The sequence below is a fragment of the Amphiura filiformis genome, chromosome 14, assembly GCF_039555335.1.
Source record: "Amphiura filiformis chromosome 14, Afil_fr2py, whole genome shotgun sequence".
NCBI classification, from domain to species: Eukaryota; Metazoa; Echinodermata; class Ophiuroidea; order Amphilepidida; family Amphiuridae; genus Amphiura; species Amphiura filiformis.
Genome location: NC_092641.1, coordinates 52,287,656 through 52,431,834, shown reverse-complemented (window position 1 = coordinate 52,431,834; position 144,179 = coordinate 52,287,656). Strand labels below are relative to the sequence as shown.

Sequence of the window (144,179 nt, the reverse complement as noted above, 5' to 3'; positions counted from 1 at the left end):
TCAGAGAATCAGAAACAGTCAAAATTTGTAATACTGCAATTCCACGTTCTCCTCAAATATACCCCGACATTATAGGTTTATTGTACAAATGCGCACGAAGCGAGTGAACATTTTGCTAATGGTGAAATATGGTGCAAAAGTGGAATAATTCACATGAAGAGCGCAAAAATGGGTACTTTTTAGCATAAAATGGCCAAATGAGGTTAATTTGGACAGAAACCCACATCAGGCGTTACCTCAACATGGGGGATGATTATATGTACCGTTCCCCCTTATCAATTTTTTTGGTAGATTCCCCCTCCTCCCCCCAAGGAATCTTTGCCTATGCCTTTTTGTTGCGATCGCCAGGAGTTGCCACATTTACCAAGCACGTTGAAAAATGGAAAGTTGTCAGAACTTATTTTGATTGTAAACACTATCATCGTTAGCAAGACGTGAGGGAGGGGTTGATGAATGATGATACTAGCGGTTAGCAAACTATCTTACTATAAATAGGGGAATGTTGTGTGTATGTATGTGTGTCCACGCAAAAGCTCTGTCAGTTTCGATCCAAATGTCGCCAAATGGGTAATAGAGGAATATACCACAATGTGTTTAAAGTTTATTTGGTTGAAAAGGGTCAAGTATTGGCCTCAAAATTAGTAAAAATTGGGTTTTTCGGGAAAATTTATTAAGTGGTTGTTTGTTTACGGCCTATGCCATCCAACGCGTCCACATGTCTAGCATAAACCGCGCCGTTAGCGCGTCGCCGTACACGACGCGTGCCACTTGACTTGCACGCACGGGTGCGGCGTGCGCATAGCCATGCGCTCGGGCTTATGGTGTGTACGGGATATGGGATAACGGGATTAGGCCTACGAAGACATAAATATCGTAATTGGTAAGGGTACGGGAGGGGAAAAAGAAAGAAAGAAGGACATAAAAAGGTAGGCCTACTTTGGATGGATTACGGATACGGGGTTGTGGTTTAACGGAATGGGGTTATGAGATTACCAAGATGATAAAAATCGTAAGGATTCGGAAGGAATGATGAATTTTCAATGAGTCTACCTCACAGAATTGAAACCAGAGAACCAGGACTCTAATTCTGTGGTCTATCTGTACAGTAATTCCTCCTGTTTGAGTGAACGCTTCTGTTTACTCATCTAGCGGGGACCCGCGCGAAGCGCAGGTGTCCCGCTAGTGTCTATAATATGCATGAGGCCCTGTGAAAATTAAGAGTTTTCTAGAAACACGAGAAAAGGGGGTAATGAAGTGTTAAGCGCGGTCAGCGCTAAACCATTGACATTTTATCTGAAAATAACCTTTACGGTAGATGCTATATTAAAAGCATCCCTGCTGGCATAGAAATTATTCTAAGCACGGATTTTTAATTCTCACTGCACGGAATTTTAATCTCACTGCACAAAATAGCCCCTGACACAAAGCGTTCTCGAACAGGAAAACTAGCGCCGTGCTTTTATTGATCTGATTAGCACGTTAAAACTGGCGTCGTGCTTTCATTGATTAAAACACAAAAGTGCAACTTTTGATTTCGTTTCTTCTTTAGGTTTTATATCACCGTTTCTTTAATCAACCAATTTCAACATATGATGTCTTAAATCAGAGCTAAAGAGTACAGGTATTGATTCCTTGTTTACATTTTGACATATTTGTCGTTTTTTAGGATATACAGGGGTGAACATAACTGGTACCTTGATTTTTTGGCGCAGTGTATTTACAAGGCAGGTTCCAGGGCAATATTTGTCTTTATTGTTCAGAATGATACTGACATTGTTTAGTTAACATTACGTGAGATGGATAAGCAGACGTAGTTCTAACTCTTGTATGAATTTTACGTAATGCGCCAGAGGAAAGGCTTTTTGGAAAAGCTTGGTTTTTTTTAATATAAAAGGGTCAGCATGGTCGAAAATTGTGAGAACTCTGAAATCTGAGATGGCGCTATTACAGTCCTAAAATTGGGGATTTCTTCCCATAAGGGTGTTGTGCAGTAATATTTTCTTATGTTACTTAGATAAATCATTGGTAAAGATGTGTGTTCAAAGACATGTTCATATATCACTATACATGTAATGTTACACCTTTTGTGATGCATCAATAGGCAAAATGTGTGATCCAAAGCGGTGATATGAAACAGATGTCGGAAAATTAAACAAAGAGGTTTGGTATCGAAGGACTATCCATATCATAAGAAACAATAATAATAGCAATAAATAGGTTTACTGGCCGCTCGAAATAAGGCGCGTTCTTGCGTCAAATACCCGTGGAAGTAGGCGCGGACCCGCAAATTTCCTACGCTATGGGTCCGCGTGACCCGTAAAAATTGAACCAAGCAAAGAGCAGAAAATCCTAGTTTTGTTGTTCCACTGGAAAATCTGGTTCACATAATAGGTCCAGCTCCCTGAGTACACTTTCATTTTAATTTCCAATCAAGTTTTCAACCCGGGTTTTCAATTTTCTACAATCTAGACATACCGTGATCGCCGTAGCTAATTCTCTCTCTTGAAATTTCAAAGGCATGGGTCCGGCGTCGGACCCTTGAAAATTCAAAGGCAAGGGTCCAGAGGACCCTTGGATTTTTCTTCTTATTTAAATGCCTGGAAAATTACTGCACCCATAAATGTACTAAACTCAATACAAGATGTAAGGGAGATTTAAAATGATGTAAAGGAGATTTGCAACTTTTAAAAAGGCACCAACTTTCATATACTGTTATCAATCTTTGTCAATATTTTGAGTGTTTGGTAGCAAATTTCGAATCAAATTGGAACTAACAAAATTCTGCACACATTATCAATTAAATTGTCATAACAAGATCAGGTATTTGGGGTCGGACGGCTTACAAAACTGCGGAGTATCTTTATTTGAGGTGTTTATAATAACGATAACATGGCTCTGATACTTTTGTTGAAATAGTTTATTCCACGTAAGGTTTCCAGTTTGATCTACATGGGGGCACTCAACTTCAGAAGTGACGGTATGTGTCTGTCAATAGGCCCCTGTTTTGAAGTCTAATATATCCGATGACCCCCTTTAAAAAAGTCATATACCCGATGGCCCCTTTTTTTAATGCGACTTTCCCCTTTTTTAGAATTGTGTCATCAAAATTCCACAAAATAATGCGGAAACTTTTAAATTCTCTTATTGCAGGCAGCAAATTTGTATTGTAAATTTGGGAAATATGGAACAAGAAATTTAATTTTGCTCCATTTTTTTTTCTAAATTTTCTACGCAATGACTCCTTTTTAAAATTTTTATACCCAATTACCCATTTTTTGCAAACAAATATGAACCCATTTTTCATTGGTTGTACAACGACCCACAAGCACGTTTTGTACCAAGATGTCCCTACTTTGTGACGCGCCGGTAGGCACATATGTTACTTTCAAAGTTGAGTGCACCCCACTCCGGACATGACATTTAAGACACGGTCGCTATTTCAAATCCCATTTGTATTTGGTATGAATGTGCAGATCGATGCAGACTAATTGCAAATCTTGTCCATATTTGTGCACTTTTAGTCGTGATAGGGTTGTTAACTCGAGGTTAACGCAAAGGTATTAAAGAAACCGATTAGACATTAATTTTGCATAAATTCTGATTTGTGATTTATTTATCCCTCTTTACATTACATTTCATATTTCTACATATGAATAACATATCAAGTTAAAACTGATAGACATTCAAAAAATACTTTCGTCAATCTGTGTTCCTTTATGTGGCTACAATTTCTGTCAATGAAATGACTCGTTCTAACAATGCCATACAATATACGATGCAGCTTATTGGTGAATAATCAAATGCTCATCACTATAGCTACTACACATATTATGATCAGCAAAATATATACCAGAACACACGAGGTCTAAAATAATACAGTTCTTGATTTGGGATTTATCTGATAGACATGGAAAAAGTACTTTTATTAATCTGAGTACCTTTATAAAAAAAAATGAAATAAATCAATCTATTTGATGCCATATACAATATTACAATATATCACTTTAGCTACTAGAATAATCAGCAAAAATATATACAAGAACACAAGGTCTTTTGACCCTGTCGTAATCCATCTCTAGTATTTTCGAGCAAAATTATGTTGTACCACAGGGTAATTGGTCATGTAAATCATTGAAGGAGACCTGAGCGCAAGAAGACCGTAAGTCCACTTGGCCCCTCAACATGTATACACTAAAGTTATGTATAGTTTCTTAGGGCGAATTTCTCGACGGGTGGCTTAGCAATTGGCTTGTCTAGCCTCAAGGCTTAAGAGGTCGTAAGACCAGGCTTAACTGAAAACGTATTTCCCGAAGCACGGCTACCATAGCCTCGAGGCTTCGTTAGCCCGTGGGCCAGGCTTGTAGGATTAGCCCCAGGCTTCAGTAAAATTTGCATTTCTCGAAATCAGTCTTCTGTAGCCGTAGTCTACGCAAGCCTGTTAGACCAGGTTTACAGCGGCTTTTCTTGGCCCTGCCTCAGAGCAGGTCTTAGGTCGTAAGCCTTGGTCTATTTCAATTTACAAATTATTTAAATTGTAACGCAAACTTTAACTTTCATATTTTTGACGGTCTTTCAATTAACATGAGTAAGCAGTCGCGTAACTGGGGGAGCGTGGGAGCTCTTGTCCCCCCATGAAAAAGGTAAATTAGGCCTACTTCTGAGAGTTATTAATTAACCTCATTATTTGGTCATTTTAACCTTAAAGGTTAAATAAATTGCATTTATCCCACTTTTGTACCATTGGCCTATATGTCACCAGCTTTAATACCTTAAATATGGCATTTGTACCATAATTTTTTTTTCAATCCCACCTCCCCCCCCATGTCATAAAGAAATCTACGCCAATGTTCCGGGGACACATTCCAAGCAGATCCCATAACTCCTCAGACCCACTCCACCCCTTACAAACCCAAACAGCATGAACGATGCCTGCCCCTCATTTATTATGTTTTCTCCCGCTTTCCCCCACCCTACCCCCAAATGAAAATGTCTAGTTACGCCACTGTGGGTAAGTAATTGTTCGATTTAGCTGAACGTTTCAGCATTTTATTTCAGTGTTCATTTGAGTTAATTGAATTTTTATAAGTAGCTGTTGCTATCATAAGACCTACTCATTTTGAATGATGTTTTTTTAACAACGAATATAATTTAAAAAAAAATTCTTTCATCATCATCATGATCATGATCATCATCATAATCATCATCATCATCATCATCATCATCATCATCATCATCATCATCATCATCATCATCATCATGAAGACCTATATGATACCACATGTCCCTATCCAAGCCTTAATAGTTTGATACCCGTACTTTTCATAAGTACGCCTATTACAATATTATTTTGGAGTGCCTATATTATACCAGATTGGACATCAATTTAATACAATAGAAGAAGGACAAAATTGGTAAAGATATAGTAAATATTTGACACAAAACAATTTACGGATAAGCTGCATATTAAATTACTATATCTTCTACTTAAATAATTATAAATATTGTACCAACAGATAACTTCATTTGAGATCTGAGAAGACTACTGATATCAGCAGTAGATAGCACGTTGGTTGCTTTCCTTTTTAGGGGAATCACAGATTCCTTTCCATTAGGCTTACAGTTTTACCCTTTTTGGGATGCAAAGAAAGAATCACGAGTATAAAGCATAGACGTATCATTCATACAAGTTGGACTCATAAAAAGTCAAGTGGAAAAAAATAATACATAAAAGACACAAAAACAGACACAATATTCTTGCATCAAGTTGTGTACGGTATAAGCCCAAGCACAAGACCGCGGGTCCAGGCTAGTCTTTGCGCCGGGAACATTGCGATAATGAGACGGCAACCTTGTTAGTACGGTAAACCGTGAGGACCACAGCTTACGTACATCTACCTCCAACAGCCTATACAGTTAAGTCACTGGTTGAAAGGGGCGAGGTTGTCAAGCGTTAAGCCTACAAGGCCACTAAGACTAGGTTGAATTTGCGTTGAAGAAATCCGGCTAGAGTTAAGACTCGGGCTTCGAGAGCGGGCTAGGCTTAGTAGCCTCAAGGCCACCTTAAGACTACGGCTTAATAAGACTCCTGTCGGGAAACTCGCCCTTAGGGTTTTATAATGTTTAATACCAGTTCCAGGGTGAAAACATCAGGAGAGGTTGTGAAAGATTTGTTTTGGTCCCTGAACATGTATAAAACATTACCAAACTATACGAAACTATACGCAACTTTATTGTATACATGTTGAGGGGCCAAGTGGACTTACGGTCTTCTTGCGCTCAGGTCTTCAATTATTCCCAAATTATGTATGCATGGTTATTGAAACCCTAACCTGATACCTTTTTAAATTATAAAAACTCCAATTGGGTGATCTGCGTGTATTTACATTGGCATGAAGCAAATACAACATTGATTATATCTTCAAATAACATGTACACTCATCATACTCATATCAATCTACGAACTGATAAAGTAGAGTAAAGTACAAAACTTTTTAGATAAAAGGCACTATCAGTGATTCATGAAACATCCCGGAGGGAGTTCTCCTTGGTTGAAGGTATACGGAGATGTGCCACGGTTTTGGGGTACCTTTTCAGCAATTTTGGTATATCGATGGGTGGGTTTTCAGTGGAGACCAATGCACCCAATCGGGCAAAAGTGCCCCTAAAAGCGCCAAATTGGGGTAAATGTTGGTGCTTTTTGTTGGTATACTGATGGGTGGCAAAAACAGCAAAAAGTAGGTATAGAGAAAGTCAGCATCCGGAAGTCTGCGTGGCGCATCCCCGTAAATTTTGTCGAAGGACCCCGCCGGGTTAAGCATACTCTGCAAGTGATAAGACCGTAAGCGATCCATGTAATAGTAGCTACACCAGTCTTGACATTAAGTATGGAATATTTTAAGGGTCTGCACAAACCGCGCGGGGTAAATATGTATTAGTTGGGTGTGTCGGGAGATGGTGTCAAATATTTTTTGATGGAAAATGAACCTTCCATGAGTTTACATTACAAGAATGTTCCCTCGTGTTGATTTAACTTGTTAAATTGTTGTACTTTAGTGTATAATATTAGACCCCAGGGGGTCATTCATTGCTGACGACGTTTTGGAAATATCACCTGAAATCTCAATCAATTTGATAATAACCAGTAAAATCAGATCAATGTTGCATAAATAACAATACCAATACCTCTAAGCTCAGGCTACTTAAATCCACCATTTTAGGACAGTATTCACTACATTATGAACACATTAATTTAAACTCATGGAAAGTACATTTTCTATCAAAAACTTATTTGACAGCACCTCCCGACACATAACAATTAGCTTCAATTAATATTTAGCCCGTTCGGTTTATGCAGACCCCTTTCAGACTAGGCACTGAAATATTCCATTAAATCTGTATTACACAATATAATCAACATGAAATAATTATACAAAAACACCTACATTTTTTTATAGTTACTACACAATGTAATTACCATAAAATATACAAATCCCCCCACACACATTTCTATAACTCTGCCAATGAAATGAATCGTTCTATATAATGTCATACAGTATGATACGATGCACCTCATTGGTGAGTGATCAGGTGACCATCATTATAGTTACTACACACTGTATACAAAACACCAACGTCCACGTGTTTAGGCTAATTATTCTGCCAATGAAATGAATCGTTCTTTCTGATACCATAGATTATGATACGATGCACCTCGTTGGTGAGTGATCATATGCCCAACAAACACAAAAACGTTTTAAAAACGTATTAAATAATTTATATTTTGGCTTTTAATAAAAATAAAAAAGTTTTAATAACATTAAAATGTCGGGTTATATAAAGGTCATGATAACGTTTTAAAACGTTTTGTATAAAAACACACTACAGCAATATTTTTAAATGTTTGTTATTGTAAACTATTTTTGTAAACATTTTTGCCAAATATTGTGTCAATACTTAAATAACATTATGTCAAAATGTTTGAACCCAGCAAACACAGAAATGTTCTTAAAATGTTTTTTTCAAAACCTTTTAATAACATTAAAATTTCGGGTTATATAAAGGTCATGAAAACGTTTTTAAAACGTTATTGAAAATATATTGGGCAAACATTTTTCGCAAAATATTTTTTCAACCCCAAAATAACATTCTGTATAGAATGTTTTGTATTAAGTTTTCAAGAATGTTTTTGGAATGTTATCAAAACGTTTTTATACCCTTTATATAACCCGACATTTAAACGTTTTCTGTAAAACATTTTGTTTGCTGAGCAGTAGATTATCAAAAATGTTTTTAAAGTTATGAAAACCTTTTATACTCTTAATATACCCTTTACATAACCCGACATTTAAACGTTCTCTGACAACCTTTTATAACCTTTTGCGAATGATGTCGAAAACGTTTTGTGTTTGCTGGGTGTCTATCTCTATCAGCAAAAATATACAAGGACACACGTTTTTACCATAATATAACCACAATAATGCAACCTTATCGTAATCCATCTCTGATATTGTTTAAATATTTTTACCAACTTTCAATACAACATATTTTTAAAATACCATGTACACTTTAATCTAAAAAATGATACTATGAAGTACAGCGCAGTAAAAATGATAAAAACGTACTATCGATGATTCATTAAAATAAAACATCTAAACAATTTTTATCAAAAATCATGAGTTTGCTAGTCTGCAAGTGATAAGACTAAAATCAACCTGAATAGGTAGACATTTTGTCAATGTTGGAGGTCTCTTTCCGACGTTATGATGTTCATACGAACGGAATTCCGTCGGTATGGACATCATAGCGTCAGTGTTAACACGTAATCTGGTAATTGATTTGAACTTTACATTAGCAAGTATTTTTTCTTTTCTTTTTGGTAAATTTTGCATATCAAAAAAATCCTGCTGAGAATCCTTTCACGCAGCCAGGCCATCGAGCCATCGAAAATATTTCCAAACTGTTTGTGTTGAACCGCTACTAAATTGACTTTATCGGTACAAATGCGTGCGAAACGCGTGCAAATTTGCCATTTTAAAGATAAAATTATTTTTAAAATTATGACAATTTTGGCCTAAAACCAGACCAAAGGAGAGCACACATTGCAACTTTTGGGTCAGTTGCTCTCCATGTCGCTCCGCCTCTGATTCCATGGCTTTGATGCTCTTTCAACAACTGTAACTCTTTTCCTTTCTGCAGAATCCCCAGTAGTGCCTTTAATTGTTTGCTTACGTCTTTACTGTGTCTATTTAAAGACAAAGACAACGGACATTTTTAAAGTGTTTGTATTACATAACAATACCTTCAGTTTCACTTTTCTGATCTTCTTTTGTAACTTCCAATATTTACCTGTCTTGTCCAATTGACTAGCTCAACCCTCTTTGATGAAGATCAGCCTAGGCTGTTTCGTTTTCGATTGCAGAGACAATTGAATATCTCAAGACGATGTAAAAACCCTCTTTTGTACAGATCAGCCTAGTCTGATTCCAATTGACTATATATATATAATTGACAATATACCACAAGAAGATGTAAAATCCTTCTTTTGTAACGATCAGCCAAGGCTGATTCATTTTTGATTGCGGGGACAATTGACAAGCTCAAGAAGATGTAAAAATCATCTTTTGAGAAGATCAGCCTATAGTTTGATCAGTTCGTAATCGGTGGGCCTTATAACATATTGTGGATTAATATCAATATATTTGGCGAAGTGTCTTGTGACATCTCGCCAGAAGCATCACAAGTTATTCATTTATAAACTTTGTCTACTTTCTTTAACACGGAAAATATAGACAAACAGGTCAACTATATCACTTTTAACGTCGGTCTACTTTTCGGCGTAGTGGTAAAAGCCAAGTAATTCTCGCCGATTGGGAGCTGATCAAAGTATAGACTGATTCGTTTCTAATTCCGGGGACAATAATTATTGACTAGCTCATGAAGATGTAAAAAAAACCTCCTTTTATTAAGATCAGCCTAGGCTGAATCGTTTCTGATTGCAGAGACATTTGACTAGCTCAAGAAGATGTAAAAACACCAGTTTCGTGAAGATCATCCTAGGCTGATTCGTTTCTGGTTGCGGCGATGTTTTCTTTTGATTGGTTAGATGTGATAAACCGAATAAAGAAATCAATGCATTAATAAGGCTAGAAACGGAATAGATTAAAAAAAGCACAACTTCATCCATATAGCCCGTACGTGAGCTCATTACATACCGAACATTACTCTATTTTTTATAGTACAGGAGCTTAATAAAATGGTTATACAATATTACATATTACAATACTGTCAGAAACGTTACGGGAAGTATACACACAGAGAAATGTTTACATAACGTTATGTTCATAATAGAACCTCATAATATTATAAGTATAATTTATTATGTTATATCAGGAGGGTGAAAGTGCATAGGAACAATGCCGGAAACTACGTCACGCTATTGTTTGACCTAGGCTACATCATTTTTGACGCATGCGTGTTCGTCAATACAGCTTTAGACTCCTCCACCTTCGCAACACGGTCGTGGAGTGACTGGAATCACACTGACGGCGGAGGAGAATACTAGCTGGTCAAACAGTTTAATTCTATCAAGCATATAATACCTGAACAATCATCGTCATTTGATCTATTTACTACAGAATATATTGTATACTCAAAATATAATTTTAAAATAGTAAACCTGTTAACTTATATATTTGTGTACTAAAATATAAGGACACGTGAATAAAATCATGTCGAAGACAAAATGGCCGCTAATCCGCCTATTGTGAGACCTAGGATACATATTTCAAAAGAGGGCAGCAGACTAGGATGCCTATCCCTTTGTCTATTATTCCTGGTTATATTAAGTATACCAAATTATAATTACCTTTACCAACATTTATTACAAAATTGTGTACATATGTTGGTAAATATTGCATTGTTTAGTTGAGAAGTAAGTTTAACTTAAATATTATGAAGTAAACTTTCTGTGTGTGTAAGATTGCTACTTAATGTACAGATATCAGATCTACCCTTTCTCCCACTCTCTCATAGACGGTCAATACAAAAACAATTGCAATAGGAGGTCCCCGTGTTCAACCATCTCTATATACCACCAACTTGTTGCTCTTTCAAATTGTTAGACTTCCATCACGTCTTTACTTCACCCATGAAGACAAATCAGTCCACTTTTATTGACTGATATGTCTTCATTCAACATTTAAAGCTAATTAAATTGCGCTCAATGGAAAGTTCAATGAAATACTATGTGGCCATTTTCTACAAAACCCGATCCTATATCTGAGATAGACCCTTTAAGGTTGGTCTTAACCCTGGAATTATGGAAACCTTCGGGCCTCATAACTTCTAAATTGTTAGTCTAAAGTATATAAAAGTATACATATTTAGAATAACAAAGACTTGATAAATTCATCTGTGAGGTCAAATTTGGGTCAAAATACTCATTTTGGCCCAAATCCCCCCAAAATGGTTTTTTTGGCCCACTTCATTTTCGTTAAACGTAATAAAAAAATTCTTGGGCCATTTTTTTTAAACTAGATAAAAATATCTAGGAGCCGTTTTTTATATTTTTTTGAGTTTTGACCAATTTTGAGAAATTTGCACCAAAATTGGTCAAAAAATGCTTAATTAAAAAAAAACATCAAACTCCCATATATTTTTATCTAATTTTTTAAAATTAATTTAAAAAAAATTGGCCCAAGAATTTTTTGTTATGTTTAACGAAAAAGAAGTGGGCCAAATTTGGGGAAATTTGACCTCACAAAGAATTTATCAAGTCATTACCATTCTAAATATGTATACTTTTATATACTTTAGACCAACAATTTAGAAGTAATGAGGCTCAAAAGTTTCCATAATTCCACGGTTAAGACCAACCTTAACAGATTGGTTGTGGTGTACATGAAGTTTATCGAATCAAGAACTCTAGAAAAAAAGTGAATTTATCTTTTTAAAATGGCTGTTAACTTCATCAATTGTACAATCGGGGTTTCAATATTTCACTTAATTTCATTTCATTGGCAAATTGTATCAAATTTATTAAGTATTATAGTATTTAATTTGTGCAGTTATATCAAATAATAATGTATCATTTAATCTTCTTCCTAGTTTTGCGAGAACGGGTCACATACTACGTCCAATATGTTTGTTTGTTTGTTTGTTTGTTTGTTTACCCAGGTTGGTCAGTGAGTGCCACATGCTAATCCATGGGAAGTCCATGGACCGTTCCAAGCTCATACTATAAAACAGCACAAACTAAGGTTTGTACAGCAATGGGGGTGTTTATTTACCAACTCGCCAGTTCGAAACTAGGGGTCTTTCGTTGAAAGACTTAGGTGAGAAGCCCAAAAAAGGGGGTCTTTCAATGAGACTGGGGAAAACTTTATCGAAAAGGGATCTCCCTTTAAAAGAGGAAACAGTTGACACATTTTTGATATAAATCTCTCAAACAGTCAGCAAGATTTGCAATATTTTGAAAAAATGGGAGTCAATATATAATGTGATCGCACATCCTCAAATTCAAAAATATTGAATATATTCCTGGAGACTATGCCATAGTCGATTTTTGATAAAGAAAAAAAACTTGTTATGAATCACGATGAACGCATTCAGGTGAAATCGAATTTATACTGATGTTTATTACATCTGTAAATGGTCATGATGGTTATAAAAAGTTTATATAGTTATGACCATATCAAATGCAACCCCGGCCCTGATGGCGACCCGGGGATGGTCTGGGACTTGATATCATGACGTGACCCGGGATTTGATTCAAAAAGTGTCCCAGGGGGAGCCGGGTGTTGGCCGGGACTGGTATAAGAATTGACGTCGGCCAAAACCTCGGGAAATTGGGCCGGGACTTTACCCAGGCGAGGGCCGGGATTATGTCGTAACTTACCCGGGGTTTTCCAACCAGTAAAATGGGCCGTGAACATGGTCATGGTTTGATAGTAAGGATGCCCGCATTTATGGGCCGGGGAATATTTCACTTGGCCGTGCTTGAGCCATGGATATATACTAATAATCCACTGAGTCGCCAAATTAATGTTACTGTTCATAATCCATTCCAAAAACAAAATCTTGGCTTTTTTTTCTTCAAAATTTTGCATTAGGCCATGTATCTGTTATTTAGCGGGACTCTAAAGTTAACATGGTTAACCAGACCACACTGGCTTTTGGATATGCATGTGCAAACGAGAGCCTGCTGTACGCTTATTTATGCCAAATGTATTGGGTTTTTTAAAAAAGTTTTTAACCACCTGCCGAGAGTAAAGTTTTAAATTATTAGGCCTACACTTACAAAACTGACCGTGATAATAAAGGAATCTATGCCCGGAATATATGACATCTGCGATCGACTGCTACAATTTATGCGCGTATTTTTTTGGGGGGCTTTGGGGGCGCCAGCAGGGGGCGGCAAAATTGAAGGGGCGGCGGGAAGAAGAAGGGGCGGCAAAAAGAGGGGCGGCGGAAGAAGAAGGGGCGGCAAAAAGAATTAGTAAAGTAAAAAAGGGCGGAAAAGTGAAAAAATTGTACTATACATCAAAATGTGTTGCTTTTGGGGCGGTAGCGCCTATAAATTCTTTTTTTTTTGCTCTTCACTTTTTAAAATGACCGTAAAAAAAATTGGGGCAACCTTTTCGGGCTGTTGAGGAAGGGGCGGCAAAATTGGCTTTTCTTCAGCCCGCGGCCACGGTACGCCACTGTACATGGCTACATACATGATATATGATAAGATAGACATTGGCAACTCTCTGTTGCATGGCATCACAAAGACACAACTGCACAGACTACAGAGAATTCAAAACATTGCTGCCAGACTTATAACATACACAAAACCACGTGAGCACATTACACCTGTTTTACATGACTTGCATTGGCTACCAGTTGAACAAAGAATCACATTTAAAATAGCCTTGTTTGTCTACAAGATCCTGTACATATCAGCTCCAGCATATTTAAATGAACTTGTAGAAATGTATTCACCAACTCGTAACCTCCGTTCTACTACAAAAGGACTTCTTCAAGAAACAGTTGCCAGAAACCAGTGGGGCAGCAGATCATTTCATGTTTCAGCTGCAAACATTTGGAACAATCTGCCATTTTCGGTTCGCTCTGCCAAGAGCTTGTGTAGTTTCAAAACAAATTTGAAAACACATTTGTTCCAAAATGCTTTTAATTGACTCTTTGCATATTCATGAACTATACAACACTGATTAACTGTTTTTTGTTATTAATTGTTATAATATGTTTGTATCATTGTACATTGGTTGTTTTTTTGCAAAGCGCCATGAGCGTCTCTCGACGGATACCGGCGCTTTATTAAGTGTACATTATTATTATTATTATTAAAAAAATTGAATTCAAATATACAGATTTTAAAACTATATTACATGTTCATGTTGGAGCGTTTAACAATGATTATTAGAGACATTGCGATTTCCAAACGTAGACATCAGATGTACTTTGATCTATTCCAAACCAAAAGGGGTAGGCCTATATCACATTTTTAGATTCCATGCCTAGAGGTAAACTGTGCACGTTGAAGCCCGTGCGTTGATACTCAAACAGTTGATGAAGTATATAGGCCTAAACCTAATATAGGAAGGAGAGGAAATAATTATGCTGCTCTGCGCTATTGACGAGAATCTAGGTAACCTAATTCCGTTTATCGTTTTAGATGTTCCGCAACATGGTGAGTACATTTGCAATGGGACACACATGTAGACCTATATTTTGAAGCCTTTGAATCCACCCAGCATGTCCAGAGCTCGGCAGTCGAAATTTGAGCCCGCATGACAAGATTGCCGCAATAATATTAAAACCATATTAAGATCCAAGCCTATGATGCTCAGGGCCGGGAACTTGGGCCGGGGAATACCCGGGGTTTGCATCGGTTTGCATCAGATATTCGCCCCGGGGGGGCCGGGGAGTGGCTGAGAGTTTTGCCCAGGTGGGTCCGGGACTGGCCAGGTGTTTACCCGGGACTTGAACTTTTAAACCCAAAATCCACGGTCCACGACCAGTTTATTGACCGTGAAATCCGGAGTAAAAATCACTTCGGGAGCTAACATACAATAATAAGTCCACTTGCCCATTGTGCATACTCTGGCTCACTATTAAATTTAAGCATGAAACTCTGATTTGTATTAATTTGTGTACAATTGATAGATTTTAACATCTGATCTGAATAATACACAAATTAATACAAATCAGAGTTTCATGCTTAAATTTAATAGTGAGCCAAGTATGCAACAAAACAAGTGGACTACTGAAGAATCTAAAGCTCCTGTAGTGTTAATTCATTGGGTGCAAAATGGCATATTTCATGGCACCTCACAATTAAGGGCTGGGGTATGAACGTTTGGACAGTATTTATTTTGGGACATCAGAGCACATCAGACATATCGAATTGCATTCTGAATACGAAGAATGTCGTTCTGATATCAAATAATTTTGATTTTTTGAAATTCGCAATTTAATACACATTTTATGGCAAATCATTAAAAATTGATATTTTTGATATTTAACAGTACTTGAAGTAAACTTTAGAAATCTGATGATTTATACTTAAAGTGTATGTAGGTGGGATGAAAAGCCGACGATCAATTGAAAATTTTGACCTTTCGTATTGAAGATATGGATTTTTTTTTCCCAAAACACCAAAAAAATTAGGTCTTTTTGGGAAAAAAATCCATATCTTCAATATGAAAGGTCAAAATTTTCAATTGACCGTCGGCTTTTCCTCCCTGCTACATACACTTTAAGAATATAACATTATATTTATATAATTTACTTCGAGGACTGTTATATATCAAAAATTTGAAAAATATCAAATTTTATAATTTGTCATAAAATTTGTATTATATTGTGATTTTCAAAAATGAAAATTATTTGATATCAGAAAAGACATGCTTCGTATTCAGAATGCAATTCGATAGGTCTGAGGTGCTCTCATGTCCCACAAAAATACTGTCGAAACGCAATAAACGCTCATTTTAGATCCCTTAAGACTAATAGCTACTAATTAAGAAAGCAACACCAGACTACAACAAACAAACAAACAAACGGATAAACAAATTCATAATTAATTGTGTCAGTATTTGACATCTTGCTGACTAATATGCTTTTGTTGCACCATAAATGATGTAAACCATGTTCGAGAAAATGGTTTTAATGGATAAAAAGAATAAAAAACATGAAGCAAAACCGCATGAAATACCTCTAAAATAATTATTGGTTAGGGCCTGGCATTTTGTTCGGAAGGAGTTCATGAATTGTTAATGATGACTATTGTCAATTGTATAACCCTTCCCTATCGCAGGTTGAAATAATTTTGACGAACCCCAAATCATATAAGGTGAATATTTTTATCCTTTTTTTCCTTTCTTCCTCATACAGACCCAAAAAGAAATGTTTACCAAAGGTCAAGAAATGTTTCGTTTTGTTTTTAACAAAAATATGACCATAGTATATTCATGACCCCTTTCCTTAGAAAATAACAGCCCCCTAAACACTCAAATTTATTTACTCATATTAAATAAAACTGTACTTCCTGGCTTAATTCTGCTCATCACAATTTAGATGTAAAGTGCATCAATATTTCCAAGTTTTTACCCTTGGCTATACAATGATACACGATGCTCATTGGCTACATAGATCGTATCATTGTGCCAGGTGATTCCACGAGGAGAGTACATATTTGTAATGATACACCTAATGAACCTACCCCATGATGAATACTGATGAATGTGACCAGTATTAGTATAGGCGTAATTGTCTGCTGGATCAAATTGCTTTACAGCGATATATACGTGATTGCTCTCATCACATGTAAGTCCTACTGGCTTACCTGGTTTCCCATCAACAGTGAAACTTTCCAATGAGAAGATGACATCACCTGCATAGTTTACTGCATGAACTTTCTTGACTTCCCAATCACTCACAAAGATCTGCTGCTTGTTATTGGTTGCCATGTGAAGTGGTTTGATGTTGAGATTGACAGTGTTGATCAACCTTTCATCATCTGCATCATGTATGGTGATCACGTTCCTGGTCCAACAACCCACCAATATATCGCCATTGGAAGCAACTGATATGGACCATGGTTGTACCATAGTGGTTTGATTCTCATCTGATAGCACAGAGAACATTCGCATATATGTACCTTTCTCATTGAAAAGTTTCACATATTGAGACTCTGTATCTGCTATTGCGATTTCACATCTTGATGTAACAGCTACGTCATGAGGAGATATCATCCGTGCATCGGGTTTGTCATCTGGTGGATGGAGCGTGTACTTGAACTTACCGCCATGGCTGAATACATATGCGCGTCGTGGTGGGCGTTTATCTACTGGAGTGCCTCTCCATACAGGAAAGTCAGTAACTACCACATCCGAATTCTTGCATACCGCGATACTGCTATTTTGCCGAAACTCTCCCTCTGCTTCACCTTCCTTGCCAAATTCCCGGATGAGACGCCAATTGTTGCTGCTGTGTAAACTTGTTGAAGCAGATGCAGTCTCGCTAGCTTGCTTTTGGAATGTCACTGGTTCATCAGCTAAACCTATATAGTATTCAAATAATGGGAAACTATATATGTATTAAATTCAACTGATAAAATTAATATTTTTTTAAACACTGCAAAACGGTTGTTTAAATTAGTACCTAACGTCGGTTTAATATATCAAAAGCCTAAATAATGGGTAAATTTAACACAACATTTGGTTAGCATCACCCAATTTTTGGGCAAATTTCAACCATTATTATGTTTTGATGATCCCGAGCGTGTGAAAATATTGAAACCAAGACATAATAATGATAAAATTGGATCCTTTACACCCAATATTTATTACTCTAGCTATGACTGTTAAGATATTGGACTCGACGTCTCTACCAATATTTTAAAACTCATAGGTCGAGCAGTAAATATGGGCTCAAACGATAAAATTTTAATAAGTTAAAAGTTTAATATGCTTCTAGTTACCCTTTTTCCCCAATACATACAATTTCTGCGTTAATGTTTCAGCATTTTTAAAAAAAACATTAAATTTGATCACAGTTCTTATCTGCCCTTATCTTTATCTGCTAAAAAGGAACAGTTTTTGTTGGAGTGGTGCAGATTTGGTTGTTTTTTGTTTTGTTTTTGTTATTTTACATAATTTGCAATATTGTTCTTATGTCAGCTTTAATTTAAGCCACCTGAAGTGACTAAATCGTATTCTATGGTAACTTCAATTTGGTATACTAATGTTGTGGATATATGTACGAATATTCGTTGGTTCCGCGGTCCTGAATCCTGGTTTCATTTTGACTTCGTTTACAACAAACGGAAATATATATTAAAACTTGAAGAAGCTGAGACATGAGGGCGGAGGTAGAATTTTTTGGCATGACCCACGAATTTCTTATCTATTTCTTCAACATATTGTTTTGATGCAAGTGGAAAGTTAGATGGTACATTATTCCGATATTACTTTAACATGATTAACATAACTTTGTATTTCAAAGAGTTGAAATATTTCATTTTTTGTCCCAATAAATAATATCATTCAGTCAGCCAGTCAGTCAGTCAATCAGTCAGTCAGTCAGTCAGTCAGTCAGTCGTTTTATTCAACCTTTCTATGGGTGAAGTGCTATATATTATACAGGACAGCACATACTGCAGTTACTATACACAATACACAGTGCTCTCACCATTGACGCGTGACCTCTACAAACAGTATAATGTTAGAGGTATATGGCATTGCCTAGTTAACGTCACTGTGTGAAAACTAACCGGCCAATATTAGTTCTCAATTCTCAAAAAATATAGTTTTGTAACTTGTCTTGAATTTTTAGCTAATTTAGATGTTTTGAAATATTCGCACTTATGTGTTTTAGTAAGGAAGGGCACGGCAAGACCTGCAAAATTCCTTGTGTAAATCGAATGCAACTTTTAGTGACTATCACTCATTTTGTGGACCGCTCTTTTACGAAGGGCATTAAAACTAAACCATTTGACGGATATTTTTTGTATTTGCTGTCAATCAAGAATAATGTATACATTACATGTAGGCTAAAACTGAGTATTTGGGGCATCTGCAAATGGTCGTACCTCCCTGATATGTAAATGACAAATAACAGCAAAAAAAAGCCTCCCAAATCTGTCTATAACTTTGGTCAGTGGAGAGAGTCAGGGGATTTCAAGTGGGTGATTATTGATTGAACTCCATTTTCCAAGAGTGTGGGCCTATTACGGCCAGTAGATGGCAAAACGATCCAACTAGATATTTAGACTATTTGAGATATATATCCATATCTTGGGTAATGCGAGGGCGCTCTTTGCATTGGCGGTATACACGTGCATTGCGCTGAAGATAGCAAAAGCTATTCTGACATTGGTTTGTCACTATCCGTGAATTTAAAGTGGTTTAATTATCTATTGTGAATGTGATATGTGCCCTGAGTAATTTAATTTAATTATTTATCTTTGTTTACAATATAAATCTACTTCCATGAGAGACGGGAAACCCCCTTTGTAAGCGTTGGTGTGTAATGATATTTGGGAAACCCCTTTGTGATGCAATCATTGTAGGAGTGAAGTATGGAGGTTGAAAAGAAGAGGAGAGGAGGGGAGGGGAGTGGAATAAGCTAGAATATGTTTAACAATTTTAATAATACGGTATATTTATCCTTTCGCGATGTCTTTTTTAAAGACATTTCTTTTAGCAATATAGTAGAACCGGAATATTCTGTTTTATATTTCTCTTTCATTTGACACCACCCACTGGGTCACATATTTAATGTTGGGAAATGGGTGACCCTCAAAAGCACCCACAATTTATGATTTTTGATAACTTTAAACTATATGTGTGACCCGGTTTGTTTAATTGTATGTTTCTTTCATTTGACACCACCCTGGGCAGAGACCCCTCCCCCTCAAAACATAAAAAGGACGTTTTGTGTCAAGAATCAGAAGCGGATTTAAGGAAAAGGGCCCTTTCAGCAAAATATCCTGGGGGCCCAATAATAAGAGTTGAAATCAGGAGCGTATCTGTATTTTTGACGGGAGGAGGGCAAGAAAAAAATGCCAAGTGATCATTAGTTCGGACCAATATTATGAGATGATGTGCAAGCAGTGCGAGTATATTCATTCCATTTCATAATATTTGAAGTAATAGTTGATATGCATTTGGTTAATTTCACACGAAGCTCGCGAAAATGTGCAATTATACACTCTTATACCCAAATCGAGGGTATATCAAATGTGTGAGTGTTTAAACTATACTAAAGAACAAGAAATATTTCCTTTTTCTAATTTTGTTTGATAGTCAAGAAGCAATCAAAATCCCAGATAAAGGTCCAGAATCAGTTTTAATATCATAATCTGACCTCGAATAGGAAAAACTTGGGTGGCAAAAATGCACCTTGCTCAGAAAAAAAGTCAAAATCATACGGGGTCAAATTTCAAAATTGATCAGATAATGTTATAAACCACACCAAAAGTATTACTCTGATCATAATGATTCAGACAAAGTATGGTTTGATCTATCTGAGATGCGCGGTTCTTAACAGCAAAAGGGTTAAAGGTCGCATTTGGACCACTACAGGGATAAAAGGCTTAAAACTCTCCGATTTTCATAAAATGGTCTTGCATCAAGTTGTGTACGGTATAAGCCCAAGCACAAGACCGCCGGTCTAGGCTAGTTTCTGTGCTGGTAACATTGCGATTAAAGTCGGTAACCTTGTTAGTACGGTAAACCGTGAAGTACAACAGCTTATGCACATCTACCTTCAACTGCCTATATAATTAAGTCGCTGGTAGAAAGGGACGCGGTTGTCAAACGTTAAGCCTGCAAGGCCACTAAGACCACGTTGAATTTGCGTTCAAGAAATCCGGCTACAGTTAAGACCCTAGCTTCGAGAGCGGGCTAGGCCTAGTAGCCTCAAGGTCACCTTAAGCCTAAGGTTTACTAAGACTCATATCGAGAAATTCGCCCTAATTGTCAGTGCCGCCGAGAGATGACGGTGTAGGCAGTGGCGTAAATTTTTTGTGACATGGGGGAGGGAGGTTGGTGTAAAAACCCTTGAACACATTTTTGAAGCGGGGCGACAATAGCGTGTTTAGCTGCCAATAATCAAATATGAACATTGAAGGAGACATATTGCACGAAGCTCGCACAAATTTGCAATTTGAAAGTGGTATTTTGCTCACAGATTAAGTTTCTCTTAACAGGTTCCAATTTTAAAGCCAATTTGAAGCTAAAATGATCAAGTATGAACCGTTGAATATGACGAAGCTCGCGAAAATGTGCAATTCGAAGTAGAAACTTTGTTCCAAGATTGAACTTATAGAAGCAAACTCCTTGCGAAGCACGGAAAAACAAAATGATCAAACAATGAACCGAAGGGCATTATGCGCGCGAAAATTTGTGTTCCCACTATTAAGCTGCACTCCCCTGGTTCTCGAAGTCTTCATTATATCGAGGATGATCATTTTCTCAAAAGCAAACAGTAACATAATTAAAGTGGAATATTTATTAGAAAGTGTGAGTCAAAGGCTATCTTGTATTAAAAAATATGCGTCTCATTTCTTTGTTTTTTATGGGCCCACTACTTTTGTTTGCCTTTTATGGGTCGTAAAAGAGCAAGAAAAGATACCATAGGCCCGTAAAAGGAAAAAAATAGACCTATAGTGAGCATGTAAAAAAGGCTTAATAAGCGAAGAAAGGACACTTAATGGACCCGTAAAAAGCAAAGAAGAGATTCCTTGGGCCTAATGACAAGAGGGCCCGTAAAGAAAATATGCCTTAATTACAGGGTATATTTTCTTTACTTTTTACGGGCCCCTGATGTCCCCTTTCTTTGCTTTTACTGCCCATAGTAAAGTATGTTTCTTCACTTTTTACAGACCCCTTAGGACCCCGGGCCCGGGGGTAAAGTATTCCCTTACACCCCTTGTCGGCGGCACTGTTTGAGAAGGAGCCGAGCATATTTTGTTTTCAAGTTTACTATGACATTTGCGGGTGAAGCCTGTTTTAGCCCAAAATGAAGGTGAATTTTGCTATAAATAGAGGGGTAGTGGCCTAAAACATGGAGTTTCAGATCTAAAAAGAAAGATGCACAGTGCCATTTTGAGGGCCCTGGGCCCGGGACCATCTGGCCCAATGGTAAATCCGGCCCCTGCCCCTGGTATGAGATAATGGCCACGGCAGGGCTCCAGAGGCGAATAGCCATGGGCCCTTAGTACCCGTACCAATGTTTTACATTTGGAGGTTATCAGTATACCAACGCAGTGTCCTGAAGCGGCTTTATTGGTTAAGAAGCGGCTAGCCCTTTTTTTAACAATTGGGTTCTGTATAGCCCATAATATTTGACATGACGCTCATGTACCCATGTACCAACCCAGAACCATGAACTGTTATATTTGCTTTACCTTACTTTTTAAAAACAGAAGGCCGCAAATGGGCCAAGTGGGCCTATAATATTTCATCTTTGGAGCTCATGAACCCGTGAACAGTTTTTGAATAACGACTGGCCCTTTGTATTGACATTTGAGCCCCCAGAAACTCTTGATTTGGGATATGTGGGCCAAAATTGGCAATTCATATCTAGGGGGAAAGGTCTCTAGGTCTACGGTCCACATACGGGGTCCTTTGCAGTTTTAGAGCCAGCTTTAATGATACCCTTATATTTAACATTCGGGGCCTTGTGCCCATACTTGATGACCTACTTGTAAGGAGGGGGCCCTTTGGCCAAAATAGCAGGGGGACTTGTCAGCAACTGCTGACTTGCTGACAGCTTAAATCCACCACTGTCAAGAATATGCAAATTAGGCCTACCATGACACATGCAATACTTACATTAAGGCTACATGCTCTTTTTGGTTGAAATTTTTGGCGGGAAATAATCCCGCCAAAACATTAAAGTTATCTTTTCCCACAACTAAATATCATAGTCAGGAAATTAATGATGCATCTGGTAGCTTAGATCATAACTTTCATTATACTTAGTTGCAATTATCCCAGAAAATTCTTGATTTGTTTTTACAGTGTCTTGAATTGTCGATGTTTTTGATCAAAAAACATCACTCGGTGTATTTTGAAACTCGAGGCATTAACTCTTCTCAAATTTTGACCAGACATTTCCGTTTTGGATTTCTAATTTAAATTCATTGATATGTGATATTTTGAATAAATAAAGAGTACGCTTACCTTTCTGCAACACTTCCCGGTATCATCAAGCATCTGCTGATAACCAACATTTTAGCTGAAAACAGTCCTTCCTATCATTTTTGAACAAAATATGGTTCAAAGTGCGTACGCTACGCGTATATACTGGGACAGCGAGGTAATGAAAAAAAAGCTATTTACGGTGGGGTATCTATTGTAAGCTATTAGGGTAGGCCTATATATATAGTATATCTTCCCGCAAGTGACATAAGGGCAGTATATTCAAACGCTATTGTCTGGATCATTGAGTATCGATTGCGCACGTACACGGATGTGTGTGGTCTTCCCCAGGTTTTGACATGAATTAAATGAAAAACAGACAAGTAGAGTCATATGTCTTTCTATGACCGTATTCCTACCAAAATCTGATTTTCAATACAATAGAAACGTGTTGATATGTATATCTTTTAAAATCTCCGAATGTTAACCACAGTCACCGTGGCACAGTGGGCATCTTTAGCATTCATAGTGCAATTGGCAGTGGTTCGAACCCCGGTGAAAATGTTTGTATTTTTTATTCTTTTTACTAATGCGCTGTGCCGTTTTTCAAACACGCCCCTGAATGAAATTGATGGGCAAGTACCCTTAAGTGAAGTGTAATGAGCGTGAACCTGGTTTGGATTCCAGAGGGAGTGTGCCTGCAACAGACACAGCCACCAGAAAAGGACCAGCTCAGATAGCGCACTAAATAAGTTTGCAGTTCATAAATTGCATTTTTTTCTCACCCTTGAAAAAAATAGGCAGAGGTGAGAATCGAACCCGGGACCTCACGTTTAAAAAACGCAGTGCGTTACCACTATGCCAACTGAGAAGCTGTGAGAAATTTTATAGTAAAATCCTTGATATTGCTGAATAGAATAAATCAATACTGATTTATAGTAAAATTTTATAGTAAAATCCTTGATATTGCTGAATAGAATAAATCAATACTGATAGGCTTATTTATCTAATGTACGATGCTATTCAAATTTAATAGACGTTCCATAGGGCCTATAAACTAGGAATATAATGTGAAATGAATATCAATCGACCAATCAATCAAAATTTAAGTCATCAACAATCAATAATAAACCGATGAGTCATGGCATAATACTTATATCTTACTTATCTACCAAATAAATAAATAAATAAATCAGTAAACTTATTAATAAACAAATAGGCAGAGGCCTAAATATATAGGCAGAATGCAGTTAGTATTTTAGTTAGAAAAAACATTCTATTATAATTTTCGGAGCTTTTCTGCTATCAGTGCACGCAAAGGACTTGTGCCTTTAATACATGCGCCTAATCAATAATGGGTCTTTCATCATACTCACACACACACATGTTAAACTACTGACCATGCTGACTGTATCCCTGTAGGATAAACAATTCAGTAAAGTGGATGCTTTTACTGTACCCAATCAAGTCTACATATCAAGGTCATAGCAGGGCATTAACAAAGAATGGTCATTCAAGGTCAACGTTTCCAAAGAAGTATAGTATAGATGTTGACGCAAGCTTTCGTGTGGGAAACATAAAAACATACTCGCCAGTCTTGGCCTTTTTATGAGATTTGATACGGCGCTGAAGTCTATGGCTATCCCAAAATCAGTTCCAGACCCGGTTTCCAGACGCAAATTTGTATGTTGTTAAATACAATAGAGGAATATGATATCTATCGTGAGCCAATCTGCATTCTGCTGCCTGCAAAAGCCGACGATCAGGTAAGAATTCTAAAGCAGCGTGACTATTATATTCTCGTTAATTTCATTATAAGCTTAACACGCGTTGAAAACGACAAATTGCAGTCACAAAATATATAATATTAGTAAATCACCAAAGCAAATGGTAACGTAGGTATGTGGAAAAGAACTGCAATAACTATAACAAACTATGTCAAGAGTTGTCTTTGGCATGTCGCTTTTTTGAAACATCACCAAAAATATCAAATTTTGGAAAAACGCCCCAAAATTTAAAACAATTTAAAACAATACCAGTGACTACCTGCCGCTGTGATTTGGGGTAACTCGTTGCTTCCCCTCTCGGTTGTTTGATGGGATCATTTATTAGTTTTTCAAACAAAACATCATGTATAACCAAATTTTAGGCTTAAACAGCTAAAAGTGATATCGTGCTAATGTACAGGGTGTATCAAAATTAAGTATACAGTTTGAAAAATGCCGCTACATTAAAAAGTACGAGGTCTGTGGTCAAAATTTTCTAGTTGATAACATAATCAACATCTTGTCCTCCTATAGCTGAAAAATCACTGGCGTGTGACCAATAATAAGGATTTGGTGGTTACTTTTGTGAACCGAGTACAAAAAGCAGTTGCGCGAAGTCAATAAAAATCAAAACAACATACAAATCACAAAAAAGTCTCACCACTTTCTTTACTGTTTACAGTTATTGACAGTTTTAGTCTTGGTCTTCCACATGCCCACAATTCTTCTGTATGCAGATTTCGGCTCTTCTGAACATGGCATTCACACCACGTCTAATGAGAGGTCTGTCCAGCCTGAAAATGTCAACTTGTGCAATTATGCGTCTCTGAAGTGCATCAAGGTCTGCAGGAGGACTTGTTAAAACATTTAATGCAAACTCTGCTTCATCGCCAATGATGAAATCTTCCAGGAAACGTAGGGGATGGGCAAGAAGCCACTGACAGAACACAATGCGACGTTGGTGATCTGCTTGCTGAAGTTGATGTCTCCTTATCGTCTGATAGGGATGAAATCGCAAGTCAATGATATTCTGTTAAAGGTTGCAGATGGTATTCCAAGTCCATTTCGACGGTAGCTAATTTGACCTCATGCTTGCCCCGCCTGCAGAGTGTTACGGACTACTAGGATATTAGCAGCAGATCTTCCAATTCAGGGGCGACCACAATGTTCTCTGTTCAGATTACGACTCGTTCCAGTTATCGCAACATTTTTGTAAATAGCGCCACGTGAAGGGGGACGTACATTTGGGTACTGCTGACGGAATCTTCGAAGCACTTCTGCTGGACTCTTGGTGCGATGGTACACTGCAACAAGGAAGGCCCTTTGCTCTGGCGTGTACTGTGGAGTATCCATTTTAATGTTGTTATTCTCCTTGTCAAGTAAAACCTAGCATATGTAAGGAGATAGTTGCCCAGATGTATGTCAAATGTCACATGTTATGTAACTCACACATGCACAGGATTGGAACCCTAACAATGAGGACAAATGATCTGTACACCTGCATGTTTCTCTTGGCTGCACAACAATAACAAGCACCGGGCATTTAAACCCAATTGACTTCGCACAACTGCTTTTTGTACTCGGCTCACAAAAGTAGCCACCAAATCCTTATTAATGGTCACACGCCAGTGATTTTTTAGCTGTAGGAGGACAAGATGATGATTAAGTTATCCACCAGAGAATTTTGACCAAAGACATCATACTTTTTAATCAGGCGGCATTTTTCAAACTGTATACTTAATTTTGATACACCCTGTATACAGATGCTTTTGAGTCGTTTCCCCTCTTTTACCAAATTATTCACTTTTATAGTATTTTTTTAAGCTTTTTTGGATATAAAATGTATGTATTAATGCCAAAATTGGTGGCGCTATTTAGTTACTGGAAATGACCCTTTCAAGCTTTTAATACAAATAATTCCTTTTATTGTTTGATAAAATATGTTTATCATTCCATCCAACGCTTCCCCAAAAAATGGTCTGACCTCCCCCGTCACATCACTGATATTTATTTGTGCAATAGCTTTAACTGCTTCAAATCCCACTTGAGAGACTACTTTCAGTCCATTCAAGAAATTTAATCCTTGGTGCCATCTATGTTTTGTTGTGGTGATAGGGTGGGAGGGGGGGGGGGCATTATCTCATTATGTCGTGGTGTGTTTTTTTCCTGCTTGGCTAAGTGCAATATATTGTGTCTCTTGTATCTTGGGGCTTCATGCTTCTAGTTTTAACATAGTGCTGTTTTTAAAAATGTTTGTACTTTTAATGTGTTAATAATCTTTGTAATTTTTATGTGTATTTATAGTGCAATACTTTGTTTATTTTCATGACCAGCTTGCAAGGGTGGGGTCCACTCATCTTTTAGATGTCAGTGCTTTATTTGCCACTTTTGTTGGGCCCTGGCAGCCCTTGCTTGCTGGTCTAATTTTGCTGTATATTTTTGTTGAAATGCCTAATGAATAATAAATAAATAAATAAATAAATATCCTTGTTGCTTGTTGCACCTATTCCAGCTGTTTTAATGGCGGCATTAATCACCTAACAATTGCAAATTAAGAAGTATGATTTAGGATAAATGCGCCATCTATAGTTTGCATTTAGTTAATAATGAAGCCAAATCTATATACATCAAACAGCCAAATACCTGTACTTCAAGTTCGCCCACACCCCACGCCTTAACTATATTACAGATAATACGATACACAATGAAATTACTATAAGCCGTAGAAGGAAATTTGATAAATCATTTCTAAATGTAATTAAGATTAAATTTATCTTTACTTTTGGTTTTGAAATGCTTTATCATCTTTATAATATAGTCTTTATATGTTTCTGAAGTGAATTCCACCTTATTGGGTCCGCTGTTTGTAAGGTTTTATGAGCATTTTAGGAACCTGGTAATCTTCATTATTTCTCGTGTGGTGCCCTTTTTTTTGCAACTTGAAAAGCTTTTCTAAGTATGTTTTGCAAGTGCTGGCCCATGCTAAAATACATAAATATTACATTATTTACATTATTAAATTAACATAAGGAAGTATCAGTGTACAATATAATGCATATAGAATAGGCTCAGGTACGAAATGTTTAATTTTGTTAATGATTCCTATACCCTTGGACATATTTTTTGCAATCTTATCGATATACATTTTCCATGCCAGGTTCTCGTCAATTGTTACTCTAAGAAATTTTGTATTTTTAACTCTTTCCAAATTTGTGTTATCCAATACATTGTTAACACTATCACTATAAATATACGCTGGCGAAGTTACGTAATTAATCGGATTAACTACCATAGCAATAGGTACAAACAATTTTGAATATACCGCGCTGCACTACAAGCAGGTTGCACTCATCACCTGTCGTCAATCATATAATAGATTGAATACAATACCGCTCTTTTCAAAGAGACTAATCTTACAGGTGCAAGTGATTAGCATTTCTTTGACATCTATGGTTCAATGCAGAGGTGCCACATGAACGTAGTAGTGCAGCGCGATATAATCAAAAATTGTTTGTACCTATTGCTATGGTAGTTAATCCGATTATTACGTAACTTCGCCAGCGTATATAGAGTTAAAATTGCTAATTTATCAAATTAAACTTTCTCAACAAGGTTAAACTTGTTTTCAACTGTTTTATTCCGTCGAGCAAGCTTTATTTTGTTCCAATATTCACGTTTGTTTAGCTATTTTTGACGTAAAAGACCTTGATGCAAAACCGGTGATACCAGTTCCGAAGCTTTCGCGTAGCACGAGCGCAAGATGTACGCGAGTTTTGACGGTAATTTACGCCAGCGAGTCACGCATTTTCAAGCGCGTTTGACATCTTTTTACTGCGTGACGCAATTCGGCATTTATTCAAGATGGTGAATTTCTCAAACAACGTGATGTATTTTTCTGAGAAAATTCTCATATTTCTCAAATTTCCCGCAACTTTTCACTCGTCTGATCATCTTTTCATATGACGGAAGTGATGCTGATTTTAGCAAGGTACGTTTCTTACTTTTACGATTATTTGAAAATTATTGTTTCGAGACATGGCCAATTTCACTTGTTTTCCAAAAGTTGTTTTGACCTTGTTTTTTACCCCATAATTTCCCTCATTTATCGAAACCCTGCTCTCCTTCCAATTCATAAAACCTTGACTCCAAAGTGTTTGGCAACTTCTTAACCATGATGCAAAACTAAACCTTGCTGTAAAAGTACAACTATATAGCAAGGGTGGTCTAAAAGTCAGATCGCCAAAATTAATATGCTTGCGTGCACACTGTGCCGAACTTATAATGTGCAGTCACTGTGACATACATATAGTACATGTACGATAGTACGTCCTTCCAAAAACAGAAGGCATTGTGATTCTAACAGCTACAGGGATGTAGAAAGGCATTATATGAAAATAGCTACAACAAAAATCCAAATAAAAACAACAACACCGACAACAAAAAGAATGAAAGTAGTAGCTACAAAATTTTCTTACCATCAATCACCTCCAGTGCTTCTTCTAGACTTGGGCGATATTTTGGGTTTGCATTCCAGCATCGAAATATTACATCTGCCAATGCGTCGGGGAAATCAAGTGGAATAGTCGGCTTGGCATGCTCTGTAGCTACTTTAAAAACTACATGTGCTGACAACTCTAGATCTTCGAATGGAGGTTTTCCCGTGCCTATCTCTCGTACCAGCATTCCATACGCGTAGATATCAGACTTGAAAGAGAAGTGATTATCTGTGTGGATTTCAGGAGCCATGTAGCGCCACGTACCTTTCGCAGTTGAGGTAGTCTCCGAATCGATCATCTCTCTAGCTAACCCAAAGTCCGACAGCTTCAATACATCATTTTCAAAGAGAAGGGCGTTGGAGGCTTTCAGGTCTCTATGAAGGAACCGCTTTTGGTGAAGATATTGTAGGGCTAGGGCGGACTCTTTTGCCCATTTCTTCAACAATTTGACGGAGATTTGAGATCTTTGGTGTTGTGTAAGATAGTCGCGGACTGTACCTTTTGGCGCGTATTCAAGTAACAAGATCTTTGTGCCCATGTTTTCATCCAAGACGCCGTAAAGCTTGATAATGTTTGGATGGTCGAGACCCTTCATTACCTCCGCTTCTTCTTTCAGATCGTCTTCGGCAACACGTTTTGCTGCAGCTTCATGTACATTCAAGTACGGTTTCCTAAATGTTACTTTATACACAATACCGAAACTGCCCCTACCAAGCTGTTTGTGAAATTCGAGGCCCGATATTTGCAGTTCTGGTGCTTCAAGGGTAGATGGTACTGATGCCGCCGCGTTATCATGGCCATCCTGCGGAGGAAAATAAATATCAACCTTAAATGTTTTGGATCATTAAATAGATTCTTAAAATTATTACACAACCAAATTTGGACAGATTTCCTGAAATTCTTCCAGAACAGTCATGGGCGTAGCCAGCTTTGTTGGTGGGGAGGGGGTGGGGATGGGCAAAATATACTTTTAATGGGGGGGGGGCAAAGACGTAAAAACGTGAGTGTGCAGCGCGCGACCCATGATCGGTGTGAAATTGGCTTTATTGAGGCGATGTACACTATTTTAGCCCTAATTGGGGTGAATTTGGTGGAAAACTGGCTCCATTTTTTTCCTTTGCCTTCTTAATTTCTCTTTGCAAGAGACTATGACCACTCTCGTTTTTTAGACAAAATACACAGGGAAATGTTATAGGTTTAACTATTACATTTTCCTGTGGATTTGTCACTATAAACAAGACAAACACACACAAACAACAACAACAAACCATGCCGAATTTACAATAGCTTCATACATACCTGACCAGCCCTAATTGCGGCAATAACTCGCCTAAACATGCTTTATGAGCGGATGTGAATCGTCACCATTTATTCACAAAATAACGACAACATTATACACCTTGTTATCAGACAAAAATCCTTATCATTGTGTCGCAATATTCCGTACTGAAGTACAGACGCGTATAAATTTGAAACAGTATAAACGAACTTTGAACCATGTACAGCTTTGTTGACTGATTAGTGCAACAATTATGAGTTTATGACAACAATCATATTTTAAAATATCATTAAACAATATAAATATCCCCTGCTATTAGACAATTCAATTTAAGTACCTATGCACCTAAACAAGATTGTTTTTGCTTGCTAGTGACTCTAAACAGCATGCATATCCAAAAGATCAAAATGGAAATAGGGGAAAATACTAATTTGCATAAAACAATAATGGCCGCTAATACAGGGCTCAAATTTCAAAATTGGGTGAATATGGATGATTTAAAAAATAGTTTGACCTATCTTCGGTGCATAGTTCTTGAGTTACAGACATAAAGGCCAAATGAAAAAGTTTAGTCCTAACCATTGCCTTGATTTTGATCAATGTGGTCTCAAAGTGTTTTGTTATCTGGGTAACGGGAAAACAAAAATCAAAGCCCATTGAATCATGCCAACCTTGACCTATTTTGCGATGTTACCTAGGTAAAAAAAACCACATGTAAACATGTATGAATAGCAGAGGCATATATCCGGTTCATTACACAGCGTTTTAATTTATGATATATTTTCCAAAAATATTTAATGCAGTAATTAATTAAGATATTGTTTTATTATTACTCATGCACTGGTAGTATATGACGGATAATCAAACTCGTGCAGATACATTCGTCAAGATAAGCGCACTTGCCATGAAGTTACTGCTCACCTACGTACAATAAATGGTTGGTATTTTAGTTAAAAAAACATTCAGTTCGTTGTATGTGCTTTTTATATAATTATGTCCTGCTGTCATCCGCCGAATGCGTTTGAGGGTTTTAAGAAATTCAAGACGGCGTCCAAAATGGCCGACATTTTATATTATTGGCTATAACTTAATTCTCGCGTTTCACAATACAATGCACCTCCAGCGGTCGCTGGGTCGAGGCCAAAATACGCAGTGCATCATGGGAAAATCAGTCGACATCCAAATCCCGCGTAATACGAATACAATACATGAACATGCATCATTGTGGGTTTAAATGTCATTATAATGATGTTACATGCGAATGCACACTAAAACAGCAAGCCGTTAGCTGATCTTCTCAATTGTTCTTACCAGAATGGTGTTGTCCCTATACAATGGAAAAAAGCTACTGTAATACCCTTGCCTAAAACTTCGCCGCCTTCGTGGGACAAACTGCGTCCGGTCTCATTAACTGACCATTTCGCGAAGTTAGCTGAGGGATTTGTCACCGAATGGATTATGTCAGATATTGAACACAATCTTGACCCAAATCAATTTGGTAACCGCAAGGGTGTTTCAACTTCACATTATCTAGTCAAACTGGTTAACAATTTGTGTTCTCATACGGACCAATTGAAATCAAAGTGTTCGGTTGTCATAACCGACTTCAGTAAGGCTTTTGACCTTATCAATCATAATATCGTCATAAAGGACCTTCTTAACTTGGGAACTCGTCCATCAGTGATCCCTTGGGTGTGCAGTTTCTTAGAAGAACGAATGCAGTGTGTTCGTTATCAAAATCACAGTTCTGAGTTTGTTACCCTAAAAGGTGGTCTTCCGCAGGGTACCAAGTTTGGCCCTCTTGGTTTTCTGGCCAAATTTAATGAAGCTGTCCGCACAAATGTCACCGATGGCCGTGTTCTGAGTTTAAAGTATGTTGATGACATGACAATTGTTGAGAAAACCCGTATTGGTGATACTGAATCTTTGCAAAATGTTCTTGATGGTTTTTGTGACTGGGCAAAGCAAAATGATATGAAATTAAATCCTGACAAGTGTGTTAACATGAATGTTACCTTTATGAAGAACCCACCTGACAGTGCACCTGTTCAAATGTGTTCCGAGAATTTGGCAATTGTGGACAAAGTGAAAATTTTAGGTGTTACAATTTCTTCCGACTTGAAATGGGATCTTCATTTGTCTCAAGTCAAGCGTAAGGCTAGCAATAAGTTGTACATGCTTAAAGTGCTTAAGAAATTCAGCCTTTCTGTTGATGATTTGATTACTATTTACAGATGTTATGTGCGGCCTTTAATAGAGTATGCCGTACCTGTGTGGAATGCAGGAATAACCGAATCTCAGGTCTTAATGCTAGAGAGGGTGCAAAAAAGAGCCCTCAGGATCATTCTTGGTCCAGATTATCTGTCGTATGACCATGCTCTTGAACTGTGCAACCTCACCAGCCTTCAAGAAAGGCGTAAAATGCTGTGTGTGAAATTTGCCATGGATATGTACAAGTCAGATGAGTTCAGTGCCTGGTTGCCTTTAAAAGTCAAAGATAAAGTGCAATATTCTCTGAGAAATGCAAACCATTTTAACAAATTCAAGTGCAGAACCAATCGGTTTCAAAATAGTGCAATTCCTTATTTTGTTGATTTGCTCAATGAACTCATGTAATAATGTGCTCTAATTTTAATCATGTTGCTGGCTAACTGTTTTTATATTGATGTGTTTAGTTTTTCAAATTCTTGATATTATCTTATTGTATTGTTGTATTGAAAGTATAGGGAGTGGGGTGGGAGAATAGACTTTGATATGTGAGTTTTGTTGGTGTGAGGACTCTGATTGTGTTATAATTCAGGATGCGACTCTAGTGTCATGCAGAGTGGTGTGTGTGAGCAACTGTTGTGAGTGGTTATGTGCCCTTCCAGAGTGCTGTAAGTGGATTGTGCTGTGCAAATGTTGTGTGCTTGTGAGTAGTCTGGGTTGGATTTCTTGGGGTGGATTATTAACTTGTTTTGCTTTCGTATGGTTTGTGCTATAGGGTTTGCTGCAATATTTTGTTTATTTAATTTGTTGTTCACTTGCATTTTGTCATAATTTCTATTGTGTATATTATATATGTCTTTTAATGTAAACTTTGCTGTAATTTAGCCTGCGGGCTACAATGCATTGTGTTAATAAACCATAAATGAATGAATGAAAACAACAATTTACAACTATAATAGTAGATCCATTTTCTATCTATTGATCACAGGGAATCCTTCGTGGAGCTGTTTTCAACATATTTATTATCACACTCGCGTGAAAATTCAATAGCAGCTAGAACGTCGATGTCGAATCTGGAGTTGAAAATTTGACTGCCAAAAGCAACCGCTGGCGGCGCATCGTATTGTGAAACGCGAGAAATCCTTCAAATTGAACCTATATTGATAGCATATAGTTATGCTTGGGTTATCCACCCAGCAAACACAAAACGTTTTAAAAACGTTTTATACAGGTTACATTTTTGATAACATTAAATGTCGGGTTATAAACGTCATAAAAACGTTTAAAACGTTTTTATGAAAACACATTGCAATCATATACAAACATTATTTGTAAAATGTTTTTAAAATGTTATTTTAAAATATTTTTTGCAAAATTTGTTGGCCAAATATTTTGTCAATACTTAAATAACATTATGTTAGAATATTTGCAGTAAGTTATCATAAAATGTTTTTGAGTGTTATGAAAACGTTTCATAACCTTTATATACCCTTTATATAACCCGACATTTAAACGTTTTCTGTTAACCTTTTATAACCATTTGCGAATGATGTCGAAAATGTTTTGTGTTTGCTGGGTAGTATCGAAAAGGTGAATTGACATGATTTCTATAAAATATGTAATATATAATTTGTTTTAATTACAGATGTGCATCTGGATTTACTGGACCAATTGACTGCTCTTTATTCAGGAAATGGTGCACTCTATAGAGCATAATATGTCTACTATTTCTTCTTCAACACTATATTGATCACTTTTATTTTGCAATTATTTTGCACCATTTGCCTCGTGAGCAGGCAATATTTTGTTCATATCCCCACCACCTTGGTCACTTGGGTGTAGATTAAAATGATTACACTTGACCACAAAAAGTAGTTTATCACAATCTTTTATTTTCAAAATATAGTTCATCTTTATGTTTTATACATGACTTTTTTTGCAATTTTTGTACACTTTTTTATCATTTGACGACAATGTATTATTGCTGGAACAATAACAAAACCAATTACAGATTTCTATAGCGGTTTATACATAAGTACATATTTGGAAGTGTTCTCAGTTTATGTGGGTACACACACTCTTTCTAGGACTTCTAAAGCTGTAGCCCGGTGTGATCATTTTGTAAGTCCTGCAGACTCAAATCATCATACCCAATCAGCATTAGAAAATATTCGTTTGAATCGGATACCCTTTAGGAGTTGTCGTGGGGAACAAAATTGACAATGACTGCACTGGGTTAATCTGCGCGTGTCTTCCAGGGATACATAATGTCAAGGAGGATGCCAATTAATCCGGCCCCAAGCCAGCAAGGCAGAACTTGTAAACATACAACATGGCTTCGTAGTAGACTTTCTCCCTCACAGGCAGCCAGTTTCTTTCTTGGCTGCAAGAAAAGTAATCTTGGCTGCCCAATTCTCTAGTCTTTGAAGACGAGTAATTTCAGTGACATTCGAACCGAAAAGTAAGATGTTACCGTAATCCAATCTGGACAGAACGAGTGAGAGAACAACATTGTTACGCGTATCAAAGTCTAGATAATGACGAATTCGAGAGATGTTACAATTGAATAATAATAATTATAATTGAAGATCGAATTAAAACGACTAGTTTGCGTCTGACGTCATGGCAAAGGCGTGGTGTGATTGGTTGCTGATCTGCGCAGTACGGCGTTTTTTGGTCTGGTTGACATACCCAAACTAGTCTTTTAAATTCTGCCTTATTATATTACGCAGGTATTGTAGAATCAGTTGCTCCCAAAGTAATTTGGTATCTATAAGCCAACAACAGTGCAGATACTATTTTTATTTGGAGGCTAATATTATTGAATCTGTCTGCTATAAGTAAAAGGCAGTATATAATGGTAGGTATCAAAGCATACACATCGTTTATACTAGGGAGGGCAGTTGTCATAAATTAAAAATTAAACCGGAAATAGTGACGTAAATCTGTTTATATACATTTTATTGCTTCTATTTCTACTGATCGATATAAGTGAGTAGTTTCATTATGACAATATCGGGGTTTAAAAATATCATACCACTTGCCAGTTGAAATTGATTATTTGTATTGCTAAGAAAAAAATTCGTCATTGCATGTTAATCTAGTCAACATGCTATAAATGGTCTGAGTACTCGTAATTGATAAGCGCCAATTCATCCGACTCAACACAGATACTAAGAAGTCACATTACATTCATATTGTAAGCAGTACAGTTTTGCAGTCGTTACCCTTTAAAACGTTAGTTGAAATTGAAGTTTTATTAAATTTAAAATGTGATATTTTGAAAATTTACTGGCTGTTCTTAATAAAACGCAATTCATCACATTGTAATTTTAACATATCCGTGGGCTGCGCATATAAATAGCGACATAAACATGAGTCTCCGTAATTGCTATCAATTTAAACTTATATTGATGATTAGGGTTGAAATATCACTAGAATCCAAACATACTAATCTATCAGGGCACAGTTCTTTAACCCTAATATCATTGTACTCTCATCATATGACCGATGAGTACATCAGGGAAAGAAACTCATCCTCGACAACTCTGAACTTGAGGTCAAAGGTGATGTGTCACGTGAGACACTTTTGGGGCAGGATCATAAATGGAGAAATAGCCAAAAATCTGCCCGGGGTTGATTTTTTCACAATTTGGGTTTTTTGCGATTTGTGATGTTATTAATGTTTTAAATATTATCTGATAGTTTCAGAGAGGAATATATTAAACTGGCATCTTGTATTTTTGAGACATTTTTCAAGGTAATTCCTACACTAAACATTGTCACCAATATTGTGAAAGGCCGATATCTCAATTTCCAATTTTATAATACCATAATCTCAATATCTTCGCTTAGGAATGTCCGATGTCATTGGGGAAAACAGCATTGTGGAGCTAAATATCTCTATATTTAAGATACGTAAAAACCAAAAAATTTGTACCTGCCCAAAAGTGTCTCCTTTTAACATGACACGTCACAAATATTGCGCCATGGTTAGTAAATTTAGGTTTAAACTACACCATTAAATATTAGACCATTTGGTCCATTATAGGGTAAATGGTTTGTACTAATTTTATTGTCGCATATCAGTAATGCTTTCATTAAAGTTTAAATGTGACATGTATTAAACTGGCTGCATACATCAACATTAATATAAGGTTATAAGGCAACTGTGCTATTCTATTTTAAATCGGCTATACACCTTTCAAACGGAATATTGGATAGAGTTAACTATTTTGAAGCCCATACTCCCCCTGCATATAGTTATACCTATATCTTCCACAAAAGGAGTGAGTATTTCAAATGTAAGTTACCGAATTGTCTATTCTATTTGAAACCAATACTTTCTCACGGTTGTTTGATGGGATCATTTATTAGGTTTTCAAACAAAACATCATTTACAACCAAATTTTAGACTTGAACAGCTAAAAGCTATATCATGCTAAGGTATACAGATGCTTTTGATTCATTTTAAACTTGAATTTCCACTCTTTTACAAAATTATTCACTTTTACAGCATTTTTAAAGCTTTTTCGAATATAAAATGTATCTATTAATGACAAAATTGGTGGCGCTATTTAGTTACTGGAAATTACGCTTTCAAACTTTTAATACAAAATAGGTCCTTTTATTGTTTGATAAAATATGTTTATAAAATTAATGACAGTATTAATCACCTACCCCTTGCAAATAAAGAAATATGATTTAGGATAAATAGCGCCATCTATAGTCTGCATTTAGTTAATAATGAAGCCAATTCTATGTACATCAAACAACCGTGCTACATGTGAAAGACTTACGCTGGATCTTTCACAGAGGTAGTGTGGATGTCAAATGGAATAGTCCCATTAGACTTCTGCCAAATTGAGTTTTAATTAATTGATGAGTAGAATTATTACTGGTTGTAGACACATAGGCGTATATATTATGAAACATTACCTGTGCATACATTTCCTTTTTTCACGGACGATAATACCTAAATTTTGGATTATATAATCCACAAAATGTTTTGATCCATTTTTCTTCCTCAATATTCACAAGACTCATGACAAGCCTATAGAAGACACAGCTGACATTCGAGCCCTACAAAATTAGCACTTTTATTTGAAATTGAGATCATTTTACCATACATTTATTTTTATATACATATAGAAACTGGTAGATTTGACTGAAATTTGAGTCGTGATATAACACTTTCAGTGGAATTATCTATTGCGCCATACAGAACAAGGCTAAGTTTATGAAACCATATATATTCACGGTTGACAAAATCTCAAACCAGATATTGTCTTGGGATTATATTTAAAACTGAGCATTTTTCTGTTAGCCCCGTGAATGAACTACCTTAAGCATTATTGATGAGCACCATGTGAAAACACAATATAGCTAAATCTTCCAATCTGACGTTTGGTTAAATTTATTATATTTTGTCATTCAAAAAACACTGTATGATCTAACCCTTTTCTTAGATCACAAATAACACTCAAAGAAAGTTTAAGAACTATACTCTGATCAGCTCGTATTAGGCGTGGATTGATACAGAATGGCGTACACACAGCTAGGCGCAGCACCTACGCGATCTGCGCTTTGCGTTTTGCGTGAATGACGCGCGCTTTTGTGAATTTACGCGTGCGTAAGTTGGAACTTTATTGACTCGCGCAGTAACAAAAACCAAATAAGTCCCGCCTATTAAGAGCTGATCATAGTATATAATCCCTGTCGAAGATAGCAAAACTCGCCGCGTATAATACATTAAAAACCGCGCAGTGTTTGATTTCATTACAGCCATCGCTGCAAAATCTAAAATTATGTTCAAAAGTGTTGAATACAATTGAGCGTCAAATTGGAAGTATATTTAGCAATAATTATTATGTAACATACTACATTACATTGCACTTTATAATAGTTGTCTTACAAATTCATATTGCAACACGACAAAAATGTACCATTCGAGTAAAATGAAATTTTCATCATATCACCCCTTACGTTACAGATCCATTCAAAAACTGGTCATATTTCACCAATGTTTTAGCTGAAGGGAGTATTGTAACTCATTCAGCCAACTCTGGCCAAATATTGCTTTCTCAATGACACCTGTTACGAACTGTTAACAACTATTTATTTCAGGTCAGTTTCTGGAAACCTTAATTGAACAAGGTCATGTGATGTAACTAGCACATCTGCGTCACTGCCCGTCACTGTATGACATGGTAAACACGTCAACTCTGTAGCAGGGAAGAGTTTCTTTGGAAACTATGGCTATGAAAAAGACTTGGTTAGAAGTTGAAGAAGGGACATGTAACGTAATGTAGTGGTGAGTGGTTCATTAGTAGATGAACTGCTGGTTTTTAACAATTGCTCCAATAATTTGGTTCAAAATATTACATTCTACACTACACCTCGATACGGTATACTAGTTGAGGAAAAACACGAAAATTGGGCATCAGTACTATCTTTACCCGTTTGGCTGAATACAAATGACTTGACAATGTAAAAACACAATTACTTTTAGCATACGTAACATACACATAAACTAGACATTATTAAGAAGGAAATTGAAATAACATGAATTATTAAAAGTGTTTTATTTTACATTGACATCAAAACAAAGGCTTTTATCGTCTTATGCTATAAAATGCTACTACGTTTTCAAATAAGATTATTCTTTCAGAAATATTATGTTACCAGCACATATGAATTTACATTAAATTATGGAGCCGATTACATGACTGTATAAAAATGTTAAGCAAAATTATGCACAAGCTCACTTTTTTTATTGATTTTAGAAGCTTTTGAGGCCACGTGTTGGTAAAGCTGACATTTGGCTTCTTGGATATGCAGGACTTAGAGGCGCCACCTAATTCACATCAGTCAAATGAACTTCGTCAAATAATTTTCCGCGATAATGGCGTCTAAAACACCTTATAACAAGTGCGCATTGATAATTAAGGTTAAACTTAAACGACCAGCACCGACCTCCTAATCCATACTAATTATTTATAACTTATAGTATATATATAACATTATAGTAATGAACCAGTTTGGAAGCCACCCAAATTCCGCATAGTATGTGAACTACAGATATTGATATGTCACCCACTTGTGTGGGTTGAGCTACGAGCGATACGGTTATTGACCAATGGGGCAGCGCGCTTTTTGTAGCTTTGGAAAAGCGAGTTACCGCATTGGTCAAAACCAATCGCTCATCCCTCAGCGATGGGGTATAAATTCAGCTTAATGGTGCATATGTACATATACACCCTAAAAGAAGTTACTGTAATTGAATATCACAGTAGATACTGCGTTAAAAGGAGGTAGGTGTTTTGAAATAAATTTAGCTTAAAACACAGAATTTATAGACAGAAGTAGATATCATAGCACGCAGATACTGTGTCTTAATTTGGCAGGCAGTTTCATTTATAATCGCAGACAGAATTAAAAAGACTCGTTTGCGTCTGACGTCACTGTCGATCAAACTCCGTTGGTGCCGATCGGAGAAAAGCAATAGCAGAAATGGCGAAAAATTACGGTAATTTTACCAGGTAAAAACAACTTTTCTAGGCATTGTTGATATGGTGCCATCAGGAAAGAAAGTTACCTACGGTTTTGTATAATTATTTGAAGGTGCAAAATTAACCATAAGGCGCGTTTTTTTGCTTTTTCCAGAATCTCAATCATCACGACACTCGTAAACAAACAGTGCCGGCGTTTGATAACGTGAGATAACGTCAGACGTAAAAAAACAACCGAATGTAAAATACAGAATTTGTCATTAAATTAACACATTTTTACATGAAAGAACCACGCCCTGCTTATTGGACTACATTCAAAACTTTAATACTTTTTTCTAGGGGATGTGCAGTAATTATGAGCCGGATGGGTGGGAGATTGATGACCTGCCATAATTGAATGCAGCCACTCTCGGCTGCAAAACATTGCTTGCTCCACCTCTCGGCTTGCCAAAGAAATCATTGGCCCTCCTTTGCATATGCCAACATTTTAAGAACACATTTTGAAACCCTAAATGATCTATTTGATCATACGAGTATAACGAGACGGACATTTTGGCCGTGTTTCCTTAGTCGTTATAGAGCGTTTTATTTAAAAGGTGCCCCGTAAATGTGTGCCAAAAATCGTTTTCCCCTTTTTTCTTACCAACAAGTGCTTACACCTGTTGGTTTGCAAAAACAATTCCCCCTATTTTACCCTCCCCAGAGCTCATAATAATATTGCACAGCCCCTAACCAAGGTTACATTCAAACAGGAATTATAAAATTCGGTCTTTATAGTCCATAAAATTGAGCACTTAAAATGAGAGGCTAGAATCTGGCGTATCCTGGATCCACGAATGGGTTTGATTCTGGAAGAAACAAAACAAGATTGATACAAAGGTTATTAATAATATTTTTCATTATTAAATAAGATGATCATTTGTGTAAATTCGTTAAAGGAAGTCTCCAACAATCATAACATTATGCCTTATATGTTAGAAAAATAATTATCAAACACAAATCACATGGTTTTATTTAAACAAACTCATATTGACCATAAAAACAGTCGGCTCTCAACACGCGATATTCAAAATTGCTGTGCCGAAATTGTCTTAGTGCAATTACGTGACGGTTATTTGTGCTCAATTGTCGTCAGCCTTCATTTTATTACTGGGACGTTTGTGTTCTATTTTTGAAAGTGAAAAAAAAACCTTTTGATTGTTTTTGATTGATTCTACACAAGTTTGCGTTACATTTTACTGAAAAAAATCTAGTGGGATCTTGTTTCACTTGAAATCTAGTCAAATCGATCAGATTGTTTTAGTAGTGTAGTATACGTGTAAGAGCGATCCCCGTTCCTATTACTGCATCGACTTATAGGACAGATGGATAACACAACCGTCGCAGCCTTTCTGTTATATGGCTGTTTTGTACCTGTCCATCCTTGGGTACAAACGGAAAAAAGTGTCGCAACACTGACATTGTATAATATTTTTACGCTTGGACTGGGATCACCGATATTATTTTTAATGTTTTTTGTGTAGCTACCTGTAGAACAAGAGATGCAGGTGTTGTGTAGGGCTTAGGTAAGACAGGTAAAATAATCTAATATTAGATGAAGCGATATAATCTCGCTGAACAGCCGAGCAGTGAAAATATAATGATCTAAATGTGACTTGTCATGTCAAAAGGAGACACTTTTGGGCAGGATCGTAAATGGAGAAATAGCCAAAAATCTGCCCGGGGTGATTTTTTCACAATTTGGGTTTGTTGCGAATTTATGATGTTATTAATGTTAAAAATATTGTCTGATAGTTTCAGACCGGAATATAACTGGCATCTTGTATTTTTAAGATCAAGGTAACTCAACATTGTCAATAATATTTTTAAAGGCCGATATCTCAATTTCCAATTTTATAATACCATAACTTACGAACTCAACATCTTCGCATAGGAATGTCCGATTTCATTGGGGAAAACGGCGTTGTAGAGCAAAACATCTCTATATTGAAGATATGTACAAAGCTGCCCAAAAGTGTCTCCTTTTGACATGACACGTCACAAATATGTACTTTTCCATTTAAAAATTAGCTTCCTGAATTATATACACACCAGATCAAATATAGTACCACATTATATTTACTTGAAACACCAAACTCTAATGTCCTTTAATAACTTTGTGACATTATTATGGTTCACTGGCCGGTAAGAGACGTAGAGGCGTTACTATCCCTACTATGTCAAACATTATTCATATTGTTTTTCACATGAACTTACGTTAATACCCTTGAGGATTTTGTGATACATGCTTGACATGATTGCATCTGCACTGAGCATCAACTCAAGCCAACCGTATAGGATCTTGTGCCATATACTGGGATACCCAAAAAGGTGGCTTTGTTACATTTAAAAGACCAATACTTGCTCAGAATGATTGTAAATGTGGAAAAAAGAGGTGGGGTTACATCCTCCCTACTTTGTGATGGTTTTTGCCCACACTCTCTCATTTTTTAACCGATTTCCATAAAAAAAAAAGGTGTCAAACTGCTCACAAATATGCCAAAAACTCAGTTTTGAAAAAAAAAACCAATATCATATTATAAGATCGTACATTATGGCTTTAAAATCTTTAAATTTAACAACTTCTATCGCGGTTGTGACATTATTATGGTTCACTGGCCGGTAAGAGACGTAGAGGCGTTATTATCTTTCTGCTATGTCGTACATTATTCATATTGTTTTCCACATGAACTTACGTTAATACCCTTGAGGATTTTGTGATACATGCTTGACATGATTGCATCTGCACTGAGCATCAACTCAAGCCAACCGTATAGACTCTTATTAAGGTTGTCCCCTCGTAAAACAATATTGACTAAAGGAAAGTAAAAAAGTTGATTTATTGATGCGATCATGTCCATAATATTGTTTACACACTTACACCTACACTGAGGATTGATGGATGGATTAGGTTTAAACCTCTTAGTTCTCCATATCCATTTTATTTCCAGCGTGAGCAGTTATGCATGGACTATATTGGGGTTTCTTTGGGGGGGGGGGGGTGGCATGGGGACAAAGTGAATTTGAAGGAGGTAAATATCAACAAAATCGTAAGCAAAACTGGATCAAAAAGTGAAAATCTTCGTCATTTTGAGTTTTTATAGGGGGAAAGGAGGCGATAGTTCTGACTTGGGGTCATTGGCTCCCCCGTGTCCACACCTGTGGCACTGGCAATAAGAGAGGGGGAAATTAGATTAGACCTATACATATCCTTGCGGTACGCCATCGTGCAATAAGGGGGGTTATCCACGTTTATTAGTCTGATCCTGGAAGCTGCATCAATTTTTGTATGAGGGCTAGCTTTATGAAGCTCCCTGTGAAATGTAGCTCCTAGCATCAATTGCGTCTTTTAAAATAATATTAGCATGATTAGCGTATACTTTTGTAATACCACAACCAGTTGTTCACCTGTTTAAATCCACCTTAAACCAATAACCAAAATTAACAGAGGGAACCCAATGATATCACATTTTGAAATAATGGGAGTAATTCATTTGTGTACGATATCACTATAGTCGTGTGTGGGATGTTCCTTTCATTAAGCGTGACATATTTTCAGTGATTGAAATCACCACTCAGCGTGTCAGGTGAGGGCAAGAAAATTACTCGGGTTTACAGATGGGAATAGCTGCTTTATGTGCCAGTAGCACAGAATTAGAGAAGGAGAACCGGGACTCCCTATACCGCCACGTACAATCGCGCCGTCAGCTATGGGGAGAAAATTGGGGGTATTCGGGTCCTTGCCGACGATGCGCGGAGACGAACGAATACAATTCTGCGTCTCAGCTGAAGCGTCTTGGTACTCGCGTGCAGGTCCTATCAAGTGCGTCTCTCGAATGCGACCTTCATCCATGTCGCGCTTCCTTTACAACGAATCCCTCGGGTGCATTCCGAGGGAAACCGAATACCCCCAATTATTGCTCCATGCCTGTATCAAGATGGCGGTCGAGTCCTGATTCTCTGTCTTTAATTCTGTGGCCAGTATGTAATCCTGTAGTTGTATTAAGGTGGTACTCTTTTGTCCAATTATCCAATTAAAATTCAACTGAAATTTCAGTTATTCAAGACAAGGGGTTCATTATATATGTTAAGAAATGAGGTACATTCTAGTGGTACATCTTTTCGTATCATAAATATTACACCGCTTTTCTTGAGTCACTGAAATTCCAATGTAGAAACTGGATTCCTTGCCTCTATAATGCAAACTTTTGTTACCAGTGTGTTATTATTTTTTGAGAAAAATGCAAAAATAGTCAAAGATTTATCAAGGGGTAGACAGGGACGCCGACGTGATTATCATGAAACCACTATGCAGTTAAGATTTAACCCTTAAGTTTAAGAAAGAGTACAATAGTGCAACCCAATCCGGATTTGCTGCTATCGCCGCAAACGCTCAAAACAAACCCCCAAACGGCTCTATGTAACCCAGTTATCCTCTGCGCCGATTCTACCGAAATCATTGAACACTACCATCTTACGCGGGGTTAGGTTAGGGCATTAGGCCGTCCAGCTTGGAGGGTATTGAGGCCAAGGTACACATTTTCGTTCATTTGTGCGAGATATTTTAGAATTATGGCCTGACATCTCTTATGTATTATGTCAATGGTAGTTTTAAATTTTGTGAAACTATATCAAAGCATTTGGTCACTGTCAATTTTATATGTTTGAACGAAGGCTATACTGCCATGTAATTCCTTTGAAAATGGTCTGGATTCATAAACTTTGTTATGGATATTGTAATCTTGTATGTCATATTGGCCATTTGGCCTCTTCCAAAGAATAAGTGCATACCATTATACAGGGCTCGGAAATATATCTTGTTTTTTAATCCACTTATCTACCTCCAAATTTAGGATAGGATGCACTAGAAAATGCCTACCACTTACAGTTTTCCCTTGAAACAGCTTTTGCATATTTTGACGATATTTCACAATATGCACAAAATATACTGGTGTTGTATTAAACCAAGCACGCGTTGAAGATCATCTTGCAGATCTTTGATAAGATAAATTCAAATACTTATTCAAAGCACATATCCTTAGACATCATATCAGTACACACCCACTCATTTAAATTAAGTAAATGAAGATCGTAAAGAGATTTCTCCCCGTTTTATTGAAAATCAGTGTCGGTTAAAGTAATTACGGTAGTTTTTGCAGTGAGTTAAGGCAAGAGACCTTTCAATATTTCTGATGGAAGGGGATGTGGAAAATGGGGAAGGTAATAAATATTAGATATACTCCTGATAATAGATATTGCTATTGCCACTCAAGGATAATGTATAGCTTTAATACTGCATGTATACTCTATAAAAACATTCTAATACTGCGCACAAAAAAAGTATCAGAACTCTAAAAAAGTAAAGCAACTTCTTAAAAACACTAAATCATGATACCTCATTAGGTGTGATGAGACTTCAGTCAAGTAATCTATACGCATTTGAATGTCAAAAGATACAGTTTCAAAAGTGCTAAATTTGGATATTTCCTCCTTCAAGGCGATTACTGCTGCCTATTGTTACGGGTTCAATCCAGCTTGACAGATTGACGCTCACTCCACTGTTAAAGTTCATGTAAACTTTTGTCGCTTTTAAATACTTATTCAAATTGTTCCAACTTGGTGAAATAAAGTCGTACTGTGCAAGTTTCTCCATCCATTGATTACTTTATTTTGTTATTTAGATTTAGTGTCTTTGAGAAATGGCCTTTGTTTTAGGTGTTCAAATACTCTTTGTGGACAATATATAACTGTTAATTATCGAGGGCCCCTGTGGAAAGCAGTGCTTGCACTGATCAGGGTTTACCCTCGTTAAAGATGTCATTAAATAAATAAATAAATAAATAAATAAACATACTATTCAGCTGATGATAAATATTGTTCTCACTGGCACTCAACGATAATCCATTGCTCCAGTGAACATGGAGACCACAGGAAAACGGATTCCAATATTTTGATAACAAACGCTTCAACTTAATCTCTATAAAACAATTTCTTTTGAATATCTATACTATAATTAAAGACAGAGATAAAAAGAATTTATCGCGTCTGATGTCATCTGTCAATCAAATTCGAGCACGGTTTGTTTACAAGTGTCGTGATGATGACTTGCTGGACGCGGATGTATAACCGGGCGCCTTATTGTTAATTTTGCACCTTTCGACATGCAAACCATCTCAAAAGTTAGGTCTTCATAGTAGGAAACTTTCTTTGGCGAAGGCACCATGTCAACAATGACTAGAAAAGCTGCTTTTTGCCTTGTAAAAGTACGTAATTTTTCGCCATTTGCTGCTATTCCTTTTCTCCGATCAGCACCAGATAGATCGGTCTTCCTTTTACGTGCTGATTAACCTGTGTAAACCAATCAAGGATCGTAATTGACAGTGACATCAGACGCGATAAATTCTTTTTATCTCTGTCTTTAATTATAAGAAGGTATTATATCAGTCTATATTTGATACTTACTACAAAATCTGTATCGCTTATGGTCATATTTCTTGTATTTTTTGTCACATTTTCTGCATTTTTTGCCGGTTAAGATGTCTATACATGCTGAAAAATAATAAGAAAGAAACAAAAGTATATATCAATTAACGGCAACTGAATGGATATTATGTGATTGCATCGTTTTTTAGGGTATGGTTCAGTAAATATCAACAGAACAAGCTTATTTCCAAAATTTCAGTTGATTCGGACATTGAGTTTTACTTTGACCAGCTCGTAATCGGCGGGAATTTCACCACTACGCCGAAAAGTAGACCCACGCTGAGAGTGACATAGTTGAACTGTCTGGTCTATATTGCGCGTGTTAAATAAAGTAGACGAAGTATAGGACTTCAATTAATAATGGGTGATGCTTCTGGTGAGATGTCTCAAGGCAATTCTGAAAATAAAATGTATTGATATTAATCCGCGATGTTACAAGGCCCGCCGATTACAAGCTGATCAAACTATATGTATAGTTACATGTAATGGCCTATCCACCAAAAAAACGTTGACAACGTAAAGAAAGCAGCAAGTTTAAAAAGCCCCCACCTCGGCTCACTTTTTGAAACTTGGTCCCATTTGTAAAAGATACTGATTTAATCTTTGTCATAATTATCAACTTAAAACATTTCCAGAAGTGTTATGTATCTTTAATGTGCCGATGCGATATTAAGTTGTTAGCATTCTGGAACGATCAGAAAGGTTATTATGTTGTTCTTGGCCAATATCCTTATATGTTTTGTTTTATGATAATTATTAAGTTCATGACCAATGATTGAATTAAACGAATAACAAGTAGGCATGTTAATGTCAATGATACTATTGTTTAAACGTTAAAAACACCGATTTGCTGTTGATATTCAAAATGGGACCAAGTTTCAAAAAGTGAGCCGAGGTGGGGGCTTTTTATTCTTGCTGCTTTCTTTACGTTGTCAACGTTTTTTGGTGGATTTTCTTTCTTTTTATGAATGTAGCCAAGCAGCTCTAAGCTTTGAAAGTCATCGGTTACGAAGTACTCCATAAAACGAATAAAACGAAAAATAGATGTTTGAAATTATGTTATCCTTGATTTATGACAGTACATAATTTGATAAAACTTTATCAGCCGTTTATTTTTAAAACTTGCTGGTCACAGCTACCGCGTGACTGTAATGTTAATAGGGATACATATAAATTTTAATATACTTTAATTATTCAAGGCAACTAAGAAAATGTAAATATGGACAACACATACCCAATGTTGACGATGCCAGCGAGACACAGAGTCCGATTTACTTCAAATTGAAACTATGTAGCAAGGCTTATACTACGGAAGCGTCTAAGTGCCACGACTTAGCAAGATAATTATGTTTTAATGATTGTGGTTTTGTAGCCTTGCGGGGCAATCTAGTTGGATATCCAAATTTCGCGGTTGATAGTTCTTTGTAGCCCTGCGGGGCAATCTAGTTAGATTTACCTATTAAGTGGTGGTTGTTGGCGGTCTTTCGCGGTTTGTAGTTTTAATTTCCCTCATTCTTCATGCCCTACCCTCTATCGGGGGTTAATTTATAGTTTAAGCTCGTTGGATAACTATACTTTTCGGTGTGTGGTTCTTTGTAGCCCTGCGGGGCAATCTAGTTGGATATCCAAATTTCGCGGTTGATAGTTCTTTGTAGCCCTGCGGGGCAATCTAGTTGGATTTACCTATTAAGCGGCGGTTGTTGGCGGTCTTTCGTGGTTTGTAGTTTTAATTTCTCTCATTCTTCATGCCCTACCCTCAATCGGGGGTTAATTTATAGTTTAAACTTGTTGGATAACTATACTTCGCGGTGCTTGGTTTTTGAAGCCCTGCGGGTCAATCTAGCTGGATGTCTCTATTGAGCGGCGGTTGTTGGTTGTCTTTCACAGTTTGTGGTTTTAATTTGTTGATATCCAAATTTCACAGGTTGTGGTTCTGTGTAGCCCTGTGGGCCAATCTAGTTGGATATCCCTAGTGAGCGGCGGTTTGTGGCGTTCTTTCGCGGTTTGTGGTTTTAATTTCTCTACTTGTTCAGGCCCTGGCCTCTGTCGGTGGCTAAATTGTCTTTTAAACTGGTTGGGTATCCATATTTCGCGGTTTGTGGTTCTTTGTAGCCCTGCGGGGCAATCTACTTTGACATCCCTATTGAGCGGTGGTTGTTGGCGGTCTTTCGCGATTTGTGGTTTTTAATATCCCTCATTCTTCAAGCCCTGTAGTCTCTAGGGGGGATAATTTATAGCTTAAGCTTGTTGGATAACCACACTTCTTTGTAGCCTCGCGGGGCAATTTAGGTGGATATCCAAAATTCGCGGTTTGTGGTTCTTTGTAACCATGTGGGGCAATCTAGTTTGACATCCCTATTGAGCGGCGGTTGTTGGTGATCTTTAGCGGTTTGTGGTTTTAATTTCCCTCATTCTTCAAGCCCTGCTCTCTATCGGGGTTTCCGTGTGTATGTGGTCATGGTGGTGGGGTCAGTCCCTCCTTGCAATAGGCATTTGGGTATTTTTGCCGCTTTGCTAATTTGTCTTTACGTATGACTTTAATGGCCTTACATATTTGGTTGTCTCTTTTTGGATACGTTTTTGTCCCTGTTGGCCTTCCATACTAGTGGAACAATACTTTTTCACACATATATAGACAAATCCAAATACACGCATTCCTGCACCTGACTAGCAGCACAGAGAACCTATTCTTGAGAGGGCACTCTATTCATGTGGTTTCTTTTCCAACGCTAAAAGATCACGAATTTTGGTGGTTTGCAAATGAAAAGTGTCCGCACTATCGATTGATTACGTAACTGTTATGAATAATTTATTAGGTTTTTCAATGCAATCGCCTCGACCCATTAATACATATTATCTGTATTATCAAAGTAATTGGAATAGCTATCCGGTGAGTTCACTGAACTACGCCCTAATACTGATGGCGTTTTAATGGCGTTAATCCTCTCCATACACAGATGAACAAATACAATAGATGTCCTATGTGACATGTTATACGTGATGTACAAAAACCTGAATATCAGTATTCGTTTGTGCATATGAACTGCACGTTTGCGTTGCTAAATATTACTCATTATATATTATGACAAATATTGGTATTATGACAATACGGTATATACATGGCGTCAGGTCAATGTTCATCATACCCCGTATGTTTTTTAAAATTTACTCATATTTGAGACAAATTGCTGTGCCCATTTTATAGGTGCACAGGTAGATCCGTGTTGTTTTTTATTTTCATTTCTTTTTAATGAAAGAATTAAGGTTTTCCACTGCACGGGGGCCACAAGGGTGATACTAATTTTAATGCTATATTTTCAAAACGAATACGTGTTCCCGGTTGGCTCTATAGCGATTTCACAGAAAAGGTATTTCTAGTCCCGGGGGGGGGGGCACTTCCATAACAGATATGCATCATGTGCCTCAGGATAGACCCCTTTTTCAAACCGGCTTGTACCCAATGACCCCCTTTTTGTGTTATGGTCCTACCTATTACCCAATGACCCCCTTTAAAAAAAATTCATGTACTCAATGACCCCCTGTTTTCTATTTCCTGCTACCCAATGACCCCCCTTTTTATTTCCCCAATTTAGGTGGTATTTGTGTTCTCCTCCCGAAATAATGAGATTTCTCAAATTTCCAAGGTGGCCAAGTTGTTTTTTCGCAGTTTGGCACTTATTTATGTGTACTTAATGATACTCTTTTGGCAATCCTGTACCCAATGACTCCCATTTTACAATTTGTTACCGCAATGACCATCCTTTTTTCAAAGTTTCATACCGAATGACCCCATTTTTTTTAGGTTGTGTACTGAATGACCCCATATTTTTGTAATTGTACATTTGACCTGAATGCCCCCTACTTTTAACATGGCCGAGGCACATCCCTGCCATTTCAGATAGGGAGTGCCCAGCGTCGGACTCTAGCTGAGAGCGTAGCCTAAGTAATTATAGACTCCAATAATGGCTCTCCATACACAAATGAACAAACACAAAGGAGGGTAGTCTCCTCCGTGGCCTGCTTGATTTCGATGGAGCGAAACCAAATTGGCTGCGGAGGAGACGGGTAATTTTGCCATGCAAATGAGCTGAGTGTCGTAGCCCTGCTAGCAGCCTTTAGTTGGGTCCCCGTCGGCTACAATGCATCCAAAATGTGAAATGATTCGGAAATATCATGATCGTCAGGCATGGTGAAAGCATCTGCATGGTGAAAGTAGGCCCTAGGCCTAAATGTGAATAAAAATCAAACATGTTTGTTTGATGAAAAAAATATAATATCACAATAGCAATGGATGTTCGAAATGGTGTTATTCTTGATTTATGACAATAAATTGGTTAATAAAACATTTAAAAAAAAAGGTGATGGGAAGTTTTGAACTTGAGCAAAACTTCTTAAGTGGATTAGAAGTCCATGTCCTTAACCACTTCGCCACGTGGACGTCCCGATATAACGACGTGTGAAAGTGGAGTATTTATTAATATGAATGTATGCTGTGGTCCGGAAAGAATAAAAGAATTGTGAAAAACTTGATTTTTTTGGCGAATGGGATCCAGAATTTGTATGTAGGGTATCCAGGAAAATGCTAGGGTATATTTTGAAAGTGAATCTCAAAAGTAGTGCGGCAGTGACAGCCATGTATGGCTGTAGCAGTGACGAAAGATTCTGGATATCAGTATAATTAGCTATGATTTGCCACTAATTTTGGCTATGAAATACCGCGTGAAATAAACAAGAATGTTTGTTTATTATGAAATAATCGGATTGACTGTAAGATTGGTGTAACTTTTTGAATTAATGAGTTATTAAAATATTACACTTTGGACAGTAAATAAGATTTAGCATGGTTTTAGATATATTTTGTACCCAGCGAAAAATATCATAGAACAATAGCGTTTTGTTTCGTGTAAATATAGTCTTGCGGTGCATCTGCTTATTCTTCTTTATCAGTCGTTTTTTTTAAAACTTGCTGGTCATGCTACCGCATGACTCTAATCGGTTTTTTTAAAACTTGCTGGTCATACTGCAGTTACTGTCCGTTTTCCTATACACAATACACAGTGCTCTCACCATTGACGCGTGACCCCTACAAATGATCTACGTTGGAAGAATGGGCACTTGCCTAGTTAACATCACTGTGTGAAAAATAACTAGCCAATATGTTAGCTATTCTCCAAACTTCTAGCAAATATATTTCTCTAACATGACCTAAAATTACAGCTAGGTTAGATGTTCAGAAATAGTCGCACTTTTGTAAAATATGAGTGAGGGCAAGGCATAGCTAGCCAACTCCCCGTGTTAATTGAATGGAGATTTGACCGAAAATATTGGTATCGGACCGCTCACTTCTGAAGGATGCCACAAAAAAACGGTACAAGCTACATTTTAACTATTCTCTGGCAATCATCATGATGAGTTTCTTATATAGTATGCCGAAATTGGGTACTGTAGGTGATTGACAAATGGTCGCACTTTTCTGATAAATAAGTGACAGTGAACATGAAATATCAGCGCCCATAAACCCAAGTTAGTAGCTAGTTAGTGGAGGCCGTCACGGGACTGATTATTGATTATTGAAGTGCCTTATTAATAGATACGCACGATTTAGGGCAAGAAAAACAAACCGGGACACTTTTGGAACATCATCATCATCATCATCATCATCATCATCATCATCATCATCATCATCATCATCATCATCATCATCATCATCGACATCATCATCATCATCACTTTCTACATTTTTTCTAAACAACATAGGGCCTACCGTTTTAATAAGATTTTTTTCTTGAAATGCATGTAACTATAATTATTGTTTATCACAAAACAAATATAATGCATAAGAAATCGTTTGTTTTAGAGCGTGATGATGAAATAAAACATCACGATTTTCATCCCGAAACAAAGTAATACATAAGAAATCAATTTTTCGTGAGTGATGAAATAAAACATCAAAATTGTCATCACGAAACAAAGTAATACATGAGAAATCGTTTGTTTTAAAGCGTGATGAAATAAAACATCACGATTTTCATCACAAAACAAAGTAATAGGCCTACAAAAGAAATACATTTTTCAAGAGTGATTGAATAAAACATCACGATTTTCATCACGGAACAAAGTAATACATAAGACATCGTTTGTTTGATTGCAATCAACCGCGACAGTTCGTCTCACACACATAACAATGCACTGCGATCAAATAGGTTGATGACAACATTTGATTGAATGGACTGCACTGCGCCATGATTACGTGCACCGGTTCAAATCCTTTGTTTGGAGCCAATCAATAATTTCACGTACATCCTCTATGCAAATTAGAGTTTACACACGCTGCAGCTGGGGTAATCGACCGAAGCTTGTTGCCGTTAGTGATCGAATGCATGAGCTTATTTGCTTTACTGAATCGATTTACTGGATTAATTTCCTGTTAACTGGGTTTAATGCCACAAAGGTCGAATCGCCTTTGCCATGGACCATGACTGCATAATGTCATGCTACCGCATGACTCTAATTACAGCGCTTCATACATGTACATGTATGCTACCGTGTTGTAAGTTCGGGCAGTTGACAGCCCGAAAATATAGATCGGACAATGTTTATTTCAAACGACCAAATCTGCAAGAAAAGCTTTTTACACAATCATGGCGTATAGTAGTTTCTGATGGTACAAAAACCTCAACACTTTGAATTAATTTGGGATGAGGCTTTGGGTCCCGACATGCACGAAGTATCCCTGTAACTAAAATATGATCCATATTAATATAAATTTCCCTGATTTATTGATTGCGAGTTTGTATACCTTACTTTTCAACACATTTTGTTTTATCTAAACCCTACATACACATTTCAAACGTTTATAATGAAGGAATATCATGTTGACATTCACATGGATCAAAGCTGATGAAAATATTATTGGATCCATTCATTTGTACAATACAATGTTCTGTCAAAATTAACATGTTGTTGCAACTTTCATTTGTGCGTTAAATCATGATTGTACCACATCATGAAGTCAACATTATTAAAAGACAATTTACAACATTATTATGTTCTCAGAATCTTCCTTCCTATACTTTGTACAGAGTTGAAGAGTCCAATATAATCAACACTTGGACTCAAAACTTGGACTGTAATGGATAGGCTCACTTTTTCCCCAAAAATTTTGTTTTCTACAATTTTTTGACCAAAACTCATTTTTGACTTGCTCATTTTTGACCAAAATCACATTTTTGACCAAAAATCACATTTTTGACCCAAAATCAAATTTTTTACCAAAAATCACATTTTTTAACAAAAGATCACATTTTTTTACCAAAAGTCATGTTTTGACCAAGAAAAGATTCTGAAAACATAATAATGATAAAATTGGATGGTTTTTTTCACCAAATACAAAATTTATTGGTCTCGCTATGAGTTTAAAAATATTGGAATAATTGCAATATTTTAAAACTCATAGCTCGACCAATAAATTTGTGTATTGGGTTCAAACCATTCAATTTTATATCAAAATCAGTCGACCACTAAATATGTGAATGTGCCTTTAAGATAATAGAGGGAAATGATCTTCCATTATTAGTTTGAATCCTGGGGCTAGAGCATAATAACAGGGCCCTGGTAAGCTATTGGAATTTGTAATCAACCGTTGGAATTTCAATGCTCGCATGCCCCTGTCAATAGCCTGAAATATGAAATAGGTTAGAGAATGACGGCTTCTATATATATACCATAATGTATTGTAAATAGGTTCGTCTCAAGCTTTGTTATAATTTAGCAAATGTGTTGGCGTCTGACTACACTACAATACTGTAGACATAATAGAAGAAAAATTTCCATATGCAATATGGATATAAAATTGGATCGATTGACCCTATATTTATTGGTAGAGCTATCCTAAACAACGGTGTGTGCACATTCAAAGTAAGGGATTTCTAACTATTTTATGTGGTGGAACTGGTCAAGTGTATCCCTAGTGATCGCTACACCCTCAAACTTCAACCCCTTTCCAGTCAAAATGAAATAACGAGATAATATTTTAAAACTCATAGCGAGACCAATTAATATTGGGCGTAAAGCATCCAATTTTATCATTATTATGTTTTGGATCCAATATTTTCACACACTTGGATATATAAGTATAAAAAACATAATAATGCATAGTATTGGATACAGGTCGATAGTCCGATTGGTTCCAAAAGAAATATTATAACCCTAATCCTTACCCTGTCCCTAAATTTAACACTAACCCATAATCTAAGCCCTAATCTTAACCCTAATCATAAATCTTAAAAACAACCCAAATCCTAAACATGACCTAATAATACTAACCCTAATAATACTAACACTAACCTTAACCCTAACCCTAATCCTGACCTAAAATGCAATAAACCCTAACTTTAACCTTTCTCGGACTAATGACCCTTTGGATTAATGGGTTGTTCATATATCAATCAACCCCAATTCGTTTATTATTTTTTTAAATTTTTCCAACCCGTCCGTCTGCCACAATTGCTTCATTTATTGAATTATTTATTAATGCCATCTAGCTTGATTATGCCACCAGTGAAGTCTTTTAAGGTGTTATCTCTGAACGTATATCGCCACTCTCTATAAACCATGCAAATGGTCACCAAAATGTATTCAATTAACACGATATTTCCCACGATAATTTTAACATTTTAAAACTAGAGCGGGTTGTGTGCCCTTTGGGTATTATGATTCTTAATATAACTTTTTCCAGCATTATATGCGCCAAATATCATTAGTAAGATAATTGCATAAATTGTTATGCCATGTGGAATAACTGTTGACGGTCAGTTAATGAAAAACCTCAAGGGCATACTTGTTGAATATTCGCCTTTCAGGTGCTTTTCTGTACTCCTGGCTAATAGCTGGATGATAAAAATGCTTCAAAAATAATTGATTAACCCACATTTGTATTTTTAAATACCAACATTATTTCACTGAATCCTACTTCAGCCAGCCATAAGTACAAAGTTTCCGTGTCTAAACTACTGCCGGACCACACCGTTTTTAGGAGCTCTGGTGTCAAACATTTCTGTGATACATATTTGTGCCTATTATGTTGCTATGAGAAGAGAATTCGATTGGTCACTTGGTTTAAAAATACTAATCTAGCAAATTATTTTGCCACCTCAGCAATAGTAATAGCAATATAAAGTATAATCATTTAAAATGATATACTTTGTAGACACAAACTGCTTCAGAAATTTGAAAAAAAGGAGTAAAATGTGAGAAAATCAGTGGAATTCAAAGTCGCGTTTACTTAATATCAAATCTTCAGAATTCTAACGTATTATTGGATAAGCAGTACGAGCTAATATGCCCAGAAGGAAGGGTCAAAGGCTTGCTTGCAAAAACACTTTCACTCCTATTCCAAGCGTCAACATATTTTCCGCCACCCGGCTCCCAGCAGCAGTAGCAACAACCACACTAATGCAGTTTATTCCTCCTTTATTTGGCATTAAGCATTTACCACTGTTACCAAGTAGCGTCAGAATTACCAAACGAAATGAGGTCTTCGTCAGACTTAGAGAAAGATATCAAGACAAGCTTAATGGGCTATTCCAGAAAATAGATGCACACCCCCTATAGAGGAGTTCGGATATCCGGACTTTTTGTCCAGTTGTGACTGTTGGAAATCCAGACTTTTAAGTGCCCAAAGGCAAAAAAATCCGGCAGAAAAATAGTTTAAAATCAGAAATCCTCAATTTGAGAGCTCATTTTCAATATTTCCGTGATTTTTCCTTCATTTGATTGGATTTCCAAGCTTTTTCCAGTAACATTGGCAACTGGAAATCCAATCGTTTTCAGAAAGCAGACTTGGAAATCCGGACATTTCTTTGATTGAAAATTTACTCCTCTATAGGGGGTGTGCACCTATTTTCTGCAATAGCCCAATACCAAGTTGATGCTGGGTGTGAACAACAGAAGACACATGCATATTACAGATGCATGTGATATGTAAGTACAGACACAAAATAAGTAAAATTGGATTCACAAATGCAAATTTCTAGGCCAGTCTTATTAGTGAATAACTGAAAAACCCACAAGGACCAACAGTAGTTAAATAGAAAACACAAGAAAAGAAATGAAACCGACTATGCCCAGTACAAAAAAATTGGAACAAATAATCCGAAATGACGTTTGCAAAATATGTACTGTTGCCATAGGGGAAAATAGTGCTATAGAAAACACATTCAAGAAATTGAATTAGTCAATTAGGCTAATTAGTTTTTCTGAGTTGATTTTTTTCTACATTTCAATTTAGTGGGAGGCTTTTATACTAATTAGTCTGTGTGTGTTTGCCTTGAAAATATCATGCCTGAAAATTGCACTTTATCTTTGCAGATATTTCCCCTAAAAACACAAATGAAACTAAATAAGTAGATTTCTAGACTACGCACACTTTGCGACCGACATCAAAAATCTAGAATCATATATAAATCGTGTCAGTCAATCATGAAATGGACTGGTTCACGCCATCTGTATTTTGGTGCTGCAACTCAATCACACGAAGTATACATTGTAATAAGCAGGTACACAATTGACAAACTTCTCAACACAAAATTATAAACAAAAACAACAACAACAAAACCGGTGTTACCGTTTTTAAATCTGCGTCATCTGCTTTCTCGGAAAGTTGGGGGAGTCTTAGTCAGAATATAAAATTTCAAATATTATGACACAGAGATCATAATGAATACTGATCATATCAAAATTGTTTGAATTGTACACTTTGAAACTAAATAAAAATGGTCAATGATTTTATTTTTACACTCAACATTTTATGGAATTCGAGTTCACATTACCATGATTACTTTCAAAGCTTGACAGTTTCACTATTTGGGAGACAAATGTCACTTTTTTACCCTTCTGGTAAATAATAAAATTAAGTTTGATTGGATTTCTGTTACAATGAAATGTTTCCAAATGAAGGTTCTCCTTAAATATTCAGGGGAAGTACTACTAACTGAACAAGTACAGGTTGTTTGAATAAATTATTATATCTTGAGTCTGAACACTAACTGCGTTGTACATCCCACAATGTATCAAATGCTACACTACCATGATTACTCTGACATAATTCACAAGCGATTGTGAGGGTTAACGAATGCGATACTGTTTGGTTAACATATCCTTTGAACCGCATTTTGCTTGATCTTTTTTCTTATAAATGTATTACCGCTAAATTATGTCAAAGATGGTTGTGATGATGATGATGATGATGACTGATACTATAAATCGTCTGCTCTCAATAACGCGATTAAATTGTGTATCGTAGTAAGTGAAATATCATATGATAGGTTTCTCATGCGAGATGACCCATTTATCAAGGGTATCTATAACCAATGTATTTAGCCATCCCATTAGGTAATAGCTTTGATGTTGCAAGTGGCGAAACTGATATATGTGACGCGATCAAGCAAAACCAGTCGGAAATATTAAATTTTCAGTTTCTTATAGGTTAGTAAAACGCATTTACAAAGCTGGATTTTGCAGAAAACCCTATTGAAATTGAACAACCAGTTCCAAAGATATGAGAAATTAAAGAGTTTCTAAAACAATCGGAAACAAAAGGAAATGTTTTCTTTGTTTGGCTATATCTCAAAATCAATATTTCCGAGTTCCGACTGATTTTGCTTGATCGCATCACAATTATGATGTTCTTAAGCGATTAAAATCTAGTTATCTTTGCTTGACTGACGCTTGACTTAAGGCGGGTAGAAATGGAGCATGAACTATATTGCACTCAAAGATTGAGACAAATAAAGCTTACACACAAGAGGAGTGGTATGGGTTCTATAATGGCGATCAGAAGGTTTAATATAAATGGTCTAGATGCATGTGGCGAGCGCAGCGAGCAGGAAAATTTGCATATTTAAGTGTTTCCGTACTATTTTCCAAAGCCATTTTAGAGTGTTTTATTGAAAAGGTGCCCCATGAATGTGTGCTAAAAATCGCTTGCCCCCTTCTCGGCTTGCCAAAAATTGCTTCCCCCCCTTTCGGCTCGCCAAATTTTGTTTGCCCCCAATTTTACCCTCCCACCAGGGCTCATAATTGTTGCACAGCCACTAACTTGTCGTAAATCGTGTCTGTGAAAAAACATTAAAAAACGATACTGTTTTGTTCTGAACTGGTATTCCTTCCACATGCTATGTTCAGGTAGCTAAACGGAATATAGGCTAGCAAACACGCTCCCAGCAAACACAAAACGTTTTTAAAGCGCTTTTTTAAACAGGTTATATTTTGGATATTAGGTTCAGGTAAAAATGTTTTAATAACATTAAATGTCTGGTTGTTTAAAGGTCAAGAAAACTACCGCCTCGGTCACCAGTGAGGTCAACAAATCCGCTATTACTGACCATGTAGCGGAGGATAACCATGTGATCAATTGGGATGACGCGAGCATAAAGGACAGAGAGCAAAACAGAAATAGAAGACACATAAAAGAAGCGATTTGGATACGGAAAAGGGGGCCCAACACACTCAACCGGGATGAAGGAAATCACTTCCTGCCGCACATCTATGACCAACTACTAAAACCACCTAAAACAGCGCCACCAACGTCACGCTCCAACAGGAAGCAGACGAGGAGGACTGGGAGAATTGGTCAGTCGATTTGAGAAAGTGCTACGATGTAGCACGAAACGTCATTGTTAGGTATGTTTAACATCATTTTACCAAATAATCAATTGGATTTGTTTACATGAAATTTTATAAATGGTGTTATATGGTTTTGTATGAAAAAAAACACTACCACAATTATTTTAAAAATGTTTTCAAAATGTTATTTTAAAATATTTTTGCAAAATTATTTTGCCAAATATTTTGTCAAGACTTTAATAACTTTTATCTTAGAATATTTGCAGTAAGTTGCCACAAAACGTTTTTGAATGTTATGAAAACGTTATATTACCCTTTATATAACCCGACATTTAAACGTTTTCTGGCAAACATTTTTAATCTTTTGTGAATGACTTCGAAAATGTTTTGTGTTTGCTGGAGCTATGCTTTATAAGAGCATTACACAGGATATATGGCAGGGGAAGGAGATATCTCAAGCTATTCGCAATAGAGCTTGCATGTCAAGAATATCCGCCGGTAACAAACAACATTATGACTGTATTCCAGAGACCTGAATAACCAACATTCAATTTTTTTTACACGTGTATTCTTCAAGTGGTATCAACTGTATTGGATATTTACAACCACAAAACATACATCTTACGGCAAAGCTAATTATCGTAGCCAAGAAGTGTCATAGTATAGTGATCCATCATCACTCTATGTAATATCATGAAGACATCGCGCATCATGGTAAACCCCCATCAATCAATCTGTTCCACGGTGTTTAAATTTGTACTCAGTGTTCATTGCAATAGGGAAACCACCCAAAGTGACATCTTGTGTGTGCTTCATAAATGACGCTGTACTTCCCCCATATTCCTTGCACTTCTTGCGCCGCATTTAGATAGATTTAGCAAAACGTACAAACATCCAAATTTTCCCGTATGTGATTTGTAGGTCACTAAGTGGTATTTTATCAGAAACAAAAGTCAACCCCGATTTATAAAACACCTGCAGGATATACTCACGATGTAGCTTTTAAACAGCAACAGTTAGGCTCAGGTTGTGGCTTTTGAGCTCCTGACACTTAGGGTTAGTGAATAGCACAGAGGGTGAAAGTGGTATAGTTATGAAGCAATTGCGACAGTTTCCTACGGCTAAGGTAGCAGATTGAAGGATTTAACATTAAGGCAAGTGAGATAACAGGAGCTATATCTTTTCCTAAAGTTAGATATTTAACTCGACATGTGCAGTACATTTCTTAATTTATAGATAAATATTAATACGACCTTAAGAAATGGATCAATGAAGCCAATATATTTGAATGTATATTTCCACATATCTTGCGGGGTTTTTTTTCATTTAAGAGCAATACTATAATAAAACGAAAGTTTTGGGTTCCTTCGAGAGAAATCATGCACATTGGGAAGAAATTACACCCCCTATATCAAGCCTTGGGATATCCTTTATAGAACCCATACCAATCATCTTGTGCGTCAGCTTTATTTGTCTTAGTATTTGAGTCCAAAGACACGGCTAGGTCAGTCTCGATATTCTCCAAGTCCAACCTGCCTGAAGTAGTATTGTTGACCGACCGCGTGAGCTTTTTAGCAGATTGTTTCGGACTGTTAAATTTAAAAGTTAAATAAGCTGCTCAAATAAAGAAAGTCCGCAGTCATGTAACCTGTCCTACACCAAAACCTGATCTTGCTATGACAATTTAATTGATAAGGTCGTATGCAGAATCTCGTTAGCTCCAATTTGATACCAAATTTGTTACCAAACACTCAAAATTCAGAGAGATTGATACCAGTATATGAAATTTGGTGCATTTTCAAAAGTTGCAAATTAAAAAACGGACCAATTGATAATTTATGTTTTGAATTTTTGAATCAGGACCTTACACTATTTTCAAAATCAAAAGTAAACTATTGAGCCTTTTTTGACGCATATTTTTAAAACAAAGAACAAATTCTAAAATTTGCGAGCTCTTGAAAGTACGGAGTTCCATGCTGGTGTTTCGCATTTTGCATAGGAGCCATTTGATTTTGATGGGCTACCTACTTTTAAGTAGCGTATTAAAAAGCCACATTTGGCTTAGAAAATTAAAAAAAATGTCATCATCAATTAGCCAACTCGGCATTTGAAGTTTGCAATGCATTGTAGGACAGTTTTTGCAGTTTTGGGACACTTTGTCCTTTGACCTTTCAGAAAATTCAGAAATATTGGGTTTTTGTACGTACAAAATATAATCTAAAATGTTTTACAGTAATTAAAACAAATATAAAAAATATTAGTATTTTATAAATTAATTATTTTTAATGATCAACATTGCGACCATAATAAGAAAATTACTAATAATTACGTTAATTTTCCCGATATGTCAGAGGTCAAAGTGTCCCAAAACTGCTCTCAAAACCCGGAAGTTAGAATGGCGATTGGGCTTATTAACACGGGGAACCATGTTGTGTTGTAAAGTCTAATCAGAACTTGATATGGCTGTATAATATCAGTATATAATTAGTACTGTCTTGAGTTTGTTCGTATCTTTCTTCTTCAATTAATTTTTAATCAGTTGACATCCTAGTGAGCTCATTCATCCATCATTATATAACAGCTGTAGAATAGATCTAAGAGGAGAATACAGCAAAGAGGGTTCCTGGTAACTTGATGAAGACCTAAATGCTGTATATTATCAATGTTAGGTCATTTATCTACAAAGGCGTAGATCCGGAGGGGGGGGGGGAGGTCGCGCTCATTTGTACTATAAGCTTATTCTGGGCTAAAAGGTGCTAGATACACTATACTTCAAGAAATGTTTTCCAACCCCATCCTCCAATGTCAAAAAGAAATCTACGCCACTGTTATCTACTGATGAGCGTATGGTGACTATTATTTGAAGACGGAGTTTGAATTATTATGTTCCTTGTAATATATCTATGAATATTCTCAATCATCCAGGTAGTTGAATAAAGTTAGACTAGGTTATAAATCTTGTAGTAGTTACAAACAATATAGTGGTTACTGACATGTATTTAGAGTATTGAGACAATCCTGTGTGTAATTTAGGTTAATTTTGATGGACAGGATTTTAAGATATGACCTTGTGAAAAAGTTTCTTTTCTGGCTTAGTGTAGTTTTAAATCCAACATAAAAGATTGAAAGCGTTGTTTCTTACAATATTGTGCGATTTAAAACACCATTTATTTGGTAAAGCGAATAGAAAGGGAAGCAGAATAATTATGTGCCTTTAAATTACACAGCACATTTGTTTTTTGTTTTCTAATATAATCTCACTGCATTCCATCATACCATTGTTTACTGCTTTACAATGTAATCTGTTCAGTGCGTCTGTTTTGTTCAATAACCCAATGATATGTTAATGTTACTCATATTATTGTTTTATCAGAGTGGAAATGCGAATAACACTTACACAACAAGTACATATGCCTCACTATGTCATGCCTCATATGTCACTATTGTGTACACCTTTTTATCAAGAGCTCTCTTCAATCTGTTCTCTTCAATGTGACCTATTTTCAAAATAACACAAACTAACCCGGGCCCCTGGTTTAAGGTGTATGAGGGTGAACCATGGTTTCGGGGTACCGTTTCAGTGATTTTGGTATATCGATTGTTGGGTTTTTAGTGAAGACTAATGTACTCAATTGGGTCCTCTTATAAAAGTAACATTGGCAGCTTTGGGTGCTTTTTCGACAATATGGTATATTGATGAGTTGCAAAATCAACAAAAAGTAGCTGGAGAAAATTAGCATCCAAACGTCAGCGTGGTACATCATCTTACAAATGTTTTTGAAGATACCCCCTGGCAAGATAACAAGTAACTTGTAGTTTCCTATATGAAATAGACTAAAAGTAGATTTTTGCTATTGTATACACTTGCTATTAGCAAGAGCTAATTTGGAACCCTTCCTTTCCTTTTCAGTGACCTAGTTTCAAAATAACACAAACACACTAGTAAACGCTTTCCTCTTTTTAGACATTTCTCATGTAGTCCAACCAATTCATGTTTACCATTACTCACTGTTTTAATGGTATCCTACCACAAAGCCATGCCATTGCTTTAATGCAAAGTGCCGTGGATTGACAATGCCTCGCAATGCTTCTTTTGTACTATTGATACCCATGTTGCTACAAAGATAATATAACCTCACCACAACATCTGAGTAACCTTTGTTCAAGATCTCGCGAAACATGTTGAACTAAAATTATTATCTCGTAGTGAATAAATAGAAGCGTATTTTGAACGAAATACCATTTACTGGAAATATAAAGAAAAGTAGAGTGTGTGCTCATAAATTTAGTTTACCACTTGTTTCGTCATTTTCTGTAACTGTTTATACACGTTTAAGTTCAACACTTTACATCCTTTATTATTTCTGTGCACCTGAAAAAATGGGTCCGGTCAAATAGCCTCTGCGGCAGATTGTGGTCTTGTGACCTTAAATATAACGTCATGTGAATTGTTAAGTAACGCCTCTGCGGCGGACTGTGGTCTTGTGACCTTAAATATGACGTCATATAAATTGTTTAGTAACGTCAAAAAAGATGTGATGCTCTGCCACCCCCACCCCAAGATTATCCGAAGTAGGGATTTTATTATTACGGCATTTAAGACTTTAAATGACGCCATAATTAAAGGGAATATCAGAACTTTGTTCGTAGATGGCACTAATATCTGCTGAAGACTCTCTTCGACCTAGCAAAAACGTTCCAAGAGAGGAAACATTACACAGTGTTGAGGGAAAATCTAAAAAAAGGCGCGACGTTATTAGTTGCTGATCTGCGCAGTAGAGCATTTTTGGTCTGGTTGACAAGACGTCATAATGTCTGGTCTTCAATTATTTTTCCCAAAGGGATTATTTCCCGGTCCTTGTAATGACCATTTATTACTTTGTCATATATCTAAGGGCAATATGATGACCTTGATCTGTCCAGCTTTCCAGAAAGTGACCTTTACTCTAATCTTATAAGCACTGCCAATACAATTGTTTTAATGATATGTTTGTGTCATCGATGCATCTGGCTTGACTTTAATCGATACCAGTATAAAATGTTATGTCATATCATCCAAAGTCAAAGGCGGAAATTTTGAAATTGAGATACTTGTAAAAAATAGGATAGAATAAAAACATAAAAAATAAAATACACAAGAAACCATGCAACCAAGTATGCTAGGGATGTAGAGATTTCAGGGAGTTGATGATAAAATAATGGTGATTTCAAAATGGCCTGTTTTAGCCTAGTCAGATCAGGTTACAAATCATTCTGACCTTTTATTTCACTTCTTGGAATGTCTTTGTGTAATGATTTAAACATGGCTTCATTGAGTGAATAATTTTATAAAACAGCGCAAAGATGACAAATTTGAAATGCTAGCGAACACCAGTATTAGCAGCACAAAATGTGAACCTTTAACCTTACTATTAGCATTTACCTGACTTCTAAAGCGATCCAATCCTTTAAGTGGTACATTATGGTATCTACCATTAGTTTTTTCTATTAAAATATTTGGTCGTACTTATTTCAATATGAGCATTTTGTTTAATGAATTGTGTACACCCTACGACACTGTAATAATATAAAGTGTCCGGCAATAATAATGTATTATAACATATTAATTAAAAAAAAAATGATAATGATAAAAAATTATAAATATTAAAAGATAATTAATTAATATTAAATAAATTTTACAATTCTGTGCTACTTTTTTCCTATATTACGCACTCACAAATACAAGGGACGATTTCATTTGGTAGGCTTATTTATTATATTACACATATTATTTAATATTAAATAAGGGTATAATATAGTGATAACCGTAATAAGGAATATTAAAGAACGACAAAGAAGTTTAATAATAACATGATTAAAGTACTTCACATAATAAAATTTGCATTAGAGCAATATTTTTGACTGACTCGATCTCACTGAAATATCCATACAACGTAATAAACAAAATATCCGAAGTAATGAAATAAAAAATATTTGAAGTAATAAAATTGTTGGAAAGAAGCTGTGTTCCTACGAGACTTTCATTAGAAGCAGATTAACTATAATGAAACACAGTATATATTTTACAACTATATTGGAATTTACGCATCAGGAAACGCGATTTTTGGCCCTGGTAGAGAAACTAGCGATGTGTCATAATTAATCAAAATTTGTGGTTATCATTTTACAGAATTTCTTGAAGGAGTTCACACAATGATTAACACAGATGTCATGGTCATGGGTACTGAAGCAAGAATTTTGACAAACTGTCAAAATTAATTACATAGTTGTTACTTCACCCACCTTAAACTTACGCAGCGGAACCGTTTATTTGTGACGTGGCACCACAATATACTATGTGACAAGTTGAGTGTAAATAAGACGCTTTTGAGATATTATGTAATATATTATACTCCCTGCATAAATCTATTGCCACCTGTGCTAGAATGGCAAAGAGGATTAAGATACATATTTATCTAACCTTTGCCCTACGACACAGTTTTTGATGTGATTATTTTATTAATGTTTCTAACCAAATATTTCTTAGTTTTCAATTCTAGACCTTAAAAACACAAACAGCTATCACACTAATATACACATATATTTTCAGCTATTTTTAATAATATTTTATTTTATTTTTCACATTTTGCATTTTTCTGCCTTTTTGTGGTTTTGTTTCTTCTATTTGTGTGCATATTGAGGGCGTCATTTACATATGTTTTAAATTTGACTTAGCCCCAATGAATATGAGTTATTCCTTTATTTCATGATGAAAAGTAGTTTGAAATGTGTTTGTTATATGTTACTCATTTTTATAATGTTTTAATGCCATTATACAAGTGCTTGCCATCAGTGTTCAACTTTGCTTAATAATGAGTACAGTTCTACATGCCAGCAAACGACCGTGACGAAGGATGGGTGGTGGTGAGGGCGCTTGTTCCAAACATCTAGAGATTTCGTCCGGCATATAAACGCCCGTATTTACACCCAAATGGCTCAAGCAAATTGCAGATCCATCCTTTCCGTTCATTTAAGTGATAACTAATTTACCCACCACACCTTACCCGGGGTAAGACCATCAAACATCGAGCGTAGGTGGGGTTGTGGTTAAAATAACAGAATATCCGGGGAAAATCGAACATTAGTGGGATTTGGCCGAAAGCTTTTTCCATCTGTACTTTTGTACATACAGACTTTCCCAAATTTGTTGTACGTAGTTGATGCATTGTGATAAATGCAATGTCACAATTTTGTATTAAAGTGTTCTGTTCCAGGATAGAGTAATTTTACCACCGTTTAAATTATTACGATCAAAACTTGACAAATATAATTATGATTGTTCCGAGGTTTTTGCCTCAATTTGAAAAATTGAACTAATACGTAGTGTTACTCCCGGGGTGTTACTACTAGTCCTATGAAAATACTGATAACTAATATAACTAAGGCCAAAAAAAAAGGGTTTGTCTCAAAGCTCACGAGAAATTTAAAAACAAATGCGAAATGCGATTTTTTTAATTCCCGAATTTTTCATGGTATTTTGAGAAAAAGTCTGATTTTCGCCGATTTTTTCTGGAAAAAACTATAAAAAAATAGTCTGTGTAGCTCAGTGGTTAGAGCGCTCGCCCGACAAGCGAGAGGTCTGGGGTTCAAGTCCCCGCACAGGCAGGTATGTCCGGATTTTTTCTCTGGTATATCTGCCTATGCATGTTATGTTTCCATTTGTAAATTCATGTTTAAATGTGCTAGTGTGCGATGCGTAATTCTTCTTTACCCTGTATATTGATATATTAAGAATAACGATTAAGCATCATTAATTTGATCTCGTGCGCTAGTTGTAATGTTTGAATGTTTCCATGTTCCAGTGTATGATGCGTAAGCCTCTTCCTCTGTTTGTATGATTATATTAGGCTGGCGGGTAAGCATCATTAATTGATCTCGTACACTGGTGTGTAATGTGTTGTTTGTACTGTTCACCCTTGACTGCTCATATCCATAAGTACCAGACTTGAGTCCTGTTTATCAGGGACAGTCTGTGTAGCTCAGTGGTTAGAGCGCTCGCCCGACAAGCGAGAGGTCTGGGGTTCAAGTCCCCGCACAGGCAGGTATGTCCGGAGTTTTTCTCTGGTATATCTGCCTATGCATGTTATGTTTCCATTTGTAAATTCATGTTTAAATGTGCTAGTGTGCGATGCGTAATTCTTCTTTCCCTGTATATTGATATATTAAGAATAACGATTAAGCATCATTAATTTGATCTCGTGCGCTAGTTGTAATGTTTGAATGTTTCCATGTTCCAGTGTATGATGCGTAAGCCTCTTCCTCTGTTTGTATGATTATATTAGGCTGGCGGGTAAGCATCATTAATTGATCTCGTACACTGGTGTGTAATGTGTTGTTTGTACTGTTCACCCTTGACTGCTCATATCCATAAGTACCAGACTTGAGTCCTGTTTATCAGGGACAGTCTGTGTAGCTCAGTGGTTAGAGCGCTCGCCCGACAAGCGAGAGGTCTGGGGTTCAAGTCCCCGCACAGGCAGGTATGTCCGGAGTTTTTTCTCTGGTATATCTGCCTATGCATGTTATGTTTCCATTTGTAAATTCATGTTTAAATGTGCTAGTGTGCGATGCGTAATTCTTCTTTCCCTGTATATTGATATATTAAGAATAACGATTAAGCATCATTAATTTGATCTCGTGCGCTAGTTGTAATGTTTGAATGTTTCCATGTTCCAGTGTATGATGCGTAAGCCTCTTCCTCTGTTTGTATGATTATATTAGGCTGGCGGGTAAGCATCATTAATTGATCTCGTACACTGGTGTGTAATGTGTTGTTTGTACTGTTCACCCTTGACTGCTCATATCCATAAGTACCAGACTTGAGTCCTGTTTATCAGGGACAGTCTGTGTAGCTCAGTGGTTAGAGCGCTCGCCCGACAAGCGAGAGGTCTGGGGTTCAAGTCCCCGCACAGGCAGGTATGTCCGGAGTTTTTTCTCTGGTATATCTGCCTATGCATGTTATGTTTCCATTTGTAAATTCATGTTTAAATGTGCTAGTGTGCGATGCGTAATTCTTCTTTCCCCTGTATATTGATATATTAAGAATAACGATTAAGCATCATTAATTTGATCTCGTGCGCTAGTTGTAATGTTTGAATGTTTCCATGTTCCAGTGTATGATGCGTAAGCCTCTTCCTCTGTTTGTATGATTATATTAGGCTGGCGGGTAAGCATCATTAATTGATCTCGTACACTGGTGTGTAATGTGTTGTTTGTACTGTTCACCCTTGACTGCTCATATCCATAAGTACCAGACTTGAGTCCTGTTTATCAGGGACAGTCTGTGTAGCTCAGTGGTTAGAGCGCTCGCCCGACAAGCGAGAGGTCTGGGGTTCAAGTCCCCGCACAGGCAGGTATGTCCGGAGTTTTTTCTCTGGTATATCTGCCTATGCATGTTATGTTTCCATTTGTAAATTCATGTTTAAATGTGCTAGTGTGCGATGCGTAATTCTTCTTCCCCCTGTATATTGATATATTAAGAATAACGATTAAGCATCATTAATTTGATCTCGTGCGCTAGTTGTAATGTTTGAATGTTTCCATGTTCCAGTGTATGATGCGTAAGCCTCTTCCTCTGTTTGTATGATTATATTAGGCTGGCGGGTAAGCATCATTAATTGATCTCGTACACTGGTGTGTAATGTGTTGTTTGTACTGTTCACCCTTGACTGCTCATATCCATAAGTACCAGACTTGAGTCCTGTTTATCAGGGACAGTCTGTGTAGCTCAGTGGTTAGAGCGCTCGCCCGACAAGCGAGAGGTCTGGGGTTCAAGTCCCCGCACAGGCAGGTATGTCCGGAGTTTTTTCTCTGGTATATCTGCCTATGCATGTTATGTTTCCATTTGTAAATTCATGTTTAAATGTGCTAGTGTGCGATGCGTAATTCTTCTTTCCCCTGTATATAAAAAAAACTTTGAAATAAAAAAAATTTCCGCATTATTTTTTTGTCAAATCGTGCGATTTTACAAACGCGCGCGCAAGCTTTGAGACAAACCTTTTTTTTCTAATAAAGCAAAAGCGAAAAGCAAAAGTAAATAGCAAAATATATGAAAGTTCTAATTATCATTTCAAGCTAGTATTGTAATAAATATTGTTTAAAGTCAAAGTCAAAATTAACACATCCCACACACAAAAACACATAAACAAACACACCAGCTAATAAGCTTTTTTTTTGCAATTCTTGGCTCCTATTGTGACCATCACAAATGGTGTGTATCGTTGGCAGAGCTAGTTTTTGAGATATGTTCCATTGAAACAATAGACAACAAAGGATTTCAAAACCATTTAATGAATTGTTATTCCCTTGCAAACAGGCAATAGGGACACGTAATATATCGTTGTAAAGGCATTTTGTGGAAAGCTTGCTTGTCTAATATTCTTAACAAGTGAATATGCCGATATTGCAACGCACTTGTGGATGCTTATTGTGAAGCTTATTTTGTGGAAAACTTGCTTGTCTAATATTCTCAACAAGTGAATATTCCGATATTGCAACGGACTTGTAGTTACTTGTTGAGAAGCTTATTTTGTGGAAAATTTGCTTGTCTAATATTCTCAATAAGTGAATATGCCGATATTGCAACGGACTTCTGGTTACTTGTTGTGAAGCTTATTTTGTGGAAAAGTTGCTTGTCTAATATTCTCAATAAGTGAATATATCGATATTGCAACGGACTTGTGCCGGTGGTTGCTTTTTGTGAAGCTTATTTTGTGGAAAATTTGCTTCTTTAATATTCTCAACAAGTGAATATGCCGATATTGCAACGCACTTGTGGTTACTTGTTGTGAAGCTTATTTTGTGGAAAAGTTGCTTGTCTAATATTCTCAACAAGTGAATATGCCGATATTACAACCCACGTGTGGTGGATGGTAACTTATGCTCACTGGTATTTACAACTCAAATATTGCAATAGCTCACAAATGTTTTATTTTATGTCCGTGAAAAGTCGTATAATTCGCTGGAGAAAACGACAAAAATATAATAATTTAATTGAATATTTTTGATCTACTTACGTCCATATCCTCCTCGTTTCTCCATTTCATATTGTAAATCTACCATTGCTCGCTTTACATATGGGTTAATCATATTGTCCAATTCATAAGCGTCATCTTCTTGTTCCCAATCTTCTGGATAAATAAATGCTGCTGTTGTTACTGATATTGTAATCGTAACAATGACTAGTAAAAAGCACACTCTGGAAGTATTCATGGCTGTAAATTAAAGTCAGATAAAAACACAGAATCCAGTTAAGAATTACGTATATCAGGAAAAACTCATAACAAGCCCTGGATGAATAACTATGTTAAGTGCACTTGGCTGGCTACCGGCATACTACAATTGACGGGAATATTGTGTCAGTCAAATCGTGGTATTGTTTGCACATGCGCAGTGAATCAAAAGACGAAGGTGTTTTTGTTTTTAAAAAAAGTCATGTCTCTTTTGTTTCTCATTTTATATCATCTTATTCATTATAATGAGGAAAATTTTCAATGTACACAGTCTTGGTGGCACAAGAGTCATAACCAAATCAGAATAACACTGTCCATAATGAAATAAATGTGAATCACAAACATGCAGGAAATGTATGAAAACAAGTGTAAAAAAACAGTGGACAAATCGAAAATGGTTCTTATTTTGAAAGATGACACGATATCCAATTTGGATAGACTGTCTCTGCCTTCCTTAAAGGGGCCCTTCGTGACCCGCTGCCTCATTCCGTCCCCAAGAAAGTGTGAGTTGTTATATATTAGGATTTCTTGCAGATTATGTCGTTTGACAAAGACGTCGTCCAATTTGTAGTTTCTTCATGTCGACAGACAGAAATATCAATACATTCGGTTATGAGGCACTATAACACAATGCAATTATATGCAACTCGCAAATTCAATGTTTGAAGCAATTGACATTTTGGAGAGCTTTTTTGTGTGTTATCTATATTGCACCACATACCTTTTAAAAAGATTCTAGAATGACGAAATGCCCCTTACATATTTAGTATTCTCGCATGCAAACTATGGATGTTGCTGGGCGTAAAATAGCAAACTTGCAATAAGACTAACTTTTATATAAACCTGAATCTTTAATAGCAGCGATAACAGATTTTTGATGATGATGATGATGATGATGATGATGATTACGATTATGATGACGATGACGACGACAGGATTCTAATTCTTTTCCTCATTATCTTTTCTCTTTTCTTTCTAAGCACGTCTACACTTTTTCTTTGTCTTGGATGAGACAACGCAATTGGTAAGGCAAATTAATCAACCTGTTATTTTCAGGTTTCCAAGTAACGTCCCAAAAGAGGAATGTTGTTAAAATTATCACAAGTGCTTGCGTCAGAAAAGTGACGCAAGAAGTGTTAACATTTCTTTATTTTGTTTTTGTCATTGGTACTAATCACAAACATTATAAATGATATAAATACTACCACGCCAACAAGTTAACCCCGAGCGAGTCTCAATGTTTTGCTGAGTTTAATAACAATAATCATTATCTATAGTAAAGAAAGAGCACTTATGATGAAAACTCTACACGCTATTGTGACATCAAATAAAGAGTAATGTCAAAAATCAAATGTCAATCTGAAAAATATTATCCCACTTGAGACGAGCTAGACACTTAACTGTTCTATTAAATCATCGAGAGAATGATATTCTCGAGGACTTCTGATTGCCATTTCCCCGCGGCATTTAATAATCTGTCAATATCAAGTGAAAAGCCAGTCTAAATCCCGTAAAATCTCGGCACAAATTACACCCAAGTGCGTGTACTCGATACTTTTTGTTACTCCTTGAAAATGATATTTACTTCAATTGTTGTGAAATAAGGTTACTTGCCATTAGCAGAAATAGTAGCTCTTAAAGTGCGTTTGTGATTATAATGTTGTAAAAATCACAAAATCACAGCTATTATAATTTTAATACGTGAACATGAACACCCCCTTTCCTTGTAAGCAATTTATAAACAATTTTAATTTTTGTACACTTGCCCTGGGAACACTGAATGGGAGTTCTGAAGCAACACACTCATTTATTCCTCCGTTAGTAACTTGATAAACCTCTAACAACATGAACAAGATGCCTTTTATGTAGGATAAGATGGCGATATGCGCATCAATGTAGTCGTACTTTGCAAAGGATTATGGGAATTATTGAAAAGGTAAATTATGCTAGCCAAAAGAAATAGGTAAATCAAAAGCAAAAGAGGACATTACGCGTGTAAAGTTTGTAAAAAATACAGAAGACGATAGACAAAACAATGAATAACCAAGAATGACTGAAAAAGTTGGAGCAAATGAGATGATAAAAACAGGTGCAGAAGTTATACAGACTAATACGGTATTTGCTAGCTAGGGTTGTTTCCTTGACATAGATGTAAGCATCATGTCACAACAGTATTTTGTAATTGCCAAAAAGGGCTCTTACCACTTGAAAAGTGTTTTTTAGACAGGCTGGCTTAGTGGTTAAGCAATTAGATCCGTAATCATAGGGTCACACATTGGGAAGGTGCAGATATTCGTTGTGCAGGAGAAGTGTCGGACCCTCACAACAACATTATACAAGTATGAGTCTGGTCCCAAATGTCGCTTCAAAAGAGAGATTGGCAATCTGGACTGTAAACACAGGTATGCATGTTTACCTTTTACCTTATCAAAACTATTTAAAACTCACACTCCATGTGTGGAAAATTAAGGTAATGTCTTATATAGAAGGTTTTTGTGAAACTTTTTAATAACATTACAATGGGTTGTATAATTTATAAACATAAAAATGTTTAAAAACGTTTTGAAATTTTGTCAAATGCTATTGTAATATATTTGTTGCAAAATATTAGGTCAATATTAAAAAAAGTTATGTTCGATAGTTTTATGGAACTTTTAACAATGCTATTTAAACATTTAATAATTTATATAACCCGACATTTTAAAACGCTTCTTCAACATGAAATTGAGAGGAGCCAAAATTGTCATTTTCCGACCTATAATTATTGTCCTCGGGCCATATTTAATAAAAAAATTCCTTTAAAAAAGGAATGGGGCGCCCAATGTGAGCTTACTTAAAAAGTCTACTTTAGTGATCTAATTCTTTCATAAAATTCATAATACCAATATTTATAATCAGCCTTTTTGATTTGTATAGACAATGAAGCATTTATTGTTAACAGACAATCCATTCCAATAAAACTAAACTCTATTACCTTCTTAATAAGGTTCCATTAATCACCCAATGTACTTTTAAGTAATGCTTTCTATAATGAACATCGAGTACATATTTACTGAAATTTTGTGACGTTTTAGATTTCACATCACCAAATAATGTCTCTAAACGCTTTCCGTCCCGATGCAGTGTTTTTGCTCATTTTAATGTGTTTTATTTCTTCAAAATTCATATTTTAAAAAAACCACACAAGTGATCACTTATGTACAATTTATATATTTAATATCATGCCTAAAACATTATATTCAGATGGGGAGACATCATTTTCAAAACAAACTGATTTTAATTTGATCCATTTCAGTACCTGCATGACCTTCTACATGTGCTATCTACAGTAGATAGCAAATTATTTGAATTTGGCGCCAAATTGAATTTGGCGCCAAAATATTTTAACTTGAGGTCAGTCACTCTTAGTGAAGTTATATAATGTTAATTAGTATTAAAGCTATTAGAAAATAATAAAATCAAACATCTTGAGGTCCATGAAGATTTCACATCACCAAATAATGTCTCTAAACGCTTTCCGTCCCGATGCAGTGTTTTTGCATTACATTAAATCAATATCAAAAATCAAAAAGAAATTGGCAGATTTTGTGAAAAAATTGTGCCAGGTATTAAATGTAGGCTTGAATCCAAGCATCTGCCTAGATTTAAAAAGACTCGGTGCTTTTATTCAGATTTTAAATGCATTTCTCAAGACGCCAGTTTCTAGGTAATATTACAAGTGGCGCTATTCTGAAAATTAGGTGAACAAACTTGATAATCTTCGCGGTCCAGTAGTTCGAAAATTCAATGGTCAACTATATATTTCTTTTTGTTTGTTTACTTGCTTATTTGTTTATCTTTCAGGAAAATATTACTTCGAAAAATTGAGTCGCTTCGTAAGGTAGGTAGAGCCATTTGAATAGAGCCTATTTTGTACACAAAGTATAGGGAAATTTATTGGTATTGTGATACCTTTACATGTCTTAAAAGCTTCTAATATCATCCAATTACACCGGCTTCTACTTCCCGTGGTTTTATACGCAGCATCAAGGACGAGGTCCATTAAAGACTATAATCATCATAATAGCTGCCTCGGGTGTTATTGCGTTTTTCGTAAGACCATTGTTGCATATTGTTGATACTGTGAATATTACTTGTCTACCCTCCCAAGTAAACACGAAGTATATATATATTCTTATTGGGAGACAGATGTTTCAGTCAGTTTGCCCCAAAGCAAAAATACATAACTACAAGGAAATAACACATAAGATACGGTCTTCTTACTTATTTTAGGTTAATTCATATCAAGATATGACAGCTTACTGTTACTTCTTCACAGAAATGACAATCTGCTGCCATGTCAAATGATGAATTAACCAATCAAGGGATCACAGACTTCCAGGCCTCTTCTTGGCCTTTCCTGTGATTCCTTCACTCTCACTTGTATTATAATTTTGTATGTATTCTATGTTTTTTGCTATTTGATGAGTGAAAAAATAAATGAATGAATGAATGAATGAATGAATGAATGAATACTTGAGAAACAAGTGTTTTTGAATCAGTCTGCCCACAAAGTAAAAAGGCAGTAACTGCAAGTAAATTACATAACATGTACTTCATTAGGTATCCTCTTGTATCATTTATTGATCCTTGATGTGTTTTGTGTCCTCGTCCGTTGGATTCACCATTACCCACTTTTACTTCATTTTAGTTTGATAGGCAAATATTTTGAATCAGTCTGCCTCAATGTAAAAGGCAGCATTGCGAATAGATTTACGCTAGAACATTGTGATTGATGTAAATAACAGTATGTAGCAAGGATATAACAATCACAGTGTATAACAATATGTGGCAAGTTATTATCGATTACAAATGAATCAGATGAAATTGGTGAAAGGTAGGTATAATTCACATTTATGAACAATTAGATCATTGTGGCAACAATATAAATAGATGTTGCTCTGAAATAGTCAAGACAGTGTCTTGCGACGGTGATGAAGAGTACTTCCAAATTTCGTGCACTTCAGGGAAACCCGGGCGGACATTAGATACGCGATTTATTATCTGCAGTAAATCTTAGCGTACGCATTTCATCATTTGACTTTAGAAAATGACGCCGGTCTCTGAATACACAGATTCATCGTCAACGATGGATTTCTCCAATGTGTCAGATTCCAGATAACAAAGTACCTGATTTTCTACAATGTTCTTGGAATTGTCACATTCCTGCTTATAAATTTTCTGAATATTTTAACATTTTTATTCTTTGAATATAAATACTTCGAGAAACTCGCTATAAATGTTCTGTTTCCCATTGTTCTTGCTTTTAAAACGTAATTAGACATTCTACAGCTTGATTATTTAAAAATCAGAGAAATTACGGAGTCTTTACCAAATATGACATCGTCAACGACGGATTTATCAAATGTATCAATGGCATCAGAGGAAGAGATGTCATACTACAGCAACAGCTTCAGCTACAGCGCTTATGATTTGGAAAGACCAGATCATTGTGAAGAAAATTATATTTACGTTCCTGCTTTTTTATTTCGCGAACAATTTCTCAGTTGGAACGTTGGATTTTTGTTTGTAATTGCTCGAGTCAAAGAAATGCATACATTGACCAACTTTTTTCTCGGCAATCTTGCAGTGGCGGATCTTCTCTACCTAACTTTGACGACGCTGAGGTACTGTGTCCAGTATGCGTTATCCAGCGGTCTGAGGGACTCTGAAATTTTTCGCACAAACGCCCAATGCTTCATTGCATATGGTATCCAATATGCAACATTTTTTGCTTCAATGCTGCTGGTAACGCTCGTGACATTTGAACGATTCCTTGCGATTTGCTACCCAATAAAGTATCGTGTTGTTAACTCTAAGAAGCGCATGATCGTTCTGGCAGTTATCACATGGGCCGTAGCTATTGTAATGTCCGCCGCGTTTGGAGCGCCATTAAAAGGGCTGCTTAAAAGTAACTGTATTCTCTGGCCGTCAGGAACACATTGGGAGAAGTTTCCAAATGCCAAATACTTCTGTTTACACATGCACGAAATATACTTTGACATTAGTACTCTTTCCTTATCAATCCCGTTTATTATAGTACTTGTTATCAATATCATAATGTATGGCAAAATAATTGTATGTCTCAGTAATCGCACTGTCACACAGAATGAAGAACAAGCTTGTCCAGCTTTTTCCAGCACCAACAAAGTTCACAACCAAATTGCCAGAATGGTAATAATCAACGGCATCATTTTCTTTTTATGTCTTGCACCGTATCAATACCACAAGCTATATTTGTTCATTGTTCGAAATACTCAGATGTACTTGTATGACGGCGACACACAGGAGGCTATATTATGGGCTGCAAGATGCTTGTTGGTTCTCAACTCATCAGTCAATCTATATGTGTACTGTTTTACTAGCCAAATCTATCGTTCAGCATTCATGAAGGCTATTGGACGTGCGAAGAAGAGTAATTCGAATTCAAAAATGAACACTAAGACACCATCAGTATTACAGAACATCATTACGCAGTGATGCGGTATACCTAAAACGAATACTTAACTATTTTATGCACCCTGGAAAAACCCTGTAAATAGTGCTGTAAATTAAATTAAAATATATGTCACGTGGAAAACAAAACCTGTAAATATTGGTATAAATGTGTATGTTCCATCAAAAAGAAAATCTGTAAATATTACTTTAAATTAAGGTAATATAAAAACAAAGTGTAAATGTTGATAAAAATTAAATTAATGTATATCTTTATCGTGGACAAAAACAAAAAACAAAAATAAAACAAAACAAAACAAACAAACAAAACTGTAAATATTGCTATTAAATTCATGTATATGTACCATTGTGTACCGTGGAAAACAATGTCTACATGTTGCTACCAATTAAATTGATGCACATGTACCATCGAAAAAACCTGTAAATATTGCTACCAATTAAATTAATGTGTACCGTGGAAAAAAGTCGAAACATTGCTAACAATTAAATTAGTGTATACGTATCATCGAAATGAAAACCTGTAGATATTGCAATAAATTAAAATAATGTAATAAACAACAACCTGTAAATACCTAGTCACATATTAATCGAAATTGTTATAATCGTAGACAGAATTAAAAAGAATAGTTTGCGTCTGACGTCGCATGTCAATCAAACTCAGAAACGACATGTTTACGAATTCTCTAGATGATTGAGCTTCTGAACGCGGCGCAGCGTTCATTATGCTTAATCCAGCACCTCCAAAACATACAAACCGTCTCAAAAGTTGGGTCTTATAATTACAATTGCTTAAACATAGAGAGGGGTCTGTTTTGGGTTCAAAAGAGGTGAAATTTTAAAGTTTTTCCAATTTGAATGAACATTAGTATAAGTAATGTTGACATGATTCTAAACATGATGAAGGTCATTTCAAGGTCAACCAAAGGTCAAATTAGTTTATTAGATATATTGTTATCGAACTTAGTACCGACATTTTCCACGATGTTGACAATTTTGGCCATAGTAATTTCAAGGTCATCAGAGGTCATTTCAAGGTCACAGCTGGACTTCGTGGCCTTTTACGCTGGCGAAGTGATATATATAATAATCGGATTAACTACCATAGCAATATATGAAAACAATTTTTGATTAACTTAATACCGCGCTGCACTGGTACGTTCACGTGGTACCTTTGCATTGAACCATATCATGCTGATCACTCGCACCTGTAAGTTTAGTATCTTTGAAAAGACCTGTATTGTATTCAATATATGATTGCATACAATACACAGGTGATTAGTGCAACCTGCTTGTAGTGTAGCGCGATGTATTCAAAATTGTTTTGTAAAGCGCCCAGAGGCTGTTTGCGTTTGGCGCTATATTAAATATCTCTTTATTATTATATTATTATTATTATACGGTAGATTAAAGATCGATCGAAAGACTTTGTAAAACGATCACGGTGGCTTAGCGGTAAAGCGATTGAACCCGTAATAATAGGGTCGCGGGTTCGAGTCACATGCTGGGGAGGTAAATATATTTGTTTGTGCAGGAGAAGTGGCGGACCCTCGCAACAACATCATACAAGGCTGAATCTGGTCCCAAGTCGCTTCGAAAGAGATAGCAATCGGTCTGTAATCACAGACATGCACTTTTATCTTTTACCTTACCAAAAAGAGCCTCCGGAACAAGTTTGACGTATCATTTCCAGATGGTTTAAAGCTTATGGTTCTGAGCTAATTGATATGTTATTTCCCAAGGTTGTGTATTGTAAGTTTGTTTGGTTGTGGCACTTAATGGAATTTGTATATCAATTTCATGCTTAAATCATGATATATGATGGAAAGAAAAAACCAAAACAAAATGAATCAATCCCTCGTAATTTCCTTCATGCTAATGCATTTATTTCTAAATTTATATGAGCGAACCGAGATCGAGTGATGATAGATACTTGCTTCTTGCCCCAATTCACAGAATAACAAACGCGATATGCTATTGCACTGTTAAAGTTTATGTTGTTATAATATTAAAGGGGCATTTCGTGATCCACAGCCTCATCCCCCCACTTTTCCCAAAAAAAGTTCAGATTTTTACACCACTGGATACCTCTGTCTACATAATGTTTATGTACCAAATATTTCTTGCAGATTAATTCGTTTAGCAAAAATATCGCCAAATTTGAATTTCGTTCTGGTGCACCAGAACGAAATTATAACACATTGTCTATGGAGCAGTGTAATACACATAATCATGCATAACTCGCAAACGCAAAATCGGAATCAACTGAAATTTTGGAAATAAGCTTTTTTCGTGGATATCTACTGAAAAATATCATAAAAAGAGGATGCTAGGATCACGAACTCCTCCTTTAAATTGTTCGTCTAAATTGAACTTGATGATGCTTCCGCAATACAAGGATACTCTGTGTGATAAAGTGCACATAATAAAACAGGTATCATCAGTTCCTTACACCATGCATAAGGCGGGACTCTGACAAGGGATGATGGATAACGTAAAATTGAGGCATCGTCTACATACAGTGCTACTGGAGCATTAACCTTAACCGTAAACCTTACCCAAATTTTAACCAGTACCAACGTTATTGTACAGTGTACTCCTGGGGCACACAGTGCTACTGGAGCATTAACCCTAACCGTAAACCTTACCCAAACTTTAACCAGTACCAAAGTTATTGTACAGTGTACTCCTGGGGCACACAGTGCTACTGGAGCATTAACCCTAACCGTAAACCTTACCCAAACTTTAACCAGTACCAAAGTTATTGTACTCCTGGGACACACTTAGTGCTACTGGAGCATTAACCTTAACCGTAAACTTTACCCACATTTTAACCAGTACCAAAGTTATTGTACTCCTGGAGCACTGTGTTCGAACGTTGGGTCAATGCGGCCACACATCCCGTCACGAGTTTTCGGTGAGTGGCTTCCCCTGTCCCTATACACTGCAAAAACAAGTGTTTATATTTAAACACCATATTGTGTTTATCAGAGCAACACTTAATAAATACATAATTCATGTTAATGGTCTAACACTAATGTTCATAAATTAACACTTGGTGTTATATTACAAACATTAGTGTTTGTAATGTGATAAACACAATATGGTGTTTAAATATAAACACTTGTTTTTGCAGTGTAGCTAATGGTTAATCAAACTCACCTTTTGTAGACATTCTTAAAACTTAAGCATGGTTTAGTGTCACTCCAAAAATAGGTTAAAAGTAAGAACGTGTAAATCTTCATCCAGCTTTGATGAAAATGTTAGAGGTGTGAATACTGCCATATTGGAATAAGGGCTTCAAGGCGTTTATGTTAACACTCAACTTTACACAGGTATTATCGCTTGTAGAATGTAGTCAATCGAGTAAGTTGCCAATATGACTTCACGCGAGCAAATGCATATCGCATATCGGCAAATGCGAATGTCACCATATTATGCACTTAATATTATCAGAATAGTGTGCTCTTTCATCTGGGAATGTGACTTTCAATTGGAGTCACCCATTCAAGTTACCATATTTGAAATTCACATTTCTGGTGTTGAAGATTAAGGTAATGTCTTACATTGGGGGTGTATGTATTTCAACTGGAATAACCCATTATTTTGTGACTACAGTTTGTCCACTCTGAAGTACAAGGTGACAACTCGCGCGTATACATCGCGTAAACAGTGCGCAGTGCTGCGTGCCTTCAAAGTCGGCACAATGTTTGCCTCCGCGTCGGTACTTTGTACTTCAAAGTAGATTGACTGTTATTTTGTGGCTACAGTCTGTCCACTCTGAAGTACAAAGTAACAACGCGAGCGTATACATCGCGTAAACAGTGCGCAGTGCTACGTGCCTACAAAGTCGGCACAATGCGTGCGTCCGCGTCGGTACTTTGTACTTCAAAGTAAACTGATTGTTATTTTTGACTACAGTCTGTCCACTCTGAAGTACAAAGTGACAACGCGCGCGTATACATCGCGTAAACAGTTTGCAGTACTGCGTGCCTTTAAAGTCGGCACAATGTATGCGTCCGCGTCTGTACTTTGTACTTCAAAGTAGACTGACTGTACCTAAATATTATAAAACTCGGTAATTGGTAAAACGTTTTAATAACATTCAATAAAGGTCATAAAAATATTTTTGAACTTTTTTGTTTGTGAAAACACAGTGCGACAACATTTGTAATATATTTGTTGCAATGTATTTTTTAACATTATGCTTTTAAGGGACCTTTAACATTCTATTACTCATAATATTTCAGACAAGCTTTTTAAAACTTTTTCAAAGGTTTACTGGGTATTAAACCTATAGATGTAAGTCAGGTGTCACAATACTGAGATATCCAAACCTCTAGTTTCTAATTTCCGATAAGAGTCATTTTCTCGCGTTGGGCCATTATTATATGATTGTTAGCGTAGATGGCATGGTGAAGATCAGATGCAAGATATTCCGTGATTAATATCGTACTTCAAGTAGAAAACTAATCATCTTTTTTCACCATAGGAAGATAAGGTATGAGGCAAATTAAACCAAATAGGGTATTCTTTGCAATATAATACTTAATATATTAAAGAGAAACGTACACATATGATTCTTCATATAGGCTTAATACAAAGTTACTTTAAATGATATAAAAATATATTACATTAAGCTAAATAAAATTTATAAATTAAATTGCTAATTTGGAACTCTGTATGCATCAGATGTTACCAACCAGAATAGTCGCCATCTTGTTTGCCAGAAGTCATTGTGACCGAGTGACCGAAATCCCTTCCCACAATTCGATCAAACCGACTTCCGGTATTGAAGCCCAGGATCCACATATGGATGACGAGGAAACCAAAATGCACGGTATGCTGCTTTCCAGCTGAGCCAAATCTACTTTTGGCTAGAAATATCAAAACCCGAGTATCGCCAAGTCTCAAAATCACAGTCCAAAATTCGTCATGTTTTGCATGCAACTTAACTCGCGCTTCTTCAACATGAAATAATTGAAAGGAGCAATAATTGTTAATTTCAGATCTTGTCCTCGGGCCATACTTGAAAAGTCTATTTTAGTTATATTTTTCTTTCATAGAATTCATAAAACCAATATTTATAAACGGCAAATTTGGTTTGTCTTGGGTAGACAATGAAGCAACCAATAGTCATCAGACAATAAATCTAATAAAGCTAAACTCTAATAACCTTTTCAATACGGTTCCAGTAATCACCCAATGTACTTTTAAGTAATGCTTTCTATAATGGGCATTAAGTAAATATTTACTGAGATTTTGTGATGTTTTACATGGCTTAAAAGCTTCTAACGACATCCAATTACACCATTTTCCCAACAATTTAAGGCACAGCATCAAGAAGGAGGTTGTGCATTAAAAACTATAATCATGATAATAGCTGCCTCGGATGTTTTTGTGGCGTTCAAATTTGTGTTTTCGTAAGATCCTTGTTGCAAATTGTTGAAACCCTGTGAATATTAATTGTCTGCCCTTCCAAACTAAAACCACGTATATTACACAGATACCACATTTTTACTTTTGTGTATCTAGGCTGTTTTTGTCACAAACACTACAAACTTTGCATTTCTCTACATATTAATCCATTTTGGAGCACAGTTTAAGCAGGTTTTAAATTTAATTTTTACATGAGGCGACGCGTGAAGTAGCCATCTGTCGACAAAGGATTAAGTTCTATTTATCAAAGAGTAGTAGTAGTATTTCCTGCGCCAGGCTCTCGGCTGAGTAATTGTGACAATTTGGTGGGAAGAACGTGATACGTAATGCTACAATTGGAAGCGATTATTAAATCATATTGATGTTTCTGTTAGTGCAGAAATATGACAAGTACAATTACTATCAAACTATTATAGTTTTATACTGTATATAATAATAATATTAGGTAGCTGCAATCTGACTAGTAAAAACGCAGCATTTGTGTGAAAATTACAATACCGCCTTTTTTTTTTTATTTAGGTGACAGGTGTTTTGAATCAGAATGCCGTATCTTCAAGTAAATAACACAACATATTCAATTTTGGTTTGGGACACAAATATTTTGAATGTTTGCAATTAACAGTGCAATTAACCAAGTTTTAGGCTGATTACTTGAGCCACATTGGAAGTAGATCAGCGTCAATGGATTCAGCGCTAATCGGTAATCCTGCAGCATTCTTACCTGAGAGGGAAGCATTATCTGGATACCATATTTGGGTTTTAAAGTATACTACAGGTTGATGGATCGCAAAGCAAATCTGATTACCAACATTGTCTATACATATTAATTGTTAATTTGTAATGTATTGATGAACACACAAAGGTTCGTGCATCTTGTTATTGTCTTAAGGGGTACTACACCCATTGCATTTTTTTGCATTTTTTGCATTTTGTGAAGAAATGAGAAAAAGAAATTGGACAAAGTGGTATGCAAAATGAAGGGGCAAATCTTCTCGTTCAATTAGTGGCATCATAATTGATGAAGCGTACATGCTTCTAATGATATAAGCCAAAAGGTGGTACATCACTGATGTTTTAAATTCACTTCATTTTGGAAAGCTTACTATCAACGGATTTTGTTAAAATTTTGGATATGTGTTGCTAACACATTAGGGAAATAATGTTGATAAGTAAAATGGGAATAAGTGGTCCCTGATTTCTTTTATGACTTCATGAACTTGGTGCTCCACAACTATCAAAAAACGAACCGGTTAAAATGCTTCTATTTTCAATGTTGAGCTATATTTTGTATTTTGAACTTGCGACATTATTTCACTGAAACTTAATTAAGCCATAGGTAACAGGTTACCACAACCACACTACAGCAATGTTGAAAAAGATTGTATTTTTTGTCACCTATACCACCATATTAGGTATATAGTTTTCCGTAAGCTTCATTTTTGTGATTTTGGTTACTATTTTATATTTATTTGCCCAATCCATCTCAACTAGGCAATCTAAATTGTACTCACCATTTACATCCCAAGGTATTTTAGCATATCCACCTCACACATTTCCATTATATATCCAGTAACAGACAAAATATCAAAATTGATGCCTCATTATGACATGTATGATATCACAGACTATCACATGTATTCAAAATTGATGCCTGAATTTGACCTGAACCAATTGACCTATAACCTGACCTTTGATGACCTTATAGCCTATTTTAATCTCTTTTCCTAACAATACATTATAGAAGATAAATACATGGTGTAGTATTAAATTGTCTATGTGGAAGAGATTAAGTCTATTTAATTTATTCAGTGTTATAATCAGTGAGTACATTTCTATAGATGGTATAACAAAGGATTTAATGTATTCTATTCATGTACCCTACTTGAACATGTTGAAAAGAATAAATTATGGTTTGTTATGAAACACGCATCTGAGTTACAAGGATACATGTAAACAAAAATATATAGGGCTAAAATGACTTACTATACAATGGTTTAAAAGCACCCTTTTTTCTTTTTTTTTTTTTTCTTTTTATTTTATTTCACGTGATCCGTGCATATATCGCCTAGCTACAAATGAAAACATATTTTTTTAGACCAATCAAACCAATATATGGGTGTAGTAGGCCCTTAAAGCCATGTTATAACATTTCTGTACAAATAGATTGGTATTTATTTTCCATAAAATGTTAGCTTTTAATGTCATATACCGTAAACGTTCGCCTAATGGCGCTATAGAGTTCATGGAAATGAGAGAGCGCCATCCCTGTAAAAGCCGACTATTATCACTGATCATTAAGGGTACGCGTAGTTAAAGGGTGAAACCTACATACAATTATGAACAAGATCGAACAAACTTGTTCATGATAATGCGGTAATCATTCATCTGATACGTTGTGGCCCAGTGAGCAGAGCATTAGACCGTAGTGCGAGGATAAAGAGAACTTGTGGAGAAGATTGATGTTTCGAATCTCATTCAGTAATTTCTGACAGATTATGATGTCTGTCAATGTTTTTTTTTCTGTTTTGAGGAAATTTTATTCTCTATTTTCTTGATTTTATCTTTAACATTGTTTATATAATTTTATTATTTTATCTTGTATGTGTCTTTTTTCATGATTCTTTGTTTTTATCGTTTCATTTTAGAGTAATTCAATCCATTCAATTAAATGTTGTAATGAACCCATTTGATTGTATAGGCATTTGTTATGTGTGTGAGACGAACTGTCGCGCGCGACAAGTCTTTCAATTCGCGCGAATTCAATTCATAAGAGGTATATCATTTTATTCGAAGGGGGGGGGGTCCCAAATATACGGGGGTCATAAAGTCTTGGAAAGAATAATAGGAGGGGTCATAAAATGTTTTATGACCAAAATGTAGGAGTCACACGATGACCACAGAAAGTGTGTTATATTAATCAAAAAGACTGATTTCAATACAATTTTGGGGTTTGGGATCATACAATTTTTGTTGCCGAAATAGGGGGTGCGCAATTTTATTGATGCAGACTATTTGTAAATTTGGGACCCCCTTTCGAAAAAAATGATAGCCCTCTAAGAGGATTCAAAAGATAACCTCTGCCCCAATAATCCCTAGCTATATTTGTTTGAAACTGTTCCACGGAGGATGTATCATAATAGGCTCAGTCTTCAAATGATATAAATACAATTTGAATGAGTGAACGAACAAAATCATACAACGACCAACTGAATAGAGGCTGTGCATATGACGTATCATCCCGTAAATATGGCGGACTACTCAAATGCATTCAACAAAAGCATGATTGCATCTACCGCGACAGTTCATCTTACACACATAACAAATGCACTACGATCAAATAGGTTGAGATGACAACATGTGATTGAATGGACTGCACTGCGCCATGATTACGGGGAAGAAACCTTTGTTTGGAGCCAATCGATAAACGCAAGGCCTCTATAGCTATCATTGAATACTGGCTAGGATTCCACAACACAATGAGAACATGTTATAAGGCGCTTTGGAAGGCACACAATACCCCAATGGCTTTCCATATTATGTGCACTCAACAACTATTCAGTATCGAAGCCCGGTATCGAAGTTACGTAATGTCAACGGGATCACGCGCTTAAGTAATGAACCACGATCGAAACAATCAGTACACAAAAAAGGCATACCAAAATAGCGTGATCGTAATGATCGCCATACAAACAGTGCTTGGTTCCGATACCATCACGGAGTTACGTAACTACTTCGTGGTCTGATAGTTATATGATCAATGGTCTGATCTACTTGGGTTCGCTCCTTTTAAGAAAAGAAAAAATAGCTGATCATTTATAATGCATAAATGAATAAAGTAATGTAGTTACACATTTTTGAAACATTGAGGCCGTTCTATTTTTCAAAGGTCATTTAACTGTTAAATGTAGTGGAATATATCACGCATTGATAGGTAGCAGGTGGAGCAAATTTTGTCAGCGGTTTTTTTTGCCGTTTGTTCGCAGTGCCTATTTATCTAAAAAAAAATAAGAAAATTAAAATTGAATTAAAAAAAATTCACAATATTCGTTCGTAAAATGGGGACAAAATCCAAAAACATTTCTTGACCCTTCTTCACATAAAAGTGGGGTCAGAAATCAAGATTCGAACAAGTACCATTCACCATTCAAGGCGCACCCTCTACCGACTGAGCTAACGGGTCAGACAATAGAAGGGTGTAATTTTGAACTGAAGAATATTTTTTTAAAAAATATGAAGAAATTACAATGTTATAAAAAGATTTACCAAAATGAGTTAGGTATAACGTATGAATCGATTTACAAATTAAGTCCAATGGCACTTTGAGAAAGAATACCTGAAGAAACCCCAAAACATTTGCTGCTCTAGCAACTAACCTAGTGACCTAAAGTATTGGGTCATGTCACGATATTTTTTTCTGAGGCATAAGTCTAGGTTGCTCAATCCTTAATGCTGTTGAGATTTTACAAGGATGGCGCTCTCACATTTCTAAGAATCCAAAAGCGCCATTAGGCGAACGTTTACGGTATGTCCCCTTTTAATTTTAAGCCGAACAAGTGAGGTAAAGCATAGAAAATTGGAATTTACTACTAGCGCCCATGCATGTTACTCCCGCGGTTGTAATACGGTACGATCCTCTCGGTGCGTGTGTATGTGTATCCCGCACGCCATGTACGTACTGTGCATACGGGTTCGACTAATATTTCCATCGTAATAATAAAACGCCGGTTCCAGCGTTTTATTCAAAATCTCGGATTTTGACAAAACTACAGCTCCTAATGTCTTGATTTTTGCAGAGTATCTTTATTGACTAAAGTACATTACAATCGTGTAAAAAACAGAATTTAAAAAACAAATTGAGGGCGTTCTCCTCAGCAAATGTTATAATATGGCTTTAAAGTGTATGTGAGCTGTTTATATAGATAGAGCGAACCCTCTCTCTCATAAACGGAAACCCAATAATCTGATTGTTGCTTATTGCGCTATCAACATCAGACCATTAAGAGAAGTGGTTCGAACTGCTTCCATTTTTCATTGCTTTTCATATAGATGGCATTATCATACATACAGAGGCTTCAAAAGAAAACGTGTCATAAAAAGTGATTCATATGATTTTACACTTACTGAAGCATTCTCTCGTAAACATTGCTTTCTTCTTCATAATAAAAACAGAAAACCAAGAAAGTTCACTATTGATGAATCATGATGGCAAATTTTCAATATTATTGCGAGGGTAACATTATCATGCCATCAGACGTAGGGTTGTAAACTGTAATGCGATATGTTGATGGATCACAAACCGAATTTGTCTGTCTAAAATTGTTCAGTACTTTTATAATGCATGTTGATGAACACGAAGCTTCGTGCATCTTATTATAGTCTTAAAGTGTATGTGAACTTTTCCAGGAGGACAAAAGAGCAAAAACACTAATCAAATTGCTGTATTTACTATATGGTTTACATGAAGACACTCCCATTAGAAATTTGGCAGCAGAGTGATTCTAGAACATCTCTCCCCCAAGTAACAATGCAGTATCTATTTGGTATTTTGTTCACAGATATTGAGTTTTTACTTACAACATAAAACGATATATGTATGATAGTATCAATTCCCCATCAAATAGATGAAACGATCAAGTTGCCAAATTTTGATAGTAATTTGCACTCGTCACATTTCTACACAAATGATTGAATAATCACTTTCAATTGTAACATTATTAGTATCATGTTCTTTCTTGTCACAATTATTCTACGGAGAACCTGGCCAAGGAAAAACTACTGGTACTATCACGGTGAGAAAAGGAACTTAACCCATTGTCGACAGTTGGCTAGGTCACGCGTCACCTCATCTAAAAATTAAATTAAATTCCACACGATGAGTGGTAAAATCTGCATCATATGTGCTCCAAAAATGCTACAAATATGCTCAGGAATTCAAAGTTAGTGTTTGTGACAGATATTGTTGAAACTGATTGTTTATAGATCATACATTTTTATACATTATCATTATACATAGATAATGTTTATAGATTATACATGTTGATCATTTTAATTTAATTTTGCTATTTCGAGCCACGTACACATCAAATTTCTGCCCTCCAAAGTAACCTAGAAACATGCCGCCTGCTTTGTTTAGTACTAACAGATGCTGGCTTATACTTTGAGGTCTACCTGATTCAAAATATTTGTCTTCCAAACCAGTTAAAAGTATATGCTATTTTATCTACTTGAACATATAGCATTTTGGCTTTGATGCTTAAACACATGTCCTGCCTGATACGAACGTATCGCCTTTGTAGTTTGTTCACATATACTTCGTGTTTACGTAGAGATGGCATAATACTTTGATGCAACATGTGGATGTTATCAGCCACGGAGTGAGATAATGTTGTATATAGGTGACAATTCATTCAACCAAACAGGATTGATTAAATTCCCGCCCATGTCATGTTACATCTTTAATGGAGAGTATTCATGATTGGACACGACAATTTTAGCTGGTAACAGTTTTCAAATGTCTAGTATATTTACTCTTAACACATCTCAAATATGGGCGAATAGATTTAAGCTCCGGGTAGAGATTTCTAGACGAGTTTGATGCCGCTCGAAACAATAGTTTAACATTTTCATAAGATGTGTTATTTCCATAATAATGTTAGCTTTTACTGTCAAATATGTTCCTTTTTATTATTTTTAACAGCAACAGAATAAGCTAAAGTACAGAAACACCAATGCGTATATCAGTCCCTAGATCGTTACAAAAGTGCGCACAACGCCTGTGTAATAACTAAATAATAAATAAATAAATAAATAAATAAATAAATAAATAAATAAATAAATAAATAAATAAATAAATAAATAAATAAATTTATCACTAAATAGTAATAATATTAATAACAATAGGCCTAATAATAATAAATCAATCAATTTTTAAATAATATAATAAAAGGGTGTTTTCGGCTAAACTACGCACCATAAGTCATATTAAATAATCCATGCATTGACTGCCACGGAAATATTTAAACATGGTATTGAGAGTGCTCTTTGTTAATAAATCCAATCACGAATTATTTGACATACCGTAATAGAATAATTTTCCAGCACTAGAGGCACATGATAACATTATGCCATTGTGACAATGATAAAACTGATTCTAGTTGATTAATTTGATAAAATCAAACTTGGTTTAAATAAATGACACTTGTCATTAATCAATTAGCAATACATTGCAACACCTGAGCAGGCGGCGGATGACATGATCGAGCCGGCAACTTGTGAAACCGCACGGCCGTATGGCATTTTCCAATATACTCGGTTAGTTTTGTGGAGTTCATTATCGAACCCCAACGGTTTTAGCTTGTATTTATATTATTTATCAACATAGGCCGATTTGTTTGTGATATTTCAAGCGTTTTAACATTTCAAAATAATCCCATTCAATTACACGGTTGACGATGAAAATTTACTGAATTTAGAGAATGCAATGCGGCCACCACCTGGACCTGAGCGCAAGAAGACCGTAAGTCCATTTGGCCCCTCAACATGTATACACTAAAGCTACGTATAGTTTTTTTTTTTTATGTTTAATACATGTTTCAGGGTGAAAACATCATGAAAGGTTGTGAGAGATTTGTTTTGGCCCTGAACATGTATAAAACATTACCAAACTACACGAAACTGGGTATCAAATAGCGCTACATGTAGATGTAGAAGCCATAAAAGGTTTATAAGTACACTGTAAAAATATATGCAGTAATTTTAGGAAAGTTGCGGAATTATTTCGATCTGTAGGAATATTTACCTATCCGAACGATTATGGATGATTCATGCAGCATTATTACATAGCATTACGGAAGATTTTTACCAAACAGGTGCCCATCGTTATTACACGGGGATTATTATTTTTACAGTCATAATTCACCTTCTTTACGGTTGATATGGCATTTACTACCATACTCACCTTTAAAAAGTGGCATTTTAAATTTTAGTAAAATTAACTATTTCAATAAGTCTTACCCCAACTCTGTGTTATTGGACACTATTATACTACAGTAAGCCAAAGAATTAAGGTACCAGTTATGTTCACCCCCTGTATATCCTAACCAAAGACAGATATGTTATAATTGGAACCAGCTGCCAATAGCTTTTAGCTCAATTTTAAGACCCCATTCGTAAATAAAGACACGACGATCCAAAAACCCACGGAAGATGCCAATTTTTAAAAATGTTGCAGTTTGCTCCATTGTATGCCCTATTGATTTGATCACAAATTTGGTGCAACGTTTTGATTTTGTTTCTTCATTATTAGGTTTTAAATCACCGTTTCAAAAAATCAAATATCACAACAATCAACGTTAAATTATACCTCCTTGTTACCGCAATAGCGTATTTAGTTTGTTTATAATACTTTACCTCCACCCGGAGATGATTATCCTATCTATATAGACCACCTCAAAAAAATACAAGAATATAAAATAGTAATAAACAAGTCCCTTACCTTGTGGTGGTTTCTTATTTATTGCTTAATACAACTGCCCGTAATTCCAATAAAGTCTCCAGTACTGATGCTTCAATGGTTTGTCTTTCCGTTTTATATAAAATAAACCTTACAGAGTGACGTGCTTGTGTGTGTTTACCCCCGGAACCAACACACCTCCTCATTTAGGGAATACACCCGCTAGGGGAATATCCCACTTAACGGTAACCTTCTGCTCACCGTAGTGCGTAATGCACGTAATAAGCAGACAGTATAAGAATTCAAATTATCATCGAATTGTCAGGAATTTTTGTTAATAATCAATAAAAAAATGTACATTTTATTTAGTAAGAGCATGGCTTAGCATTGGTGAATTGGTTTAAGCAAATAAACATTGTAAGCATACCAAAGCTATCGACGCTTTTCTCTGAATTGTCGGGGATATATAGTTCATTGTTTATCACTAATTAGAAAATAACGTGGGCGTGATCTTAAAAGTCATTTAAACAATCCTTGCCGTTTCGTACTTGTTTAAATGAATTTTATCTTCTACATGCTAATTATGCCATACAAATAAAAATATCTTATAACATTTCCGTTATTCCGTGTTGTCTTGTCAATGTAATGATAAATAGTAGTATTACGTGACGCGACGTTAATACTAGCAGTTTGCAGATATATGTTAGTCCCTTATCCTGCTCCCGGATCATAATTCGACGACAGCAGCTATTCATTATTATAATGAAAGTATTATACTTCCTAATTCAAATTTATAAATTGATACTTCAAGTTGGTTTCATCTCTACAACCTAACCATATTTATCTTAGTAAATAAATAAAATAAAAAATAATTATATTAAATAAATAAAATAAAAATCAGAAAATTCCACCAAGACTCGAACCATTAACTAAGGATTTACGAGAACAAGACTCATACCAATGATACCACTACATCGCGCAGTCATCAGAAACTCTTTGTTTTAAAATACTTAAAGCTACAACTAGCAATAACAGATGTGGAAATGAGAGTATAATGCTGGTTTCATACTACCCTGCCGCTTGCCGCTGAGCGGCGTGGCACACGCGTATTGCAGACAAACGGACACATAAAGGCTTGTCATTGGTTGAAACGCCCTGCCGCTTACCGCAGCGGCAAGCGGCAGGAAAGTATGCTGGAGGCGTAAACCAGTGGCCCAGGGGAAAGCTAGCCCATATTTGCAAGACATAACTTCAAGATGAAATAACCCTACTTTTGTTGCTGTCTGGTCATGGTCTGACATGCAGTCTGATCTTTCCCCGGGAAATCAGTTTTTTTCCAATTCGGGCCTTTAAATGTATACAGTACAGTAACGGTAAGGCCCCCATACGATAGTCCCAAATATGGTTATGGGCTTAGCATATTGGAACTACCGTATGAGTCCACAACCGCAGTAACTGCCTAATTCATTATGGTCCAGGAGCAGGATAAAGGGACAGAATCTAGTAAATTTAAGCAATCTCTACTTAGGCGATTCAATTCATTATGGTCCAGGAGCAGGATAAAGGGACAGAATCTTTTAAGATTATAAGCAATCTCCTCTGCCACTGGGCAATTAAGTCTCTTAAGAATTAATACACCATGACGTATACCCGCGCGCTACTATGTCAAGATCAACAACACAGATGGAAATTGAATTACTGAGTAGGGAGAACTGGGTACCACTAATGTATTTAGCATATTTCGTACGATTGGGGATTACTATGAGTGTAACATCATCCTGTAATTGTTTGATTGTTTCATCATCATGCCCTAAGGTTTAAGATATGATGCTTCGTACAGCGAGTTACACTGGTAAAAACATTTCACACATTCGTCGCGACAAACAAATACGTAGAATATCACTAAATTACTTTGCCAATTGGAGAAAACCCTTTTAATTTCTTGCGATAAAGATATGACGGCTAAAATGTGCTAAATTAAAATAAAATAGATTAGAGTCCCTCTGTTTTTTGCTATATCAGGAACACATTATTTATTATATACCAAATTGTAATTCATAAATTAAACCCTGAACTCAAACCAAAAGCAAAGCCAACGTAAAACGTAACAGGTTGGAATAAAAACGGAAAGATGAAATTGGACCTTTGTTCTGCATGTAATATTAAAGAGTAGCTTTTCCAGTTTCAGGGGCTCCATACGTCAATTGCTATATGACAGATATCTATAATTCTCAATGATGAAAGATTAATGGGAAGTATTGCTTATGGGATCATAAATATGAAATCTGATATAACTACCAAATATTAAAGTTGTGTTGTTCCATATTTACGGAATAGAATTGACCACCTGCAATATGTTACGCACCTGTTTGCTATACACAACGGCAAGACATAGCCCTATATCTGCAGACGCTATCGAACAGAACTTGTTCTTCTTCTTAGAAGGAAAATGGTAAAAAAAAATCAAATAATTATTTTTTTATAAAATATCGTCACAATCAATGGTGTTAGGGTATCGTAACTTTTGATCTGCCAATCACAATGTCACAATTGTCAATATACAATAATAATACCTGGTGTCCCCAAAAAGGTTACATGTAGATTTTTGAAAATAATCGAAGTTAATATTAACAAATATAAATATCCTTTTCATGACATAATCTATGTACCCTCTACCAGTAACCCTGTGAATGTCAAGTTCACAACCTACGTACTTAGCCCGCATTCCAGGCATTCCTGACCAGCCTCTTTACGTGACATAATTTAACACGAGGTTCATTATATCACCGTCACAGCCACCGTGCATTTGGCGGGGCACTTGAGAAGGCCCATCCATAGCATGGCAGATACAGTATTTTATTCTAATAGTCAAAGAATAAAACTTGTTCAGTTTTATTTCAAGAGTCAGAAATGTAAAAACAAATAGCAGCGATTTCAAGTCAACAGAATCCAAGCAAGACCTAAATGTAAAAGATTGTTAGTTATTTCACTATGTTGATGACAGGAGATACAGCGTACAGAACTGCTTTCACCAAAAACGTGTTCTTCTCTAATGACCAACTTCCTTTATTTACACCAAGAATCAAGAAGCTCTAAAACTGATTTATTTGCAGTGTACAATATTTGATTTTTCAACATGTTTCTTTTGTGCAATAAACACTTAAAAATTAGATAAACATCAAATGTAATAAAGACAAAATCTCAAATAAAGGTGTGCTTGTGTTCAACTTTCGTTATGCGATATTTTGATGGTTAAACACTCTTGACACCCCTGTCATCTTGCGCTCATAAGTTAAGTTACGGCATTGAACCTTAGCAAGCAGTTTCAAGAAGGATGAATAAATAATATCTGGGAAAAAATGACATTGTTTTGTTGTACAATCACAAAATGCGGTTCATTTTCTACATGTAACCTTTTTTATGGGACACCTTGTATATAGATCCACAACGTGGTATTGTAAATATTTACTTTACTTAATAATGCGTTAATAATTTTGAACCCGCCTTAATTGTTTGCCAAAGTAAATGATGTTTCAATGTTCTTGATCTAAATTACTTTGCCTCGAGGGTTTTGGGACATAATAATGGTTGATCCACGATGTAGAACGCTACAAGTTAATAAATGACTTCACAGAGTGACTGACACACGCACAGTGTCATCGCCCCGATATCTTCATGGCAGAAATCGCCATGATAGGTTGAGTCTACCGCCACGTATGACCATTTTGTTCCGACCTGTTTAATAGTTTTGAGACGCATAATGGGCCGAAGGACATCTGACTAAGGCTACTGACAATAGCCCGGTGACTGACCTCGCTGTGTATGAGTAGGCATGGTACGCCATAAGTCATCTGCTTTCACACTACCTTCACAATTGGCCTATACACTGGGCTATATATGGCACGGGCGTTAAAATGGCGGAAGGTTATGACGATTAAGAGCAAGAAGACAATAAAAAAATACAAAAGTAAAATGAAGAAAAGAAAAAGAAAAACAAAGTATTTAAAGATCCAAAACAATTAAAACACAATTTGAACAGAAAATTCAAGGCTTTAATTAATCTGAAACATTTGAAAGTTCTTTGCATATGAAGTACTCGCTGGTATTTAACGATTTGTGTCGATGTTTTTGTTTGCCCAATCAGAGGATCCTAAAAATATGCGCATTAATGCGTAGGTGGATCGTAATTGTATTTTCACTTAAAGCCGATTTATACTTCATATCTGTCCCTGGCGATTGTCAATTATGTGAGCATTGCCGCGCCTTTTGCTATCGTTCTTGGTTTGTTCGCTCAGCCACTCCTCACAAGTCATACCATGTTCATTCATTGATAGAATTTCGAGCGTAGGATATACAATTCGTTCTTAATACGTCATAACCGTATACCGTTATAACAGCGCCTGAAGACGTGGTTTACGAGGAAATCTTATTTAGGAATACGTAATTTGTTTGATAACAGTCGCCCACGTTCCTATACAAAATTATTGTGTTCATTAATGAGACCTTGTTGAGACACACTGCTTTAAATAGTAACCAGACGCCCACTACGATTTCCCAGTGTAGTCTTGATGAGATTTAAGTCAATTAGCAACAATTTTACTTCCTGGTGTCATTTTCTAGCGCGAGCGATGCAGATTTATTCTGTTGATTGCTAAATAAAAATATTTAACGTAATTGGTTCGAATTAACTTGTGCTGTTGTTCCGGTTATCCATTTAGCCTTACACCAGCATACGTCAGTGCATACGGAAGTGTTTGCTTTTATTTAGGTGGGGTAAGGGTGTGCGTGAATCATGTGTGAGTATGCATAAATTGAAGAGGTGGTTGTGGAATGTAGGTTATACCATGAGTCAGGACCGTAACCAGGATTTATGGGGGGGTAATTTTGAAAAAACGGTAAAAGTCAATAGAATTGTTTGATTAAAACAAGTGGGATGGCAGGGGCCATATTTTTTCCCGGTTTTAGTCATTTAACTAAAAAACTACAGTGTACTTCTTAATATTAATATATTTTTCTTCAGGAAGCCACTACATATGGCTGTTTGATGTATACAGAATTGGCTTCATTATTAACTAAATACAAACTATAGATGGCGCTGTTTATCCTAAATCATATTTCTTTATTTGCAAGGGTTAGGTGATTAATACTGTCATTAAAACAGCTTGAATAGGTGAAACAAGCGACAAGGAAATTTGATAAACATATTTTATCAAACAGTAAAAGGAATTATTTGTATTAAAAGCTTAAAAGAGTATTTCCAGTAACTAAATAGCGCCACTAATTTTGACATTAGTACATTTATTAACCGAAAAAGCTTTAAAAAATAGTATAAAAGTTAATAATTTTGTAAAAGAGGGGAAATTAAAGTTGAGCACGACTCAAAAGCATCTTTATACATTAGCATGATATCACTTTGAGCTGTTTAAGCCTAAAATTTGGTTGTACATGATGTTTTGATTGAAAAACTAATAAATGATCCAATCAAACAACTAATCGCATTTATGCATCTTTTCCTCTTCCTGGAATGCTATTGATTACGAATTGTGTTCAAGATGTTCTGGTGCATCAGCAACGGCATTACAACGCCATCATTCTCAATTTGACGATATTACCAAGATGTTGACGTTGAGTGGCGCAGAGCGGCGCTAAAAGCATGGTAAATATCAATGGAATTGTTTGATTAAAATGTGTAGGATGGCAGGGGCCATTTTTGCCACTTTGAGCCATTTAACTAAAAAACTGCAGTGTTTTTCTTCATATTAATATGTTAATATTCAGGAAACTAATATCGCATTTACGATTCCATAGGTCTTACGGTTCTTGAGTTAAGACAATTATTATTATTATTATTAAAGGACATTTCTATAGCGCTCTACAGATAACACAGCGCTTTTGCTCCAACACAAAATACACAAGAAAAAACTAAATAAAAACAACAACAAGAAATTACTGATTTGGAAAAAGATACGTCTTCAGAAGACGTTTAAAAGCAACCACAGATTCCGCTTCTCTGACATAAACAGGGAGCTTGTTCCAGTGCTGGGGCCCGAAAACGGTGAAACAGCAATCCCCGGCTCTTTTAGTGGAGCGAACTGTATAGAGCCTTGTTTTGTCAGATGATGAGCGAAGCCTGCGACTGCTTCTAGATGAATCTGGATGATTATAAAACGTGACAAGATCTTGTAGATATGCCGGAGCAGTACCTGATATGCAGTTGTATATGTGCAACATGATTTTGAAATTAATTCTTTCTTTCACCGGGAGCCAATGGAGGGTATTCAACAAATCGGCAGAGCACCTGTCTCGTCCACATGCAAATATCAGCCTGGCTGCCTTATTTTGGAGACGCTGCAGCCGTTTTAGGTCCATTTCACGGGCACCATACATGAGGGAGTTGGCATAGTCTATGCGAGACAAGACAAGTGCTCTGACGGCATGATGACACGCATCCTGACTGAGAAAACGTCGTATCCGCCATAAGTTACGGATGTGAAAGTTGAGAGTTTTACTAAGATTGCTAATATGGGAAGACATATTAAGAGCTCCATCAAAAACAACACCTAAGTTCTTAACATTGGCAGATGGTTTGATTGAGTGGTTGCCCAAGCTCAGCTCAATGACGGGAAGCTTATTGAGAGCTCTATTGGTGGCAATGATGAAAAATTCCGTTTTGTCCTGATTGAGCTGCAGCTTGTTATTAACCATCCAAGAGTTAATATCAGAAAATACAGGCAGACATGTTATTGAGCACACGCTCACGGTCACCACTGACTTTGGGTTCAAAGGCAGCATAAAGCTGTATATCGTCAGCATAACAATGAAAGCATATGTTGTAACGACGAATGATTTCACCAACGGGAACGGTATACATGATGAAACACTGAGGGCCAATGATGGAACCCTGGGGTAATGAGTAAGTGAGCGTATGCTCAATAGACATGTCGTTGTTAATTACCACTCTGACGTTACGTTGATTAAAATATGACCTATACCAGGAATGGACTGTGCCATCGATATTGAAATCTGATTTGAGTCTATTCAACAGGATATGGTGATCCACCGTATCAAAGGCTGCTGACATGTCAAGCAGCACCAGGAAGACAAATTTACCATGGTCCACGTACTGGAGGATGTCGTTTTTTACCTTTAACAGGGCGGTTTCAGTACTGTGAGACCTCTTATAGGAGGATTGGTTCACTTCACCCAGGTTGTAGTTGTCAACATGTGTGACTACCTGACATGACGCAGCCTTTTCAATAACCTTACACATGAATTTCATGTTGGCCACTGGCCTATAGTTCTTTAGGATATTGTTGTCAAGATTTGATTTCTTGATCACAGGAGTGATAATAGACTCTTTGAGTGCATTTGGAAAAATACCAGATATTAACGAACTGTTGACAATTTTTGTGAAAATCGGCAACAAGATCGGAAGATTATCCTTTACAAGCCACGTCGGCAGAGTATCTAAGTTACATGTTTTACTAGGAAACCTTTTTATGATCTTCTCAATATCTGTCTCAGATAGCGGAGTGAATGTGTTTAAGCAACAGTTAATGTTAGCATCAAGATTACTGGGTTCTATAGAGTCAGAATTCGCAATACTATCATCAGTAGAACTAGGAGAAACATTAACATTGGCCCTGATCTTCTCAACTTTTTCGATAAAAAAGGAGAGAAACTTGTTGGCAAGAGCTTGATCAGGACAATCAAGAACAGGTAGTATTTTTTGAGATTTGTTAAGCAACCCATTAATTGTAGCATACATATCTTTAACATTTGATTCAGCGAACTTATTGGAGAAATACTCAATTTTAGAGTCAGTGATAAGTTTAATGACTTGATTCTTTTGAGCGACAAATTCTTCATTATCTTCCTCAGATTGACTCTTTCGCCACTTTCGTTCCAGTCGTCTTCTGATGCGCCTGGCTAGATGGATGTCTTCGTTGTACCACGGTAATCTGTGTCTTATAATACGCTCCCTGGTGGTAATAGGGCAGACTTCATCAAGCACAGACTTTGTTAAGGACTCATACGCATCAGTAAGGACATTTGGATCCTCACAGTCAAGAGGGAACTCAGACATGCGCTTTTGCAAAAGTTCGGTAAACTGCTCAGGTTTCATTTTACCAAATTGGCGTGAGCGAATAACCGATTTTACAGGTGGAGGTTTTGCATGGTTGATGGAACAAGTAATAATGCGATGATCTGAGTAAAATGGTGGAAGAACAGCATGTCTCTGGATGATATTATCATTTTCATTAGTGATTAACAAATCAAGGGTGTGCCCCTTTTTGTGAGTAACTTCAGTGATTAATTGACGAAAACCATTGCTTTGGAGCACCCTCATCTGGATGAAACTGGTATTGGAATGACATGTGTCAAGGGGTGTAAAGGTAGGTCAAAGGGTACAAAGGGGGGGGGGGGGCAAGGGGGCATCATGTTGGGCGTGCGGGTGTCAGTGTGGATCAAGGGGTGTCAACGTGGGTCAATAGTATGCAAGCTTGTGTCAAGGGGTGTCGATTGTCGTAGTGGGCCAACATTATCAATTTGTCATAGTTCATTGAATTTACAACAGTATGACAAAACAGGCGAAAATAGTAACTTTTTGCACAAGATTTGCTTTTTCATTTAATGACATAAAATTTGAAAAATATTGTAATGAACACTTGAGGTTTTGACTTTTAAAACCTACATTTTGGTCAAATTTTTTTTCCACATTTGCCTTGCTATAACATTGAATTGCGTTATCTGTTGACCTAGTGACTGAAAGTGTGTTTAGGGGGAAGTGATAGCTTTCGTTTGATATAACAAAAATTCTGACTGGATGAAAGGAACACTTGAGATTTCGACAAAACCAATCAAAGAGGTCCATTTTTCAGCTAAAAACTTCAAAGCTCTTACATTGCTATGCACTCAATCGTGAAGTGTAATCAAAGAATGTGGTGGAGACATTCACTGCTTGTTGTTCTCTGCTTGGAAGTTCTTGGATGAAAATCTGTGCTCATGTATATCAAGGTGGAGACTGTGCGCATGATGGTTTATAAGAGAATCGAATCCTTTCCATATGGGGGTATCAGGATGGGTCATGGGGTATCAAAGTGGGTCAAGAATGTCAGCTTGGGTCAATGGGGTATATTTGTAGGTGTATGGGTGTCATGGTGGGTCAAAGGATGCCAGGGTAGGTCAAGGGGTATCATGTTGAGTTACGGGGTATCATGGAGAGTCAATAGGTGTCTTGGTGAGTCATGAGGTGTCATGGTGGGTCAAAGGCTAATATGGTTCTTCAATGAAAAAAAATGAATACAATAACCGGGGAGTCATACACGTAATACATTAGTTAGAAAAATCATAAATGTTGAGTCCTTATTTTCAAGGTTACCAAATACCCATTTCTCCAGTGCTGAAGCGATAAAATATACGTCACTTTTACGTCAATTTGAGAATATCAGTAATTGATCAAATTCGCTTGAAAAGAGAATTGTTTGTCATTTTGATTTTGGATCCTTGGTACTCAAGTGCCACGAAAGGGAGTTCAGGAGGGTCAAGGGGTGTCATGATAGATTAACGGGTGTCGACTGTTATGGTGTGTCAAGGGGTGTCATATTGGGTCAATGGGTGGCAGGCTGTGTCAAACGATGTCGATTGTCATAGTGGGTCAAAGGGTGTCGGGGTCACGGGGTCCTGGTGGGTCAAGGGATATTAAGGTGAATGAAGTGGTGTCATGTTGGGTTAATGGGTGTCATGGTGGGTCAGGATAAGTCAAGTGGTGCCATTAAAATTAAAAGGGAATATAAACATCTAATACTATTAAAAGTTAACATTTAGCAGAAAATCTATATTTTTAAGGAAATGTTACCGAATACGATAAATTCCAAACTGTAATCGGCAAATTCATCTGGTTCTATAGTCCGAGGGGTTATTAGCCCGAATAATAATACGGTTCTCTAGTCCGAACATAGAATAAAGCTCGCAAACCCTAACCCTAACCTTTATTCTATATTCGGACTATAGAACGTTCGGATTGGCGAACTTAATTTGGTTTTCGGACTAGGGACCCTTCAGACTAGAGAACCTTTGGACTAGCGACCCTTCGGACTAGAGAAAAGTCAGGGAAAATCAAACCGAATGTTTAAATATTTAATCGGATAATTTAATAGATCAATATACAGACTGAGGAAATCACGTCATCGGTATGACATTAACTTTGCATCAATCAGATCCAAGTACTGATTTGAGATTTATTTACCCTTCTTTACATTTCATATACATATCATGTTATCTGATACGCATGCGATAGTACTTTTAATCTGAGTACATTTTATACACTATAATAGAGTCTAGAATATCTGCCAAAATGATATTTTGCCAATGAAATTAACCGTTCTATTAGATGCCATAAAGTCAATAAAATGCTACGATGCAGCTCATTACTGATAAGGTACTCACTATAACTACTTCACAATGTAATCAACATACAATATACAAGAACTTAATAAAGGTTTTATGATATTCTACCAATAAAACGTATCGTTCTATCTAATGCCATACACTATGATACGAGGCACTTCATTGGTGATTCATCAGGCGCTCATCACTACAGATACTACACAATGAAATGAGCATAGAATATACAAGCACTCACACGTTTTTATGATATTCTGTCAATGAAATGAATCGTTCTATCTGATGAGTGATCAGGTGCTCATCACTATAGGTTATATACCAATAATATAATTATGGAAATACGAAGAGGAACTACTTGTTTGTCGGCCATCTGAAAAGGCTGTTTTAAAATCACTGAAATTTATCAAGCTATATAGCAAAAAAGTACATTTTGGAGTTTGATGCTATGAAATGGTATATTTTCTCTCATTATATGACAATTTTGTTCAAATATTTATTACCAAAATTCATCCTCACTGCATTGGTTTATTGTAAATATACGCCCTACCTAATTGTAACGTTCAGATTCGAGGGCGGACTGCCATTTAAAAGGAAGAGCGTTACGATTTCAATGCTAAAAGGTATTTACAAGAAATATTCAAAAAAAGTCTCAGGTCAAACTATGTTGAGTTTATAATTACTTTTTAATCATTTGGCATCTAAATCACTGAGTTTTAAATATGATAATATTTCGCCCGAAATTATGCATATTTCCATTGAAAACTGTGTGATAGGCGATTAGTGGTAATGAACTAACAGTTACTAGCATAAAAGATACAAGAATGGTCTTATGATATTATGCCAATGAAATGAATTGTTCTATGGCATAAATTATGATACGACGCGCTCATTGGTGAGAGATCAGGGGCTCATCAATATAGCTACTACATAACATATACAAGATTATTTGGTCCACAAAATATACCTGTAAGCTATAGAGTCTAAATCAATCAATCACTACTACATGATATTTTGTTTTTACCCTTAGTTCGATGATGGGTGCGTCAATTAATAACAGGAGGAAATTGAACTTAAAAGCCCATAATTTTCCTTCATATCTACACTTTCTCTCACCCTTTCTACATAAACGGAAAGGTAAATACAAACACTTCCAACCGTAATCGAAGGTCTCGTGTCTCTCATCCTTTCTACATAAACGGTAAATGCAAACACTACCAACTGCAATGGAGGGTCCAGGATTGAACCATTTCTAAATTTCACCAACTGGGTGCTCCTTCAAACTCTTAATACATCTAGTACGTCTTTACTTCACCCATGACGACAAATCAGTCCACTTCTATTGACCAATTTGTCTTAATGAGCTTTTATAGGCTATATTAAAGCTAATTAAATTGCGCTCAATGCAAACATCAATGAAATGCTATGTGGCCCATTCCTACAAAACCCGATCCTATTTTTGAGATAGGCACTTTCAAAGATACTTAATTTAAACATCGGTACAATGAAAAAGAGTTTTTGGTGGCGGTGTACATGGAATTCTAGAAAAAGTGGATTTATCTTTTAGAAATAGCTGTTAACTTCATCAATTATACAATCAGGAGTTCATTTATTCTATGTATTTCTAATATACATGTTTGGTAAATTGCATCAAACTGATTTATTATTTCTTTTTCTTGGTTTTTGTCAGAACAGGTCACATATTGCTTTCAATGTGTTTCTCAGCATCCGATGTATATAAGAAAGTAATTAAATCAAATGAAAGAGATAAACATAACAAAAGTGTGATATGAAATATTTTAGACTTGAGATTCATTACGTTAGCACAAAACACGGAAATCTCAACCTGAAAAAGAAACCTAAAATTCGAAAATTCAATGAAAAAACTATGTATTTTCCCTAAGAGCAGTCGTCATTTTCGAGAAAAGAATGAGTCTTTCCATGAAAGAAGCAATTTCTTTATGTTAATGTCCAGATAAATTCTAAAATAGTCTGAAATAACTTTCCTTTTAGTGGAACCCTGCCACCCAACCACCGAGGGAAGGGACAGTCGCCTTTGGAAGTGACTTTGATGTGCCAACACGTACCAGTTCCAAACTGGGGGTCTTTTGGTGAGAAAAATCACACCAAAAAGAGGATCATGGTATGGGGTCCTTCATGAGACTGGGAAAACATTTACCAAAAAAGGGTCTCTCCTTAAGATGGGCAACAGTTGATACAGATACAAGCTTCTCAAAAAGGTCATCAAAATTTGAAATTGTTTGAAAAATAATTATAATAAACTAGCGATCACCCATGCTTCGCGGTCAGCAGCTTATTGTCTAGTGCTTACTATTTATTAAAATCCTGACCATGACTTTGCTCGTTGGATTCGTCTATACATGGATACACACCTGGCATTGGCTACATAGATCGTATCATTGTGCCAGGTGACTCCACGAGGAGAGTACATATTTGTAATGATACACCTAATGAACCTACCCCAATGTGAATACTGGTGAATGTGTCCAGTATTAGCAAAGGGGCAATCATTGTCTGCTGGATTAAAGTGCATTACAGCGATGTATATGTGATATTCCTCATCACATGTAATTCCTGCTGGCATACCTGGTTTCCCATCAACAGTGAAACTTTCCAATGAGAAGATGACATCACCTGCATAGTTTACTGCGTGGACCTTCTTGACCGCCCAATCACACACAAAGATCTGCTGATTGTTATTGGTTGTCATGTAATGTGGCTTGATGTTGAGCTTGACAGTGCTGATCAACCGTCCATCATCTGCATCATGTATGGTGATCAACTTTCTTGTCACACAACTCACCAATATATCACCATTGGACGCAACTGATATGGAGAATGGTTGTACCATAGTGGTCTGATTCTCATCTGATAGCACAGAGAACATTCGCAGATACGTACCTTTCTCATTGAAAATTTTCACGTATTGAGACTCTGTATCTGCTATTGCGATTTCACTTCGTGATGTAATAGCTACGTCTTGAGGAGATATCATCCGTGCCTCAGGTTTGTCATCTGGTGGATGGAGCGTGTACTTGAACTTACCGCCATGGCTGAATACGTATGCCCGTCGTGGTGGGTGCTTGTCTTCTTCCCAATTAGGAAAGTCGGTAACTACCACATCGGAATTGTTGCATACCCCGATTCCGCCATTTTGCAGAAACTCTCCTTCTGCTTCACCTTCCTTGCCAAATTCCCTGATGAGACGCCAATTATTGCTGCTGTGTGAACTTACTGACGCAGATGCAGTATCGCTGGCTTGTTTTTGGAATGTCACTGGTTCATCCGCTAAACCTATAGCATTAAAATAATTGGAGTCTATGCATTAGATTCAACGAATGAAATGAATGGTTTTGTTTAAAACGTTATGCGTGATCAATATTGTATTTATTATGCAAATAAACAATTTCAATGGACTGGTAGCTAACCATTTGTTACCATTGAAGGTCGCGCATTTATACATGAATGAACATGAAAGGAGCTCTTGGCTCATGTGTTATCGTGAACATAGGGGAACGGCGGGTAATCCCACTCTTGATATAAGTATGGTGTAGTAATAGGCTTAAATGAAAATGTGTTCGGAATTACCCCACTGTCCCCTATAGTGTCTTCTTCATTTATTTACGTCATCAGCCCGCTGCCTTGAAAATCAATTTTGCTTCGAACGGGGGTGGACCGCATTTTACCAACACAGTTTCTCTTTTTTTGAAAAGAAATACGAATACAAAAATTGCAACGAGTGTCAACTTGCAATGTAATAATTATTCTCTTCGAATGGAGTTAAACTTGTTTTGCAATAGATATGCCCTTTACAGTGAACAATAAATTTATTTCTAGTATTGTGTACAAATTTCTGGAACATAATGGAATTGAATAGTCATGATTACCACAGTAGTAAATGCTGGCACGGTGCCAATAATCATGGCACAGTACAGTACAGTACAGTACAGTGCAGTACATACAGTACAGTGCAGTACATTACAGTACAGTACAGTAGAGTACAGTAGGCCCTACCATTGAGGCATATTGACCTTGACCTATTCTGCTGTGTTAGCTGGGTAACGAAACATCCAAGATGGTGCAATCATATCCTTATTTGATTTGTTTCATCAAAACGAACATTTTGATACCTCTTTTGGCAAAATCGGAGCACTTTGATGTTTTCGACCCCCATAGAGGCAAAAACGTGACCTTTGACCTTTTTGGTTATAACTCAAGAACAATGCGTTTCCTGAATCCTTGTGACCTGGGGTATACATTGGAATGGTTTTCAACACAATTTGAGCAAGTTTGAAATTTTGACCCTATGCAAAGTTCGATGACCTTTTACTCCCCTTGGGGCCAGTTTATATTTTTGGGAACATCCTGATTATGTTTTAGGGTCATCTTAGGAACCTAAAAAATTTGGTTTGGTTTGGTCCTGTGGGGGGGTGCACAGAAAGTGGTCCTAGCTCCCCGAGTATTACTGTTACTAAGGACTATCAACAACAACCAAAATTGCCAAAAGTCACTTTTTGTGATTTTCTCCATGTTTGTTACACCAAATCTGTATTTACTTTCATATGTCTTGCGCGAGAATTTAAGAGGTTATGGTACTTGTGCACAGCTGCTTTAAAATGATCAAATCAGGTTTCCTTTCGTTATATTTTGACTTGTATGTGAAATCTAATGCCAAATTAGGTCGATGCATCTGGCACTAGTGGTAGTTTAAAAATGGGCTTGACGAAAAAAATTGGAAGAAGCAGACAAATCTTTGACAGTTCCACGATATTAAGCGGTTACACTGCCTGACATAACTACAACATTAACAAAAACTGTATTGAGCAATAACAACAACAACAATTCCTTACCATCAATCACCTCCAGTGCTTCTGCTAGACTTGGGCGATATTTTGGGTTTGCATTCCAACAACGCCATATGAGAACTCCCAGTGCTTTAGGGAAATCCGCTGGAATAGTCGGCTTCAAGTTTTCTCCACCTACACGGAATACTACTTGCAGAGGTTCCATTCCATCAAATGGAGGCTTTCCTGTGCCTATCTCCAGCACCAGCATTCCATACGCATAGATGTCAGTCTTGAAGGAGAAGTGGTCATCTTTGTGGATTTCAGGTGCCATGTAACGCCACGTGCCTTTCGCGGTCGACGTAGTCTCTGAGTCAGTCATTTCTCTTGCTAGCCCAAAGTCAGATAGTTTTAAGACATTGTCTTCAAAGACAAGGGAATTGGAGGCCTTCACGTCTCTATGCAGGAGCCGTTTTTGGTGCAGATATTGTAGCCCTAGGGCGGACTCTCGGGCCCATTTCTTCAACAATTTGACGGAGATTTCAGATCCTTCGTGTTGAGTAAGATAGTCGCGGACTGTACCATTTGGCGCGTATTCAAGTAACAAGATCTTTGTGCCCATGTGACCATCCAAGACGCCGTAAAGCTTGACAATGTTTGGATGATCGAGAATTTTCATGAGCAAAGCTTCTTCTTTTAAGTCTTCTTCTGCAATGCTTTTTGCTGCTCCTACCTTTACATTCAAGAACGGCTTTTTAAATGTTACCTTATACACTATACCAAAACTGCCTCTTCCAAGCTTTTCATGAAAATTTAGATCTGAAAATGTCATTCCCGATGTTGCAGGAGAAGAACGTGACACTTCGTCTTCAACCTATAGAGAAGAATGAAACATTTGAACTTTTCAGATGCTTGATATTATCTAATATTTTTAAAACGTGTATACACTGACTGGCTGCCTGTGGTTCCTGGTGTCTCGCAGGGATCCATCTTGGGACCCCTCCTCTTTGTGTTGTCCAGTCTTGCCCTGTTTGCTGATGATGCTAAATGTTTTTTGAATATTGACAGTTTTGATGATTGCCAATTGCTCCAGAATGATCTCAATGCGCTTGTTGATTGGAGCAGCACCTGGGAGTTAAATTTTCATCCCTCCAAGTGTCAAGTTATTTCGGTCACCAGAAAACGAAAACCATTTCATTTTGACTATTTCATGAACAGCATTAAACTTAGTTCTGTTAAATCCAATTAAGATCTTGGAATTGAAATATCTTCAAAACAAGCCTAGAATACTCATATTAACAATGTAATCAAAAGTGCATATAAAATTGGGCCTAATTAAGCGCACTCTAGGTTTTAATGCACCTGTGAAAGTCACCAAAGCCCTGTATCTTGTCCTGATCAGGAGTGATCTTGAGTGACTCCAGACACAATGTTGAGTGACTGGACGGTGTCCAGAGACGAGCTACCAAATTCATTATGCACTATCCTGATCTGGACTATCGTTACCGCTTGTGCCTTTTTTGGCCAGCCGAAAGGGAGGAGGATTTTTGCACGCCAGGGGTGGGGGGGAGGGTGGTGGGGGTGTTGGAAGCGATTTTAGGTACATGATTCATGGCGTACCTTTTAAATAATATGCTCCAAAACACATTTGCACTGATAGACCTACCAAGGGGGAGAGAGCAGGCACCCTTTAGGGGCTGTGCAATAATTATGAGCCCTGGGGAGGGGTAAAATTGGGGGGGCAAGAAATTTTGGCGAGCCGAAAGGGGGGGCAAGCAATTTTTTTTTTTTTTTTAAGGTGGCAAGCGATTTTTGGCACGCATTCATGGGGCGCCTTTTTAATAAAACGCTATAAAAAGGCTTAGGAAAACAGTACAGAAACGCTTAAATATAATGCACATTTTCCTGCTCGCTGCGCTCGCAACATACATCTAGACCATTTAGGGTTTGCAATTTGGGATCCCAAAAATTTGGCATGTTCAGGGGGGGGGGGGCAAAGATTTTTTGTCGGGCCGAGCGGGGCGGGCAAGTGATTTTTAGCGGGCCGAGGGGGGGCAAGCGATTTTGGCGAGCCGTTTGAAATTCCCCCAGTTCCGGCCATGATATTTTTCCGAGTGCCTATTACCCATGCACATTCGATTCGGAACATTTTCTGAACAGATTTGTAATGTTGAGCTCCTATTCTATCGTTTTTATCAAAATTACCAAGAGTCACTCAAATTTGGTTCCCTCGGGATGCCGATATATTTCGCAGACCCCCTATATCGCCCGGTAGTCTCATGTTAATGTAAAAAATACTCACGGACATGATAGAGAGCCCCCTATATCGACCGGTAGTTTCATGTTAATGAAAAATAATATGACGGACATGACAGGAAGACCCCCGATATCGACCGGTAGTCTCATGTTAATGAAAAAATATACTCATGGACATGATAGGAAGACCCCCTATATCGACCGGTAGTCTCATGTTAATGAAAAAATATACTCATGGACATGACAGAAGACCCCCTATATCGCCCGGTAGTCTCATGTCTATGAAATAAATATCACGGATATGATAGGAAGACCCCCTATGTCGACCGGTAGTCTCATGTTAATGAAAACAATATCACGGACATGATAGAAAGCCCCCCATATATCGACCGGTAGTTTCATGTTAATGAAAAAATGTACTCTCGGACATGATAGAAGACCCCCTATATCGCCCGGTAGTCTCATGTTAATAAAAAAATACTCACGGACATGATAGAAAGACCCCTATATCGACCGGTAGTCTCATGTTAATGAAAATAATATAACGGACATGATGGGAAGACCCCCTATATTGACCGGTAGTCTCATGTTAATGAAAAAATATACTAATGGACATGATAGAAGACCCCCTATATCGCCCGGCAGTCTCATGTTAATGAAAAAATATGCTCATGGACATGATAGAAGACCCCTATATCGCCCGGTGGTCTCATGTTAATGTAAAAAAATACTCACGGACATGATAGAGAGCCCCCTATATCGACCGGTAGTCTCATGTTAATGAAAATAATATGACGGACATGATAGGAAGACCCAAGCATTATGTTAAATTTATACATTCTTTTCAATAATTACATTCTTTAAGGCACATTCAGATTAGCTTAAATTCAGTCCATACACAACTGTCAACTACGTCCACTTATCAACGAAATCTAGTTTATAATACGTGTATTTCTTTACCCCACTTTAAAAACATATACTGGTACACAATCACTTACCGATAAGGATAAGCCCTCGTTGTCTGCCATATTAGTTCCTTTACCTGTTGGCCTATGCCAGTAATGTATGAGCATCGAACACTCAAAATCATTGAACCCATTCACTCGATCAATGAAACTCAAAACTAGTTCAATACTTGTCATCTTTACAATGCTAACACACAAGTTGCATTTTTGTTTAAAATTATATCGGAAAAATCCCAAAAGTAGTAAGAATTTTCCTATTGCATACCTTCGACGCAACAGAAATTTGTAATATTTATATAATACATGTGACGCCGGCGATCAAAGTTTCGAAAAAATAATTTATTATTATCACTATTATCATACCCTTATTATTAGTAGTGGGCCTACTATTACTAGGTGTTATTATTATCATTATTATTATTATTATTATTAGTAGTAGTAGTAGTAGTCGTAGTTATAGTGTTATTGTTGTTATTATTATTATTATTATTATTATTATTTTTATTATTATTATTATTATTAATATTATCATTATTATTATTATTATTATTATTATTATTGTTATTTATTATTATTATTATTATTATTATTATTATTATTATTATTATTATTATTATTATTATTATAGTCGTCATATAATCATAAAAATTTAAGCAAACCAATCGCTGATATTGATATTCCTTAGATATGCTAACATTAGTGTTAATGAAAATTAATATGTAACAACCAAGAATCTATTCTAACCAAAATAGTCTTCTTTTACATTATACTATCAATAACCGCAGTGTGGTTGCTTCCAACAGGAGATAACTTCACTTCAATTCTTTTTGTCTGGTATCAGAGTAAAGAACGTTCTGGACACATAATATTTGCTTAGGAGTTGACCTTACAAGGGCAAAAGGCCTCAAGGATACCAAGGCCAAGGCTGCAGCCCCAGTGGGGCAGGAGGGCAAGAGCGAACAGATTCCCCCTGTGGTACGCAACTTTTTGCATGTACTAAATCAGATTCGCATAGGTGTAAAAATGTCGACAATTTTAGGTTAAAGTATACTGAGCGGTCAAATTTGAAACCTACACAGATTTTGTTGAACTTAATGGAATTTAATCAGAATACATTTGCTATAACAAACGTCGCAAAGATAATAATACAGAGAAGCCTTTGAGGAGAAGGTTTTAAAATGGAAACTATAATTATAACACCTCTAACTTGAATAAAATAACCTGTGTTGTAGTTGTGGGACAATGAAGGTGCGGGGATGGTGAGGGGGATGGGGTTCGTGTGTGAACGGTATAGGTGTGGTATGTGGAACTGGGTGTGGGCTGGGGTGTGTGAGTCTTAAGGAAAAGTTTTAAATAATGTTACTGAATCGTGTTTAAAGGCAAAAGTAACGTGTGTTTTCCTTAGAATCCTACTGAGCTTGAATTATAAATTATGGTGTAAACCAGTAGCAACAGGTGCACAATGCCGTCACTATTCGTAATAAGTAAATTCCAGATGATTTGAGTAACGTGAATTTCGCATTGTGGTGGTGAATACATGAACAGTTCTAGGGGAGCATTTTCTTTTATCGTTCAAAATGATAATGTCAGTGATTAGTCAACATAACCATATGAATTATGCAGTACTAACTATTGTACTTTTACACTCTCGCATGAGGTCAGCCCAGAACAGAGCGTCATATCAGATTGTCACACAGTACTAATTGAACTGAATTGAATTGAATTGAATTGAATTGAATTGAATTGATATAAAGGTCGGTGCTACCCACGACCAAGATTTACCAAGCCATGATAGTCAGGTATCTACGGGAATTTAATGATGACCCCCCCCCCTCCCCCAGCCAGGACTCTATCAAACCAACTTTTTAGCTTCCTTTTATGGTCATATGACACATTCAAGATATTTACCAAAAATAATTCCCAGCATGTTGGCTATATTCAAGGTTAAAGGTCAACACAGTGGTCAAATTTGGTTAACAAGAACATCGTATTTTTTCTCTCATTGCAAGGAATCAGAAAAAATATAGTTTGACCTACCTGTGACATACCATCATTTGGGGGGGGGGGGTTAAGGCGAAGTCAATACAGAGGTATTCAAGAAAGTCGACTTTGCAGAGTTCTGATTTGTGATTTATTTATCCTTCGTTATTACAATAACATTTCATCGAGATATGAATAACATATATCATGTTAAAACTGATAGACAGTTTATTGGTGAATGATCAAATGCTCATCGCTATAGCTACTACACATCAGAACAATATATACATAATAATAATACTTTTTTCAGATAATATTATTATTTTGTTGATTATATTTAAAAATATAATGACATTTACATTTCATCTACATATGAATAACACATGATGTTAAAACTGATAAGCATTCAAGAAGTACTTTCGTCAATCTGTGTACCTTTATATACATGAGGCTAACATTTCTTCTAATAAAATGACTCGTTCTAAGGGATGACTGGTTCAAACAGTATACCGTGCATCTCATTGGTAATGGTGAGGATTAGTTGCTCGTTACTATAGCTTTTACACAATGTAATCAGCAAAATGTATACCAGAACACACAATATCTAAATATGTTTCGAGGGTTCAGAACCAGAAACCCTTAACTCACTTTTTGGCCATTTTGAGATTTTGGTTCGTCCAAGCAGGTACGCATCACTATTCGCTGTCGAAGTGACGTCATAATCGGATTAACTACCATAGCAATAGATGAATATAATTTTTGAATAGATCGCCCTTCACTACAAGCAGATTGCACTAATCACCTGTCAGCAAACATAGATTGAATACAATACCGCTCTTTTGAAAGATACTAATCTTACAGGTGCGAGTAATAAACCTTTCTTTGACATCTATGGTACCGCGTGAACGTTGTAGTGCAAGGCGATATAGTCGAAATTGTATTCATTTATTGCTATGGTAGTTAATCCGATTAACTACCATGACTACGTCACTTCGACGGCGAATAGCTACAACAACACACGAACACAAAAGGTCTTTTGACCCTGTCGTGATACCCATTTCTAATATTTTGAGCAATTTTGTACTACTACAGGGTAATTAGTCATGTAAATCATTGCAAATTTACTGAACCCCGAACCTGCATACTTATTTAAATTATAAAAGGTCAAATTGGGCATTGGTATTAAACAATACATTCATTTATCCATTTCAATACAACATGAATTATTTCTTCAAATAACATGTACACTCATTATGCTCATATCAATCTACAAAATGATAACACATAGTAAAGTACAAAATGATTTGCAGTTAATTGATATCCTGGAGAATTTCGAAAGACCGGTGTGAGTGATATTGTTGGTGAAGTAGGAAGTGTGGGTCACAAAAGTACAGGCCTTGCATAGTTTGTTGCAAGAGCTACATTCAGCTTGTGAGGGTGCATCGGATACCTTGGATTAGAGGCGAGCTGAAACGAGGAGGGATTTGCAGAGGGAGGCACATGCCCTGGGTGCCACCTTGAGGGGACCCCGACATTGACCAATTCAGCGATTCAGCGCCCCCCTCCAAGCGATGAAAGTCACAATTTTGCGAGCTTCGCGAGCATTTCAGCACAAATACTCATTTAAAAGATCAATTTAAGACCGAAATTTACTGAACATTATTTTAACCAAGTGAGTGGTATTATGCAGATTTTCGCAATTGTTTCAAGAAGGGGGCATTATGTATCCTTGGCCACAACCCCTAGATACGCCACTGTACATGTGGGCGAATCTAAATTCAAATCCAGGAAAGGAATGAAGATATTCAGCACGTTCATGACATTTTCTTTCATAGTGGATTTCCGATCCTGCTAATGACTCATGGTTTAAAAATAATTGGAATTATTTATTTCCATATAATTTTGATGTTAAATTGCTGAAAGTATTCTCTTTTTAGTGGTATCAAAATGATTATTTTTTAAGTTCCTGGTTTTGTGGCTTGAAAGAGTATCCTCGGGTTATTATTCTGCATTTCATGCTCACCCAATCACGAAATTGATTTCACCTCAATACTGCACCAATTCAGACCGCAAAAACAGGAACAACAAACTAGCAAACAAATCAAAAATTGTGTCAGTATAATAATGTTTGCGTCTTGCAGGCGATATTGAATTGGCCACTACACACATGACAAAGGAATTATGTTGCAACAGAATAATTTAATAATATGTGACCATCCACCACAACTGAGCCCGGATGTCTCCAGTGCCACTATTGAGATATGCTCCATTGAACTTAACAATAAACAATAGGAAACAAAGGATTTATTGACTGTTTTATTGATTTTCACTACTTAAATGTCAAGTACTATAAGACATGATATACATCATTTTGAAGCTAATTTCAAACAGAATATTTTGGTTGAATATCTCAAAAATAATGATTGGCGACTTCAGGGCTCAGTTGTGCTGGATGGTCACATATTAACTTAAAGTAAATGTGCATTAAACCGCGTTCACGGAAACTGTGTTTCAATCCATAAAATGAATGGGTGGGGAAATACATGAAGCAAAACAGACTGCAATACCTCGAGGGTTTCAGAACCAGAAAGCCTTAACTCACTATGAACTGCTCTTATAAAATTAGCGTAAAGTTGGCTATTTGCTTTGGGCTTCAAAAATCGATATTTCCTCCGCAATGTCTTTTATTTTCTATTGAATTTTGTCATAATTAATAGACTGTATCTTCTAAAGTGCCCTGGTGAATTATGCTTATTTTATGGGATCGTGTGATTGTGAGTTGAGGCTCTCAACCCTCGACCTCTTAGAAATATTCGTAAATTACTCAACATACTTAGCATAGATAGTGAACTATCTATGAACTCAAGTATCTGCATTTTCATGCTAAGTGTCGCTCATTTAAATTTAAATACACGTAAATCAATATTGCCGCGTTTACCCTTTGCTATACATTGATACACCGGTAAAATTAGCCACATGAATTATATCATTGTACCAGGTGATTCCACGAGGAAAGTACATATTTGTGATGATGCATCGCATGAACCGACCCCATGGTAAATACTGGTGAATATGCCCAGTATTAGTAATGCTATGATTGTTTGCTGGATCATACTGACTTACAGCGATGTATACGTGATTTTCCTCATCACATGTAAGACCTGCTGGCTTACCTGGTTTCCCATCAACAGTGAAACTTTCCAATGAGAAGATGACATCACCTGCATAGTTTACTGCATGAACTTTCTTGACTTCCCAATCACTCACAAAGATATACTGCTTGTTATTGGTTGCCATGAAATGTGGCTGGATGCTGAGATTGACAGTGTTGACCAACTTTTCATCATCACCATCATGTATGGTGATCACCTTCCTGATCCTACAACCCACCAATATATCACCATTGGAAGCAACTGATATGGACCATGGTTGTACCTCAATGGATTGACTCTCATCTGTTCCTACAGAAAACATACGCAGATACGTACCTTTCTCATTGAAAAGTTTCACGTATTGAGACTCTGTATCAACTATTGCGATTTGGCCATGTGATGTAACAGCTACGTCACGAGTAGATACCATCCATGCCTCTGGTTTGTCATCTGGTGGGCGGAGTGTGCACTTGAACTTACCGTCATGGCTGAATAGGTATGCGCGTCGTGGTGGGTGCCTGTCTTTTTGCCATTTAGGAAATTCGGTAACTACCACATCAGAATTGTTGCATACTGCGATACAACAATTTTTCCGAAACTCTCCCTCTGTCTCCCCTTTCTTACCGAATTCCTTGATGAGACGCCATTTGTTGCTGTTGTCTGAACTTGTTGACTCCGATGCAGTCTCACTTTGGCATGCCATTGCATCAGCTAAACCTAAAGTATCAAAATATTGCGTTTTGCCTATAAGCGTATGATATGTTGTAATTTTATTTTAATACAATGTAAAGACCGTCAAATCGCAAATATCAACTGGTTAAATTAATATGCAAAAACTTTACTAACAATTTTTGGGCAAAGTTGGACAAAGTTTACCCAAAGTAGGTTACAGCCTTATTGTAACAAGCTGAGGAGGACGCCCTCAATATTTTTCAAAATTCTGTTTTTACACGATTATAATGTACTTTATAAAACTTTCCGTGCAAAAGTCAAGTCTTCTCATGTAGTTTTGTCAAAATCCGATATTTTAAATAAAACGCAGGAACCGTCGTTTTATTATCACGATGGAAATATTAGTCGAACGCGTACGCGATTTTCATAACACAGTACGTACATATTTAGCTGGAACAATAATAATTTCCTTACCATCGATCACATCCAGTGCTTCCTCTAGACTTGGGCGATATTTTGGGTTTGCGTTCCAGCATCGAAATATTAGATCTCCCAATGCGTCGGGGAATTCCGGTGGAATAGTTGGCGTGGCGTGTACTGTGGCTACTTTATAAACCACATGTGCTGACAATTCTAGATCTTCAAACGGAGGTTTTCCCGTGCCAATCTCCCGTACCAGCATTCCATACGCGTAGATATCACTCTTGAAGGAGAAGTGATCATTTGTGTGGATTTCAGGCGCCATGTAACGCCACGTGCCTTTGGCGGAAGAAGTAGTCTCTGAGTCGGTCATCTCTCTAGCTAGTCCAAAGTCCGATAGCTTTAATACATTACTTTCAAACAGAAGGGCGTTGGAAGCTTTCACATCTCTATGCAGGAGCCGTTTTTGATGAAGATATTGTAGAGCTAGGGCAGACTCTCTTGACCATTTCTTTAACAATTTGATGGGGGTTTGAGATCCTTGGTGTTGCGTAAGATAGTCGCGGACTGTACCATTTGGCGCGTATTCAAGTAACAAGATCTTTGAAGCCAATCGATCATCCAAGACGTCGTAAAGCTTGACGATGTTTGGATGATCGATATTCTTCATTAGCTTAGCCTCTTCTTTCATGTCAACTTCTGCAATACATTTTGCTGCTGCTTCGTTTATATCGTAGTATGGTGTCTTAAATGTTACTTTATACACGATGCCGTAACTTCCCCTTCCAAGCTGTTTGTGAAATTCCAGATCCGATACTTGTAGTTTTGGTGCTTCAGGACGAGATGACGATGTTGCTTTATACCCAGCCCGTGGAGGAAATAAATATCAACCTTAGATGTATAGAATATTATTTGATAAATGTTTATAATAGTGGTTAGTTTAACAGGGGAACCAATGTAAATGCAGCATGATCTTGATACCTTTTAAAAGAATCGAATCGACCACAAAATTAGTAGGTGCCGGCCAAAAAATTTGGACAGGGGAGTCTGTGGAGTGGGATGGAAATTAAGACTATACATCAAAAAAAATATAATTTTCTGTTTTATTTAATTGATATTGGTATCGTGTTATACGTTCTTGCTGTCAAAGATTCCTTAAGGAGTGTCATGCCAAATGAAAAAGAAAAACAAAGTGCAGGATATGATAGAAATAATTTCCCCACCGTGGTGCTACTCCTCATAAGACCACATTCCTATTCCTATTTGGGTCTATATCTCAAAATGACCCCGGATGACATATACCACAATATATTGCCGAAGTCACATGGTTCCGCTACGGTGCGGTAACCGCTCTAGTTTTAATTCACATTCGGAATAATTTATACACGTGTAAAAGTAACTTGTCAACTAAATTTTATATTATTTCTATACAGCACTTGTATAACATAAAATCACTTACCGATACGGATAAATCCTCGTTGTCCGCCATAGTAGTTCCCTGTTACACCAGTATGTGTGAGCATCGAAAACCAAGAGTCAGTGAACCCATTCTCTCAATTCAATAATGCATAATAGAAGTTCAATACTAGTCTATTGTGAATAAAATGAGAAAATATCGCAAATATGTGAATTCCCTGTTAAATGCTTAATAATCAAGTTGCTTTTTTGTCTTTTAAAATTATATTGGGAAATTCCAAATCTAGTCTTCAGAATTTTTCTATTGCCTTACTTCGATGCAACATGAATTTTTAATGTCAACATGTGACGCGATAATGCGCCGTTAGTTTCGAAAAATAATTTATAGTAGTAGAGTAGTATACAAGTGTTATTATTGTTAAAAAAGTAAATTTCAAAAATATAATAATAAAGTTATTCATCATGGTTATTCTCAAGAATTTTTTGCGAATTCTTTGTCGTGATAAATATCTCGGTCAAGCGAGCATATGGCTGTGTCGTTGTAAAAAAGCCTGATATAAATAATATATATTGTTGACTATAATGTCAAGAATAATTTGACAACACGTTTTTGACTAATCTGATATATTTTCATACAAAAAGGTTTTTTTTTAAATTATACTTGATGCCTCAGTGTCAGCCGGAGACAACTTCACCTCCAGAAATGTTTGGTGTGGTAGCACTGCTACCACACTGCTACCGTAGCAGAGTGGATAAGTTTCGGGCTTCATGGTTTTGTCAGTTGAAATTATTTGCTGATTAGTACTTTTTCGCTCTTTGGGGAGTGTGTGGACAAAAATGGGCACAATATCTAAAAGCTCATGTAGGGTAAGGGGTGGAAGATTCTCCTTTATCACATTTGGCTACGCAACTGTTTGCTAGTACTAAAGGAGCTTTGTACGGGTGTGAATCTTTCACCCTTGGGAAACTCAAGAATTTGAATGACACATTAATATAATACAGTAAGCAAAAGAATTAAGGCACCAGTTATGTTAAACAAAGACGGATATATAATAATTGCAACCAGCAGCCAATAGCTGCATCTTTTAGCTCGAATTTAAGACCTTATTCGTTGAAAACGTTTAAGAAATAAAGACACAACGATCGCAATCGATGCAAATTCAAAAGTTGCATGCCAAATTGATTTGTACACAAAGCAGGGGCTATTTTAGGAGATAAAAGTCACTGCACGTTGGTGAATGTAAAGTCTCGATGATCAACCAGCTGTTATGAGCTTGCGGGGATGGGTGGGGGGAGGTTCCCCTCCAGTTTTGAAGATTTTTAAAAATCAGGCATTTTAGTAACTCATTTTTGACTTCAGTTACCTTAAAGTCTTTTAGTAACGCCTTAGAGATTTCGAAGTTGATCATATTATACGATATTTACTTCTTTTTTGGCAAGCGTAACCAATTGCATTTGATCATAATTTGGTTTACTTTATTGTGTTAAAAATAATTTTATTTTATGACCACTCAAACAGTAAGAACTTTCTTCTGTTGAGGTGTTTATTACTGACAACATAATCCCCACTATTTTGTTTCCAAACCATGCACGCATCATCGCATATAGTCACATCGCGGAAGAATACATGGATTTGTGCACAAAAGATTTAGATCCTGAAAATAAACTTCAGGTAACCTACTTTAAGCCTTGGTTCAAGGCATTAGGCTGTTTTTCTCTCTCGCTCACTATTTTCTTTAAAAATTGTTTAGTTTATTCACCATGGTCTAAATGGCTCTACTGCTTAAGTATTTTGGGTTTTTTTTTTTGCTTTTGGTGGGGTAGCTGTGGTACTCAAACTCAGAAAAATTGTGCGGTCAAAAGCTCTGTCAGTTTCGATCCAAATGTCGCCAAATTCACACGGGTAATAGAAGAATATACCACAATGTGTTTAAAGTTTATTTGGTTGAAAAGTATTGGCCTCAAAATTAGTAAAAATTGGGTTTTTCGGGCAAATTTATTAAGTGGTTGTTTGTTTACGGCCTATGCCATCCAACGCGTCCACATGTCTAGCATAAACCGCGCCGTTAGCGCGTCGACGTACACGACGCGCGCCACTTGACTTGCACGCACGGGTGCGGCGTGCGCATAGCCATGCGCTCGAGCTTATGGTGTGTACGGGATATGGGATAACGGGATTAGGCCTACGAAGACAAAAATATCGTAATTGGTAAGGGTACGGGAGGGGAAAAAGAAAGAAAGAAGGACATAAAAAGGTAGGCCTACTTTGGATGGATTACGGATACGGGGTTGTGGTTTAACGGGATGGGGTTACGAGATTACCAAGATGCTAAAAATTCTAAGGATTCGGAAGGAATGAGGAATTTTCAATGAGTCTACCTCACAGAATTGAAACCACAGAACCAGGACTCTAATTCTGTGGTCTATCTGTACAGTAATTCCTCCTGTTTGAGTGAACGCTTCTGTTTACTCATCTAGCGGGGACCCGCGCGAAGCGCGGGTGTCCCGCTAGTGTCTATAATATGCATGAGGCCCTGTGAAAATTAAGAGTTTTCTAGAAACACGAGAAAAGGGGTAATGAAGTGTTAAGCGCGGTCAGCGCTAAACCATTGACATTTTATCTGAAAATAACCTTTACGGTAGATGCTATATTAAAAGAATCCCTATTGGCATAGAAATTATTCTAAGCACGGATTTTTAATTCTCACTGCACGGAATTTTAATCTCACTGCACAAACGTGCCAGGAGGCACTTTAACATAGCCCCTGACACAAAGCGTTCTCGAACAAGAAAACTAGCGCCGTGCTTCTATTGATCTGATTAGCACGTTAAAACTGGCGTCATGCTTTCATTGATTAGAACACAAAAGTGCAACTTTTGATTTCGTTTCTTCTTTAGGTTTTATATCACCGTTTCTTTAATTCTCAACCAATGTCAACATATGATGTCTTAAATCAGAGCTAAAGAGTACAGGTATTGATTCCTTGTTTACATTTTGACATATTTGTCTTTTTTTAGGATATACAGGGGTGAACATAACTGGTACCTTGATTTTTTGGTGCAGTGTATTTACAAGGCAGGTTCCAGGGCAATATTTGTCCTTATTGTTCAGAATGATACTGACATTGTTTAGCTAACATTACGTGAGATGTATAAGCAGACGTAGTACTAATCCTTGTATGAATTTTACGTAATGCGCCAGAGAAAAGACTTTTGGAAAAGCTTGTTTTTTTAATATAAAAGGGTCAGCATGGTCACAGATACCCACGGGCAAACCACGATGCACCCTAATTTATTTATCGCATACTTCTGAACAATCTTTACAGCACCCTCAACAGGGTAAACTTGGCCTTCGAAAATTGTGAGAACTCTGAAATCTGAGATGGCGCTATTACAGTCGTAAAATTGGGGATTTCTTCCCATAAGGGTGTTGTGCAGTAATATTTTCTTATGTTACTTAGATAAATCATTGGTAAAGATGTGTGTTCAAAGAAATGTTCATATATCCATAGTGCAGTTACGTCCACGGCAAATTCACCGTCACCTTTCCGGCCATAAACCCGTACTAAAAGTACTAAACCATTATATAGTAATCTATTGTCCAATGCAAATTTATTACCTCATGATAATATTAATCCAATGAGCGACCGAATTGTACGCTATTGACATGATCGAGCGGAGCTCCATTGACCGAGTTTTGGGGTATTTTTCACTTGTTTGCAGCTGTTTGCTGTCATTTACTCATCAAGGCGGACCGCCGTTATTATAAGGACTATGCTAATTATTTAAAGATTGACATGCAGAGAATAAGCCATACTTGATTGACAGAAAGTACTAAATGTGTACCTATTACGGTTTTATGACACCAATCTTCCAAATACGACCAAACCAAGGCTGCCCGGTGAAGCAAAATGTGCATTGGAATAACACGACGAGTTTGGATAGATGGTAGGATTTCTTTTTCATAAAAATGTATGTTCCCCCGTTATTAAAGCTTGTACCGGGTTGAAAATTCAGATATTTTGGAAAAGAATAAGTAATTGAAACATAGAGCAGGCACTAACATCATAGCTTTTATACTTTTTGATATATGACGCTAACTAGCTCATCCACTATAGCTACAACAGAGCGCTACCAGTAGGGTTCAATTGCCTATTGTGAGTACCCATATGTTATGTGCATACATGTAGTTAACAATAACTGCATGATGCACTATACATGTAATGTTACACCTTTCGTGATGCATCAATAGGCAAAATGTGTGATTCAAAGCGGGGATATGAGACAGATGTCGGAAAATTAAACAAAGAGGTTTGGTATCGAAGGACTATCCATATCATAAGAAACAAAAATAATAGCAATAAATAGGTTTACTGGCCGCTCGAAATAAGGCGCGTCCTTGCGTCAAATACCCGTGGAAGTAGGCGCGGACCCGCAAACAGAAAATCCTAGTTTTGTTGTTCCACTGGAAAATAATAGGTCCAGCTCCCTGAGTACACTTTCATTTTAGTTTCCCATCAAGTTTTCAACCCGGGTTTTCAATTTTCTACAATCTAGACATACCGTGATCGCCGTAGCTAATTCTATCTCTTGAAATTTCAAAGGCATGGGTCCGGCGTCGGACCATTGAAAATTGGTGAGGACCCTTGACATTTTAAAGGCAAGGGTCCAGAGGACACTTGGATTTTTCTTCTTATTTAGAGGCCTGGAAAATCACTGCACCCATAAATGTACTAAACTTAATACAAGATGTAAGGGAGATTTAAAAGATGTAAAGGAGATTTGCAACTTTTAAAAATGCACCAACTTTCATATACTGTTATCAATCTTTGTCAATATTTTGAGTGTTTGGTAGCAAATTTCGAATCAAATTGGAACTAACAAAATTCTGCACACATTATCAATTAAATTGTCATAACAAGATCAGGTATTTGGGGTCGGACGGCTTACAAAACTGCGGACTATCTTTATTTGAGGTGTTTATAATAACAATAACATGGCTCTGATACTTTTGTCGAAATAGTGTTTTCCACGTAGACATGGTGTAGGGTTTCCAGTTGGATCTACATGGGGGCACTCAACTTCAGAAGTGACGGTATGAGGCTGACAATGGGCCCTTTTTGAAGTCTAATATATCAGATGACCCCCTTTAAAAAAAGTCATACCCGATGACCCCTTTTTTAAAGTGCGACTTTCACCTTTTTTAGAATTGTGTCATCAAAAATCCACCAAATAATGCGGAAACTTTTAAATTCTCTTATTGCAGGCAGCAAATTTGTATTGTAAGTTTGGGAAATATGGAACAATAAATTGAATTTTGCTCCATTTTTTTTTCAAAATTTTCTACGCAATGACTCCTTTTTAAATTTTTTTATACCCAATTACCCATTTTTTTCAAACAAATATGAACCCATTTTTCATTGGTTGTACAACGACCCACAAGCACGTTTTGTACCGAGATGCCCCTACTTTGTGACGCGCCGGTACTCACATATGTTACTTTCAAAGTTGAGTGCACCCCACCCCGGACATAACATTTAAGACACGGTCGCTATTTCAAATCCCATTTATATTTGGTATGAATGTGCAGATCGATGCAGACTAATTGCAATTCTTGTCCATATTTGTGCACTTTTAGTCGTGATAGGGTTGTTAACTCGAGGTTAACGCAAAAGTATTAAATAAACCGATTAGACATTAATTTTGCATAAATTCTGATTTGTGATTTATTTATCCTTCTTTACATTACATTTCATATTTCTACATACGAATAACATATCAGATTAAAACTGATAGACATTCAAAAAGTACTTTCGTCAATCTGTGTTCCTTTATGCACATGAGGCTACAATTTCTGTCAATTTATTGACTCATTCTAACGATGCCATATCAAATCAATAATTGATGACCAAGATTACTTTAATAGGGTCTATTATGGTGATCTCCTATGGAAATCAATTGGATTGTCATCAATCAATTACGCATGTGCAATATGGTTTTGTAAAGGTATCACAGTGATAGACAAGCTCGAAAATATTCAATACCACATGGCTCGAGCTATTCTCAAAGCACCAAGAAACGTTGCTAAAGAGGCCCTATATGGTGATCTTGGATGGCAAACTATTGCCTCTATCCAAAATAATATTCGTGCCAAGTACTTTAAGAGGCTTCAGGATATGGATGAAAACAGGTTACCAAAACTATTGTTTAAAGCAATCTTCCAAGTCAAAGACAAACTGAAATGGGGCTGGCGTTGTGATATGGAAAGTTCTCTAGAGAAATGTAATATGAATATGTTTTACAATTATGGGTTCACCGACCAATCAAGCAGTGCAGATTGGTCAAACACCTTTAAGAATGTAAATAAAGAGCTTGATTATGATAATTGGAGAATCAAAGCCTTGAATAAATCCTCTCTTGACGACTATGTTAGGTACAAAGAGCGACCATCACTAGAACCATACCTACTTGATAAACTGAATTTTTATGGGTCAAACTTAAAATTCAAAGCCCGCTCTAATTCTTTAGATTTGGAAGGAAGGAAAAGTCATGGTCAGATATAAACACGGGTCTTTGTAAAGTTATGCAATTTAAACCAGGAGGAATCAGTTGATCACTTTCTATTCAATTGTACAAGTTTGGACTACATAAGGAATGACCACTTCAAAAGACTTGAAAGAGATCTATGTTCTAAAGGGTGGGAAGTAATTTGGCATATGTTTTCGGTTGGGGATGCGAATATTAGACACCAGCTCCTCTTAGATAACATCTTCGAAGATAGCTATGATCTAGGGTCTATACTTGATAAATGTAGTAAAATGTTTCTCACTGATGCGTGGAAAGAAAGGAGTAATATATATATTGAAAGACTTATGATCTCATAATTATTACCCATATTAATGTATTGATTTATGAAGCTCATACAAACATGTATTATATATGTATATCTGTAAGTGTCTTTTTTTTTGTAACAATTGATTAAGGTATTTCTTTCTTTCGTTTTTCTTCTTTCTTTCTTTCTTTCTTTCTTTCTTTCTTTCTTTCTTTCTTTCTTTCTTTCTTTCTTTCTTTCTTTCTTTCTTTCTTTCTTTCTTTCTTTCTTTCTTTCTTTCTTTCTTTCTGTCTTTCTTTCTTTCATCCGTTCTCTTTCTTTAGCCCTCTTCCTCACTTTAGATTATTTATATGTACCCTTTGCTTGAGTATATTTTTACATTGTTATATAATTGGTTATATAAAAGTCCACTTGGCCCCCTCAACATGTATACACTAAAGTTATGTATAGTTTCTTAGGGTTTTATAATGTTTAATACCAGTTCCAGGGTGAAAACATCAGGAGAGGTTGTGAAAGATTTGTTTTGGTCCCTGAACATGTATAAAACATTACCAAACTATACGAAACTATACGCAACTTTATTGTATACATGTTGAGGGGCCAAGTGGACTTACGGTCTTCTTGCGCTCAGGTCTTCAATTATTCCCAAATTATGTATGCATGGTTTAACCATTGAAACCCTAACCTGATACCTTTTTTAAATTATAAACGCTTCAATTGGGTGATCTGCGCGTATTTACATTGGCATGAAACAAATACAAAATCGATTATCTCTTCAAATAAAATGTACACTCATCATACTCATATCAATCTACAAACTGATAAAGTAGAGTAAAGTACAAAACTTTTTAGATAAAAGGCACTATCAGTGATTCATGAAGCATCCCGGAGGGAGTTCTCCTTGGTTGAAGGTATACGGGGATATGCCACGGTTTTGGGGTACCTTTTCAGCAATGTTGGTATATCGATGGGTGGGTTTTCAGTGGAGACCAATGCACCCAATCGGGCAAAAGTGCCCCTAAAAGCGCCAAATTGGGGTAAATGTTGGTGCTTTTTGTGTGTTTTATGTGACAAATTGGTATACTGATGGGTGGCAAAAACAGCAAAAAGTAGGTATAGAGAAAGTCAGCATCCGAAAGTCTGCGTGGCGCATCTCCGTAAATTTTTTCGAAGGACCTCGCCGGGTTAAGCATACTCTGCAAGTGATAAGACCGTAAGCGATCCATGAAATAGTAGCTACACCAGTCTTGACATTAAGTATGGAATATTTTTAAGGGTCTGCACAAACCGCGCGGGGTAAATATGTATTAGTTGGGTGTGTCGGGAGATGGTGTCAACTATTTTTGATGGAAAATGAACCTTCCGTGAGTTTATATTACAAAAATGTTCCCTTGTGTTGACTTAACTTGTTATATAAACTTATTGTACACAAACAACCAGAAATCCACATAGTTGTTTTTGTACTGTAGTGTATAACATTTGACCCCAGGGGGTCATTTCATTGCCCTATTGCTGACAAAGTTTGGGAAATATCACCTCAAATCTCAATCAATTTGATAATAACCAGAGTGATAACAGATCAATGTTGCACGAATACCAATACCAATACCTCTAAGCTCAGGCTCCTTACATCCGCCATTTTAGGACAATATTCACTACATTATGAACGCATTAATGTAAACTCATGGAACGTACATTTTCTATCAAAAACTTATTTGACACCATTTCCCGACACATAACAATTAGCTTCAATTAATATTTAATCCGTACGGTTTATGAAAAAAAAAATCCATACGTGTTAAATCTGTACTACACAATATAATCACCATAAAATATACAAATCACCGCCCCCCGCACACACACACCCACCGCCACCCCCACCCCACAAACCCCAACCCACACATTTTTATGATTCTGTCAATGAAATGAAAGGTGCTTACGGTTGTTTGATGTATATATAATTTGCTTCATTATTAATTAAATGCAAACTATAGATGGCGCTATTTATCATAAATCATATTTCTTTATTTGCAAGGGTTTGGTGATTACTACTGCCATTAAAACAGTTGGAATAGGTGAAACAAGCAACAAGGAAATTTTATAAACATATTTTATCAAACAATAAAAGCAATTATTTGTATTAAAAGCTTGAAAGGGTAATTTCTAGTAACTAAATAGCGCCACCAATTTTTTCATTAATAGATACATTTTATATCAGAAAAAGGCTTTAAAAAATACTATAAAGGTGAATAATTTTGTAAAAGTGGGGAAATTTAAGTTGAGAATGACTCAAAAGCATCTGAATACATTAGCATGATATCACTTTTAGCTGTTTAGGCCTAAAATTTGGTTGTACATGATGTTTTGTTTGAAAAATTAATAAATGATCCCATCAAACAACCGTGTGCTTATCATTATAGTTATTACACACTGTAATCACATGAAATATAGAAAACACCCACGTGTTTAGGCTAATTATTCTGCCAATGAAATGAATCGTTCTATCTGATGCCATACAGTATGATACGATGCACCTCATTGGTGAGTGATCATATGTTCATCTCTATAGCTAATAAACAATGTAATCAGTATAAAATATACAAGAACACACGTTCTTAAGATATGTCAACACAATAATTGTCGTAACCCATCTCTGATAATACTTCCAATACATTATAATTCTTCAAATATCATGTACACTTTAATCTAATCTACAAAATGACACTATGAAGTACATCGCAGTAAAAAAAGATAAACGTATTATATAAAATACAAGGCACTCTCGATGATTTAATAAAATGAAACATCGAAACAATTTTTATCAAAAATCATACGAGTTTGCTAGTTTGCAAGTGATAAGACCGAAATCACCCTGAATAGTGACGAAACATTTTTGTCAATATTGGAGTTCTCTTTCCGACGTTATGATGTCCATACGGACGGATTTCAGTCCGTAACGACACGGGTATAATGAAAGACAGAGATAAGAAGACTAGTTTGCGTCTGACGTCAGGGAAAAGGCGCGCCGTGATTGGTTGCCGACCTGCGCAGTACGTCATTTTCTGTCTTGTTGTCAGAATTTTAGACGCGAACTAGTCTTCTTATCTCTGTCTTTCATTATAGTATGGGCACGGTAAATACCGTATGGACACAATGTGTTACGTGTACATAATGTGTGTATCGGCTGAATTGGCGTCATATGTAAAATTGACAAAAAGAAAAAAAAAGAAAAGAAAACACACTTGCTGATGTAAAGTTACCAATGATGTTATGATGTCGTTACGGACGACCCGTATGGACACAATGTGTTACGTGTACATAATATGCGTGTACTAACGAAGTCGCAATACTATGCAATTTAAAGCTAAAATTATTTAGAAATTGGGACATACCAGGTCAAAGGAAGACGCACATGGCAACTTTTGGTCAGTCAGTTGCTCTCCCGGTCCGTATACCTTTTGATTCCGTCACTTAGAAGCTCTTTCAACAACTGTAACTTTGTTCTTTTCTACAGGCATCGGTTACGTCTTTACTGTGTCTCTTTAAAGACAAATTTCCTCATAATGTATAACAATACTTTCAGATATTTGGGCCTCACATGTCCAATTGACTAGCTCAAGAAGATGTAAAAATAAATCTGTCTTTTGTGAAGATCTGCCTAGATCGATTCGTTTCTGATTGCGAGGACAATTGACTAACTCAAGAAGATGTAAAAAAAACACTCTTTTGTAAAGATCAGCCTTGGCTGTTTCATTTCTCATTGCGTAACCGAATACAGAAACAGAGATCAATACATTAATGTAGTTAGATACGGAATAGATAATAAGAAAAGCCCAACGTCTCCCGTATTTATAGACCGTAAGTGACATACCGAACATTACTTTATTTATAACTGCAACGTTCAATGAAATGCTATGTGGCCATTTCTACAAAACCCGATCCTATTTTTGAGACAGGCCCTTTAAAACATTTATAACATAAATTACATAAAGTTGTGTTTCTTCTTTCATTAAATAAATATCATAACATAAATATCATAACATAAATATCATAACATAAAATTAAATACATTAAATGTTTGAAACATTTTAAAAACATTTTTGTGTTTGTTGGGCATGTGAATATATGTCATCCAGCACATTAATCTACCAAAGTACGAGTATGAACTGATTTGGTCAACCTTCTTGTTCCCAAATTCTGTCATAGAAGGTATGTCACAGTGTCTGCACAATAATTCTGCTACACTGTGCATGCAAGCATAACAGTGAATTGAAAAGGGCGCGCTTCAAATTTGGTCAATTTTAGAAAACATCCATGTCGATAAATGAATTTCCTCATATGCTTCATTTATCCAAATTGTTTAAATTTTTAATATATGGTGTGTGAAGCCTTTCCGAAGCTAACATCAGGTCCTCAAAATTAAAAAATTGTTTTGTTTAAGTGCTACTGCCTGTTTTTATGGATTTTGAAGATCGCTCATAAATCAGTAAATATAGGCCTATTGAAGTAAAGGGACCTACCACCATTTAGCTGAAATACTAATCTTTCTTAGCATGTAAATTATTTCCGTCGACAACAAATGAAGCACTTGCCTAAAACTAGTTGAAGCAAAACATTAATCAATGATATTTTTAGGGAGTAATTGTCCAAACCACAATAGCTCTAAGCCATTGTGTGTGTCCAAGGCCATACTATTTTGATATACGCGGTACAGTAGATTAACTGTTCATTTTACCGATTGTCCTCCCATGTTAATCCAGATGACAAAATGTTAATTTAAAGTCTCATTGCAACTGAATTTTTATATTTACTTTTCGGACTTGGCTTTGAGTAATGGTGACACATACCGTGTTTACAGTAAAAATGAAAATTATATTCCAGACACCGTCAAAATGTCAAACTTTTTATTTTTTTGTATTGTTTTTAAACAATTAACTGCAGTTCATTTATTCAACCTCATAACAGGATCATACTTAAAAAAAATTATGATGAATGAACAGACGTTCATTAAATATTGAAAAAAAACCAAAATTACTCATGCCTAATTTGCATAATAATATCATAAATACATAATTAGCTGTAATTACCTAATTTGCATAATTAATTACTTTTTGTGTATTTTTGTTATCAATTGAAAGAACTTTGTATACATATGTGTGCAAAAAATCCCGCACCTTTATATCATGACGGTTTTCTATTGGCATCAATTTTGCATATTAATTAGCTGAACTTTTTTGAGATTTAATTTGTCTGCAGATTGGCCGAAATTGCTAAAATAGTATATTTGGTTAATTTATTATAATTATTCAATTAGATTTTTTAAATTTTGTTTTCTGTAACGAAGTCATGAAAGATAGGCATTTAACATGTGATATTTAAATTAACGCTGCTTTTTCAAGCAAGCGTTCAAATAAACCTTCAAAATCTCGAAATGTGCCAATTTTATCATTACAGCTATTTGTGGCAGGATTTCATTCCATCTACGAGTAAATTGACACTACGTCACAATGCATTGACCGATTTCAATTCTGTTTTTTAATTTTTGATGCTTTAATAAAGCTCAATAATGTAGGAACATTAAATAACGTGTTTTTGCTGTGATTATTTTTGAGGTGATATGCCTAGTCATGGTGCCTGTTTTTCTTCGGCATAGACACTTAATGGCACCCAGCAACAGGGGAAAGGAGGTAATCGCCCGCACTTGACGTGGATGTGCCGACACCAGTTTGAAACTAGGTGTCTTCCGGTGAGATTTAACACCACAAAAGGGGTAATTGGGAGTAATAAGGAGATTGGAGAAATCTTCGTGAAACAGGGAAAAGTTGACACAGTTTTGATAAAATATTCTCAAATATATAGTCATCAAAATTTGAAATTTTGACAGATTGTCAGAAAGAGGTTCAATAATCTCTTGGTGACAAAAAAAGAACAAAATAAAAAAGGGGGGTCATTTGGGTAAGAGGGAGTTGAAAATGTGAGTCTCCACGACCCAACACTCAACTTAGAAAATATTGAATATATTCCTGTTAATTCACAATAATTCATTGTGTGCAATATTAAATGTCGTTTTTACCCTTGGCTATACATTGATACACATTTGACATTGGCTACATAGATCATATCATTGTGCCAGGTGATACCATGAGGAGCGTACATATTTGTAATGATACACCTCATAAACCTACCCCATGATGAATACTGATGAATGTGACCAGTATTAGCAATGCTATGATTGTTTGCTGATTCAAATTGCCTCACAGCGATGTATAGGTGATTTTCTTCATCACATGTAAGTCCTTCTGGTATACCTGGTTTCCCATCAACAGTGAAACTTTCCAATGAGAAGATGACATCACCTGCATAGTTTACTGCGTGTACTTTCTTGACCTCCCAATCACTCACAAAGATCTGCTGCTTGTTATTTGTTGTCATGTAAAGTGGCTTGATGTTGAGATTGACAGTGTTGATCAATCTTCCATCATCTGCATCATGTATGGTGATCACCTTCCTGATCCCACAACCCACCAATATATCACCATTGGAAGCAACTGATATGGACCATGGTTGTACCTCAGTGGATTGATTCTCATCTGATAGCACCGAGAACATACGCAGATATGTACCCTTCTCATTGAAAAGTTTCAGATATTGAGACTTTGAATCAGCTATAGCGATTTCACCTCGTGATGTAATAGCTACGTCTTGAGGAGATATCATCCGTGCCTCAGGTTTGTCGTCTGGTGGATGGAGCGTGTACTTGAACTTACCGCCATGGCTGAATACGTATGCGCGTCGTGGTGGGTGCTTGTCTTCTTCCCAATTAGGAAAATCGGTAACTACCACATCCGAATTGTTGCATACCCCGATTCCGCCATTTTGCAGAAACTCTCCCTCTGCTTCACCTTACTTGCCAAATTCCCTGATGAGACGCCAATTATTGCTGCTGTGTGAACTTACTGACGAAGATGCAGTATCGCTGGCTTGTTTTTGGAATGTCACTTGTTCATACGCTAAACCTATAGCATTAAAATAATTGGAGTCTATGCATTAGATTCAACCAGGAGGGTGAAAGTGCATAGGAACAATGCCGGAAACTACGTCACGCTATTGTTCGACCTAGGCTACATCATTTTTAACGCATGCGTGTTCGTTAATACAGCTTTAGTCTCCTCCACCTTCGCAACACGGTACGTGGAATGTCTGGAATCACCCTGACGGCGGAGGAGAATACTAGCTGGTCAGACAGTTTAATTTTATCAAGCATATAATACCTGAACAATCACCGTCATTTGATCGATTTACTACAGAATATAATTGATTATTCAAAATATAATTTTAATATTGTAAACCTGTTAACTTGTATATTTCTGTACTAAAGTATAAGGACACGTGAATAAAATCATGTCGAAGACAAAATGGCCGCTAATCCGCCTATTGTCTAGACCTAGGATACATATTTCAACAGAGGGCAGCAGTCTAGGATGCCTATCCCTTTGTCTATTATTCCTGATTCAACGAATGAAATGAATGGTTTTGTTTAAAACGTTATGCGTGATCAATATTGTATTTATTATGCAAATAAACAATTTCAATGGACTGGTAGCTAACCATTTGTTACCATTGAAGGTCGCGCATTTATACATGAATGAACATGAAAGGAGCTCTTGGCTCATGTGTTATCGTGAACATAGGGGAACGGCGGGTAATCCCACTCTTGATATAAGTATGGTGTAGTAATAGGCTTAAATGAAAATGTGTTCGGAATTACCCCACTGTCCCCTATAGTGTCTTCTTCATTTATTTACGTCATCAGCCCGCTGCCTTGAAAATCAATTTTGCTTCGAACGGGGGTGGACCGCATTTTACCAACACAGTTTCTCTTTTTTGAAAAGAAATACGAATACAAAAATTGCAACGAGTGTCAACTTGCAATGTAATAATTATTCTCTTCGAATGGAGTTAAACTTGTTTTGCAATAGATATGCCCTTTACAGTGAACAATAAATTTATATCTAGTATTGTGTACAAATTTCTGGAACATAATGGAATTGAATAGTCATGATTACCACAGTAGTAAATGCTGGCACGGCGCCAATAATCATGGCACAGTACAGTACAGTACAGTACAGTACAGTGCAGTACATACAGTACAGTGCAGTACATTACAGTACAGTACAGTAGAGTACAGTAGGCCCTACCATTGAGGCATATTGACCTTGACCTATTCTGCTGTGTTAGCTGGGTAACGAAACATCCAAGATGGTGCAATCATATCCTTATTTGATTTGTTTCATCAAAACGAACATTTTGACACCCTCTTTTGGCAAAATCGGAGCACTTTGATGTTTTCGACCCCATAGAGGCAAAAACGTGACCTTTGACCTTTTGGTTATAACTCAAGAACAATGCGTTTCCTGAATCCTTGTGACCTGGGGAATACATTGGAATGGTTTTCAACACAATTTGAGCAAGTTTGAAATTTTGACCCTATGCAAAGTTCGATGACCTTTTACTCCCCTTGGGGCCAGTTTATATTTTTGGGAACATCCTGATTATGTTTTAGGGTCATCTTAGGAACCTAAAAAATTTGGTTTGGTTTGGTCCTGTGGGGGTGCACAGAAAGTGGTCCTAGCTCCCCGAGTATTACTGTTACTAAGGACTATCAACAACAACCAAAATTGCCAAAAGTCACTTTTTTGTGATTTTCTCCATGTTTGTTACACCAAATCTGTATTTACTTTCATATGTCTTGCGCGAGAATTTAAGAGGTTATGGTACTTGTGCACAGCTGCTTTAAAATGATCAAATCAGGTTTCCTTTCGTTATATTTTGACTTGTATGTGAAATCTAATGCCAAATTAGGTCGATGCATCTGGCACTAGTGGTAGTTTAAAAATGGGCTTGACGAAAAAAATTGGAAGAAGCAGAAAAATCTTTGACAGTTCCACGATATTAAGCGGTTACACTGCCTGACATAACTACAACATTAACAAAAACTGTATTGAGCAATAACAACAACAACAATTCCTTACCATCAATCACCTCCAGTGCTTCTGCTAGACTTGGGCGATATTTTGGGTTTGCATTCCAACAACGCCATATGAGAACTCCCAGTGCTTTAGGAAATCCGCTGGAATAGTCGGCTTCAAGTTTTCTCCACCTACACGGAATACTACTTGCAGAGGTTCCATTCCATCAAATGGAGGCTTTCCTGTGCCTATCTCCAGCACCAGCATTCCATACGCATAGATGTCAGTCTTGAAGGAGAAGTGGTCATCTTTGTGGATTTCAGGTGCCATGTAACGCCACGTGCCTTTCGCGGTCGACGTAGTCTCTGAGTCGGTCATTTCTCTTGCTAGCCCAAAGTCAGATAGTTTTAAGACATTGTCTTCAAAGACAAGGGAATTGGAGACCTTCACGTCTCTATGCAGGAGCCGTTTTTGGTGCAGATATTGTAGCCCTAGGGCGGACTCTCGGCCCATTTCTTCAACAATTTGACGGAGATTTCAGATCCTTCGTGTTGAGTAAGATAGTCGCGGACTGTACCATTTGGCGCGTATTCAAGTAACAAGATCTTTGTGCCCATGTGACCATCCAAGACGCCGTAAAGCTTGACAATGTTTGGATGATCGAGAATTTTCATGAGCAAAGCTTCTTCTTCAATGCTTTTTGCTGCTCCTACCTTTACATTCAAGAACGGCTTTTTAAATGTTACCTTATACACTATACCAAAACTGCCTCTTCCAAGCTTTTCATGAAAATTTAGATCTGAAAATGTCACATAGGGCCTGCACTTTGGCTCGTTTTTTGCAGGTTTACATGGTCCAATAATCACAAGATGACTGACATGTGGTAACAAAGGAAGCAGTCACTGCAATTTGATTATGTCCCATATGATTGGCCATTCAAGACACCCATGTGAATATACTATAGCGGCCTTTTCAAAATATAATACCTGTTTGCTTGATTGCATTGACAATACCGGGAACAATAGGCCTACACACAGTATATGCATTGGACAAACTTTTTACAATAAGCATGATAAGTGATGATGTGACCTCCAGATTTATACATCGTTCGTCTCGCACACTGACAACATTTGATTGAATGGACTGTAGGCTACTGCGCCGTGATTACGGTGAAGGACACTTTTCAAATCCTTTGTTTGGAGCCAATCAATAAAAGCATGCAGGGCCTCTATACCCATGTACAGTTTATCCCTTACATAACCTATGTCTTGAATACGCCGGCAAAGTTATGTAATAATCGGATTAATACTATATATATAGCAGTAGGTAAAAACAAGTTTTGAATAATCCGCGCTACAAAGTCCCATTCAGTGATCCCAGCGAAAGTGAAAAAAAAAAATCAAATTGTTACGTTTATAAATTTTTTAATGAAAACAAATGGCAAAAAACAAAACAGGAAAACGACAGTATTGACGAAGTTGAAGCCCCATTCAAATACATGTAGCTAATTTATATACTGTCAGTACCGGTATATAAATTACAGACTCACGTAAATGCATTATTTTTGCCTTAGACACACGGCTTTCGGCTGAACCACTGCACTAGCAAGCTTTGTTAGCACATCTATGACAATGACGAAAGGTACAAAATCAGCCATGTAAGGCCTTTAGATAGCAGAAGACACCAAATGACCAAATTGGTGTTTTATGACCTTTGACATTCTTTTGTGGCGAGTGACATGGTCTTTCAATTCACGCCAAGTGTCCTTGACAGGTTTGACTATGCTTCAGTGGTCATGAAAGAATTCAAAAGATAACCTCTGCCCCAATAATCCCAAGCAATTGTCTGAAACTGCTCCTCGGATCATAAGAACTCAGTCCTCAAATGATAGTCATAGTAATGTCCAAAATATAAAAATTACTGACTATCATTGAAGACCGAGCCGCAGTCTAGTATCCAAAATCTAAATTTTGCTGATTTTTACGACCGTCGGGATGAAAAAAAATCAAAAAAAATCACTGAATATTCCTTTAGTTCCCTCCTCTCCTTACCCTGGCAATATAAATCAAAGAAAAATAAATAAAACAAGAAATTTTAAATTTGTCATTATATACTCAAAATGCTGAAATAATACTAGTAATAATTATCGGGAATGGTTTCTGTTAATTTTGAGCTGAAATAATAAGGTAAAGTGAAAGAAACACTGCTTGTTATTTTGGCCGTTTAACACGCAGTTCTATGGGAGGACATTATGACTTTATGTCGAACTTTGCTCTATTTACCTACAAACACAAGCAATTTGGCTGATTCCATTTAGGTGCAAGTTGTAAACATTACAAATATGCTAAAAAATCAGGTTTGAAAAAAATTAACCAAATTCATATTATAAGATCGTACATTATGACTTTAAGGGATCTGGAATGAGCGTTTTGAGCGTTTCGATAGTATTTTTGTGGGACATGAGAGCACATCAGACATATCGAATTGCATTCTGAATACGAAGAATGTCTTTCTGATATCAAATAAATTTCATTGAAATTTATGATATAATACAAATTTTATGACAAATTATTATAATTTGATATTTTCACATTTTGATATATAACAGTCCTCGAAGTAAATATCATAAATCTAATGATATATTCTTAAACAGTCCCTGGCATACCATACATGTATAGTCCTATGTATAGTAATTTTGCTTTATCTGTTTTGTGCTGTTTAAACAAATAGTTAAACATAATTTCCATAAAATGTAAGCTTTTACTGTCAGATATGTCCCCTTTTAATTTTGAGCAGAACAAGTGAGGTAAAGCAAGGAAGTGTGTGTGTGTAGGTGTGCGTGTCCTGCACGCGTATTTTTTTTCTGTAACTATAATGGGACGCAATACGATACCGGTATGTTATAAGAATCAAACTTAAGAAAGATGGCTCTTATCAAATCCTACAATTCTGTAAGAGAAAATATGCATATTTGCATTAAATTTTTAATTAATTGACATAATTGATTAATTAATAAATATTTTATTTAATGATTTACCATAATTCCAAACATGTCAAACAATGTGTCAAATTAAAGCTAATTAAATGCTTTATAAATTGGTCAGATAGAGCACATTTTGCAGAATGCATTTAGTATTTTAGTTACATGACTCCAAACATTCTATTCCAATTTTTTGCTATACACGCATAGGAGCTGTACTTTTAAAATCCGCGCCTAATCAATAATAATAGTCTTTCACTCCATTGTCAAACCTAGAGTGTGATGGTTTTGTAGCAGATGACAGTGCTCATTCAAGCCTGTCAAGGTCAGTTAGTAGCCACTTGCTGAATGGATGGCCATTATCAGCTATCAAAGAGATGCCTTGTGCAGCTGCCAATCACAGTAGAGGTTTGATAACATTTTGTTAAAACCCAAATGTGATATAAGGACAAAGCTGTGCATGTTGGTACTTAATTGTTTGGATTCTTATGTTGAAATGCCCTTGTATTAGTATTTTTATGTGTAGTGTATATTGTTCATAAATTATATAGCTTTTAAATTATGGGCATTTTTGCTCTGTTGCACTGTACCATTATGGAATATGAGCAAATCAATTACCGACACAAGCAGGTATACAGTGCATTATTTTATTTTTATTTCGTATCTCAGGAGCACAGCTCACTTGGTAAGGCATCAGAATTTTGTTCACGAGCGCTTCGAACTTTAAATCGGAAGGTGGTGAGTTCGAGCCTCATCACGGTCACATTCATTTTATAAACCAAATATTGTTCGAACTTTTCATATTTGTTTTTCTTTTATTGTTTCTTTTCTTTGTCTTTTTTTTTCTTGTTTTTTTTTTATTTTTTATTTTTTTATTTGATTCATATTGCCAAGGTAAGGAGAGGAGGAAACTAACGGCCCATTCAGTGATTTTTTCATCAGGACGATCGTAAAAATCATCAAAATTCAGATTTTGTACTGCGGAACTCAGTCTTCAATGATATAGTAGTCAGTAATAATCTTTTGGTCATTATATGACTATCATCATTTGACGACTGAGTTCTTATGATACATCATCCGAAAAGCAGTTTCAGACAATTGCTTGGGATTGTTGGGGCAGAGGTTATCTTTTGAATTCTTTCATGACCACTGAAGCAGAGTCAAACCTGTCAAGGACACTCGGCGTGAATTGAACTGACCATGTCACTCGCCACAAAAGAATGTCAAAGGTCATAAAACATCAATTTGGTGTCTTCTGCTAGTGGTTCAGCCAAAAGCCGTGTAGGTCTATTTAAGACAAAAATAATGCATTTACGTGAATCTGTAATTACAGACAGTATATAAATTAGCTACATGTAGGCCTATTTGAATGGGGCTTCAACTTCGTCGATACTGCCGTTTTCTTGGGTTTTTTGCCAATTTTTTTCATTAAAATTTTTTATAAAAGTAACAATTTGATTTTTTTTTTCACTTTCGCTGGGATCACTGAACTGGGCTTTGCAACGCGATAGGCCTATATTCAATACTTGTATTCACTTACTGTTATATAGCATTAGTCCGATTATTACACAACTTTGCCAGCGTATTCAAGACATACAATGCAAATAATCACCTAGATTATGACGTAGCATACCGTAAATATGGCGGAGTACTCAAATTCATTCAACAAAAGCATGATTACAAGCTATTGCAATCTACCGCGACATCTCACACACATAACAAATTTAATGCACTATACGATCAAATAGGTTGACGACAACGTTTGATTGAATGCACTGCATTGCGCCATGATTACGGTGAAGGACACCGGTTCAAATCCTTTGTATGGAGCCAATCAATAATTTCACGCACATCCTCTATTATTGCCAAATTATTGCCCGGGATGATTGCACACTGTAAAAGAGCTATTGTTATAATGTTTGATGAAATCGTGTTTAACTATTTGCTTAAGAACGGCACAATACAGATAAAGCAGACAGATTTACTACATGTGGTACATGTATATACATAATAGGGAATGTGTGTGAGTCGAGTATTACCTAATTATAATAGGGCGTATCCAAAAATGAATTCACGCCCCTTTCAAATGTCGAGCCAAAGTGCAGGCCCTATGTTCCCGATGTCGCAGGAGAAGAACGTGACGCTTCGTCTTCAACCTATAGAGAAGAATGAAACATTTGAACTTTTCAGATGCTTGATATTATCTAATATTTTTAAAACGTGTATACACTGACTGGCTGCCTGTGGTTTCTGGTGTCTCGCAGGGATCCATCTTGGGACCCCTCCTCTTTGTGTTATATATTAATGACTTGTCCAGTCTTGCCCTGTTTGCTGATGATGCTAAGTGTTTTTTGAATATTGACAGTTTTGATGATTGCCAATTGCTCCAGAATGATCTCAATGCGCTTGTTGATTGGAGCAGCACCTGGGAGTTAAATTTTCATCCCTCCAAGTGTCAAGTTATTTCGGTCACCAGAAAACGAAAACCATTTCATTTTGACTATTTCATGAACAACATTAAACTTAGTTCTGTTAAATCCAATTAAGATCTTGGAATTGAAATATCTTCAAAACAAGCCTAGAATACTCATATTAACAATGTAATCAAAAAGTGCATATAAAATTGGGCCTAATTAAGCGCACTCTAGGTTTTAATGCACCTGTGAAAGTCACCAAAGCCCTGTATCTTGTCCTGATCAGGAGTGATCTTGAGTGACTCCAGACACAATGTTGAGTGACTGGACGGTGTCCAGAGACGAGCTACCAAATTCATTATGCACTATCCTGATCTGGACTATCGTTACCGCTTGTGCCTTTTTTGGCCAGCCGAAAGGGAGGAGGATTTTTGCACGCCAGGGGTGGGGGGAGGTGGTGGGGGTGTTGGAAGCGATTTTAGGTACATGATTCATGGCGTACCTTTTAAATAATATGCTCCAAAAACACATTTGCACTGATAGACCTACCAAGGGGGAGAGAGCAGGCACCCTTTAGGGGCTGTGCAATAATTATGAGCCCTGGGGGGGAGGGTAAAATTGGTGGGGCAAGACCATTTAAGGTTTGCAATTTGGGATCCCAAAAATTTGGCATGTTCAGGGGGGGGGGGGCAAAGAATTTTTGTCGGGCCGAGCAGGGCGGGCAAGTGATTTTTAGTGGGCCGAGGGGGGTCAAGCGATTTTTGGCGAGCCGTTTGAAATTCCCCCGTTCCGGCCATGATATTTTTCCGAGTGCCTATTACCCATGCACATTCGATTCGGAACATTTTCTGAACAGATTTGTAATGTTGAGCTCCTATTCTATCGTTTTTATCAAAATTACCAAGAGTCACTCAAATTTGGTTCCCTCGGGATGCCGATATATTTCGCAGACCCCCTATATCGCCCGGTAGTCTCATGTTAATGTAAAAAATACTCACTGACATGATAGAGAGCCCCCTATATCGACCGGTAGTTTCATGTTAATGAAAAATAATATGACGGACATGACAGGAAGACCCCCGATATCGACCGGTAGTCTCATGTTAATGAAAAAATATACTCATGGACATGATAGGAAGACCCCTATATCGACCGGTAGTCTCATGTTAATGAAAAATATACTCATGGACATGACAGAAGACCCCTATATCGCCCGGTAGTCTCATGTCTATGAAATAAATATCACGGATATGATAGGAAGACCCCTATGTCGACCGGTAGTCTCATGTTAATGAAAACAATATCACGGACATGATAGAAAGCCCCCATATATCGACCGGTAGTTTCATGTTAATGAAAAATGTACTCACGGACATGATAGAAAGACCCCCTATATCGGTAGTCTCATGTTAATTAAAAAAAATACTCACGGACATGATAGATAGCCCCCTGTATCGACCGGTAGTCTCATGTCAATGAAAAAATATACTCTCGGATATGATAGAAGACCCCCTATATCGCCCGGTAGTCTCATGTTAATAAAAAAAAATACTCACGGACATGATAGAAAGACCCCCTATATCGACCGGTAGTCTCATGTTAATGAAAATAATATAACGGACATGATGGGAAGACCCCCTATATTGACCGGTAGTCTCATGTTAATGAAAAAATATACTAATGGACATGATAGAAGACCCCCTATATCGCCCGGCAGTCTCATGTTAATGAAAAAATATGCTCATGGACATGATAGAAGACCCCTATATCGCCCGGTGGTCTCATGTTAATTTAAAAAAATACTCACGGACATGATAGAGAGCCCCCTATATCGACCGGTAGTCTCATCATGATGCAGTCATGTCTACAGTAGAATTCATCTCGACCTTTGCAGGACTTAACCCCATTAAAAGCTATTAAACCAAGATAACACTCATTGAAACAGCTCAACTGATTAAATCGGATCTTCTCTGGTTGTGCACAAGTGTCTGTTTTCATGTGCGATATCGCAATAAAGCTGGTATTCATAGCTTCAGTTGGGTAACCGATTATAAAGGAAACGAAAGGAAACAATGGTATGTGTACCTTTGTTCACGAAATGAGACAATGGCGTGCTTTTTGTAAACCAGCATTCTTGAAAATGAGCAACATAATGATTTTTGACTTAACACGGTTTGGAAATAATTTCTTCATATTTTTGGTGTTATCTGTCGTTTACATGTCCTTCCTAAAACACAAAAGTACGACCCTCTCCAAACACCTAAATTAGCTAAAAATTTAGGACATGTTACAAAACTATATTGTCTAGAATTTTAGAAGAGTACTTTTAATATTGGCCGGTTATTTTCACACAGCGACGTTACTAGGCAATGTACTATTACCTATTACCTATAACATTAACTAAAACACCAAAGTACGAATATTTCCAAACATCTAAATTAGCTAAAATTTAGGACATGTTAAAAACTATATTTTCTAGAACTTTAGAAGAGTACTTTTAATATTGGCCGGTTATTTTTGACACAGCGACGTTAACTAGTCATATCCCCATACTTTTAACGTAGGGCTATTTGTAAAGGTCACGCGTCAATGGGAAAGAGCACTGTGTATTGTGTATAGGAAAACGGACAGTAACTGCAGTATGTGTTAATGAAAATAATATGACGGACATGATAGGAAGACCCAAGCATTATGTTAAATTTATACATTCTTTTCAATAATTACATTCTTTAAGGCACATTCAGATTAGCTTAAATTCAGTCCATACACAACGGTCAGCTACGTCCACTTATCAACGAAATCTAGTTTATAATACGTGTATTTCTTTACCCCACTTTAAAAACATATACTGGTACACAATCACTTACCGATAAGGATAAGCCCTCGTTGTCTGCCATATTAGTTCCTTTACCTGTTGGCCTATGCCAGTAATGTATGAGCATCGAACACTCAAAATCATTGAACCCATTCACTCGATCAATGAAACTCAAAACTAGTTCAATACTTGTCATCTTTACAATGCTAACACACAAGTTGCATTTTGTTTAAAATTATATCGGAAAAATCCCAAAAGTAGTAAGAATTTTCCTATTGCATACCTTCGACGCAACAGAAATTTGTAATATTTATATAATACATGTGACGCCGGCGATCAAAGTTTCGAAAAAATAATTTATTATTATCACTATTATCATACCCTTATTATTAGTAGTAGGCCTACTATTACTAGGTGTTATTATTATCATTATTATTATTATTAGTAGTAGTAGTAGTAGTATTAGTATTAGTATTATTATTATTATTATTATTATTATTATTATTATTATTATTATTATTATATCATTATTATTATTATTATTATTATTGTTATTGTTATTATTATTATTATTATTATTATTATTATTATTATTATTATTATTATTATTATTATTATTATAGTCGTCATATAATTATAAAAATTTAAGCAAACCAATCGCTGATATTGATATTCCTTAGATATGCTAACATTAGTGTTAATGAAAATTAATATGTAACAACCAAGAATCTATTCTAACCAAAATGGTCTTCTTTTACATTATACTATCAATAACCGCAGTGTGGTTGCTTCCAACAGGAGATAACTTCACTTTAATTCTTTTTGTCTGGTATCAGAGTAAAGAACGTTCTGGACACATAATATTTGCTTAGGAGTTGACCTTACAAGGGCAAAAGGCCTCAAGGATACCAAGGCCAACGCTGCAGCCCCAGTGGGGCAGGAGGGCAAGAGCGAACAGATTCCCCCTTTGGTACGCAACTTTTTGCATGTACTAAATCAGATTCGCATAGGTGTAAAAATGTCGACAATTTTAGGTTAAAGTATACTGAGCGGTCAAATTTGAAACCTACACAGATTTTGTTGAACTTAATGGAATTTAATCAGAATACATTTGCTATAACAAACGTCGCAAAGATAATAATACAGAGAAGCCTTTGAGGAGAAGGTTTTAAAATGGAAACTATAATTATAACACCTCTAACTTGAATAAAATATAACCTGTGTTGTAGTTGTGGGACAATGAAGGTGCGGGGATGGTGAGGGGGATGGGGTTGGTGTGTAACGGTATAGGTGTGGTATGTGGAACTGGGTGTGGGCTGGGGTGTGTGAGTCTTAAGGAAAAGTTTTAAATAATGTTACTGAATCGTTTTTAAAGGCAAAAGTAACGTGTGTTTTCCTTAGAATCCTACTGAGCTTGAATTATAAATTATGGTGTAAACCAGTAGCAACAGGTGCACAATGCCGTCAATATTCGTAATAAGTAAATTCCAGATGATTTGAGTAACGTGAATTTCGCATTGTGGTGGTGAATACATGAACAGTTCTAGGGCAGCATTTTCTTTTATCGTTCAAAATGATAATGTCAGTGATTAGTCAACATAACCATATGAATTAATTATGCAGTACTAACTATTGTACTTTTACACTCTCGCATGAGGTCAGCCCAGAACAGAGCGTCATATCAGATTGTCACACAGCACTAATTGAATTGAATTGAATTGAATTGAATTGAATTGAATTGAATTGAATTGAATTGAATTGAATTGATATAAAGGTCAGTGCTACCCACGACCAAGATTTACCAAGCCATGATAGTCAGGTATCTACGGGAATTTAATGATGACCCCCCCCCCCCAGCCAGGACTCTATCAAACCAACTTTTAGCTTCCTTTATGGTCATATATGACACATTCAAGATATTTACCAAAAATAATTCCCAGCATGTTGGCTATATTCAAGGTTAAAGGTCAACACAGTGGTCAAATTTGGTTAACAAGCACGTCGTATTTTTTCTCTCATTGCAAGGAATCAGAAAAAATATAGTTTGACCTACCTGTGACATACCATCATTTGGGGGGGTTAAGGCGAAGTCAATACAGAGGTATTCAAGAAAGTCGACTTTGCAGAGTTCTGATTTGTGATTTATTTATCCTTCGTTATTACAATAACATTTCATCGAGATATGAATAACATATATCATGTTAAAACTGATAGACAGTTTATTGGTGAATGATCAAATGCTCATCGCTATAGCTACTACACATCAGAACAATATATACATAATAATAATACTTTTTTCAGATAATATTATTATTTTGTTGATTATATTTAAAAATATAATGACATTTACATTTCATCTACATATGAATAACACATGATGTTAAAACTGATAAGCATTCAAGAAGTACTTTCGTCAATCTGTGTACCTTTATACATGAGGCTAACATTTCTTCTAATAAAATGACTCGTTCTAAGGGATGACTGGTTCAAACAGTATACCGTGCATCTCATTGGTAATGGTGAGGATTAGTTGCTCGTTACTATAGCTTTTACACAATGTAATCAGCAACATGTATACCAGAACACACAATATCTAAATATGTTTCGAGGGTTCAGAACCAGAAACCCTTAACTCACTTTTTGGCCATTTTGAGATTTTGGTTCGTTCAAGCAGGTACGCATCACTATTCGCTGTCGAAGTGACGTCATAATCGGATTAACTACCATAGCAATAGATGAATATAATTTTTGAATAGATCGCCCTTCACTACAAGCAGATTGCACTAATCACCTGTCAGCAAACATAGATTGAATACAATACCGCTCTTTTCAAAGATACTAATCTTACAGGTGCGAGTAATAAACCTTTCTTTGACATCTATGGTACCGC

At 36.5% G+C, this 144,179-nt stretch overlaps 4 protein-coding genes across 5 annotated transcripts; all 4 read right to left on the bottom strand.

Moving 5' to 3' along the window:
- Positions 1–39,899: 39,899 nt before the first annotated feature.
- On the bottom strand, positions 39,900–91,369 carry LOC140170290 (uncharacterized). Of its 2 annotated transcripts, XM_072193659.1 has the most exons (4): positions 91,252–91,369; positions 70,611–70,808; positions 46,915–47,001; positions 39,900–41,261 (listed from the first exon to the last, which is right to left on the bottom strand). In XM_072193659.1, exons 2-4 carry the CDS (start codon positions 70,804–70,806, stop codon positions 41,221–41,223), a joined length of 324 nt encoding a protein of 107 aa, XP_072049760.1. In that variant the 5' UTR covers positions 70,807–70,808; positions 91,252–91,369; the 3' UTR covers positions 39,900–41,220. The 2 variants fall into 2 exon arrangements, with proteins under 2 accessions (XP_072049760.1, XP_072049761.1); XM_072193660.1 differs by lacking the exon at positions 91,252–91,369 and having other exon boundaries at positions 70,611–70,912.
- Positions 91,370–97,155: 5,786 nt separating this feature from the next.
- Positions 97,156–97,914, bottom strand: LOC140169487 (uncharacterized). The gene has a single exon (XM_072192750.1). It carries the CDS (start codon positions 97,912–97,914, stop codon positions 97,156–97,158), a length of 759 nt encoding a protein of 252 aa, XP_072048851.1.
- A 5,603-nt stretch (positions 97,915–103,517) lies between these two features.
- On the bottom strand, positions 103,518–109,705 carry LOC140170286 (uncharacterized). Its single transcript, XM_072193655.1, has 3 exons — positions 109,673–109,705; positions 106,485–107,292; positions 103,518–104,928 (listed from the first exon to the last, which is right to left on the bottom strand). The coding sequence occupies exons 1-3, from the start codon at positions 109,700–109,702 to the stop codon at positions 103,952–103,954; spliced, it is 1,815 nt and encodes a 604-aa protein (XP_072049756.1). The 5' UTR covers positions 109,703–109,705; the 3' UTR covers positions 103,518–103,951.
- Positions 109,706–114,453: 4,748 nt separating this feature from the next.
- On the bottom strand, positions 114,454–117,352 carry LOC140169486 (uncharacterized). The gene is made up of 3 exons (XM_072192748.1): positions 117,323–117,352; positions 115,918–116,653; positions 114,454–115,488 (listed from the first exon to the last, which is right to left on the bottom strand). Exons 1-3 carry the CDS (start codon positions 117,350–117,352, stop codon positions 114,554–114,556), a joined length of 1,701 nt encoding a protein of 566 aa, XP_072048849.1. The 3' UTR covers positions 114,454–114,553.
- Positions 117,353–144,179: the final 26,827 nt, after the last annotated feature.

Coding starts and splice junctions, on each gene's coding strand:
- LOC140170290 (XM_072193659.1), bottom strand. CDS start 70,806: ATGAATACTTCCAGAGTGTGCTTTTTACTAGTCATTGTTACGATTACA. Junction 47,002..70,610: donor GAAACGAGGAGGATATGGAC/GTAAGTAGATCA, acceptor ATTATTTTTCAG/CATGTATAGACATCTTAACC. Junction 41,262..46,914: donor TAAGCGATACAGATTTTGTA/GTAAGTATCAAA, acceptor TGTTTCTTCCAG/AATCAAACCCATTCGTGGAT.
- LOC140169487 (XM_072192750.1), bottom strand. CDS start 97,914: ATGGTTAATAACAAGCTGCAGCTCAATCAGGACAAAACGGAATTTTTC.
- LOC140170286 (XM_072193655.1), bottom strand. CDS start 109,702: ATGGCAGACAACGAGGGCTTATCCTTATCG. Junction 107,293..109,672: donor ACGAGGGCTTATCCTTATCG/GTAAGTGATTGT, acceptor TCTTCTCTATAG/GTTGAAGACGAAGTGTCACG. Junction 104,929..106,484: donor AGCACTGGAGGTGATTGATG/GTAAGGAATTGT, acceptor TTAATGCTATAG/GTTTAGCGGATGAACCAGTG.
- LOC140169486 (XM_072192748.1), bottom strand. CDS start 117,352: ATGGCGGACAACGAGGATTTATCCGTATCG. Junction 116,654..117,322: donor ACGAGGATTTATCCGTATCG/GTAAGTGATTTT, acceptor TTTCACAAACAG/CTTGGAAGGGGAAGTTACGG. Junction 115,489..115,917: donor AGCACTGGATGTGATCGATG/GTAAGGAAATTA, acceptor TTGATACTTTAG/GTTTAGCTGATGCAATGGCA.